Here is a 127,308-nt window from a genome sequence, read left to right on the forward strand (position 1 = left end):
CATTTTCCCTTTTACCTAATACTTTTGTAGATTATTTCTTGCCTTAACACTTATTTTACAAACATCTAATCCAGTTAAAAATTTAGCAAGCATCTAAAAATGCCTTAATATTAAATTTTATTGTCAATTTATTATAAGCAAGAATCAATATTTGTGTTACTTCAGAGTTAAGATAAAATTAGAGCCCTAGCCTTAATTTATTGGTTTTATACCTTCGGCAAATAACTTCTACAAGTGTCTCTTTTCTCATTGGTAAAAGTTCCCAGAATCCAAATTCAGTCACCTAAGATCATTATGATCTATGGCCAGGGAATGAGGTACTGTAATTTGACAGCATTATTAGGCTACCTAAAACTTCTCAGGTCCTTTAAGAGACAGCAGTTTCCACAGAACCAAAGAATCTGTCTTGGGAGAAAAGTCTTTCCCTGAAGAAGGAGAGGGATGCAGGGCAGAAGAACAAGTCTGGGAGACACTGCAAGCAGATGAACACTGGGAGGAAAGCATGAGTAAATCAGTATCCAGATGCCAGACAGCAAGTAGCTCTTTTCCCTTAATGCATGCTCTTTACAATCCCTGAGAGCTAAGAGATTTTCCAGGGACTAACACTGTTTGGGAAGTATGGCACTTGTATAAAGCATAGGCTTTGAAATTGAGCAGACTTAAATTCCTGTTCCACCTTTGCCTTTTAGTTGGAAAAATTACCTAACATTAAAGTCTCACTTTTAATACTTGAAAAACATATTCTTCTGTTTACAAGGACCTTTTCAAGGATATCTTGATCCAGTTGAGATAGAATGTCAATTTTTAAAAGGCAGCGATACTCGTTTGCATCATATCATAAAATCCTTAAAAGCATGGACTTCGAAATCATGCTTTATGTGTCTTCCAATGTAATGGTGGGCAAGTCTCATAACCTCTTTGAGTTTTATTTTTCTTATCCTAAAAATATGAGTGCAATAATACCAATCTTATACTATTTTACAGAGGTAATGAGATAATGTATGTGAAATGCTTAGTATTTAAAAAATATTTATTATATACTATTTATAACACAATCGTTGAGGTAATAGTGAATATATATTGATCAATAAAACAGATGTGGTCCTAGACCTGATGATCTGTACAATTAAGTAGTGTGCACACAGAGCATATATTCAGTAAAGTTTGTTAATATTATTAGTATATCCATACCAATTTAATAGGACCGAAAGAAGTTCATAGGGTTCCAGAGATATTATTTGATGTTAGAGACTAGCCTGAACCAATGTAGTAGGATGATAAATTTTATTCAGTAGAAGTGACATTTATGAACATCAACTATATGCAAAACAATGAGTTAGGTGTAGTTCCTGCCCTTAAAGTGTTCATAAATTTATAAAATAGGCAGATCTCTAAATTTACTATAAAACAAGAAAAATGAAATATGTTATATGACAAAGGAACCAAAAATTGATATAAGAATTTAAAGGATGCAGTGATTGATTCCAAAATAGAGTTGCCAGCTTTAGCAAAAAAAAAAAAAAAGAAATATCACGCAGAACGTATTTATACTAAAAAATTATTTGTTGTTTATCTGAAACACAAATTTAACTAGATATCTTTTATTTTATTCGGCTGCACTCTTTGGGAGAGCTGCTGACAAACCATAAAACTTAATTATTTCCCAATGGAAGGATGTATAAGACATAGAATAGGTGAGGAAAGACATTTAGTATAAGAACAACAGAACAAATGCATGAAAGAAAAGGCTATACACAGCTTTTCCTGAGAATGGGATGAAAGCCAAAGATGACAAAATGGGAAATAAAGCTGTAAATGTTATTAAGAACTAAATTACAAATGGCTTTGAATGCCTGACCTTTTGAATTTGTTCCTTTTCATAATGATTTAAAGTGGGGTATAATTTTTGTGAAATAGAAATTAAACCTTTTCATTACATTTTTTAAAATTTAAGTTATAGCTGTAATGTGGCTACAGTAGCAGAAAATACCATAGAGAGGCCAGGTAGTAGGAATTCTCTAGGAGGAGGTCTTAAGTCATCATTAAAGAAGAAATAGAACCTTAAAAAAGCTGGAAGTGACTTCAGATCAAACAATTTTTTAATTAATTTAAATTAAATAAATGAACAATCAAAAACACATTGAACACCCTGAGAAGAAAAGACTTGTCTAAAAGAAATGAGTAATTAGTTCTTTATAAGAAAATTAGTTAATGCCTACATATGTGAGTCACAGAGTTTAGAGTAGGCAAAGCAAGCATGTATGCAACTGAAATATTCTGAAACTATGATGCACCTTACAAATCCCCAAAGAGCAGGAAGTGACATAATTCAAAGAAATCACAATGTGTGAGCCAAGGAAGCATCTTATCTCATGAATGAAGAATAAGTAAGAAATATTTCTTTATTTTCTCAGCTAAATACTTACAGTGCTAGGAATTTGTCAGCATGGGGGAAGGAGGTGCTTTGCCAGCTAATATACCAATCATTATAATTCAAATAAATGATTTTGAGTTAATCGGACTGCAGGAAAAAATTTCCTAAGCTAAGGTAAAATAGTCTCCCAAATGTGATGTAAAATATCGAAGGAGAGAGGAGCTTGGTATCCCAATAATGTTTCATAACACTAATTACTCAGTGGAAACTGTATAATGATATTGGTATTACCTTATTTTTTCTCATCCTCCTTTGACTTTATGATATCTTTGTTATATAAATAGAAGAAGAAACAAAGAGAAGTAAAACCTGACTACAATCTCCTTGTAAAATACTATTTCAAATATTTTCAAACTCCTTAAACAATTTTAAAAGTTAAGAAAGGCACATTTTATACTGTTTTCTGTAATAAAAAAATTCTCCTAATAACAAAAGAAAAAACAAATAACACTCTATAGGTGTTTCTATATAGTCTTTGTAAGTAGTTACATTTATATATTTTTTTTAAAATGGACACCCAAATTTCTTGGTTTTGCTTTATACCCAGTAAAAATCAAAATATATATATATATATGTGTATATATATATATATATATATTTTATATAATGGACCTTACTTCTAAAGAACTTGTGATACTTTGACTAGAGAGATTTAGTTAGCCTATAATTTAAAAAATAAAAAATTATACAACACAAAAGGATATGTTGTAAATCTGGCAAGCTCGATGACCAAATGTAACCTCACAGAGTAATGTGGGCAGGTCATGGTGGATAATCACAGTAATAAAATCTTAGGAATAAATTTACCAAGGGTGAGAAAGATCTGTACACAGAAAACTATAAAACACTGATAAAAGAAATTGACAAAGACAAATAAATGAAAAGATATCCTATTTTATGGATAGAAATAATTAATATTGTTAAAATATCCATAGTACCTAAAGCAATCTACAGATTCAGTATCATCTCTATCGAAATTTCAATGACTATTTTAGAGAAATAGAAAAAACATTCTAAAATGCATATGGAACCACAAAAAATCAGAAAAAAAGCCAAAGCAATTTTGAGTGCACACAGAGCCCAAACCCCCCAAACATGGAGGTATTACACTAACTAATTTCAAAATACACTACAAAACTGTAGTAATCAAAACAGCATGATACTGCCATAAAAACAGATAGATAGACCATTGGGACAGAATATAGATTCCAGAGATAATCCATGCATTCATGTTCAGTTGATCTTTGACAAAGGTACCAAGAGCACACAATGGGGAAGGGACAGTCTATTCAGTAAATGGTGTTAGGAGAACTGATTTTCCACATGCAGAAGATTAAAATTGGACCTTTATCCATACACAAAAATCCACTCAAAATGGATTAAAGACTTAAATATAACATCTGAAACCATAACATTCTTAGAAGAAAACATAAGAAAAAACTTATTGACATTTGTCTGGGAAATGATTTTTTTGGCTTTTTTTTTCAATTACAGTTGACATTCAATATACCATATTAGTTTCATGTGTACAACATAGTGGTTAGACAGTTATATAACTTATGAAATGATCCTCTTAATAAGTCTAGTGCCCGCTTGGCATCGTACATAGTTTTTACAGTGTTATTGACTATATTCTCTAAGCTGTACTTTATATCCCTATGACTATTTTGTAATGGCTAATTTGTACTTCTTAATTCCTTCCATCTTTTTTTACCCAGCATCCCAATCCCCCTCCCACTGGCAACTATCATTTTATTCTCTGTATCTGAGTCTGTTTCTGTTTTTATTGTTTTGTTTGGGCAATGATTTTTTTTATATGACCCTAAAGCATAGGCAACAAAAGCAAAAATAGACAAATAAGACTACATCAAAATTTCTGCACAGCAAAGGAAACAATCAACAGAGTGAAGAGACAAACTATGTGATGGGAGAAAATATGTGCAAACCATACATAGGATAAGGGGTAATATTCAAAATATGTGAGGAACTCGAAACAACTCAATAAAAAGAAAATAAGTAGTCTAATCGTAAAATGGGTGACAGACCTGAGTAAACATTTGTCAAAGGAAGATATATAAATGACCACCAGATAGATGAAAAGGTGCTCAGCGCCCCTGTTCAATAGGGAAATGCAAATCAAAAATACAATGAGAAACCACCTCACATATATGAGAATGGTTATTACCAAAAAGACAAAGATAGATAGCAAGTGTTGGCAAAGATATGGAGAAAAGAGAACTATTGGTGGAAATGTAAATTGGCATAGTCACTATGAAAACAGTTTGGAAGTTTCTCAAAATATTAAAAATAGAACTGCCATATGATCCAACAATCTCACTTCTAGTATATAGCCAATGGAAATTAAAACAGGATCTTGAAAAGAAAGCTGCACTCTCATGTCTATTGTGATATTATTCATAATACCCAAGATATGGGAACAACATTAGTGTTTGTCAATAGATAAAGGTGTGTGTGTGTGTGTGTGTGTGTGTGTGTGTGTGTATGTGTAATATATAAATGGGATATTATTCATCCATGAGAAAAAAGGAGATGGATGAACCCAGAGGACATTATACTAAGTAAAATAAGTCAGACAGAGAAAGACAGATACTGCAGACAGAGAAAGACAGATACTGCATGGTATCACTTATATGTGAAATCTAAAAGAAATGTCAGACTCATAGAAAAAGAGAAGAAAAGTGGTTGCCAGGGGTTGTAAGTGGGGAAAATAGGAACAGGTCAGCAAAAGGATACAAACTTTCAGTTATAAGATGAATAAAGTCTGAGGATCTAATGTACAACATAGTGGCTATAGTTGATAACACTGTACTGTATAATTGAAATTTGCTAAATTAGAACTTAAATTTCCTCATAAAAATATATATGTTATATATGTGTGTGTGTGTGTGTGTGTGTGTGTGTGTGAGGTGATGAATGTGTTAATAATTAGGTGAGAAAAATCTCAGGCATATATGTGTATGAAATCATTATGATGTATGCTTTAAAATAACCATATTTGCAAATTTAAGTTTTCTAGTAGCCACTTTTAATCAAGTAAAAGTGCGAAATTAATATAATCTTTATGTAACCTAATAAATTCAAAATATTATTGCTTCAACCTGTGCCAATATAAAAACAATAATATATTTTACATTTTTTTTATACCAAGTCTTTGAAATTTAGCGTGAAGTTTACCTTTAACAACACACCTCAGAGAGGATGTACCACTTTTAATAAAGTACGCAGCTCCCATACCTGGCTGTCGTATTGAGCAGTGTATGGCCAAACTATAAGCCTGAACAACTTAAGAGTTGTTTCTGCTTCCTACTTCAGGTGAGATTTCAGTAAGGTCTTCACTTTTCTTTCCTTTTTTTTTTTTTTTTTTTTTTACTTACTAAAATTTTTAAATTAACTAATTATTTTTTATGGTGACATTTGTTAACAAAATCCAATAAGTTTCACCTGTATAGTTTAACAGTAAGGCATATATATATATATATATATATATATATATATATATATATATATATTTACACTGTGTGTTCACTTCCCATAATTAGATTTCTTTCTGTCACTATATATTTAGGTCTTCATTTTTCTAATTCTGATTCTTTACAGAAATATTAGTGTCTACACTAGATTATAGATGTTTCCTTTGAACACTGATGATTTTATGATTCTATGTTTTTTTCTCAACAATTAGTCTTCTAGATTTTAAAAAAATCATCCAGCCATCAGGACTTCCTTATAGATTTACAATGGCTAATTGCTCTGCAATACCATTTTCTTACTCTTAATGACCCCCCCCAAAAAAAAAAACTTGACCGTGTTGAATATTCAAACTTAAAAATGTTTTGATATTGAGATTACATTTCATCTCCTTATTTTAATTTTGAGAAAGGAAAGGGAAAGAAGAAATTTAAAAGTCAACTAAGATACTCTTAGTGCAAACATTTATTCTCTTCAAATAGGTCTGAAGTACAAACTGGATATTAAAATTATTAAACATCACTGAAATCAAGAAGAAAGTCTATATGTTTCTAAGTTATACAACTCACAGAAATTATTAGACATAAATGTTTTCAGGGGCACTTAGAAAACCATGACTTGTGTCATTTCAAAAACAGAACCCAGACTATTTATCTATAGCATTTGAAAATAAACGCTTCTTCACTTTTCCTTGAAGAAGAAAATATGTTAAAGGTGCAATATCTGAGATGACGGTTGATCAAAATGAAAGAAAAGGGAGGTTGGCAAAAGGAATATTTGGTTTCAAAAATAGAAAGCGATAAAATGCCCAAGTTAAGAAATGCAGCCAGTTTATCTCAACACAAAGGCTGAGATGACTGATACAAAGAGAAGATTTCCAGAACCTGCACAGGAAGGTATGTGCTGGGAATTTATGCTGTGTTTTCACAGAAGATGAATAGAGAAATGACTGGTAGTGCTCTGAGTTATACTTAACCTTAATTCTTTGTCCATAACTTTACTGCTATCATTTGATAATGAGCAGACCATAAAGAATTCATGGAGCAAATTGTGCAGGGACTTGTTCCCTGCCGAAGGATTCCTCAGTCATAGAATCCTTTGATTGTGTTACTTACTGAGAGAAAAAATGATGGCATCATTGGTTGCCTATTGAAGAGATCTCCCTGCTCCTTCCTTGTTCACTGTACCACAATAAGTTTCAGCCCTGGGGGACAGTAGGCTTAAGGAAGGGAGACCCTTCTTCAGCCACAGAGTATAAAACATGAAGATTTTAAGAGGGGTCGAGGAGTCAACAAATAACCCATTCTATCCAAAGAAGTGTAAAGACGGGTCTGCTGGAGGGCTTCCAGAGTGTTTTCCTCCCTGATTAAAAGGGGACGGGGATACAGTTCCTTTTCCTGCCTCTCCATAAGGATTCTGAGAACCTTAAAACTGGAGCAAAAGCTGCCATTTTGCAGCCATGAGAGGAAATCCATGAAATTCACAGGGAAGCCAGCCGAGAGTTCCATCATCACTAAGTGCTCAGAAATAACCTACCCTTGTTAAAACTTCTTTCACAATCTGAACAAAGTGTCAGATTTAGATTGACAAAATCCCTTAATGATTGGCCTCTCCTTAAGAAGACAATTTATTTTTAAGGGTCTGGTAAGATTTTGAGTAAAAAGTGATTTGTGAAATTGCTCTTCATCCTAACTAGCCTGCAAAAGAGCCAAGAGTTCTATAGCCATCGGTGTAATAAAGACAAATAATTATTTGTCTACTTAGCCAGAAGGAAATATGAGTTTTTTTTGAAAGCTTGAGATATGCACCTCAGAATTGGAGACTGAAATCTTTGATGGCTGTGGTATTTATCCGAGTTCTCTGAACATTAAAAACGTAGACTAGGTTACCATAAAATACATTTTGACTTGAAATTCAAAACCGATATACCCTTATCACCAGTCTCCTTTGTGGCCCACGACTGGCATTTTCAAGTTTTATCATATAGTAAACAAAACTCTTCTACCTTTAAAAAACGTCATTCAACCCTATATTCCACTAACTACTGTCCTCTTACTCTGCCCACACCTTCACAGTCAATGAACAGTTTTTGAACCTTAGCTTATTTGTCCTCTTGGCAACATTTGACTCTTAATTTCTCCCTTCTTTTTTATCTATCTATCTATCTATCTATCTATCTATCATCTATCTTTCTATCATCTATCTTTTTATCTATTTATTTATTTCATTTATTTATTTAAATTAGTTTAAAGTATATGATACATTGGTTAGACATCTATATAGTTCATGAAACAATCCCCCCAATTGCTCCTTCCCTCCCCTGGCCCTCCACCATGCTACTCATCTCTGTGACCAACTATTAAACTAATTAAAACAGACTCACAAATATAGTGGATGATCTGGTGACAGAGAGAAGGGGGAGTTGAGGGGCTGGGAGAATGAAGTGAAAGGTTAAACAAGTACAAATTAGTAGTTGATAATTTCCCCCTTCTTGAGATCCTTTTGGGTTTTTTTTTTTTTTTTGATTCATTAACAACACTTCCTCTGATTCTTATCTGGCCCACATCACCTGCTTAATCACCACATGATTCCTATTCTCCAAATAAAACCTGGCAGCTATAGCTAGAAAATAGAGGAGATAAGATCACGGGGACCAGGAATTATTTGATAATTTGTGTTTTTTTTTAGTAAATCAGTTTAATAGAACTTTCTATAATTAAGCACTTGAAATTGTGGCTAATACAACTGGGGAAGTGATTTATTAAGTTTAATTTAGTTTAAATTAATTGAAATTATCATACATGTCAAAAGGCTACCATATTTGATAATGTAGTATACACTTGCTATGGACCCGCAGCTTATGCATCGCCTGGATGCCGGTTCGAAATACAGAATCTTAGGCCCCTCCCCAGACCTACTGTTTTGGATTCTGCATCTTAACAAGATCTCCAGGTGATTCATAACCACAATATTGCTTTAGAACAGGGGTCTTCATGGTACTTTTCTGTGACCCATTAGTAACCGGGCCGCACAGCAGAAGGTGAGCGGCAGGCAAGCAAGCGTAGCTTCATCTGTATTTGCAGCTGCTCCCCAGTGGTAGTATTACTGCCTTAGCTCCACCTCAGATCGTTAGGCATTTGAGTCTCATAGGACCACTGGTCCCTGGTCCCTAAAATGTTGGGGACTGCTGCTCTAGAAGGTTACTTTTTTTTACACCCTGAAAAATATTTTTTCTGTGAATTTTTACATTAATCCAATACACTGTTATCCATACTGAAGTCTCTCTGGATAGCGAGGTACTAAGATAATTACTGTTTTAGAAAGCAGTTGAATTTAATCTACTGATCTGAATTATATCCATTCTTCAGTGTAGCATGTTGTTATGTATTAATAAAACCACCAGTTCCTTCCTGTGTTCTGAGGAAACAGTATCTTTCTTTTATAAAGGAGTAGAATAAAGCAGAGGAAAACAATTAAACCACATTATATAGTAAACTCCAAAGAAGTAAACTGCATTTTTGATACTGAAATCAGATCGGTATCCTAAGGCACAAGAGATGATTTACTCAAAGCATTTAGAGATCTGAAGCTAAAAAGAAGATCATAGGGAAAGTTTGTGTTGAAAAAAAATCACCTTATTATCAATTGAATGTCTTCATGCTCTGGGATGCTTCTGAACTGTTGAGAGATACAGTCACCTAAAAAAGAGACAAGACTTTTGGAATATGGCAAAGCCTCCATTCAGTGACCTAGGAAATGGCCTCCTTGGGTGGCAGAGTAGGTCAAGGAGAATGGACTGGATGTCTCAGAGGTAGGACTTTTGTGTCGCCTCTACACAGGCTGCCTCCCTGGCCTTAGTCCTTCTTCTGTTAAATGATGTATTTGGATCTGATAGAGCCTCTTTTCAGTCAATTTTAACTCTTACAGTCAACCCTTGTCCCAGAAAATTGTAAAAAAAAGTTAAAAATGATTGAATAGTTATCGTCAAAAGGAGGACCATTCCTAACCATGTGGAGAAAATCATGTATACTTATAGATTGATTCAACAAACATGAATTAATTCCATAAGTATGTGCCAGGCACTATTCTGGGCATTGAGAAGTAACAACGTACGATAGAGTTAGGGTCTGGTGAAATACATATTTAGAAAGTGGTAAATAAATGAGCAACAGCTAATTCTCAAAACTGTTTACTCTATCATGTTATTGAACAAGATTTTGAAATGCCAGGCAGGGTGCCCTGTTTGATCTAAAAGTCCAAAAGCTAAGTACATTGAGATACTGGAGGTAGTATATCTGAGCAGACAAGAAGGCAGACAATAAGCCCATAATGAACAATTAAGCAATAAAACTATTTGGTAGAAAAATCATATGCAAAGAATTCAAACAGCGCAAGGAGATACCCCCCGAGCAGTTGCCTAACACTGGGGGCTTCCTCAAGTTGCTGAGAACTAAATGACAAGTGACAGCCTTACATGTGGAAGTTAGATAAGACTGCAGGCAGAGAAACCCATAGATGCAAAGGGCACAATGCACAAACATCTTGGTAGACTTGAGGAGCAAAAAGAAATTAAAAGGATCGAGCATGGTGTGGCATGAATTAAAGTTAAACATGTTAATGGAGGATTTTGTAGGCCAGCATAAATCTCTCTCTGCCTTTGTTAAAGCTTTTTTTCCCCCCAGGGAACATTTAAGATCTTGCTCCCTGGCATATTTCATCAGTTTGGCTCAAGTAAATTCACACAAAAATTTTTTAAAGGATTTTTTTCCCTTGATCTCTAATCACAATCTCTCTCGCTCTACTTAAAATCATGTATCTTTTTATCAGCTGCAGAGAACACACTGACAAGATAAAGTATGCATTTATATTTTTATATTATACATATATATTTGAAAATAATATCCTTGAGCTCTCAGCCATCCAAGACTTTTGTGCACCAACTTTGGTTTCATTATTTGAGGCTATATCAATACAAAAAATAAATACTAGAAGATATTTAGATTTTTTAAAAAATATATGGGTTTATTGAACACACTTGTTTGATACTTTTTAGTTTGCTTAGCATCTAAAGATGCTCAGCAATGCTGCCCTGAGTCACCTTCATTAGGGGGTGGGAGTGAGTGGGACAAATAGCCTTTCTGGGCTTCCATCTACACATTTGTGAAATGAAGGAGATGAAATGAAGAGAAGTCTGTCTGAACTTTTCTGGTTTTAAATCTTATATCTCCACAGGAGAAAGTTATGTCACACCTGGGAGAGAGTGATATAGAGTAGGACACACACATAAACACCTAGAGAGAGATGAAGAGAAGGACTGAGAATGCGCCTAGAGTAGGAGATGTCAAAGTCCCAGGTGCTGCCTTCAGTATCTGGGTGGGCTTGGCCTCTGGACACTTTGGGTCAAACAGGGCACCCAACCTGACATTTCAAGATCTTCATTAATGACTTACAAGTATAAAGAAGTTTGAGAATTAACAGTTATAGATTTTGTTACCACTTTCCGAAGAGTATTTCATAGGATCAATTTAGCAACTCTAGAATGACAAGTGACCTGTATTCCATTCTTTCAAGAGCTGAGATTGCCCACCGATGCCTATTTCAAATGGCATGACCCATGAAGGGGGAAAAGTGGGCAAGATGGTCACATCTCCAGCAGCATCTGCTTTGGCTCGTCTCCTGCAGAGGACAGATTGACTTTGTCATTTGAAAACTACCTTAGACTAATCACCAATGTTAATGCCTTGCTCTAACAGTTTTTTTCTTTGAGGAGAGGAAGAATTACGCTTAAAGAAGAATTTTAATTCTCCAGGATTTTAAAATAATATACTTTTATTTAAACATTAAATCTATTCTAAAAATAAGATTCCTGATATTATAAAGAAGAAGATGAAAAATTAAGCCATAGATTATTAATGGGCCTACCAGATATCTCAAGTTTACCATGTGTGCATTGTGGTATGGTAGATAATAAGGCTTGGAACAGGGATGTGGTTTTCATCCTGATATGCTTTTTAATTAGCCCTGTGGTCTAAGTTTTTCTAAACTTACTGAATTATGGTGGCTTTATTGCTTAAGAGGGTTGTACTATTATGGGTTGTACTATTCTAAGCTCTCATACTAAGGCTTTGTTATTTCTCTTTAAAATCTGAGCACTACCCAAGAAAAAAGATCTAAATTCTGAGTATAATGGGAAAAAATATGGAATATGAAATATTGTGCATTTCTTGTAGCTGTGCTGTAAATATAAATACATTGCAGTACTTTGAAATACTTACATTATCAATTTAAACAATTAATCTGTGTGCTGGCCATAGCTCCAAATTATGACTGAATTTTATTTTTATGATCCATTGTTGGTCACATCCAACTTATACCCAGTTAGTCCTTAGTCAGACAAGCAACTGCTAAATATAGCATGATTTCATTGTGAACCCATTTTATCTTGAAGATTCCAGGAAAATTCTTATATCTGAAAAACAAGTCTTGCCAGATAACATGTCCAAATTCAGATCTATAACCTAGATTTTTCTATATTTGAATCAATTTGATTTTAGAAGAGATATATATTTTTATTGGTTCCATGTGAAATTTTTCCAGCTGAGTTGAGTTGGTACAAATTTGCTTTTGACAGTAAGAGTTGCATTTTCTATTGAGAATTTTTCTTGAAATAATTAAAGACATGGCTCCATTACATTTATATTTTGCTTTATATTCCTGTGGCCACAAGCACTGTTGGATGGTTAGGTAGCAGAAGACATGGATGGGGACGTTTCTTTCTCATTCTTTTCCAAAGCAAATGAGAATTGTATCAATTGTTACCCAAATGCAGGCCATAATAAACTTGCTATACAGGTGATAGAGTTTTGGTCCTTTTGAATTCCTATAGCTGAGCAGTAATATGATTTGGGGCCGGGTTTGCCTGTAATTGCTAAAGGTATGTTGGTCTCCTGCATCTTTATGTATACTGAACATAATACTTCCTTAAAATTATGCTTTCGATTCTTAGCTAAAGGTGACTATGAAGACAGAACAGGAAGTGAAAAAGTTGATAAAAAAATATGAAAGGTTTTTGAGAAAAATAAAATAAACCCTCTTATTGAAGCGATATCACCGAAGGATTGAACTTCAAAAGGGACCATGTCTCCAAATTCCAGTTAATAAAGAGAGTCTTTGGATATTGATAGGAAAGTTTATAAATATTTTGAACTTACTAAGAATATGAAAGTCTCACAGAAAGTATCTCTCTAGGTAATTCTTTATCTGAATATGAAACACTTGGGGTAAAACTTCAGGTATGATAAAAAATAACATTTGAAAAAATTCTGTAAGTTTTTCACATTAATAAAAATGTTACTGCAAAGTCATTAGTAATGAAAACAAAAGTCTTTGCTTACAGGAATAATTTTGTATCTGACTAACCACTAGCTTTTGAAATAAACATCCGTTTGTGGCCACACAGTTTATCTGGGTCTTCCATCTTGACTGTTTAATTTCAGAAGCCTTTAGTCCAAAGCTTCAGCTACTCTCCAGTTCATCATTCATCCCATGATCTCTCTTGACTGTTATCATTAGTGGAGCCTTGATTCTAACAAATTGCTCCTATCGCCTGTCCTGACATAGATCACCAACAAATGACCAGGGAGCCCTGAATCTTCCATCAGAAGCAAATCATAAGAGGAAAAGGACAAGTAAGTAGTTTGTGTAGTCATTTGTTTCTGCGGAGAAAACAGATTTAGAAATTTCAGTACTTGACTTTAGTGACCAAAGAGATACATAGAAATTACAGGCTGTGGAAGGAGAATGTTGGGGCAGTGGTGGTCAGGACCTGAGGGAAAAGAAAAGTGATGATTCGACTTCACCTTTTCTTATGAATTTATCACTGTGCAGTTAAATATTCATAGGACAATTCTGAGAAGTAACTGAAAAAGAACGAAAGATCTTGTTTACAATATGGAGGGAGAAGTAGCATTGACACTTTGATGACCTATTTTATGCTGGGCAACCTGTTAGTGTCTTTATAGATGCGATCTAACTTCTCACAACATTTTTGCAAAGTAGGTCTTCTCATTTCCATATTTATAGTTTAAGAGACAACTTTTTAGTTAATTATTTATCTCATGATTAGCCAGCTAGAAAGTGGCAGTGTAACCTTTCCAAATGAGATGTGTCCATTCAAACTGTGGAATTGATAAATACTTTAGGTTTTCAATGCTTTAAAATAATTTTAAACTTAAATCTTGTCTGCTGACTGCTAAAAATTTAAAACTAAATTGGTATCATATTTGTTGTTCATAAGTTATATAAAACTATTCTGTTTTACATTAAAAAGTATATAAACATTATGTATTTTATATAAGTACTTTGTTAAAATGCATATTTCAGCACATAAAATTTGGTTGTTATACAAGTTATAATTATGTTTTTAAGGTACAATAGAATCTTATTTGAGGGTATTAAATATGCCACGTCTAATATAATTTTCACAAACATAAACTTTAGTTATTCTGCTGTACACCTAAAGCTAAAATAAAATAATATTAAATGTCTACTCTAATTTGAAAAAAAAAAAAACTTCAGTTATTCTGAGATTTTGTAGTAGAAGAAAATTCTAAAATATTTAGACATTCATTGTGAAATAACTTTTCCATCATACACAAATGCTCAAACTCTACTTCTGGCCAGGTACACAGGAGATACATGAGGAAAACGGACACAGACTCTTTCAGAGAGGAAAGCCTGACTATTGATGCCTGGGTCTCATACATTCTAATCAGAGTTCGAAAAGAGTTTTTGTTTTTTATTGTCAGATATGTATTATATATTTACTGCTGCAACAATAATTTTATGTAACAGAACTATGTATCTATCCCTATATAGAGTAAGGGGAAAGAGGTAAATAATGTCTTACTTTTGTTTTTTCACCTTAAGAATCATAACTCTTATATTGCTTTTTTTCTAGTTATAAAGCTGTCTCAGATACATTAAGTTATTTACTTTTCCAATAACCCTTTAAAGTAGGCAATATGACTTTCTCATTTCACAGTTAGAGCTCCATGCACACTCCCACAGTAATTAAAAGGCAGAGTTGATACTTATTTGCAGGATGGCAGATTGCCAGTGCTCTTTCTGCTATACAATCACTGCCCCTTACGGATCCATACCTAAAAAACTTAAATAAAAACTAAATAGAATCTGCCCTCAAACTCAAACTTTTCACTGAAATCATTCTAGGAAAAGATTCAGGGTTAGGAAGGAAAGTATAGGCAATGCGTATATTATATGCTGCCCCTTGCTCAAAAAACTGTTCATACAAAATATTTTTAAAAGTTGTCTGGTACACCACCTTAGAATTATTACATATGATTTATACAGCCTTCCCTACACTATCTCAAGTTGAATTTCCTGACAATAGGAGGGACAACAGTTATAGATCTGACATGAATGTGCGCTCTATATATACTGATTCTGCCTTTATTTAAAATTTTGTTATTTTATTCATCATAAATTTTTTGAATTAATTTTTACTTTTAAAAAATATTACATTAAAACAGTTTTTATTTTGATTACTGAGTTTTTGGCCCTTCTTTAAATTTCATGCTGGAAGCTGGTATGTCTCACACTAATCCCAGCTTTGGTACTTGAGCTTGGACATATCTGTTAATAGAATGCCACAGTGTATAGTTATAATTTTATATTCAAACAAATTTATTTTTGTGGTTTTGCTTCACTAAACTCTGTCTCTTTGATATATTTGGGTAATCAAATGGAGTATCTGACGCTATTTATTTGATACACAATTTTAGGTTTATAAATTATTGTCTGGGATTGCAAAACTCAATACTATTGATGTGCAGTTTCTGGGAAGTTTCAATATATTCATTATCATTTTATAAAACTTTTGATTTAAGGGTTTGTGGTCTTCTAAGCCTTTTGTGGTGAAACATGGAGCCAATCAATACAAGCACCCTGTCAAATGCCTCAAACATAGACCTCGGCCACTGCAAAACGCACTGCAGGATCATTCTAATAACAGTCTACGGCATGGTTTTGCTTGGAGGCACTACTGGAACAGTACTGATGTCACGTTTGATGTTCAAAAGGAATAGCCAGTCGATGATTGCCACGATTGTTCTCAATATCATGGTGCTACACTTGATCCTCCTGTTTAGCCTTCCATTCCGCCTCAGCTATTATGTCTTAGATTTCTGGAAGTTTGGATCCTTTGCCTGCCGATTGGTTAGTGGCATAATATACTGTCATATGTACTTTACCTTTGTTTTTTATGTGGCCATTGTCATACTCCGATTGCTCATCTATTTTAAGAAACTCCAAATGCAAGAGTTACAAAAGTACCATGTGGTAGTTTTAAGCATTATTATTTGGATGATGGGTGGCCTCATTTTTTTGCCAATATTTTTTTTACAATATGGCACAGATCCAAGTTACTCAGAACACCACAGATGCTTTGAGTTCTACAAAGACCTCTACCGCAGAAAATTCATTATCTTGAACTATTCTATGATTGTCATTATGATCACAACAGTCATGACCCTCTTTCTGATACAGATGGGTGTCATCTTTCAACTTATAAAGTCTCTTTGGCCCGACATGTGGGCCCATCAAGAGTTTAGAGCTCAAATAAAGAGCTTCTTATTCCTCTTGGTAATAGTTGTCTGTTTTATACCCCACCATGCATTCCGGGTCCATTTTATTCAAAATTATCCAAAGACAGAAAATTCTGAGTTAGTTCTTTATAATGAAATTTTTGTTGCTTTAACTACTGTCTGTTGCCTGGATATGCTGTGCTTCATTGGTGGAGTTATCCATTAAACTCTCCTATGTCACTTGCTTCAAATAGTTTTTATTGAATGGGTTCTACCATGATTCCAAATTTTTAAAAAATTCTCAGCTTTTAATCATCATCAAAATTATTTTTTCCAGGAGGAGGTATGAGAATTGATTGTTTTCCTCTTCTCAGAAAACTATTCTCTTCTCCATTAGCTATATGACCTAGTTCAATTTTCTTAGCTCTATACAATTTAACCCCAAACATCCCTTTCAGACTTAACTTCTACCTCTTTTTTCACGTGATATTTCTGCTAAGCATAAATATTGGTTTTCCCTATACACCATCTAGGCTGTTCTTTTTGCATTTACTTTCATGAGAATTAATCTTAGAATGTTCTTTTCCTCCATCTCCAAATTACTTATTCTTTGAGGTTCAGAGAACTTCAAGATAAGACTCTATTGGAGCCTTAATTTATTCAATTTATGCTTAACTTGAGATAGTCATGTCTTGAAAATGACTTATATCTAGAAAATCTATGGCTGCTGGCTATAGTATTTAGAGGAGAGGAGTATCTCAGATAGTCAAGAGACTTAGAGGAAACCCTTTCAGAATTAAAGGGGCATCGATGTGGTTTGATTCTTACTAAGACATTGTAGGTACTCAGGAAGCTGAGACTACCTCTCAAATCTACCTTCAAAGATGTGGGTACATTAGCAAGAAAATAAATTTTAAAAAGCAGAAAGAATCTGAATGCTGTCTAAGTATGCTGGATGACTGTGTTAGAGCCCAAAATGTTGAGACTGTGGGATTGTTCCTAAACTTGTTTAAGACACTCCGTATAACCAAGTAGTGTTAAGTAATTAAAATCAACATTGATATCAGTTAAACTAAATAAAAACAAACAAGACAACTGACTTGGATTCTACCTACTTGGTTTAGAAATTGATATGCTCTTATGCTTTGCTTATAATAATGCTACCTTTGAGACTAAATCCAATGAATCAAATAACCAAGCAATGCCCTTACTGGTTAACAAGGCAGTATAGTTTACACAAAGGAGTTTGGAGTCATCTGGACATCTTGGATTCAAAACTGTTTCGTAATTATGGAATCTCGAGTGAAGTATTTATTATCTCTGAGCCAGTTTCGAACATTACAGGGTTTTGGTAAAGCTGAAACAAGAGCACAGCATAGGTTAAATAGTGGCATAATCCCTGGCATGTGGTATTCAGAATAATATTACAGTTAACCCTTGAGCAAAATAGGTTTGAACTGTGTGGTAATAATGAGGGAGGAGGCAAGAGAACTAAAGCATTAAATCAAGCTACATTGAGACTGCAATATGCTGATCAGCCCTACAGCCAGACCACCTGGGACACCAGCAGAACAAAGGGAGATTTCTGCTGGGATTGCTAACAGTTTTTAAGTGGCGCCTAAAGCAAAATAAAATTATTCATTCCTTGTGGCTAAAATCCCTGAGGGACTAATGAATCAAAAGCTGGGAATTGCCAGCAGGCCTTTCACACTTCATATTTTTATCTTTTCTCACTCCATACTCTAATCCTTTCACTCTGTATGTCCATATCATAAAAGGAAAATGGGTAAACAATGTCTTTAAACTGTAATTTACCAAAATTAAGAATGATTTATAAACAGAATTCCCGGAACTCTTGGGGTCTCTCTCAGTGTCTTTCTCTGGACTCCTCTTGGTGTTTTTGCTCTCTCTCTCTCTCTCTCTCTCTCTCTCTCTCTCTCTCTCTCTCTCACTGTCTTTTGCTCTTTCTCTGTCTGTCTGTCTGTCTCTCCAAGTCTCTCTTAGGCTCTCATACTCTGCCTCTGAGAGCAGACCACACTCTGTCTATGGAGTGTTACTCCTTCTCTAATAAACTTTCCTTTTGACACTAATATTGGAGTGTGTTTGAATTCTTTCTTGCACTCAGAGAACCCTCTTCCTTGGTGCAGGCCCATTCAGGGGGATTTGTCCTGTCCTACATCAGTTCCACTTATAGGTGGATGTTTTTCAATAAATATGTACAGTACTGTAAATGTATTTTCTCTTCTGAATAATTTTAATAAAATTTTCTTTCTCTAGCTTATTTTATTGTAAGAATACAGTATAAAACACATTTAACATACAAAATATGTGTTCATTGACTATTCATGTCATTGGTAAGGCTTTCAGTCAAAAGTAGGCTATTAGTAGTTATGTTTTGGGGAAGTCAAAAGTTGTATGCAGATTTTCGACTGTCAGAAGTCAGCACCCTTAACCTCCACACTTTTTTGCAGGAAAATCTACATATAGGTCCAAAATGTCGATCCATTTTTTTTTTTTAGAGGCTAAGAGGCTATTGGTCAATGTTGATCTCATGTTTTATGTTTTTATTAAATCAATAACTAAATGGATACTTGTCCCTATTTTTTCCTATAAGAACTTATATTTTAAAATACAAAAGTAGAACTATTCTACAATCCTGCTGTCATAGAAAAAGATAAGTAGCAGTATACTTAATTACATGTAATCACTTTTTTTACAGGATGAAAGGAGAACAGAATTTGCTACCCCCAAATATACCTCTTTGAGACATTATTTTAGGCTGGTTAATTTTAAGAAACAGTAGACACTAGAGATGCTCTGAACACCAAGTAGAAATTACACTTTGTAAAGGACATTTATATTTGTAAGGGAAATCTCCAACTCATAAGGGTGCTTCCCTCACTATAGCAGCACTGCCTTCACTATTAATGGAGAATGCACAGAACTAAATCTGTATAACCATCTTACCCTTCTTTACTGTGCTTTTCTTTGTAACTCCCCCCACCCCAATAATTGACTCTTCACCCCCAGCAACTTTTGTTTTTAGCTGAAGGTGATATTTAAGGTGATGTCTTCTGCCATTTTGGTAAGTTACTCAGTTTTCCTGGGTTACCTGCTTTATATACATGTTATTAAACTTTAATTTTTTTTCCTGCCAATCTGTCTCATGTTAATTTGATTATTAGCCCAGCCACAAAAACATAGAAAGGTGGGGCTTGTGTTATATAATAGTCACTCCAAGACAGATTGTGATTAGGTATAGTTAGGATATAGTCAGTACTCAACTTACTAATTGTTGGGTTCCTTGAGTTCTTTTTAATATGGTGGGCATCAGAGCTTAGAATTTCATTTATGATCCCTGTCTACTAATATTCCTGTCCTTTTGTAATCTCTTTCCCTTATATTGACTTCTTATGAACAGAATAGTACAGGGCAATGGGATATCATTGCCAATATTAGGTTAAAAAAAAGACCGTGGCTTCCATCTTGGGCTCTCTCTTAGATTTCTTCCCTCTGGAGGAAACCAGCTGTCATGTCATGAGGTAGCACACATGGCAAAGAAAGTGAGACCTTGTAATAATAGTTATGTGAGTGAGCTTGGAAGTGGATCATCTGAGACCTGCCAGTAAACAGAGTGAACTCAGAAGCAGATCCTCTTTAATTTGAGTCTTGAGATGATTACAGCTAAGCTGATATTGACTGCAGCCTCATAAGAGACTCAGAGTCAGAACCACTTGGTTAATCTACTCCTACATTGCTAACATAAAACTATGATATAATAAATGTTTGTTGTTTTAAGCCAGCAAGTTTTAAAATAATGTCTTATGAAGCAATAAATAACAAATATAGTAAGCAAATTATTTACACCTGTGCTGCCACATAAGGCACTTGTATCTGACATTTACAATCTATTTGTTAGTTCTTGTCTACTCCAATCGCTCACAATAACAAACACATCCTCTCCTGTTCTCTGCATCAATAAGAACTATCTGATATTACAGAAGTTTTATTTCTACCCCTGAAGAGTTGTAATAAGAATATATGATAGTATATGGAAATACATTGGGGTGGTTTAGGGTGAAGATTACAAAGGGGGCAATTGGGAAATGCGTAGAAAAGGCTCTTTGTGCATCATATTGATGTATGAATCACTGGTTCTCCAAGTGTGGTCCCCAGACCCTACCAGCAGCAGAAACACCTTGGACCTTATTTGAAATGCAAATACTTGTGACCTACTGATTCAGAAATTCTGGATGTGGGACCCAGTGATAATGTATTTCTGATGTAGGCCAAAATCTGAGAACCGCTGCTCTAGATTAAGTGATAGATTGAAAAGGGACACAAATTCTTTGATATAGTTCCCATTGACAGGTGGAATCTTTATCCCCGACCCTTCACTACAGGTAGTATTTGTGACTTCTCCAACCAATAGAACACAGAAGTGACATTACCAGTTTTCAGGAGCAGGTCTTAAGAGACTGGTAACTTCCATTCCTGTCCCTGGAACACTTGCACTTAGAGTCTGAGATGTCATGAAAGAAGTCCAACCTCTCTGCTGAAGAGAAAACCTGGAGATGCCTGGGACTACACAGAGAAGAAAGGGAGATGAGTCGAGATAAGCCCAGCCTTTCACTCAAAGCACCAGGCATGTGAATGAAGCCACTCGGGCCCTCCAGACCAGTCCAGCTGCCATGTGGATGGTACCAAGTGATTCCAGTTCACACCACTTTGTGTAGAGAAATTGCTTATCCAGTTCTGCCTGAACTCCTAACCCATACACTTAAGAGATACAATCAAATGATTGCTTTAAGCCACTAGATTTTGTTCTGCAGTAATAGATAATTGGAACAATTAATGACTGACTACGAATGAAATTCTGGATCAGCACTGCCCAATAGAAGTATAATGCAAGTCACAGATGTGAGCCACATATGTAATTTAAATATTATGGTTGCCATATTAAAAAAATTAAAGAGGTAAAATTTAAAAATATACTTTAACTCATTCTGTCCACAATATTATGATTTAAAGAAGAAATTGATGTAAAAATGTGAGATATTCTGCATTTTTTTATTCATACTAGATTGTTCAAAACTTGATTTGTATTAATACTTGTTGTACATCCTAATTATGAGTAGCCACATTTCAGTAGCCACACATGGCTCATAGTTAATATGTAAGACAGCGCATGTCCATATCATCTAGAGATCATCTAGAGGATGTTCCTGAAGACCCCATTCTTATAGAAGACTGGCCCCCTAGCTCTCTAACATTGAGTTCCCTCCTATGTAGAATGAAAATAATAGAACCTACTTCAGAGAGTTGATATGAAAATTAAAAGATACAGGTGCAAATAACAGTGCCCACCCAGCATGTAGTAAATTTTCGATAAATAATTTTCAAAAAATTATTATTTTTACTGTCCTTGTATATATTGGGAAGAGAAAGACAAATAATAGGCAACTGTGTGATCAGATGCTCTACAATGTTTCTGGGATAGTTTAGTCTGGACATTCCCTCTGTTGACACTCCTCTGTTGGTCTCTCTATCTCTCTACTACTATTTCAGATTTCTAGCTTTTGGTTATAGAAGAATGTCATGTATGTTTTTATTAACCAACTTATGATTATTCCAGGCCCACAGATCTGAAGGTCAGGAAGCCTTCCTCTTGTAAGTCCACAGACTGGACCATGAGGTATAGTCACCACATAAATTTGCCCTGTGCTTCCTCTTTTGCTCATTCTGCTAAATGGCAGTACAAGATCTCCACTGTCCATGCCCTAGACTTTCTGATTCTTCCATGTTTGCAGTCCTTGGAACACAAAGTTCTGCTGAGTTCGAAAGATGAAATGGCCCCCTCTCCAAATTCAAGCCACATTTCTTTAGCTTTTCCCTTTTATGTTAGTCGAAGTGCATTGAGCCTCCTGCCTCTGAGCTTCGCTATGCCTTCTTAAAGATATCCTTCACCAGTTTCTTGTTATTGTCAAAGGCTCTTTCATGACCAGTTTTTTTCTTCCTTTTCTTCTCCCTGCTTTTCCTATTCAAGCTCCAGCTTATTAAATGCTAGTACTTTAGCAGATATACTTAAAGCTCAGATTTAGGGCAACTACCACTGAAAAGGTAGACCGGAGCAAAGGGTATAGATAGACATGGGGCATGTTCCTGAGTGTCCTCATGTACAAATAGATGGTATTCCATTAGGTTATAACTTAACAGTATAGTTCAAACCAAGTTAAAACAGAAATTCTTTTAGGCGTTGAATAGTCATCGATTGTTAGTTCTTGGGCATAAGTAGAGTTCCTTAGCTTATTTGACTGTTTTCTTCTTTATTTCTCAGGGCCTCCATTATTACCCCATCTTTGTATGAAACCTTTCAGTATTTCCATCTGAACTCTTTTCATTCCAAAACTTTTAACAAGCAATGAATTAAAAACAAAGTAACCATCAAAATAAGATAGGAAGACATATTAGGCATTACTATCAGATATGTGATTAACATATATTTGCACAGACCACCTATCATTGTCCTTATAAACTGTCTCATTTGTCTACATGTAATTCCATCTCATACTTCCCACTCCTCAGACAATGAGATACTTAACAATGAGAAATGGGTTTTATCTGATTTTTATTTATAATTCTACTTGCAAATAAACCCACTTTCTAAGATAGCAAAGGATGAAAGATACTTGGGGCTTGACATTGCAAAATCTGTCCTCAAGTAGCAGTCATCTGTTCATGAGCCCTCTGACCAGAATGGAAGCTGCCCACAAAACAGAGAACAAGCTAACGACCTCATAAACCTGGAAATATAGGGGTTTGTGTAAATATCTTTCAACCATAATGATGTCAAACATTGATATGTGGGATAATCAGAGTGAAAGTTATCAAGTTGCAGAACAGAAAAGACCTCAGACATTATCCAGATCAAGAACAGATATTGTGATTTATTGATCATTTTTTTCCCTTCAACCAATTATTTCATCCCTTGATAGCAGGTAAATCTTTAGTAAAATGTAGTTCATAAAAGGCTACTACAAATTCTCCATTTATGAGGAACTACAAGGAAGATAAAGTTTCTACCTACTTTTCTAATACTAAACCCATAATCTTCACTGCTTCAGGTATAAAGAGGATGTCAGCTGGATCAAGTAGTTCCAGCTCATATTCAGTCAAGGTCCCATCAAGAAACTAATGTTCTACACAAATCAAGATACTTCAAAAAAAAACCTCAATGATGAGAGTCTAATATAGGGAAACCAAAAATGATAGTATTCCAGGGCTAGTAACAGCAATGTAGTCAATATCCTTAGGCCTAAAATCTGGAAAGTGTAGTAATGTGGAGTGAGCTGGTTTGAAAGAAGCTACAAACTTAGGTTAAGGAATGAAATAATTCTAAGGCAATATGCAGGAATAAGCCAGTGAAACAATACCACAATCTCTTTCTTCATTCCACAGTCTTTTGGTGGTATTCTCTTTTGGCTGAATCCACCAGAAACCAGAAGGCAAGGGAGCTTGTTGAGGTAGTTCATAGAGGTCAGCTTCTTAGGGTAGAGAGCAAGGTAGAGATGCATGGAGAAAAATGTTTATAAATGTAATGTTAAAAAACATTTATTATTGAAGTAATTGCTCTTAAAACACAAACAAAAAAGCAGAGAGAAAAATGAATAAGCAACCAAAGAATAAGCAACCAAAAAAATTCAGAAATAAAGTCCATATTGAAAACCTCGTAAAACAGAATTGAAATTGCTTTAAAAATGGCAAACATAATTACATAAAACTTTTTTAAATTAAAAAGAATTAGTAAGAAAATTATTGTTGTGGAACACAGTAAAGGAGATCTAACATATACAGTGTTATCCTGATGAGATGTTATTTCATTTCTTTTTTGAAATTTATTTTCACTGAGCATAGAATTCCAGGTTGACAGTTTTTTCCCCCACTATCTTTTCATTTAGAGCTTCAATTTTACAGTAATTCTGCTTCATAGAATAAGTTTGAAAGTGTTCCTCTACTATTTTCTGGAAGCATTCAAGGAAGATTGGCATTACATCTTTAAATGTTTGTTAGAACTCACTTTTGAACCTATTTGGTCCTAGATTGAGTTCATTACTTGTTATATGCCTGTTGAGATTTTCTTTTTAATCTTGAGTCATTTTATGTAATTTGTATATTGGTAGGAATTTGTGTATTTCATCTAGATTATTCAATTTGTTAGGGAACAATTGTTCATAATATTCTCTCTCTCTCTCTCTCTCTCTCTCTCTCTCTCTCTCTCTCTCTCTCTCTCTCTATATATATATATATATATATATATATATATATTTATTTATTTATTTCTGTAAGGTTGGTAGTAATTTCCCCTTTTATTTCTAATTTTATTTACTTGTGTTCCTTTCTTTTTCTTTTTCTTTTTTGTCAGTCTAGCTAATGATTTGCCATTTGTTTTTTATTTTCTAAGAATCACCTTTTGATTTTATCAGTTATCTCTATTGTTTTTCTATTCTCTATTTTATTTATATCTACTATAAGCTTTATTATTTCCTTCCTTCAAATAGCATTGAATTTAATTTGCCTTTTTTTCTAGTTTGTCAAGGTATAAATTTAGGTTATTGATTTTTTATCTTTCTCTTTTTTAATGTGTTTATAGCTATAAACTTCCTTCACTATATTGATGGAATTTTCATATTTAAAAAAATTTTTTTTGCTCTCCATGTTTTATTTTGGATTGTTTGTTTTGTCTTCAAGTTCACTAATCTCTATTTAAGCAAGGTTTAACTTGCCATTAATCAATCCCACCTAGTGTACTTTTCTTGAGATAAGGTGTTTATTCATCTCTAGAAGCTTCATTTGGTTTTTTAAAAATCTTTTATAGCTCTTCTTTATTTTTTGGACATGTAGAACAAAATTATCATTACTATTTTAATGTTCTCACCTGCTAATTTTGGTATCACAATCAGTTCTGTATCAGTTTTGATTGATTTTTCTCATTGTTATTGATTATGTTTTACTGCTTCTTCACAAGTCTGATGATTTTTAATTGAATGCCATTCATTGTAAGTTTAACCTGGTTGGATGTTGGATATTTTTGTATTTTTATTGTATTGTATTCTTGCACTTTCTTCTGGGATGCAGTTTGAAACTTTCAGGTATTGTTTTTAAGATTCGTTAGGCAGATTCAGAGCAGTTTTCAACCTAGAGCTATTTATTCCCCACTATTTAGGCAAGGTCTTGAGTACTATAGCTAGTGTAGCATAAATTATTATATTCTTTGATCTGTCTGGTGGGAACATGTACTAATCACAATCTTGTGCGAGCACTGAACACAATTTCCACTAATCCTTTTATATTTGCCCTTCCCCAGACTGATCGGTACTCAGCTGAATTCTCAAGGCAGGGATGGGGGGTTGCTCTTTAAATGTCTAGAGTTCTCTGTTATGCTCTCTACTTTCTGTTATTCTACCCTGCAAATTCCAGCTGTCTGTATTCTTAGCTTAGCCTCCTTAACTAGGACTTCTGCCTGCTTCTTCCCAATTTTCTTCTGATGTTGCAAAATGGAAACCTTTATAAGGCAGTAAGATAGGGCAAGTATAGGGCTCATCTCATTTGTTTTCCATCTCTCATTGATAACTGTCCTTCTTTGCCTAATGTAAGCCAATGTCTTTATGACCATCATTACACATGTTTTGTAAGCTTTTAGTTGTTTCAGGTAGTAGATTAAATCTGGTCCCTGTAACTCCATCTTGGTCTGAACCACAGAAGTTTAATATGTAACAACATATAAGAACATGTCATAGACATTCATGACCTTTTTTATTCTGTGGGTTATACAGTTTGTTGCAGATGTCATAATGATGCTAACATAATCTACTAGATGTTATACTTAAATTTTGTTCTCATTTAGTAATCAGTCACTGCATCATCAGGGTAAAAGGACATCAGTATCTGTCATCTAAGAACATTTTAGTCATGTAATTCTTCTCCCTTCCTCACTCTCACTTATGTCTCCCTAGCATTCTTTCTCCTCCATTTTCATTCACTTCTTACTTACACACAGTATGACTAATCAAAGTGTTTTAGTTATATCTCTGCTTGACAATAGATAATTATTGAATGCTTTCTATAAGCTGGAAACTATTCTCTGTCTTTTATATATTTTAAATCATTGAATCTTCACTAAAGAGATTAAATAGGTTCCATTATTATCTCCAGTAAAGACATTGGAGTACAGAGAAGTTAAGAAACTTGCCCAAGGTCACAGAGACCACCACTACTCAATACTGTCTCATGAGGATTTCACAGAAAATGTGTAAGTGATCAGAGTGGGTTCAGATGAGCTAGAAAAAAGCTTTAGTGTAATAAGCTTTATTTATTCACAACTTACTAATAACACAGAGCAAGTCTGATCCTGAACGTGTTATTACTCAAGCCTAATGCTATTATGCAGAAGGACTTTTGTCCTTGTTCTCTGGGGATTCACCAAATGCTATGGATCATAATAATCTTGATTTAACTGTTAATAGTAGTAATGAGTCTTCTCTTTCTACCTTGCTATCCTACAAACGTAAACCATGAGCTTCCCTCCAAATCTGGTCCTTCTTTACATCCATTATTCATCTGAAAGGCATCATTCACTTACCCACACCTACATCTTAGGAGTTTTCTGTGATTTTTCCTCCTTGCTTACCCCTACAGAGTCACTCCCCAAGTACTGTTGATACCAACCCCTAAATAACTCACAAGTAGTCTCTTTTGCTCTCTTTTGCTTCCTTCCTGTGGTCTTTGCCTTCATTTAGGCCTTTCGCCCAGCTCTCCTGGATTACTGCAGTAGGCTTCTAATTATCTCATTATCACCTATTTCACATCCCCAACTGCATTTTCTTCAATTGCCACACTGATCTCACAGTGTTTTTTTTTTTTTTTTTAACTGATCATTTTTTGTGTGTTATCCATTTGTTGTAAATCTTCACACTTTAAACTTTGAGAAGTTTTACACTATTATCATACTTATGGGAATTTTGTGCTCTAGGCCCAGCTGGCCTTGCAAGACTCATCATGGCCCTGCACAGATCCTTCATTTTAGAAGAACATCAGGTTCACAGTTCACCCTATATGTCAGGCCCTATACGTCAGTATGTGCAAAGTCATAGAGGGATCAAAGGGCCTGACATATAGAGTGAACTGCGAATCTGATGTTCTTCTGAAATGAAGGATCTGTGCGGAGCCATGATGAGTCTGGCAAGGCCAGCTAGGCCTAGAGCACAGAAGAATGATGGAGTCATTATTCTTCCTTGTTCCCCTTTTATCTTAAACTGCTTTTCTCTATGCTTCATTCTCAGTTTTACTTTACTTTCTGTTCTTGCTTCCAATTCTTTATGGAGAACAGAAGGGGTAATTATTTACTATCTGTCTTTTGGAAAGGCTCAAGTTTCAGAATTTTGTGATGCTCCTTTCCTATTTCCAGACTGAGTGATGCACCACTTCTTTAATCAGCTCCCCTATTATTCTACATATAACTCTATCATAGCACCTTTCCTTTGGCATGCTAAGACATAGTGCCAGACAGTGAGATCATGAAAGAAACATCTTACTATTTAATAAATATTTGCCAGTGAGTAAATAAGTGAAAAAATAAGTTGAAAACTATCCTTTCTTCCTTTAGACAAAAAGGTAGACATGTAATCTCTTACCTCAATCAAACCCAGCTGACCATTTTCTACTAGTGACATTTGTGTCTTCATTGAACAGAACAAATATAAATTGAACATATAGCATTATAGAATGAAAAAGGCAGGAGCTCAAGAGGGCGAAGTACTAAATAGGACAGATATGTGTAGATTTCTTTCTATTAAAGCCTGAAATAGTTTTGCCCAATAGATATTATTAAAAATGAGATGTGTTACTTTTTGGGTGGACCATTTATATGAGCACAAACTAAATGTTTTATTCTTTTTTTTTCTTTCTTTCTTACATTTTATATAAATTTTTATTAAGTAGATGGGATTATGGACTGTCTGTATAAAAACATAACTCAGGGCTGTAGATTTTTGAACAGTAACATTTCTGAACCACAGGAAACCCTCAAGATATTTGCAATAAAAATAATTTGCATATAGATGCCAGAAAAGTCACTGAAAGCATAAGGTACTTAAATAAATTAAATGGAAGAAAACTGGATGGAGAGAAACTTATTGTAATTTTTCTTTCCATGCTAGAAAGAGTGCCCCACCTCTCATCTGAAGCTATTACCTCCCACCTGTCTTCTCCTATCTCAAAGGCTATTTCTTTAACCTCTGTTGTCCTGACTTTAAAAAATCAGTATCTGTGTAGTCAAATCTCCTCCATCTTATTGAAAAAAGAGTTAGGACGAGCCCTCCACCACCCCTCATCCCCTTGGCAACTGTCCCTTCTCTTTCTATATTTCTTCATTCTTAAGTTTCCAAAAGAGTTCTAGAATCTCTGCTTTCACTTCCTGACTTAATATTCTCTCTTCAAGTGGCTTTCCCCAGACCCCTCCACTAAATACACTCTCATAATGTCAACACTGATTTCCTTGTCGTTCAGTCCACATGAGCAGCATTTATTTGACCAGTCCTTGTTTTACTTGACTACTTTATGACACTTGGCAATATTAACTAGTGCTGCCTTAACATTGTCTTCTCCTTTGATTTCTATGACATCACCCTCTCTTGGTACCTCTCCTATCTTGTTGGCTATTCCTTCTCATTTTCCTTCATGAACTTCTCTTTCTGTTCCAAAATGTTATTCCTAGTGGGCCCTCATTTTTTTCATATGACACACTTTCCTTGGCCATCTCCTATGTCCTTCATATTCCAATTATATGTAAATCTCTATCTCCTGCCTAGATATTTGATGGATACTTCCAATTTATATCCAGTAGTCTCTAATATGTTATGCACACCTTCATTGAGGTGAACAAAATAATCTGTGAGGTTACAGGAAAAAAAAGTTAGATAGTTCTAATTGCTTGTTTTCTTCTTTGAAAAATGAGAAAGACATTATGTTTTGTTAATGTTTACATATTCATTAGCAGCATGTCCTCAATGGCTCCTTTGCCTTCTCATTTCTAGATTGCATAGAAAATGCTTTGTCTCTAGGTCTTTAGCCACCACATATGCGCAAAGGTACCAGGAAGCTCAAGGTCTGTTGATTGTTTCTTATAGGCAGCTGGTCACACATAGGCACATCCCAGCTATGTGTACTAATTGATCTCTCTCTCACCCTTCACCCTTAACCCCTGACCTCCAGCAAAATCAGGTGGTATAAATCTTAAATCTAATTACCATTCTAAACAATGCTGACAGGCTCCATGTCTACTTGAAAACAGTTCAGGTACCTGTGAATACAGAATATCATTTACATTACCTAATATATTCTACAATGTGAGCCAGAAGTCACTATGGTGCTCCAAGTAGCTTGGAAAATAAGCATGTCATCAATCCAGATGAGCTGAAATTAACTCATTCTCTCTATATATCTCATTATACCCAAATTGTTAATTTCATTTAAAAAACACAATCCATAATCTTAACATAGGATCTTTGCAATGTTTTCAGTGGGGTAGAGAGTAACTACAAGAATACTTTGTTCTACACAGACTTTTAACATTTATTTCATGAGAAAGTTCATTTTTATCTTGCCAAAAAAAGTTTTTAAATTTGAGGACATGTGTTTGTCAGTGTTTTGTTATCTAACAGACATATTTGAAAAAAAAATAAGCATTATTACCTGTCTCATCAAGATTAGAATATTTTTAAACAGTGAAGAAATTACTGCCTTTTGAAACAATTCATGATGAGAAGATAGAACTCTATGAAAATTGATATTTAGAAAAATTTTCATAATTAATATAATTTTACTGGTGAAAAAGAAAAAGGTCATTGCATACATAAACCCCCTTTAAATTTGCATGCTTTAAAAAAGCTTAGAATTATAAATTTTCTATCTTTCTAAAAATTTTTCTAATTTTTAGGTTACTTGTTAAAACACTTTTGGCTAGTTTGCTAGAAAAGAGATTGAAATAATCTAGGATGATAAAAAAATTACAGAATATTGTAACAAAGTTTTCACATAATTTCTAGATGATATTGAAAGATGAGTGTCATGATGAAGTAAGTGCAACCAAGAAGAAACTTCTTTTGTTTGAAATGACATTTGCCTGTGAGGAAGTAATTTCAGCATTGAAATACATTTAAAACTTATAACCAGACATTTGAATCATTCTATCATTCAATATTAAACCAAGATTTCAAAAATAACCAAATCATATTTTCATAATAAATTAATAATGTTAATATTTTGCAGGAGCTATAAAGTTTCAAACTAGTGATTAATAAAAATGATCATTTAAAGTATACAGTTTATTTAATCATATTGTAACCTGGTATCACTTTTGTTTTTATGTAAACTATATAATGTACAGAGTTATTAGTATTAGTATATATATGTGTGTACATATAACCTATAAATGCACATACCTAATTAGATGTGTAAGTTTAATTATGTTGATGTAATATATTATCAAGTACTTCTAAGTCTCTTGTGACTTAATTAATTATTTATTAATTCATAGCTACCAGAGGTATGGGTACCCAATGCTCAGATAAAGATGATGGCTAACAAGAACAAATTCAGTAAGAGCAAGGAGCGATTGAATCTGCCTCTTAACATATGCTCAGTAGAGGTCACCTTTGGCCATTTAATTGAATGTGAATTTTTAGAAACTATGGGCAACAAAATGAATATGCTTATCAATTCCTGCCTATAAAAATTCACAGTGCACTTAAGGAACACAACATTTATAGCTGAAACAATTAGAAGAAAAACAATAGTTAATAGATTAGTGTCATATACAAATTTAAGTGCTAAATTGTGCAGTGCAATTAGATACTTTGAGAATTAGAAGAGAAAGTGCACAAAAAGGCTATGCTAATATGAAAATCAGAAATAAAATAGAATTACTGTAATAATAAGGCTCACTGTTTTAAAAAAAATTTTTATGTATCCAGGTCAAAGTATTTCTATCTTAAAGCACAGAAATTGAAAATAGGGGCAAGATTCATAGATTTTGACATTTTTTTAATACCAGAATTATGAGGTTTTTTAGTGAACAAATATGAATAGATGGGTTTAATTCTCACAGAACCCCAGCTGAGAAAGGCTGCTAGGATTATGAGTATTTTGAAAACTTACCAGAGTAAGCAAATATTACATACAATATGTGATGATATTTTAATAACCAAGCTCAGTAGTATATCATCTTAAGAGAATTTTAGAAATAATTTCTGTTTTTGAGACACTGCCTATTGATTATCATTTTTTTCACTATGAAGTTACCACCATTATTCATTGTAAAGAATAGGATTTTCTCTATATCATCCATAGGAACATATTATAAATATTCTTCTTCTACATAGTATTAAATTTGCAAAAAAAATGAAGTGACTCATTGTGGGATAATAATAGGGACAAAATTGATGGAACCTTACAGAGCCTTCCCCATCCAGATTTTACCCTGGTCAAGCTCATTAATTTAAGCTACTTGCATCAGGCATCTCACTGACTTGGCAGAATGTCTTGTGACGTCAGCAATTCTCCTTGCTGCAGTGTTTATCATAGCTGAATTACTCTAGGAGTTAAGTTCCTTCCAAGTTTGATTCCTACTTTCCTCCTCTCACTGTAGGACTGGGTACCATTTCTACCCTACCAACTCTAGTAGCTGCTACTGCCATTTCTTAGGGGTGTGTTTACTGCTGCAGCCTTCATCATGCAATAACCTGGTCCTCTGCACAGGACAGGGCTGAATTCCCTAGTTGGGGATGTTTTTCCAGACCCAGATACTATTCTGGACTCAGAAACATAATACAAAGGCCTTTATTTGAAGGAAGCAGAATCGATTACTATGAACAATTACATTTTCTTCTTTCTTCTCCTCTCCCTGCTTCTTTTAGGACTTCTACACTAGGCACAATTCTCCATTTTGGATGGCATATCCTGCTATCCTGCATCTCGATATGTCTTTCAAGCTGGAACTGTGATCTGTTTTTTGGGGGAGTTCCATTTTTGAATCCTGACTCAAATCAAATCTTGATTCTGATTCATTTCCAGGGACTGTTAAATTTTGGTTACACGAGAGAATTTTTTTTTTTTTTTTTGCTACTGTGTTATCACAGATCAGAAGCTACTGGAAAATAATTCAGAGAGTCAGAAATTTGGTTACAGTGTGAGGGGATTCTATTAGATATTAATAAAAATAATGTCAAGTTGGACTCCTTGAGGGCCACAGCAGAAGAACTAGTGGGGTTTGTGTTAGAGGAGAGAGGCTCCTGACTTGTGCCAAGACTAACCTCAGAGGGATTATTCCTGCCACATGTAATCGATGTGTGATGGTACCTCAGGACTCATGTTGGATTCCCAGGAGGATCTAGGGACTTCAACTCTAAAGCCACGGAAGCTCCTGTATTAGAGCCATTGAGGTTATGCTGAGAATGGGTCTGAGACTGAGCAGGAAACACTATCATGATATAGATCAGTGATATCAATTATGAAAGTGGGAAAGTGAAGGGTGGCTCGCTTGCCACATATTTATCAGCTTTGCCCTATAACATACTGTCTGGCTAAATTTTTAGGTTTCTAGGAAGTACTTTCACCCTGTAACAGAGACTCCTTAAAGCTTGGAAAGACTGAACTGCAGGAACTCTGTAAAGTTTTGAGTCCCAGAGTTTCATGCATCTTACAAATAGGGGTGTCATTTTAGAACTCAGGCAGAAGATGATGGACAACAACAAAGACAATGCTGATCTCCAGAATATGAGCTTGGAGCTCTTATTATCTCTATATATTTAGTTCTCCAGGTGAGTATTAGTCCTCCAAATGGTCAAGGGCAGGAATACTTTAGAGGCTTGGTAGCAGGATGTGGTCAAAGATGTTTGATTTCATAGTGAGCTCCTTCTCAGCTGCCACCACAGAAGTATAAATTGTTGCTTTATGGACTTTTTCAGAAGTTGCTCTTATATATTATTACTGATAAAATTCAAATAAATAATGTCATGAGTTGTTTTTACAAATACGTGTAAAAGAACAATTCACATAAAGGCTTCAGACAGAATATATTAAAATGGAGAGTTTTGATTTAGAATTCACTGAAGAGATTAAATAACAGTAGCAAGAGAGAAAATTTTAAGAGCTCTTAAAATTTTTAACATTCAGGAATTAGTTCTTTTAAAACTAAGAGTCAAGAACTTCTTGTTATAAAAGTCGATTTCAGTATTGTATTAGTTGAGACAATATCTTTTAAAATTCTGTAGCTATCAAGTTCTGTCTCAAAAGGAAATACCAAAGAAAGTAGGATGAGAAAAGTAAATACACACATGCAAGCCATGGAACACACTCTCCATTAAGCTGTTTCTGTAATTTATAATATTAATCACACAAACATGTTACTCATTCGAAGGTAGGAAAATTAAGGTTGAAAAGGTTATAGAACTTGTTCTAGGTTAGAATAAGAGTAAAGTCAATGCCAGGGTTCAAACCTAAATTTTTAGACTCCAAAGTTTACGTACTTTTACATCAATGGGGGAAGAGAAAGTAATTTTCAAAGGGTACTGAATTATCTACTAAAAGTAAGAGAGTAGTATCAAGATGTTTCTGTAATCATGGCTATTATAATGGGGAAAAATGTTTCTGAAAAAAATGCTCATTAGCTTTACAAAAAGGCAGTGCTCAAGAAAATAAACGATGTTATCTTAAAGTAGCAAGGAAAACAAAATTCAATAAAAATGTATCTTCACTGTTAAAATAGTTGAAAGTACTTGAAAAAGACCCAAGAACAAAGAAAATCTACTGTGAAAATAACGAGAATAGTGAATGTTAGAAATATTTACTGCTTTTTTTGATTCTAAAATAAATACAATTGCATAAAATATGGAAAATATAGAAAAAGTATAAAAACAAAATAAAGATCACAAATAATTTCACCATCTAAAGATAAGCAGTAATATATTTTCAATGCATACATTGTGTTCATCTTTTAATATTATTTTTAATATAATCATCTTTTCTACTTGGGTTATTTATGTTGCTTTCAATTTTTATTCTATTAAATAATGTTGCTCAAAAATGAGGAGGGATATCTTGGCTGTGGAGGTCCCTGAGGAGTGAGTGGTCCCAGCCTCACACTAGGCTCCCCAGCACAAGGTTCAGTGCTGGGGAGAAAGGGCCCCACAACTTCTGTCTCTGAAAACCAGTAGATATTGTAATTGAATGATGTGGGGAGCAGCATACCTCTTAAAAGGCCCATGCATAGACTTACTTGCTTATGGACTCACTCTGAGCTCCAACTTTGGGGCAGCAGCTCAAAAGGCATCAGGAATATATTGGTAGGAACTGAATTTTATGGCATCCTAGTGAAGACTGGAGGAGCAGCTTTACCCAGGCAGAAGCCATTATCCCTTTGTTGAGCTTTCCCCTTATCCATTGTACAGACCCAAGCAGCTGCCATATTTGAGTATCCATAAACCTAGCTAACACCATTCACCCTGTGCCCTAGTAATTTTTCTGAAATCCCACTCCACCCAACTTGTGGGCCAACTCAAGCCACTTCCAATGGCTTTTTCATACAAATGACCTATCTTGGCTCAGGCTGCAAACTTTCCTAAAGTCTTTCAAAGGTTCACAGACCCCACACAAAGAGCATCTGGCCTCGACATACTCTGTGCTTCTTGCTAAGCAGTCCCAAGCCTGGTACTAGCAGCAGCCAGCATCAGATTAGCTTCTCCCAGGCACCTCCAAGCTCAGCACAAGTGGAATCATCTGGAGATCACTTTATAACTCATATCAAGTGTTCCTGGGCAGAGTATAGAAAGCAGCTGATCTTGGCCTGCAACAGAGCCTCTCCCAAGAAGCCCAAGAACCAACACAGCTAGTAGCCAGTTTCAAACCATACTAGAGCACCTCCAAACCGCCTCCATGAAAGACACGCTCAAAGGGAAGATTAAGCAGGCACAAGAGCTCTGATAAAGTTAGTCCTACTCTCTAGGTCAGCCCTTCCCAACAGCTCCTCCACTGTAGTCACAGCCAGCACTCACAACTAATCAGCTTGAGGGGCAATCTCTCCCACTAACATGCAAACAGCAACCAAGGCTCAACTAAAACTGGAGGGCACACACAATCTCCACAAGTGACATACCTGGAGCACCTGGCTCAGGTGACCAGGGAAACTGTGCCACTGGGCCCCGTAGGACACCACTACATAAGGCCACTCCACCAAGACATAGCAGCTTGATCTAATATATAGAAACAAACATAGAGAGACAGCCAAATGAGGAGACAAAGAAACATATTCCAAATGAAAAACAGAACCAAGCTCCAGAAAAAGAACTAAACAACATGGAGATAAGCAATCTATTAGATGCAGAGTTCAAAATGCTGGTTATAGAGGCTCAATGATCTCAGCGAGAACTTCAAAAAACATTTTCGAAACATAAAAATGGAGATAGAAAACAAAAAAATAACCAGTCAGAAATAAAGAATGCAATAACTGAAATGAAGAATACATTAGAGGGAATCAATAGTAAATTAAATGAAGTAGAAGATCGAATCAGTGATTCGGAAGTTCAGGTAGCAGAAAACACCCAAACAGAACAGGACAAAGAAAAAAAATCTGAAACAAATAAGGATAGTTGAAGGGGCCTCTGGGACAACACCAAGTGTACCAACATTCTCATCCTAGGGGTACCAGAAAGAGAAGAGAGAGAACAAGGTATTAAAAATCTATTTGAAGAACGAATGATGGAAAACTTCCTAACCTGGTGAAGGAATAGATATATAAGCCCAGGAATCTTAGAGAGACCCAAACAAGAGGAATCCAAAGAGGTCTACACCAAGACACATCATAATTAAAATGCTAAAGGTTAAAGACAAAGAGAGAATCTTAAAAGTAGCATGAGAAAAGCTGTTAGCTACCTACGAGGGAGCTCCCTGTAAGACTATTGACCGATTTCTCAACATATCATTTACAGGCCAGAAGAGACTAACATAAAATATCCAAAGTGATAAAAAGCAAGGCCCTACAACTAAGAAGACTCTACCAAGCAAAGCTATCATTTAGAACCAAAGGACAGATAAAGAGCTTCTCAGATAAGAAAAAGCTAAAGGAGTTTATTACCCTCAAACTGGTATTAAAAGAAATGTTAAAGAAACTTTTAAAATGAGAAAGAAAAAAAAGATAAAAATATTAATAATAAAATGACAATAACTACATATCTATCAAAATTATTTTAAATGTAAGTGGATTAAATACTTCAATAAAATGTCCCAGGGTGGATGAATGGATAAGAAATCAAGACCTTTTTATATACTGCCTATATGAGATTTCAGATAGAAAGACACATACATACTGAAAGTAAAGATGGAAAAAGATATTTCATGAAAATGGGAACAAACAAAAAAGCTGAGGTAGCAATAGTTATACCAGACAAAATAGACTTTAAAACAAAGCCTATAATAAGAGACAAAGAAGGACTCAGTAATCCCACTTCTGGGTATTTATTCAAAGAAACCCAAAACTACTTCGAAAGGACATGTGAATCCATATGTCCATTGCAGCATTATTTACAATAGCCAAGATATGAAGGCAATCTGGGTGTCCATCAATGGATTGATGGATAAAGAAAAGGTGGTACAATGGAATATTACTCAGTCATAAAAAATAATGAAATATTACCATCTGCAATAATGTGGATGGACCTAGAGGGTATCATGCTGAGTGGAGTAAGTCAGACAGAGAATGACAAATGCCATATGATTTCACTTATATGTGGAATCTAGAGAACAGGATAAATGAAAAAACAAAACAAAAACAAGCTCATAGATGCAGAGAGCATTTTGATGGTTGCTGGATTGGGGGATTTCTTGAGGAGATAGGTGAAGGGAAGAAGAGATTAAGAGGTACAAATTAGTAGTTATAAAATAGTCATGGGCATGTAGACTATAGCATGGGGAATGTAGTCAGTAGTATTGTTCTAGTTATGTATGGTGTCAGACAGATACTGAATTTATTGGGTGATTACTCTGTAAGTTATTTAAATGTCTAATCATTGTATTGAACACCTGAAATAACAATATTGTATATCAACTGTAATTGAAAAACATTTTTGAACTGCTGTTTTCTGATATATCTGTATTTTGATGTCTTTATATATTTAAGTACATATAACATTAATATTTTTATAATAACTTTTTAAAAGGCAGGTTGAATTTTAAAAGATATTTTTATGCCATCTAATTTTTAAAAAATTGATCACATAAAGTTTTTACAAATTTCATTACTGTCATTTTAATTGCTCAGGATTACTAAAAATATTCCATCTTTCATCTATGGTGCTGGATATTTGTGTTTACCCTGTTTTTCTTGATCAGTATATCTATAGATATATCAATTTTACTGATCTTTACAAAAAAATACTTTTGATTTTGTCAATATCACCTTATTTTCTGCTTTCTATTTAATTGATTTTTATTGTAATCTTTATTTTTTCCCTCAATTTACTTTAATAATTATTTCTTTTAATTCTTAAGTTTTAACTTAGGTCATCATGTATTTTGAAACCTTTCTTATTCTAATATGTTTTTAAATTTACAATATCCCTTTAAGCACCGAATTATCAACATCTAACAAATTTTTTTGACTTTATGTTTTAATCATAATTCAATTTGAAATATTTTCTAATTTCTTTTTTGTGTTCTTATTTAATTCACAGTTTTTTTTTTTTAGTGGAGTGTAACTTAACTCTCCAGTGTTTTACAATTTACCAAATATTATATTGTTATTGATTTCTAATTTATTTCTATTGTGATCAGAGAAAAAAATTGAGATTCCAATATTTGAAATTTATTGTGATTTTTTTTTATTGCCTAAGATATAATTCTCTTCTAATGGAATACCTTTAGAAGAGAATGCATATTCTGCAGTTGTCAATAAATGTCAGTTATATCGATGATTGACAGGGTTGTTCAGATCTTCGGTAATCTTATAGATTTGTGTATACATTTTTTTTTAACAATTATTGGGAAAGGAATGTTAGAATATGCAAGTGTGATTGTGGATTTGTCTATTTCTTCATTTAATTCAGGCAACTTTTGTTTCATGTATGTTATAGCTCTATATTAAATATATACATTTAAATATAATTATGTCTTCCTGATGAAAATTTTATCATCAGAAAATATATATCTATGAAAATATTCTTGCATTGATGTCACTTTTTAAATATGGTTATGTCAACTTTCTATGCTTACTGTTTGCATTATTTGTTTTTCATTGTTGACTTTAAATTCATCTGTATCTTCATATTATAAAGCTTATCTTTTTACCAGATGCGGCACATCATTGGGTATTCTAATTTTACATTTGAGACCAGAGAAGTAAGTTAATTACCTACTAGAGCAATTAAATAGCAATGTTTAAAATAATACAACATAACTCAGATCTGTTACAGGCTGACATTATTACCATTAATGACCAATTTTTGACTAAAAGTTTCTGGATTTGTAAAGAAACAGAAAAGTATGACCTTTGCTCAGGGGAAAAAAGGGAGCAATCAATAGAAATTGAATCTGAGTGGACCCAAATGTTATATTTAGCAAAGATTTCAAAACAGCTATTAAAAAGTATGTTCAAAGAAAGAAAAAGTACTTAAAATTAATGAAAATATGATGTCAATGTATGAATCATATAAGAAATCTCAACAGAGAAATGCAAACTATTAAAAATGGATAGTCTAAAGTTGAAATGTATAATAACTGAAGTAAAACATTCATTAGATGGACTCAACACATGAGAAATGGCAAAAAAATATATTCAGTAAACTTGAAGAAAATTACTTTCTCATCTCTGTGTCTTCCTATATATGTAGCGATCCAGAGGACATGCAAATGAAACATTCAGGTGGTAAAAAATCTATGACCCAATAAAATAATTAAGTACTATAGATAGTACTCTGAGAGGAAAAAAACAAATATCACAGGCAATACTTATACCAGTTTTACATAAAATATAAATACCTTTTTTATATATAACATTTTCAGAGTACATTTGTCCTTGAAGTCAATTCTAGGAAGACCCAAATCAAAAGCTCATCGAGTTTGTTTCAAAACCTCAACATTGAAGATTTTTGCAAATAGTGGGAATAATGTTTTTAAAAAGCTAATTTCCCCTATTGCCTTGCATTTCTTGATCATTAGTAAATGTCTGTGCTCATTTGAGAATACATTGAAACTTTTTTTTTTACCAGTCATGTTTTTCCTTAATTAGCAAATGTATTTTGTGAAGAATTTGAGTGAATCATGTTCATGAACATTCGTATACCCGCTTAACTCTTGTTATAGGTGCCTGAAGAATAATACCTTTTGGGGTTAATAAGAAAAATGTTAAAAAATGATTTCCAACTGCTGTACATGAGTTGGGATATAAGAAGCAACTTTAGGGTTAAAGGGTACAATGGACCTTTGTAGAGGGGATTCTCATTTCCAAAGTGGGTCAACTAGATGAGCAGGGTTACCTGCAGGAGGATTTATGAATAGGATTTTACCCAATTAAGAATAAATATGTAGAGCATATATTATCCCTGCACTTTGCCATCTGGTATTTTGAAAGAAGTGTTATATATTTTCTATTATTGCTATTTCCTTAAGGTTAGACTGTCAGTAAATTGACCTTTGGGTTCAACCCAATAGCTGACATAGAGACAAAGATTCCTTAAAGAGGAAGTTTGTGGCACCTGTGTTGTCAACATGAGCTCAAAAGAAAACAAGTTTCTCAAGAGGTTTATCTTAATGACTTTTTTAGAAGAACTGGGCTGAAAACACTAATGCTTGTTAAAAAGGCCTCAGAATTTAGGTAACTAACAGACTAATATCAAGAAAGAGTTTTGCATATTGGAAAGACAAACTGCAAGGAGGGCAGTACATGGTGGGAAGTGTGTTCCTAGGCTGCTCAGAATCAAGGCAGACATGCGAAGATAATATTGACAGTTATAGATGTATTTGTCTTATTTGTCTTTCTCTAGCAAATCAGAAATAAGAAAGTCGTGAGAAAGAAGCCACCTCAGTAGAACAGTGTTAGGGGCGCCACAACCTAAACGGGCCCTTAAGGGTTAAGGATAAAACGTGCTGGGCTTGGGCCTCACAAGAACAGAAGATAAAGAAGACAAATGGCAGCCCTTGACACCAACATTCCAGAGACTGGCCGGCCACAGACATCCTGTTAGAACTTCTTTTATCTTTGCTTATCAGCACATGACCAGTACCCCCTTTCATCTTCTTTCCTTCCACTGCCCCTTCCCCACAGCACCAGCTGAAGATCACTTATATTGTGACAAGTCCCTTTTGCCTGCCCCCCTTTGTTCTTGCTGTATAAATATAGTTGCTTTGCAAAATAAAATTGGAGGCTTGATCAGAATACTGTCTTGCCTCCGCTCCTCTTTCTCCGCCCGTTTTTCCTTACAGGCTGGGTCTCCCTCGCCCCCACCAAATAACAAGTCCCGCGGGTCGGGACAAGTGGCGCCCAACGTGGGGCTCGAGGTAGAGACCCTCGCCGAGACGGACCCCTGAAGCCGAAATGCGTCGCCCGGGCCCCCTCACAGAAGAGAGAAGTTGAAGTTGAGGACGCCTCTCACCGCTCATGAGAGTCACCCATCCTCGGTAAGTCTCCCCTCGTCCGTCTCCAGAAAAACGGGCCCCCGCCCTCAAAAGGGCCCCCGCCCTCGAACGGGCCCCCGCCCTCGAACGGGCCCCGCCCTGAAAAATGGGCCCCAAGCTCTCTAAAGAAGCGGTCTTTATTCGAGACCTAAAAGAATCTCTTAGGGAAAGAGGAGTTAGAGTTAAGAAAAAGGATCTCATTAAGTTTTTTCTCTTTATAGACAAGGTTTGCCCTTAGTTCATTGTTAATGGACCTGAAATTCACCCTAAAAAATGGCAGAAAGTAGGTCGTGACTTAAACGATAAGCTCCACAGGGAGGGGCCCAATGCGGTCCCTGCCACCTCCGCGGAGGCTAAACAGAGAAGGTTCCCTTCTGCACTCCTCGCCCAGACCACTAGCGCTGCGCTTGGGGCCTGGAGGGCACTCCCTATTTCAGGGGCTGCGACTACTCCTCTTACAAAAATCACTCAGGGACCACAAGAAGATTATAGCGAATTTGTCAGTAGGCTCCTAGAGGCGGCGGAAAGAACCCTCGGGGGCGAAGCCTCTAATGACAGGCTCGTTAAACAATTGGCCTACGAAAATGCCAATGCCTCTTGCCGCGCGGTGCTGCGCGGAAAGACGCGAGATAAAACCCTTGATGAAATGTTGCGCATGTGCCGTGACGTTGATCCCTTCACCTCTAAAATGTCCCAAGCCATGCATCTGGCCATAGACCCCCTTGCCTCCAAGGTATCTCAGGCTGTTAATCTCGCGGCGGGAGTCAGCCTTAAAACTCTTTGGAAAGGACCCTGACACTATAACCCTCCCGTATAATACAACTCAGGTACAATGGCTAATTCAAAACGATGATGACTGGGCGATTAGTTGCACTTCCTTCCAAGGAACAATTGATAATCATTATCCTGCTGACAGATTAATTCAGTTCTTACAGAAAACCCCCATTGTTTTTCCCCGGAGAACCAAAGCCACTCCCATTGCGGGAGCCACGCTAGTGTTTTCTGACGGCTCCTCTTCAGGCATAGCAGCCTTTAGTATTAATGGACAGGTTACCCGTATACAGACAGCCTTTCAATCTGCACAGCTTGTTGAACTAACAGCTATAATTACAGTCTTTGAACTCCTAAGCGAGGTTCCTTTCAATCTTTATACTGACAGCGCCTATGTAGCTGTCTCTGTACCCCTACTTGAAACGGTCCCCTACATACGTCCCTCCACAAATGCTTCCCCTTTGTTTTCCAAATTACAAAAACTAATCATTAATCGCAATGCTCCGTTTTTTATTGGACACATTCGCGCTCATTCAGGCTTACCTGGGCCTCTCACAGAGGGAAATAATATAGTAGACCAGGCCACCCAATTGATTGCTGCCGCCCAGGAAGACACCCCCTTTGTTGCCGCACAACGAGGTCACGCTCTACATCACCTCAACGCACATACCCTTCGCCTCAAATTTTCCATAACCAGAGAACAGGCCCGCCAGATTGTCCGTCAATGCAAGGGTTGTCTGACACTTTTACCTGAACCTCACCTGGGAGTAAACCCCCAGGGAATAGTTCCTGGAGAACTCTGGCAAATGGATGTTACTCATCACCCTCCCTTTGGAAAACTTAAATATATCCATGTCTCTATAGACACCTATAGTGGATTCATTTATGCCACCCCCCAAACCGGGGAGGCCACCAAACATGTTATTCAACATGTCATAGCTCTTTTGGCCGTCATCCCCCAGCCAAAAGTTTTTAAAACTGATAATGGGCCAGGCTACACTAGCGCCTCCTTCCGACAATTCTGCGCGCAGCTCGGAATAAAACACATCACGGGTATTCCCTATAACCCCCAAGGACAGGGCATTGTTGAGAGAGCTCATCAAACGCTAAAAAATATGCTCTTTAAAATACAGTCCGGAAATACTGCCCTTTATAACACAAGAGCCAGCCCTAAAACCCTAATAAATCATGCCCTATTTGTCCTTAACTTCCTAACCTTAGACGCCTGCGGCAAAACAGCTGGTGATCGTCTCTGGCACCCGGCCACCGCTTCTGATTATACACAAGCACTTTGGAAAGATCCCCTCACCAATAAATGGCAGGGCCCTTGACCCTGTCCTTATCTGGGGAAAGGGACACGCTTGCATCTATGATAATCAGGCTCAAAACGCCCGGTGGTTACCTGACCGGCTACTAAAACTTTATAATCCTGCCCAGGGATCCACAGCCCTGAGACCTCGCTTCCCCTCTGTTCTCTTACAGATAACCGCCTCGTCCTCCGGAGAAGCATTGCAGAGGATAGTCTCCAGCCCCTCTCCTCCTCACGGGAATTTTGCTCTTCCTCCTGTTTCTCGTCCTCCTCTGCACTGACTCTAATATTCCCCTTACCCACAGATTAGGATTGCTGTTCTTTACACTTTTCTTCTTAGGAGCGTGTACTCTTTGCACCTGCATATAATAATGTACCTACTCCTGCTTTGCGGACTTTTTGCCTCCGTCCATACTCATCAAATATTTAATTACACATGGCAAATCATTAACGAGGCGGGCGATGTTGCCCTTTCTACGTCCTCTTTGGCGGCCGCTACCACCCCTTGGCCCACCTTCACGGTCGACCTCTGCAGACTAGCTGCGGGAGCATCCCCAGACTGGGGACTCCCAGACACTTACCTCCCCCTCTCCCTACGGGGACGACATAAGGGACAGAGAAATGTCTACCTTCACCTTTGATAGACCAAGGGAAGGTATGAGCATCGAGATGGGTGCAGATGCAAAGCTACTGCAAGGGAAGACCCACTAGAGGGTCCCCTCTGTCCTTCCCTGAGAACATACTTGGTTTGCATAGAGGTTGGTATCCAAATCACAATCTAAAACCGGCTCTGCCTCTCCTCCCCAAAAGATACCAAGAGCCAACAATAGATGGGCGTATATAGCCCACGGGAGGAACCAGGTCAATGTTCCCCCACTCGGTTAAGGCCCGCCTTTCTAAAAACAGAAAGGGAGGAGATGTTAGGGGCGCCACAACCTAAACGGGCCCTTAAGGGTTAAGGATAAAACGTGCTGGGCTTGGGCCTCACAAGAACAGAAGATAAAGAAGACAAATGGCAGCCCTTGACACCAACATTCCAGAGACTGGCCGGCCACAGACATCCTGTTAGAACTTCTTTTATCTTTGCTTATCAGCACATGACCAGTACCCCCTTTCATCTTCTTTCCTTCCACTGCCCCTTCCCCACAGCACCAGCTGAAGATCACTTATATTGTGACAAGTCCCTTTTGCCTGCCCCCCTTTGTTCTTGCTGTATAAATATAGTTGCTTTGCAAAATAAAATTGGAGGCTTGATCAGAATACTGTCTTGCCTCCGCTCCTCTTTCTCCGCCCGTTTTTCCTTACAGGCTGGGTCTCCCTCGCCCCCACCAAATAATAAGTCCCGCGGGTCGGAACAGAACAGAGTGACCTATGTGAAACTTGCTGAAAATGGAATTAAACTTGGAGTTATGTACACATCCTGTACTCTAGCTATAGATGTTACTAGAGAAAAATGGGCACAAAACAATTCCCAGACTAAGCCAACCCCTCACCCTATAAAAATAGAACAGAACTCAGTCTGAGGATGGGCGAAGAGAAATAACTTCATCATGGAGCTAAGAGGAAAATAAGTTAGGTCACTGGAGAGGTAGTAGCTGAGGACGGCTCAGAGGCATCATTTCTGAAAGTTATCTATTTTTGGAAGCTAAAAGAAACTTGAGGAAAGCTTGAATAATTTTAAGCAAAATGAAAATCCATAAAGTTACAGGGATAGCAATAATCATAGGGGAGGCATGGCTAAAATTAAAAGTCAGTAGATTAATTTCCAGTCAACATGATTGGCTAAACTAGAGGAGAAAGATGCCCAGTCTAGGTCTATACAGGTAAAAATGCTGAATAAAATAACTCAGTTTTTTTTTTTTATTTCAACGATTTTTAATTTAGCTGAATCCTAAAAGAAAGAAATATACAGGAAAGAGAAATAAGATAGGAAACTGAAGTCTTAGGAGTTTGCATGAATAAAGCAGAAAGGACTCATTGGAGTATTGGAATGGATAATGAACCTTAACAGACAAGGTTGGGATTCTGATGTCTACATCTCCATAAGTCCACATACTATGGAGTTGAGAGTCAAGGATTTAACTTCCATATTACAGTTAGATGCAACTACCTGTATACTGCTGGAAATAAAGATGGGCTGTCACATTTCAGAAATGGTACTATAAACATTTCCCCCTCCCAACTGGTATAGTGATAGGATCAAGAATGCTTGCCATCCATTGGAATTCTGTGTAGAGTAATTCAGATCCCAGAAGGTGCTATCCATAGAAATGGATTTGGCTTTTCAGCTGTCAACTGCGAATAGAAAAGCTAAGCTGAAAAATTAACATACAACTTGTCTGGTAGCCTAGATATCAAAGGGACCAGGCAAAGGCATGTTGAACATCATCATACATGTATGTTTCTGTCGCCAGAGAGCTCAAAGCTCTGGTGACAAGGTTCTTGTTTTACCCCCAGAGAAAGAATTCAAGGGCAAGACGAACATCAGGCAGGAAAGCATAAGGTTTATTAAAGTGAAAACACACACTCAAGAAGGCAGTGTAAGTGAATGAGAGAGAGAGAGAGGGAGGGAGAGAGAGAGAGAGAGAGAGAGAGAGAGAGAGAGAGAGAGAGAGAGGATGTCTTAATTTCAGGCTTTAGTTCTTCTTGGAGGTAGAGCCCAGAAATGTGGTACTGACATAGCATTGTTGTCTCCTCCCAGTAGGTGGGGAGCTTGGTTTTCTGCTTTTTCTTCCTTATATGGTGTTTCCAGAAGTGTCATAGCATCAGGTGCAGGATGGAAGACACAATATTTATATTGTGTCTTAGACAAAGGTCATGCCTCAGCCAAAGATGGCTTCTGAGCTGGAAACGTCCAGTTTTGGCTTATGTCCCCTTGCTGGGGCTAAAACAAGGGGAGGGCTGAAGAAAGGAAAAAATTTCCAAAACCATATCCTGAAGGGGGAGGAGATGTCCCTGGACTATATCTGTCGGGCCTCATTTCTACAGTCCTGCCTCAGACGCTCACATAAAAATCAATCCCTTCAAAAGATTAGCTTACATTCAAAAGTTACAAATACCGAAAGAAAAAGAATAATCAAGAAGGACAGTTAGCAGACTCAATAAATGGGGTGGACTGGTATGCTAAAAATAAGAAAAGTAGAGAGAGCTGAAAAAGATACTAAGTGTAAAGAAAAGAATTCATACAGTAAGAAAAAGAGAGTGTGTTCTTAAAAACTTACTTTAAAAATATTCCTGGTATGAATTCTACAAATGACATAATGAAATTAAAAAAAAAAAAAAAAAGAGACATACTCATCAAAGTTATAAAAGACAAAGAAAAATAGTCCAGAGGAACAGTCCAGATTGGAGGAAACTAAGTAGACATGACAACTAAATGCCACGCAGGACACTGGATTGGATCCTGGACCAGGAAAAATGATATTCGTGAGAAAACCGAACAGATTTGTATGATGTCTACAGAGTAGGTTTGTACCAGTGTTGGCGTTCTGCTTGCGATGATAACTGTAATGTGGTTATGAAAGATACTAACCTTGGTGAAAGGTAAGGGGAGAGTGTATGGGCGTTCTGTACACTACTTTCAAAAACTTTTTTGTAAGTTTAAAATTATTTCTAAGTAAAAAAGGAAGGAAAGAAGAAAAGAAAGAAGCAAAGAAAGAAAGAAGGAAGGTGCAAAAGTTGGAGAGATTTCTGAGAGTCTGTCTCCCATCTGAGTATACATTTTATGAAGTAAATCTAGATGACCCCTGGAAGGAGTCTGTCCCAGGAAAGCGCTGATCAAACCTGCAAGCCGCCACCCCGCGCCAACCACGCCCCGCCCCTCCCTCCGTCAACCCACCCTTCCCCCTCCCCCCCTACACACACCTAGAGGCGAGGGGAACTGGCGGGGACTAAGAACTAAGAAAGAGAGGAGGCTGCTGAAGGAAGGGAAACAGGCCTGCGTAATCCATTTGGTGTCAAGAAGGGGATCGATTTTCCAACCAACTGCTCCTGTAACGGCTCCCAGGTTTGCGCGCTGGGGGTGGGAAGCCTGAAGCCGTGCCCCTTTAGGTGTAAGAGACCGGGCTCGCGAGCCACCAGAGGCCTGGCAGGAAACGTTGGTATCTAACCCCTTCGCCCTTCATTCTGGCCTATCTTCCTAGTCCTTCTGCTTGTCTAGCGCAGGTAGAAAGCACAGCAGAAGACCGACCATCCCCTGCCAGGTGGCCAGGTCTCGAACTTGGTGAGCTCATCCCACAAAGGCCATGTGCCTCGGCGAAAGGGTCGATTTAGATCCTGGGGAGTTGTTTCTTCCTTGCCTTTAAAGGTCCCAATGTAGGTTAGAGGAAGCTCTGCTTTGTGAGAGCTTGTTGGGGAATCCAACATGCTTTGCGGGTGTGTAGCCTGGTTGTTCGTGGTCACTCCTTTGTTCTATACTAGTGTGCTGTCACACACGTAATCAGACTACACTCTCAACATCCTTGATACCACTGAATAGAGCATTTGGTACTCACTGATTGAATATCTATGGAAAGTTTTATGTTGTGCTCTCCAACATGCTAGTGGTCTTGTTCTAAATATTAAATATCCTTGGAAAGAGACCCAAGAAAGATCCATGGGCATGTTCATAGACAGTTAACATGTATGAATGAAAACTATACTACGTCAGGAAAAGAACAATTTGTAAGAAACTGTAACTCCTAACATTCTCACCTTGCTTCAGGATTATTCAGAGAATAAGACATTTGACTGCTGTAAGCACTTAGCAGAGAGCCCAGCATGAAAAGTCCCTTCAGTGACTTTTTTCTATCTCCAGAAAAGAGGACAGTGCATAATCTAATACAAAAAAAAAATGTTCTGTGGTACATTAAGATACTGAATGAATGCATAAACAGAAAAACATTGTTTAAATTTCCTCTGAAGTATTTTTTTTTTCTTCCCTTTTTCATGTGATAGTGGATAAATGGCAGGCAAAAAGCGAGAAATCCAGTTACAGGTGGGCATGACATAACAAATTTTTACTTGGTGTACTGAGACTTGAATATCTTTTACAATGCCTTCTTTATTGCAGGCAGTCATCAATAATCAAAGCATGTGGGATGAGATGTTGCAGAACAAAGGCCTAACAGGTAGTAGAGCTCCCCTGTTGTTCAGCCATCTGGAGTTTGGCCCAGGGCACCTCATGGTACCCCAACACAGAGCATGGCTCCCTACTTCCGCTGTAAAACTCTGCTATGCCTTTGCCCTCACCCCTACCCCAGCACTGGGATAAGCTGCTCTTCTAAGTTCTTTGACTCTGTTCTTTCATAAATATCATCATCTTCTAGTGATTGATGTTTACCAAGCCTGGTGTGGACCATGCAAAGCAATGCAGACTTTATTCAGAAAGTTGAAAAATGAGCTGAACGAAGATGAAATTCTGCATTTTGCTGTAGTAAGGATTTCATTTATATTTAAACTATTGTTTTCTTGTTACATTAAGTATCTAAGTATTCTCTTTAAGGATTGTCTTAATTTAAACAACCTGTTAACTTTTCAAAATGGACAGTGCTTATTTGGGAGTTTTACTTTATGTTTAATTCTACCAGATCTGAAAACAAACATGATTTTTATCCCATTTCTATAATGTTGAAGTTATTGGTTATGATTGTGAATATTAGAAAAGTATAAAAACAAAATCTGTCTATCAACATGTTTCTTTTCAACTGACCATATGTTCAGTGTGTGTCTCTTAGAATAAGGGCTGCAAGTGCTGTTTACAGGATAGCATTAGGAAGGACTCTGGGCATTTACCCAGTTTCTAATTTTCCAATAATTTCCCTTACTTACTTGCCACCCAAGTTGATTAAAATGTTAAAAGGGATTAAAATGTTACAGCCAAGCTCAGTGAACCTCATTGTATTGATTATTCAATTTATCCACATTAAACTATCAACTACTTAGAGCTTTGTTATCTAATATGGTAGCCACTAGGCACAAGTGGCTTTTGAGTACTGAAATGTGGATAGTGTGACTAAGGAACTGAATTTTTATTTTTAATTAATTTAATTTAAATTTTAAAACTGATAGTTTAGTTATCATAAATCTTTTAAAGTTGTTTGGGGAAAACGTAGGGGGATGTAAATCTATCTTTTTTTTTACCGTAATCACATTCGAGATAAAATATTTATGATTAAAATTTAGCCCATAAATTGAGATGTACTCTACATGTAAAATGTACACTAGATTTTGAAGACTTAGTATGAAGAAAACAATGTAAATATCTCTATAATATTTACATTGATCACATGTTGAAACGATCATATTTTGGATATATTGGATTAACTGAAATAAATTATTACATTATTTTCACCGTATCTTTTTTGTTTTTAAATGTGGCTATTAGAAAATTTAGAAGTATAGATGTGGCTCACATTTATTTCAATTAGATAGAAACATGTCCAAACAAACTAGAGCTAATTTACAGAACAGATAATTGCTTATATATCTTTACTCTTTATCCCTAAAATGCATAATCCCTGATGAAAACATGAAACCTCAGCCCTTTGCATGTTCTCAGGCCTTCCCTGATTTCTCCCAACCCAGGCTTTGGAACGAAATTGCTTACTGACCTTAACTTGAGTTTGACTATCCATCCCCTGAAGACACATTGTATATAGGACTTCTTTTTCTTGGTTCTATATTACAATAAGCAGTCTAAAGCTTAGAAAATAACTTCTCATTATTTTTTCTCTTCAAGAGAGTAGTTAACAAAGGAAAAAAACTAAAGAATCAACAAAGAAAAAAAGAAGAAAAATAAAGAAGTTTTTTGGGGGGTGGGGAGAGAGAGGGAGGAGTCATACACAATTGTTAAATTATATTATCTAGAGGTTGACATTGTCTTCTGAAATAAGGGTCCTGTGGTGTTTTAAAAGGCAGTATTCCATAACAACTTCCTTTACTCTGAAGAGGCAGAACCATCTGAAGAGAGCTGGAATATGATTCCAAATTTAATCCTTAGCAGGGAGGAAAACCTAATTTCGGAGGACAGATAACAGGGCCTAAAGGGGATTGCCAGATGCCCTGATAGTTGTAAGAAGTTAAAAGACAATATTAGAAGGATATAACAGCAGGCAAATGGATCACAATAAAAGATCATCAAAAATTCTTATGAATCCTGGCAGCTTTCTAGGCATGGTAAGAGTGCAAGTTCATGGGCTAGGGATTAAAGGAAAACTGCAGTGTCTAAAAGGAAATTGGAGGTCAATGAGGAGAGACTGACAACAAGGCAGGCCCCCTGCTTGCCTGTCAGTCTAGCTGGAACAGCACTTGAGCAGAAGAAAGCAAAGCAAGAAGTCCCTAAGCAACGAGAAACTATAACTTGATGTATTTCCAGGTGCTCTAAAGTCATATATCCCTCCTTGTTTATAAAGTCTGAGTAGAAACAAACTTGGGGTATGTGTGGTAGGCAAGATGACGTAGGCAGAGGAGTGGATGTGGAAAGAAACTTTAGACCACATACTTTGTTGGGCTCCCATCTCAGCACAGCTCAGAGCTGTGTGAGGATATAGGTCTTACCAGTGCTTCTTCCCCAACCTCAGAGGCTTCTGTCTGTGTCCTCCTAGCATACCTGGGCCATAGAGAATTTCTCAGCCTACTCCATAAGACATCATTTCCATGACTATGTCTGTCCCACTGGGAAGTGCGGGTAGTCTAAAATAAGTCCTATTTATAATATTAGCACCTGCTGAACTTAAAATATTTGTGCATTGTCCCTGAAAGGTTTCTCTTTTGTTATGTTTGAATTCCTTCAACAATAGTACACTTAAATTGACTGACCTTGTTTTTATGCTATGACCTGCTCATAAAGGGTGAAAAAATTAATAGGTATAGTTTCTAAACCACCATTGTGCCCTCTGCTGGATATTTTGCTTTCTGCAATTAGCCAAGGAAAGTCACCCTTACACAACTTGTAGACTTAAATCCAAAATTAAAATCTGTAAGGTTGAATATCGTTTGAAATTACTCTAAGCTGAATTTTAGTATAAAATTTTTAGTATAAATTTTTCCTGTTATGTACCCTTTTGAAAGACTTGAAGACTTGTACTAACATTGTACCTATTCTTTAAAAAATTCGGTAAATATTTATCGCAGCTCTTTTATAATATTATTATTAAATGATTTACTTATTAGCATTTTATTATGATGTAAACATTGTAATGATAATATCTTGGTTACTTTTAAATATAATCTTTGACTTCTGTCCTTTAATATTAGAAAGAAAGGATGAAAGAAAGAAAGAAAGAAAGAAAGAAAGAAAGAAAGAAAAAAGAAAATGATGTAGCATTCAATATGCTAAAAAAAAGAAAAAAAAGAAAAAAAAAGATTACAACACAGGGCTAAGGGGCCCTCTCTTGGCTTCCCCATCACCATCCTTGGCAGTGGTTGGGGAACCTTCAGAAATCCCAGATTGAAAACAATTGCCTTAGGTTGCAAAAAGCTACTCTTATAGAAGACTCTATCAAATGACCTCCTTCTGACAGCTGGCTCTGTAAATATGGAGGAACACATTATTACTTAATACATAGTTTTTTATAATCCAGTTAAGACAACTTTAAATTTGTGAGAAATCTTTAAGAAAATTACAAACATAAAAATTAAAGACTTTGAAGTTTGAACAACCAATTTGTTTGGAAGCATTTAGTAAGCTCCTTTATACATATGGCCCTATAACATCCAGGGGGAGGGTTTACATGTAAAGTTCAATATGAAGCATCATCAATCTGTGTACATGGATCTCCTTCTAACAAAGGAGATAAGATAGTTCCATACAACAGTATTACAATATTGAAATGGACAATACATGTCCTGAGAGGTACAGTAAGTGCCATGTGGAGCAAGAGATGATCTGCAGCAAGAGGGAGAAAGATGACTTCTCAGCTGGATTGGACATTTTATCTGGGTTGGAAAAGACCAGGTAAGGAGCCAGGAAAGTGCAGGTAGTGTTTAACAAACAACAAGGAGATGAGTTTAGCTGCAGAATAGGCACCATAAAGGTGAACAGTCAGAAGTGAGATTGATAAAGGGCCTGACTTGCCAGTGTATGCAATTTAATCCTTAAAACAACGATAACATACTAAGAAAATGTAGTAAACGTAAAAGTAAAAAGTACATGTATCTCTGTGTTTTTTGTTAATAGCATATCTAATGACTTGGATATAGTTTCCTTTATTGTTACGTGAATTTTTTTTTTTTTCAGGCAGAAGCCGACAACATTGTGACTTTGCAGCCATTTAGAGATAAATGTGAACCTATTTTTCTTTTTAGTGTTGTAAGTATTGTATTTATCATCTCAAATGTATTATTAGATTCCAATTTACATTTAAAGAGCAAGTAGCATTGTAAAATTTCCATGGAACTCTCTTTTGATCATAGTAATTATAGATTTTTTAAACTTATCTTTGCTTATCTATTAATATAGTTTATAAGATTACCTCTAGGAGCTAATATGGATGGAGAGGTTAGACTACCACACAACCACACAATGAGCTGATCAGGGAAAAGAAAAACAAGGTATATTTACCTTTCTTAAATAAATTAGAGATTTTATGAATTATTATTTACAGGAGTGAAAATTGGAAATTTCTTAGATACCCAGTAGGAGAGAATTGGTTATAAATGTTCACATATACCAACCAATACAAGAAAATATCCATTATGATCACTATCTTATAGTATATATATTGCTTTTATCTCTGCATTTACAAATGTATAGAACAAAGACAGAAAGTGTATTCATCAAATGTCAATAGCAGTTTTTCATGTTGGGGGAAGGATACATAATTTAAGTTTTCTTCTGTCTACTTTTCTATATTTTACAAATATTCTGTGATTAATATACAACTTTAATAATTAGAAAAAGATAGCATTATTTTCTGAAAGGAGAGTGTACAATTAGGTGCTAACTTGTACGATACAAGTATAGCTGCTGCAAAGCTAGAGAACTGGGATAGTAAGGATGGGCTTCACAGAGAGGACTTGGACTGTTCCTCTGTTGCTGGGTACTTTAATTATTGTTTTGATATTAGAAATAATGATTTATAATGATTTAAAATACCTATTGGATATAGCTTTTTGCTTCTGTTGAATAATACTCTTGCAACTATTTCAACAAACTGAATTGCTCGGTAAATCGAATTTAAAAGTTGCATTGTAGATCTAGATATGTAAGGTTTGATGATTTATTTGAAGGGTCATCTAGCTTTATCTATAAAGAGCCAGATGATATTTTTATCTTTGCTAAAATACCAGCTCTGTGTTGGATCATAGTTGCTGATTTTTGGCCTAGAGATAGTTTAGGGAACAAGAATGAGTAACTGCACCAGACAGAAATGGGCTTGGCTGGCTATTGGGACAATGAGGAGACTCTAGCAGCAGTAGCATTTAGAAGCATAGGACTAGGCAGATGGACCACTGCGTGGAGTCTGGAGCTCTGGCCATCATCCTGCCAACTTTGTCAGGTCTGATCAGTAGACCCCTGCCCACCCTCCTTAAATAGACTATCTAGTCTGTGTTCTCATATCTGCAATGAATGCCCAAAGTATAAGTCCATCCTTCATCCCAGCCATGTATGCTCCATCCTTCTAACACTCAAAATTTTCTTTTCCTAACATAGTGCTCTAGTTCTCCCCCATCTCTCAAACCATTTTACTGTGTAACCTCTGATATCGATGTAAGCAATTGGCAAACTTTCTAATATCTTTACCCATGGCTGTGAGCTTTTGTTCCACTTCTTGGACTTCCTTAACTCTGGCTCCTTACTTAGGTCATTTTCTCTGCTGCCCAGAAAGGGCGACTATTTTCTTGGATTATTTCTTGAGACCAGGAGTAGAATTGATGTTCCCTTTACCTCTTCTTACTACAATAACTTTCTTTTCCTTGCTTATTGGAGTTCCACTCTATTTAACAAAACCTGCTTTCCCCCACCTTACCCCTGTCATTTACTGGCCTTCCAATCAGTTCCGTAGATCAGGGGTCCCCAACTCCCAGGCTGCAGACCTGTACAGGCCTCACAGCAAGAGGTAAGCAGCAGGCAAGTGAGCAAAGCTTCATTGGTATTTGCAGCTGCTCCCCAGTGCTAGCACCACCACCTCAGCTCCACCTCAGATTAGATTCTCATAGGAACACTGATCCCTTGGACCAAAAAAGGTTGGGGACTGTGGCTATAGTTGACTGAAAATTTTGGCATCTGTCTCAACATTTTCCTTTCAAACTCAAGTCCTGCCATCACCCTGGGGCCTTCAGGATTGACAATGGTAACCCACTCACTATCCTAGCCCCTCAATTCTTGACCTTTAAACTTTCAATGAACTTTTCTTCCTGTGCACTTCATCCAATTACTCCTGCAGCTATGCTTCAGACTTTGTTATTGCTTCATGTTCATTATCATTAATTTAAGAATCTCAGTCTATAACCACAAAATCACTATCATGCCCATTGCTTGTGTTTTCAAATATTTCCACAATAGCTATTTGTATTGGTTAGCATTCTTATCTGACAATAAATTCATTCCAGCAAGTTTCAGCAGGAAGAGCTTTTTTCAAGGGGTATTAGAAAGCTCACAGAACTGTTGGAAAGTTCTTTTTAGTTGAAAATGATAATTAGAGTGTCAGATTTTATTTAAACTTTTCTCCATTGGATTCTTCTCAGTCTGAATATGATTAAGTCTTTTCAATTAAAAAAATAATACTTCTTTTGGATAATACATCCCTCTCCAGCTACCACTCATCTCTCTCCTTTACTTCACACCCATTCAGTCTAACTTCTGTCTCATTATTCCACTAAATTTGCTATTGCCAATATATCAAATTACCAGCCTGTTGCTAAATATAGCAGATACTTTTAGGTCTTCATCATGCTGTAACACTCCAATTTATTGAATACAGTGACCATGTCTTCCTTTTTGAAACATTTGCTTCTTTTGGCTTTTGTGACTTGGTTTTCCTTTTGCTGTCCTAGATGCTACTCCCACCTTCCTCTCTTTCACAGGCTCATCCTTTTTTCAGCCACTGAATATTTATTTTATCATGCCATATACTTTCCTTAGAAAAGTTCTTCTACGTACAGATTCAAACATCACCTCTCATATATCATAACTCAAATTTACATCTTCAGCTAAATTCTATACTTTGAGCTCCAGATTTGTGTATCTAACTGGTGCCTTGACAGTTCCTCCTGGTTTTCTGAAGGGCATCTCACAATGAACCTGCCCAGCAACAGACTTTCCCATTCTTCCCAGGAAACATCGTTTTCTAGTGTTGCCTCATTTGGTGAATGACGTCTTACTTTATTCAGTTTCTCAAGTCAGAATGGAAAAGTCATCTTAGTAACTTCTCTCTACATACCCAATCCATACCAGACCTTGGACTCTCAATTTTACTACCTAAGTCATTCTCACACTCATCTGTTTCTTTCTAACTACTTCCATAGACAGAGCAGCCATCTCTCTCATCTTTACCTCTAGAATAACTTCCAATTTGTATACAGATATCTTTTCTTACTCCCCTTCTAACTTTTACACGTGGTAGGTGAAATGATCATTACAAACAACAATTCTAATCATAGTAACTGCCTCTGTTTTAACATTCCGAAGGCTTCCACTACACTTAGAATAAAGGCTGCACACTTCCATGACCACAGCATCTGCACTGCCTGGAGGCCTCAGGCTGTGGGCTTCGTTTCATACCAGGCATCTTTCGCTTTCTTAGCTGGCTTTCTCATTTGCCATATTCCCTTCCAGCCTTAGGACCTTTGCATCTTTATTCGTTTTTCCTAGAATGCTCTTTGTTCTCCTTTTCGCCTAGTTATTTCTTACCCATCCTTCATATTTTAAACCAAAAACCACTTCCTGATATTGATAAGTACTTGTGCTTATCTCCTTGATTAGGACAAATTCTTATAGATGTTCCCAGTTCTTTGTTCCTCTTTTGATGGTACCAGTCGTGGTTATCATTTCACGTTTTTTTTTTTTTTATAATTTCATTAGGTCAGGTATTAATATTCTATGCTATCATGCTCAGTACAGTGCTAATAAACAGGTGTTTAGTAAATATGTGTTGAAATACAGGCAAAAGGGACATAACGTAAAAAATATTTAAAGGAGTCATGTTGAGAGGCCTAAACAGAACCACTGAAATGTAACACAGGGATAGCCCGTTTTTAGTTGCAAGAAGACAGACAAGAAGGTAGAACTCAAAGAGCTGGATTTAGCAAATCAAGACATACTTTCACATCACGGATACCTTATTTTGAAATGGCTAATTACAATTGCTATAAAAAGATTGGTGTGGATGTAGATGTGGGTGGAGTGATGTAATCCATTTGAAGTGTTAATTCTTGACTTATCCTGAAAATAAAAGTTTTCTTTATGCTTTCTTTTCCCTTATAGAATGGAAAAATTGTCGCAAAGATTAATGGTGCAAATGCACCACTCGTTAATAAAAAAATTGTTGACTTGGTCAATGAGGAGAGGAAAATTGCAGCAGGTGAAATGGTCCGCCCTCAGGTAGTGTTTTGGATTACTATTTTATTTTTTAAAAATGTATTACATATTTTTTGTTGTTTTTCTAAAGCATTTTAAAAATTTTATAACTATCTAGGTATCTAAATAATGTCAAATTAAAACAAACAAATAAACAAACAAACAAATAAATAGTGCAAAGTTTCTAGGAAGTATTTTGGCAATATGAATCAAAGACCTTAAAAACACGTGTATCTTTTAACTGAGCGAGCACACTTATAATTGTTTTCCCTAAGAAGTTAATAAGACATATAAACAAGGATGTTTATTGTAGTATTATGTTATTAAAAATTTGGATTCAACTCAAAAGCTAGCAAGATTACATAAAATGAAGATAACATAAAATGTCTATCATTTATGTCATAAATTATACAAACTTAAGAGTCTCTGTCTCTCTCTTCCTTTCTCTTCTCATTCCCCTCACTTAAAAAAAAAAATTATAATAACTAGGAATTATTGAGGACTTAGTGTTTAATACATCTGCAAACAGATCTTCATTTCATCCTTACAGAAATCGTCTTACCCCCAGTTTTGTTGAGATATAATTGACAAATAACATTGTATTAGTTTAAGATGAACAACAAAATTTTTTGATATATGCATATTTGCAAAATAATTATCACATTAAGTTTAGTTAATATCTGTCACCTCACTAATTGCAAACTTTTTCTTGTGATGTAAACTTTTAAAATACATGTTCCTAGCAACTTCAAAATATATAGTATTATAAACTATAGTTATCACATGGTATATTATATACCAGAACTTATTTATCTTATAACTGGAAGTTTGTACCTTCTGACCACCTTCACCCATTTCCCCCACTCCCCATCTTCTCTTCTGGCAGTCACAATCCTGTTCTCTGTATCTATGACTTCGGTTTTTTTTAAGATTCTATATATATGAGATCATACAGTATTTGTCTTTATTTCACTTAGCATAATGCCCTCGAGTTCCATCTGTGTTGTCACAATTGCAAGATTTCCTTCTTTTATGGATGAGTAATATTTCATTTTATGTATATACCACATTTTATTTATCCATTCATCCTTTGATGGACACTTAGCTTGTTTCCATATCTTGGCTATTGTAAATACAATTGACCCTTGAATAACATAGAGGTCGGGAGCATTGACCCCTGCATAGTCTTCCTTTAGTATCTGCATGGGATTGGTTCTAGGACTGCCTGCAGATACCAGAATCTGAAGATGCTCAAGTTCCATATATAAAATGGTGTAGAACGGTGCATACAGTCAGTGCATTCCTAACAGTGGATCAAAAATACTGTTTTTGATTTTTGGTGGGATGTGAAACCCAGGGATATGGAGGAAGATTTGTATATTTATTGAAAAATATCTGTGTATAAGTGGATTTATGCAGTTCAAACCAGTGTTGTTCAAGGGTTAGCTGTAACGCAGCAATGAGCATGGGATTACAAATAACTTTTTGAAATAGTGATTTTTATAGATGGTCATAGTAGTCTCTTTAGATTCTTTATATTTCTGTAGCATCAGTTATAATGTCTTTTCTTTCATTTCTAATTTTATTTGAGACATTTCTCTTTCTTTAAAATCTAGCTAAAGGTTTTTTTCTGTTTTCTTTGTTTTTTCACAGAGCCAGCTCTTAGTTTCATTGATTTTTAGTCTCTATTTATTTATGTTCTGATCTTTGTTATCAGCTCAACTAACTTTGGCTTCATTTAGCCTTCTTTTTCTAGCTTTTTGAAGTTTAAAGGTAGGTTATTTATTAGAGACCTTTCTTTTTACTTATTGTAGGCACTTATTGCGATGAACCTCCCTCTTAGAACCCTTTTTTTTGCATCCCTTAAGTTTTGGTATGTTGTATTTCCATTTTTATTTGTCTCAAGGTATGTTTTGATTTGTCTTTTGTTTTGATTTCTTCTTTGACCCATGGTTGTTCAGAAACACGTTGTTTAATCAACACATATTTGTGAATTTTTCAATTTCGTCTTGTAGTTGATTTCTGGTTTCATACCATTGCGGTTGGAAAAGGTACTTATAATTTCAATCTACTAAAATTTACTGAGACTTGTTTTGTGGCCTAATATATGATCTATCCTTTAGAATGTTCCATGTGCACTTGAGAAGAATGTATTTTCTGCTGCTAATGGATGGAATGTTCTATAAATGTCTATTAAGTACATTTGGTCTAACATGAAGTTTAAGTCCAATACTTCCTTATTAATTTTCTGTCTGGGTGGTTTATCCATTATTGCTAGTTCTACTGAACCAACAAACACCAGCTGTGGCAGAGCCAGGCTATGAAGGAATGTATTCGCTGGGAAGCAGCCACAAAAGCCAGGTACCAGCTATCACTCAAGCTATCTTCATGTAGACAACAGTGACCTGGAACAAGGCAGAAGGAGAACGCAAAGATGAGAACTGCCCAAGTCCATGGTTCCTGGAGGAGATTGCAGTTAGCCCCTAGATATGTATCAAACTAGAGGCCTGACCCAGGCTGCAGCCCCCAAGACATGCAAATAGGATCCCTCAGGGTAACATTAGGAGTTGGGTGCCTCTGACTGCTGCCTTCTTGCTGTGCCCTGATGGATAGCCAGTCAAGAACTATTTTACTGTTTGCTGCAGTCCCGTGAGACCTGTGAACTCAAGTTCTTCTGTCCATAAGAGCCAAGTGACCAAAGGATTTGTCCCTTGGGTAGCAGCTATGAAATCCAGAGCACCAGATATGTGCACAAGCTTCCTCCAGGGAGACACCAGTAATCTGGAGTAGAGCAGAGGGAGCACACTTGATAGCTCCTACTGGCCTCTTCAGTCTCTGGAGAGCATTCCGGTCAGCCTTTAAACCCTTGTTAAATTAGAATACTGACCCTCGGACTATAGCGCATGAGATTTCCAAACAGGCATCTTTCAGGGAAAAACTGGTCATTTCAATCTGCTGCCTCTATATTGAACCTTGGGATGGTAGCCACAATGAGTCTTCAAGAGCCTGTTAAGAATTGTTCATTTACTTTAGTCTTATAGATCTTGTGGACGCAAGCCCTAGTTGGCTTTCAGAGGTAGGCTTTTGGGAACCAATCTCTGTTGGAAGTCTTAAAATTTGGGGTCCTAGATGTTGAGTCTAAACCCTTCACTCCTCAGGGAAATACTGTGAGTTGTGAGTTCTCTCCCAATTATATGTCGTGGCGTTTATGGTGAGATTGTGTCTTAACCTTTCCTACTCATTTCAATGTGTGTGTTTTTTTCTCATTTGTTTAATGTGTAGGAGTCACTCAGCTAGTTAGTTTCCAGATTTCTTCCAGAGGGAATTGGGCCACATGTAGATGAGATTTTGTGCGTCTATGGGAGGATGGGAAGAGGTGAGTTCAGGAGCCTTTTATGTTGCCATCATGAACTGGAACCTCAAGAAATCTTATATTTACAAATGATAAGACAATGCTTAAAAATATTAACTAATTTCTGCAGAAACAGGCAATTAGGAGGTGGTGATATGAGAATTTGAATTCAGACAGAATGACTCCTAAACATGTTCTCCTAGTTGCTGTATTTTATCCAGGTTTCTCTATGTGCACTGTTGTTCTTGTTGTTCTTGCTGTTCTTACAGAATGATATCTTGTTTTAATTAATAGCCGTGGGTATATAAGAAATTTATGATATCATGTTTATTTTATATTATTCCATTTTGTTGGACACGTCTGTTATTTAGCTTTCTTATCTAATTGCCTTGTTGAGAATAACCCTATCCTATAGTAATAAAATATAAACCATGGCGTGAGCCACATACATAATATAATATTTTACATGTCAGATTAGAAATTAAAAAAAATTAAACATAAAATTAATCAATCTGGTATATTCAAAAGATTCTCATTTAAAGATATACTTAATATAAAAAAATAGGGTATTCTACATTCATTTTTTTTTTTGCATTAAATCTTTGAAATATGCTGTGTATTTTTTACTTACAGCTCATCTTAATGTGAACTAACCTCATTTCAAGTGCTCAGATAGGCTTAAGTGGTTAGTGGCTACTCTATTGGCCAACACAGGTCCAGTAAATATGGAGTCAGATCAATTTGAAGTTAGAGCTTTCATAATTATCTCAATCCTGATTATAATAAGAGTGAACGCTTCCAGTATTTACAAATATTTTTGAATGTTTATTCCATTGAGAATCTGAAGTTCTGAATTATCTTGACAAAAAAAATGTATATATGTAAATATACAGACCTTGTGTTGGGGAGTTCACAGAATCACAGCAGTACTTTCAGGGCTTCTTAAGCAATTAATAAGGACTTCTCCTATTCTTCCTAGTGTTCTGCAATATAGTAAAAAAAATGACTATGTTTTCGAACAAGACTAAAAAAAATAAGGTGGTATCTTTCTGTTTTTAATTTACTAATTGTAATGGTTAGGAATGGATCTTGAAACTTATCGAAAGCACTTTTAATCTTCAATATAGTTATTTATTTATTGTTTTCTTAATTTGTTTCTTTCTTATTTTATTCCTTGTGCCCTTAAGTTTTAAGACTTTATGGTTTTTAATCATTTCCATATAGCATATATAAATTATTTCTGATAATTCCCCTACCCCAACCATTTTAAACATTCCTATTTTATTTTAGTGGAAAGCTTGGGAAAAGTAGTGTTAGATAAGTACAGGTACATACCTACTTTCTCTTCTGTCCTCTGGATTATAAATATTTATTAGAAAAAAGTTCTAAGAACTCTTCACTGTGATATTAAAATATAACTATTTTATTTGCATTTCTCTTCCATAGTATAATGAAATTTTACTTGCAGACTCAGATACAGAAAATGCTGGGGAAGCATCATCTGAAAATTTGGGTAAGTAAATTTAAAGTAATGGCAAGGAATTTGTGTACATTAATGTTCATTAGAGTACTACTTGAAACAGCAAAGAGCTGGTAATGACATCAGTGTAACTGATATGGAACCAGTAGGATAAATAACTTGCACAATATGAGATTCAACTATTAAAAAGCAACCTCTTTTGCTCCCCCTCCCTTCTATTTGATCTCTGAGCCTGGATAACCATTCAGAGGTTCATCATCTTCCAAAAACTTGTGAAAATAATTTTTCTTGATGACCCACAATCCAAGTTTACTTTATAATTAATAATTTCCTGCCTTTAATTGATTGTCTGTGTGGGCATATGAGTATGTGTTCATACTCCAGAGGGAGCAGAGGCGAACACATCTAATGGGTACATAAATGTGGATAAATTTATAATGTTAAATCCATTAGTGTGTAATGAGCCGGATGGTTCCTGGGTGCAATACTAATGTATGTGAATTGTAGCAAAAGAATTAGTGCCCACATACTCATTTTTTTTTTGCCTATTAACCACACACTCTTGTGAATGTTTTTGTTGCATGCAAATGTAGGAATTGCACTCTAAGTAGAAACTCTTTGATAGTTGAAATGCCAAAATAAGAACAAAACTGTCAATGGATAAAAATTCACTGGACATTAGTAGTTTATATTTTTAATTGCCAAATCCTTTATTATCTAGACTTTGTGCCAAGAAAATGAAATTCTCCTATTAATTTTTTCCTAGAGCAACTATACAGTATTGCTATTATCAAACCCGAGGCTGTGGTTACTGGAAAAACAGTAGAAATTAAACGAAAAGTAAGTAATATTTTGCAATAATAATTTAAATTAATTACAAAAAAACCCTTAATTGTCAATTTGGAGACAAACATCTTTTAGAGTAAAATAGAATATGATGAATTTTTGATATTTCTAAAGGCTTTGAGTGTTTCATCCTTACAAAGACTAAACCTACTCAAGCAAACTTATTTAAATAATTCTGTTCTATTGGCATCCCATAAAAAATGATAAAATTATAGTTCTTATATTGAATTGTAGTGAATGTTCTTTGAGTTGAGTTATTAATAATGCAAATTTGTTATAAGCTCACATTAGCTTGCTTTATTAGCTATATATTGTCATGAATGTATGGTCCTTTTTAGATATACGATAATTTAAGGAAGCATTTAATGTTTTGCTTTAGAGCCCAAATAAATTCTTTTAGAAGAAAATTGCATTGCCATTCAAAGGTTAGCAGACATTTTCTATTAAGGGCCAGATGGGATGGTAACTATTTTCAAGTTTGTGGAACATATAATATCTGTCAAAACTGCTTAATTCTGTCATCTTATGGAGAAAGCAGCAGCAGACACTATGTAAACAAATGTGTGTGGCTGTGTTACGATAAACATTATTTCCAAATATAAGTTGTAGGCCAGATTTTAACAAAAAGCTATAGTTTACTAACCTCACAAGGATGACTTTGTGTTGAAAAAATAAAATTATATTAGAATTCAAAAGAATGTTGCATGTGCAATAAAGGAGAGCTGTCAGTGGTGGTTGGGCGTTTCTTGAACTTTCTGTCATGCATTCTTTCTTTAGCTATGCCATCATTATCATTGATTAAACTACAATGAAGTAGATGGTCTATGGGTTATCTTCCAATTATGAGTTGATTTAATTAATATCACTCTCAAAGTATATTCCCTTTTATCCCCCAGATTTTGGTGTGTATGAAGGAGGGGGGACACTAGACTGTTCCTCAGTTTCCCATATATTGCTACAACTTTATTTTATTTTTCTTCTGTTTTGTTTTTTTTGTTTGTTTGTTTTGTTCTTTAGATTACTCATAGAAGTGAGATCATGTGATATTTTTCTCTCTGTGTGTGACTTACTTCACTTAGCATAGTACCATTTAGGTCCATCCTTGTTGTCCCAAATGGCAAGATTCTTTTTTATGACTGAGTAATATTCCATTGAATATATGTATTACTTCTTTATCCAGTCATCTATTGATGAACACTTAGGTTGCTTCCATATCTTGGCTATTGTAAATAGCACTGCAGTGAACATAGAGGTGTACATATCTTTTTGAATTGGTGTTTTGGTTTTCTTTGGATAAATATCAGAAAATGGAAATTAAATTTTTGGAATAGTTTGAGAAAAGGAGTTAATTCTTTGCATGTTTGTTAAAATACACCTGTGAAGCCATCTGGTCCTGGACTTTTGTTGGTTGGGAGTTTTTTGTTTACTGATTCGTCTTCATTAGTAGTAATCGGTCTGTTCAGATTTTCTGTTTCTTATTGATTCAGTCTTGGAATCTTGTATGTTTGTAGGAATGTATCTGTTTCTTCCAGATTGTCCAATTCGTTGGTATGTAATAGCTGATCTTATTTTTTCTTATAATCTTTTGTATGTGTGTGGAGTCAGTTGTCACTTCTACCATTTCATTTCTGATTTTATTTATTTGGTTCTTTTTTCTTCATTAGTCTGGTTAAAGATTTGTCAGCTTTGTTTATCTTTTCATAGAACTGGCTCTTGGTTTTATTGATCTTTTGTATTGTCCTTCTTTGTCTCTTATTATAGTCATTTTTAAAGCATTTTGTCTGATATAAGTATTGCTACCCAAGCTCTTTTGTTTCTATTTGAATGAAATATCCTTTTTTATCCCTTTACTTTTAGTCTCTGTGTGTTTTCAATCTGAAGTGGGTCTCTTATAGATAGCATATGTTTGGGTCTTGCTTTCTTATCCATTTGGCTACCTTATGTCTTTTGATTGGAGCATTTAATGCATTTACATTTAAAGTGATTATTGATAGGTATGCAGTTATTGACATTTTATTATTAGTATTCATGTTCTCTTTTTCCTTCTCTTTTTTCTTCACAAAGAAGTCCTTTTAATGTTTTTTGTAATACTGGTCTGGTGGTGATGAACTTCTTCTACTTTTTTTTTGTCTGGGAATCTCTTTTTCTCTCCTTCAATTTTAAATGATAATTTTTCTGGATGGAGTAATCTTAGTTGTAGATTCTTGTTTTTCATCACTTTGAATATTTTGTGACAGTTCCTTCTGGCTTGCAAAGTTTCTGTTGAAAAATCAGCTGACAGTTGTATAGGAGCTTCCTTGTAGGTAAATAATTGCTTTTCTCTTGCTGCTTTTAAGATTTTCTTTGTCTATAATCTTTGGCATTTTAATTATGGTGTATCTTGGTGTGCACCTGTTTGGGTTCATCTTGTTTGGGACTCTCTGGGCTTCTTGGGCTTGTGTATCTATTTCTTTCACCAGGTCAGAGGACTTTTCAGTCATTATTTCTTCAAATAGGTTCTCAATCCCTTGCTCTCTGTCTTTTCCTTCTGGTACTCCCATGATGTGAATGTTGTTGTGCTTGATACTGTCTCAGAGAGTCCTTAAATTATCCTTATTTTTTAAAAGTTGTTTTGTTGTCGATATTCCAATTAGGTATTTTCTGTTACCTTATCTTCCAAATAGTTGATTCAACCCTCTGCTTCATCTAATCTGCTGTTTATTCATTCTAGGGTATTTTTTTTTTTAATTTCTGTTACTGTATTTTTTATTTCTGACTGGTTCTTTTTTATGGTCCTTTCTCGTGCTTACTATTCTTTATCGAAGTTCCCAGTAAATTTCTTAAGCATACTTATAACCAGTTATTTGAACTCTGTCTCTGGTAGGTTGTTTGCCTCCATTTCGTTTAGTTCTTTCTCTGGAGTTTTCTCCTGCCTTTTTGTTGTTGTTGTTGTTGTTGTTGTTGTTGCTGTTGTTCGTTTGTTTTTTCATTTGAGACATGTCTCTTTGTTTCTTCATTTTGGCCACCTCTTTTTCATAGATCTCCTATGTCACTCCATCTTTGCTGGTAATCTTATGCAATAGATGTCCTGTATGGCCCAGTGGCATAGTCTCCCTGATCGCCTGTACCATGTGCTCCAAGAGTGTCCCTTTTGTGGGTATATGTGCCCTCTTATTGTAGTTGAGCCTTGATTTTTCTTGGCACATCAATGAGTGTGATTGACTCTCAGGGAGACTGGCTGTGAGGATTGGCCACACTCACATATGAGCTGCTATGAAGGGGCTGACTCCACAGAGTGGGATTTGCAGGTTCCTGTGCCTGTTGAGATCACACTTTGGGTGTGCTGCTTACAGAGCTAATTGGGTAATGCTGTGTTATTACCCGAAGCCTGCCTCCTGTATGTTTGTTCTGAGCCTCTTGGGAGAGGCTCCCATGCAGGCCAAGGTTAGCTGTTGCCTGTGACTGGCCCAGGGCTATCTGGTCATACCTACAAAGTTATCAATGATTGTTCACTGCTTGTGCTGGATCTGGAGGCATGTGTGAGAGGCCATGCTGAGAACTGAGGCCAGCATCCACCAGTACTGGGCCTGGGGTAGCTCTGCAAAAGGCTACTTATAAGGCTCAGCAGCTGAAAAGCTCGGGCAATACTTGAATTGGGTGCTCTAGGATCCCGGGTAGTCTCCAGGGTAGGTTGAGTGGTTTTCACCAGCTTAATGAAGGTTCAGTTGTGGTGCCAGTTCTAAGCTGGGGCCCGTCCCAAAAGTCTCAGAGCACACCAAGGCCAGCTGCCACTCACCTTGTGCCTACAGATCCTTGAGAGTTGTCCAAGAAAGACTGTTAGCATGGGTTTCCCACCACCAAAAATGCCTCAGGTATGTGAGCTAAGGCCTGCTGTTTGCTGCTGAAAGAGACCTCTGTGGTGCATTGGGTGGGGCTGGTTGCCCAGCCACTGAAAGTGCCGTCAGTGGTGCAGGAATTGGGTGGGACAGGGTACCAAGGAGTCACCAGGCTGGAGTGAGTAAAGTTCACCAGGCCAGTGCAGTTTCAGATTTGGCCATGTAGGGGAGAGTACAACATAGGCAATGTGCTGTTGGCTCACCCGTGATGCGGGAAGAGAGCCCGACAATGGATAACGTTGGCTATTTCACTAGTCCTTGTTCTGCAGCCATGAACCTCACCCTTTCCTTAGGTGTCTCTGGTGCCTCCCAAGTCAGCATCCCTCCACCAGAGCCTGGGGTGAGTTCACGCAAGCAAGTAAGTCTGTGTATTGGTTCTTTAAGTGTTTATATCATTTTCCAGCAGCCTTCTTCTCACTTGGAAGGGCAGAATCCCTGCTGGTTTTAGAAAAGTGAAGAATTCTCCAGTAAGCTAGTCACAAGGACAAGACAGGGAGTGATATCTTCAGGCACCAGCTCCCAAGAAAAACAACATCACCACCAGGATGCAGATAACAAAACTGTCTACCAGGCCCTACTTGCCTAAGATTTAAGAGTCTCCTAAAAACAATATATCTTTGTACTAGAAACTAACAGCCAACTTCTGCTCTTGTAATCTGTTTGCTTGCTTGATCAAAGGGCCACCAGGATGTGGGTTTAGGCTTTATAATCTGTGTCCTCTGGAAGCTCGGGGCTGATTCTCTGACCCTGCATGGTGGAGAGAGTCAGTCGCCGGCTGGCTAATAAAGGCTCATAATTAATCTCAATTGTCTCTGTGGGTCTTATATTTGAATGCACCACAACAGCTTTCATTTTCAAATACTGTAGGGACTCCTCTTTCTGGCACTGAAACCCTGGGCTTGGGATCCTGGTGTGGGCCTGGGGCCCTTCACTCCTCAAATGGGACCTTTGCCACAAAAAATTCCATTCTGATGCTCAAACACCACATGTGGGTGTGGATCCTCCTACAAGTCTCCATGTGGTTTCTTCTTTATGTTCTTAGTTACAGGAGTTCTGTCCATCTGTGAAGGCACTTTTAGTGGCTGATTTTCCAGGGCGATTGTTCTATAATTTAGTTGCAATTTTAGTGTTGTCATGGGAGGAAACAAGCACAGTGTTTAGTTACTCCACTATCTTAACCAGACTATTGCTTATACTTTATAAAGTTTTGAAAAATAATATCACATATACATGGTTTATTGTTCTCTATTTGAGTATGTTTTAATAGCTACGATAGTGAAGATTTTCAAAATTATGTAGTTCTTTAGTTGAGACAATACTATTATTCATCAGTTTATCTGAATTTTTTTTGACATAGTAAGCAACATTTGAGAAATATAAATTATGAATATCTACTAAATACCTCACTTTTATGGAATATACAGTAAAAGGATACATAACTAATAAGACATAAAAATTGAAAATGTTTTGAATAAAAAAAAATGAACACACTGCATTTTTCAACTATAGTAAAGGACAAGTTAAGTTTAAATGTTGCTTGAATTTTATTTTATTTTTTGTCAGACACTCAGTAACTTAACAGAAATGATATGAGTATTTAAGAATTATTAAATTGGAGTGTTAGGAGATGGGTCATTAAACTGTAAATACAACTCTGCAATATCAACCAAGCCCACAGAACCAGGACATTGCTTGCTTTCATGATAGAAGCAGAAGCATCTGGTGTTGGGTAGTCCCGAATCAAAATGAGCTCAAATTATCGGTATTGTATAATGTAATTACTAACTCGCTTTGGACCAGTACACTTATATTTAATTGTTTAGGACTTCATTGGACTTGTCATTTTTGCCTCAAATTTCTATTTGTTACATTTTATTTGAGTGACATGCAAACACAATTTATTATTAAATTAAATTTTCTTTAAGACGAGTAAATCATAGCTAACTCTTAAATTCTGTCCTTTGCCATAACTTGGATATTTTTATTGCTAAAACAGTAAAATATAATAGATTATGAGTTTTAGCCTTACCACAGTAAAGCTTTTAAAAAGTTAAAACAATTTTGAAAATAGATGGTTAAGAAGTACTTGTAATCTTTTTTTTTTAAATTAGGGTGACATTGGTGAACAAAATCTAGTAAGTTTCAAGTGTACAATTCAACAGTAAAGTATATTTATATAATATATATATATTATATATTGCATTGCGTGTCTACCATCCATAGTTAGATTTCTTTCTGTCACAACATATTTAACCTTTTACCACATCTACCTCCCTACTCTCCGCCCCCATACCTGAAAACCACTAGTCTATTGTCGGTGTCTATGAGTCTCTATTTGCTTATCCTGTTTGTTTATTGCTTTTAGGTTTATGTCCCACATGTAAGTGATATTGTGTGGTTTTAAACCTTTTCTGTCTGGCTTATTTTGCTGACCATAATTATCTCAAGGTCCATTTATGTTATCAAAAATGGCAACATTTCATCTCTTCTTATGGCTGATTAATATTCCATTGTATATATGTACCACAGCTTCTTTTGACAATCATCTATTTTAGGACACTCTGTTGCTTTGATGTCCTGGCCACCATGAATAATGCTGCTATGAACATCAGTGTGCAAATATCTTTTCAGATATATGTTTTCAGTTCTTTGGTGTAAATACCCAATAGAGGGATTGCTGGATTATATGTTAGATCAATTCTTAGTTTTTTGAGGAACCTCTGTATTGTTTTCCAGTCCTTCCAGTGTCCTCTCCAACACTTGTTATTACTTGTTCTGTTGATAATAGCTATCCTAACAAGTGTAAGATGGTATCTCACTGTGGTTTTGATTTGCATTTCCCTGATAGCTAGCGATGTTGAGCATCCTTCCATATGTTTGTTGGCTATTGGTATCCTTTCTTGGGAGAAGTTTCTATTCAGGACCTCTGCCCACTTTTTAATTGGATTGTTTGGTTTTGTTGTTGTTATTGAGTTGCATGAGTTATTTGTATATTTTGGACATAAGATCCTTATGGGAGGTGTTGCTTGCAAATATATTTTCCCATTCAGATGGTTGTCTCTTTACTTTGCTGACAGTTTCTTTTGCTGTGCAGAAGTTTTTTAGTTTGATGTAATCTCATTCATTTATTTTTGCTTTTATTTCCCTTGCCTTTGAGATCAAATTCATAAAATCCTCTTTGAAGTCCAAGGTCCTTGAGTTTAGTTTCTCTGTTTTCTTCTATGCAATTTATCATTTCGGATCTTGTATTTATGTCCTTAATCCATTTCAAGTTAATTTTTGAGTGTGGTCATAAACAACAGTCTAGTTTCATTCTTTTGCAGGTGGCTTTCCAGTTTTCCCAGCATTATTTATTGAAGATGTTTTCCTTTCTCCACTGTATGTTTTTGGCTCTTTTGTCAAAAATTATTTGCTCATATAAATATGGGTTTACTTCTGGACTCTTGATTCTGTCCACTTGTCTATGTATCTGTTTTTCTGCCACTAATATGACATTTTGATTATTGCTTCTTTGTAGTATAATTTGAAGTTGGACAGAGTGAGCCTCCAGCCTTGTTCTCTTTTGCTCAAGATGGCTTTGGCAATTTGTGGTCTTTTGTGCTTCCATAAAAATCAGATGTTTTTTGTTCTATTTCTTTAAAACATACTGATGGGATTTTGATGGGGATTACATTAAATTTGTATAATGCTTTGAGTAATAAGGTCATTTTAACTATATTGATTCTTCCAATACAAGAACACGGAATATCCTTCTATTTCTTTATATCTTCTTTAACTTCTTATAATAGGGTCCTATAGCTTTTATTGTATACATCTTTCACATGTTTTGTTCTTTTTGTTGAAATTGCAAAAGGGATTATTTTTTCCACTTCTTTTTATGACACTTCATAATTAGAGTATAGGAATGCTATGGATTTTTGAACATTGATTTTTGATCCAAAAACTTTGCTGTATTTGTTTATTGTTTTTAGTAGGGTTCTTGTGGAGTCTCTAGGGTTTTCCACGTAGAGAATTATGCCATCTGTAAATAGTGACAGTTTGACTTCTTCATTTCCTATTTGAATGTCTTTTATACCTTTTCCTTGTCTGATTGCACTCACTAGCATCTCCAGTATTAACTGAGTAACAGTGGCAATAGTAGACAGCCTTCCCTGGTTCCTGATCTTAGAGAGAAGGTTTTTAGTTTTTCATCATTAAATGTAATGTTGACAGAAGGTTTGTCATATATGGCTTTTATTATGTTAAGGCACTTTTCTTCTATACCGATTTTGTTAAGTGTTTTGATCATAAATGGATGCTGTATCTTGTCAAAGGCTTTTTCTGCATCTATTAATATGATAACATGATTCTTGTTTTTTCATTTGTTTACGTGGTGTATCCCATTAATCAATTCATATATGTTGAACCATCCCTGTGCTCCCGGATGAAGCCCTCTTGATCAGGGCGTATAATTGTTTTAATATGTTACTGTATTCAGTTCGCTAGTATCTTATTTAGAATTTTTGCATCAGTGTTCATGAGAGATATTGGTCTGTAGTTTTCTTTTTTCTGTGTTATCTTTAACAGGTTTTGGTATCAGGATAATATTGGCTTCATAAAATGAGTTAGGAAGTATTGCTTCCTCTTCAATTTTTTGGAAGAGTTTGAAGAGAATAGGTATTAAATTTTCTTTGAATGTTAGGTAGAATTCACTGGTGAAGCCATCTGGTCCTGGAATTTAATTCTTAGAAGATTTTAATGTATGTTTCAATTTCCATACTGCTGATCAGTCTATTTAGATTTTCTAGTTTTTCTTAATTCGGTCTAGGAAGGTTGTATCTTTAGTACTTATCCATTTCTTCTAGGTTATTAAATTTTGTGCAGTTACTTTTTCATAGTATTTTTATATGATCCTTTGTATTTCTGTGGTGTCTGTAGTAATTTCTCCTCGTTAGTCCCTGATTTTGTTTATTTGTGTCTTTTCTCTTTTTCTTTAGTGAGTCTAGCCAAGGAGTTTGTCAATTTTATTAAACTTCTCAGAGAACCAGCTCTTCTTTGTGCATTTACTTTTCTATTGTTTTGTTTGTTTGTTTGATTTCAATTTCACTTAATTCTTCTCTAATTTTGTATATTTCTTTCCTTCTACTGATTTTAGGCTTCATTTGTTCTTTCTTTTCTAGCTTTTAAGATGATATGTTAGGTTGTTTATTTGGGCTCATTCTTGTTGAGTTAGGTCTGTAATGATATGAATTTTCCTCTTATTACTGCTTTTTCTATATCTCAAAAGTTTTAATATGGTGTACTATCATTATCATTTTTTTCTATGTATCCCTTGGTCTCTTTATTTATTCCTTGACCCAGTCATTTTTTCAGTAGCAATGTTGTTTAATTTCCATGTATTTATGGTTCTTCTCACTTTCTTTTTGCTGTTGATCTCCAGCTTCAAATCATCATGATCAGAGAATATGGTTGGTATGATACCAAATTTCTTATAGTTGTTGAGGCTATCTCTGTGTCCCAGTATGTGGTCAAATCTTGAGAATGTTTCAGGTGCATTAGAGAATAGTGTATAAGCAACTGTTTTGGGATCAAAGGCTCTGTAAATGTCAATTATGTCCAGTCTGTCTAATCTGTAATTTAAAGATATTATTTTCTTACTGATTTTCTGTTTGGAAGATCTGTCCATATCTGACAGTGGGGTATTTAGGTTTCTCACTATGATTGTGTTTTAGTTTGTTTTTCCCTTTAGTTATGTTAGTAATTGTTTTATATATTTCGGGGCTCCTTGATTAGGAACATATATATTAATAAATGTTACATCTTCTTGTGCATGACTCTTTATCATTATGAAGTGTCCCTCAGTATCTTCCTTTACCTTTTTTATTTTGAAGTCTATTAATACTGTTGCTCCCTCTTTTCTCTGAATGCCATTTTCCACTCTTTCACTTTGAGTCTATATTTGTCTTTTGAATTTAGATGTGTCTCCTGGAGGCAGCATGTGGTTGGGTTTTGTTTTTTGAGCCAATCTGCACTCTGTTCCTTTTTATTAGTGAGTTCAGTCCATTTACATTTAGAGTGATTATTGAAATATGAGGTTTTCTTATAGCCATTTTATCTTTTGCTTTCTGGTAGCTCAGTGTTTCCATTGCTTCCCTGTCCTTGTGTTTCTATTTTTTTTATTTTGTCTAGTTATGTTGATTTTTCTTCTTATTTTCCTTGTTTTATGCTATATACTTTGCTTCTGAATCTTTGGTGTGTGGTTACCATTACAAATATGTAAAGGATAGTTATATATAGATAGTAGTCCATTTTCTTCTGTGTGTGCCTCATCTCCATTTCCTTTCATTAATTTGGATTTTCAAATCCTCCCATTTTCTTTTCTTATTGTCTCAATTTGTCCCTGTGTATGCTGAATGTTTATTACTATCTTGCTATAGCAAATCTTTTCTTATTGTTTAAGCTTATAATGTTCTGTTCTTAGTAAGGGTTGCACTCTCCTGCTTCTCTCTGTCTGCTAATCACCTTACTCATAATTATGTATTTCTTTGTCATTTTGTTTTAGGTGAGCTGAATCTTATTAGTATTTTCTGTAATGCAGGTCTCGTAATGGAAATTTCCCTCAATTTTTGTATGTCTGGAAAGGACTTTATTTCTTCTTCATATCTAAAGGAGAGCTTTTCTGGATACATTATTCTTGGCTGGTAGTTCCTTTCATTTACTAGTTTGAACATTTGATTCTACTGCTTTCTTGCATGTAAGATTTGTGCTAAAAAGTCTGACAATATTCTAATGGGTTTTCCTTTATAAGTTACCATATTCTTTTCCTTGGCTGCCCTGAGAATTCTTTCTTGTCATTGATTTTTGATAATTTTAATAATGTGTCTTGAAGAAGGACTTGTTGGGTTGAGATAATTGGGTGTTCTGTTGACTTCTTGAATTCCAAGCTCTAGTTCATTCCTTAGATTTGGGAAATTTTCATCAACTATTTGTCTGAGAATGCTTTTTAATCCCTGTTCCTTTTCCTCCCCTTCAAGAATACCCATCAGTCTTATGTTTCCTCTCCTGATGGTATCAGCTAGTTCTTTTATTTCTTTTTTATTATTTTTCATTCTTCAGTTTCTCTCTTCTTTCTTCTGATTTATTTCTAGAATTCTGTCTTTGATATTTTCTTCCATTAGATTGACTCTATTTCCTAAGCTTGCTATTTCATTCATCATCTCTTTTAGTATGGCCTTCATCTCCAGAAGTTCTATTTGGTTCTTTTTAAGGGTTTCAGTCTCCTTGCTAAAACAAAAACAAAACAAAACAAAACAAAACAAAAAAACATTTTGCTGATCTAGTGGTTTTTTCAATTTCTAGAAGTGTTGGTGTGAATTATTTTGGATCTCATCGAGTTTTTTAGAAGTACCATCTTGAATTATCTGTCATTTAAGTTGCATATTTCTATGTCTGTAAGCTTATTTTCTGGAGATTTTTCTCTTTCTTTCTGAGATGACATGCCACCTTGGCTGTTCATGGCATTTAAAAGACTCTTTCTCTGCCTGGGCATTAATGGAAATGTATTCTGCTTTTTTTTCCAGAAAAAAAGAGATTCATTATATAAAGGTCACTCTTTAGCCTGTTGCTAACAAGGCATTTTTCTTTTGGTTTCCAGTAGGTGGCATCTAAGCCTCTTGGATCGCTGCTTTATACAAAGCCTTAATAATGCTTTTTTGTGTGTGTATGTAAATGTTTAATCACGATCGCTACCCTCAGTTCAGTCCCTGTCAGTGTTAGCGATAGTTTCGGTAGTGTTTACTCAGATTCCCCTGGGGCTCTGCAGTTTTGGGGATTGAATGATATGGGAAAAGGTGCCTTCTGGGTTGGAGGATGGGAGTTGTAGCTCAGCCTCGCATTTTGCAACCTTGGCTGGTAATAATCAGCTGTTGCTTCTCTACCATTTCCACTTCTCTGCTTTCTGCCCTGATCCCTGGGCTCTGCCACTGCGTGGGGCTCACAACTCTCAGGCAGGGCTATTCAGGGTACCTGCTGAACCTTCTCTTCTCCCCATCCTCCTGCAGGAGCTCCAGATGTGAGAGGCAACTTCTTTGTTTCTTCCGGTTTACCTCCCTACTCAAGCGGTTCTGACCTGTCATAGCTCTTACTCGTATATTGCTTGCTCAGATGTGCTGGTGTGCAGTTGAGTGTTTGTTGTTGTTGTTGTTGTTGTTGTTGTTGTTGTTGTCGAGTTTTAGATGTTCGGCTTATTGTTATTTCAAAGAGAGAGAGAGAGATCTGGGGATATCTCTCATTCTGCCATACTTCTGGCATCACCCCAGTACTTGTAAATTTATGTCTTTATGAGTGATTCAGAAGCTATAATATCTTTCCTTGAATTTCAAAAAATTTTTTTCATATTTTGAGGCAATTAATGTAAATAATAGAAATATTGTGAAGTCTCTGGTTTAAGCCTTGAAAACTTAAATGTTATGGGGCATGACAAGGGCCTTCTTTGTTTACATATTTTTGTGCCTCTTTAAACCTAGTACCCTGTGGATTATGATGAGGTTTTTATGTGAAATCTGGGTGGTTTGTTAAGCCTAGAAAACAAATGTCCTTGATTTGTTTTACACGTGGTCCCACAACACATCTGGATCTGACCCTACTCTCTAATTGAAGATTATCAATGCAGGATTTGTCATAGAAGCAGAGGCTAAGAGAGTGCTCACTGAAGAACAAGTAAGGGACTTCTATAGTCGAATAGCAGACCAGGTAAGAAAGTAAGTTAAAAAAAAAAAAGCCACTGTGTTTTCAAATGCAGTGGATTCTTATAATTTTAGATTTTCATTATAGAAAATCAAATGAATAAGTGTGACCAAAAAAATAAGCTCTTGGTGTTCTGTTGATGTCCATATCATGGTAATATCAAAGATGGTGTCTCTGGAGAAATCTTCAGTAGAAATAGTGGTAGCCAAACAAAAATGAATGACCCGATTGTGTTCTTTTGGAGTGATGACCTCTTTATGTTACTTACTTGAAAACTCCTTGTATCAGCTCTGGAAGTGAATATTCATTCAGGCCATCTCTATACATTTGTATGCCATTTTGAAGACTCCTTGTCATACACTTCACAAGAAAGTTGTAATTTTTTTTCTGTACTCAAAGGACTTTCTCTCAAGCTATTTTTTAAATTCTCTCTAGCCTGAAGGAATATGACAGCACTATGTATTGAAAAGTGCACTGGCTTGGGGGTCAGGAGACAGAGCTTGTGCAAATGCACTGTCCAGTATGGTAGCCATTAGATACATGTGGCCTTCTGAATTTAAATTCATTAAAATTAAATAAAAAGTCAGAGTGTCAGTTATACTACCCACATTTTAAATGATCTATAGTTGCATATGACTACATATGTTGAAGAGCACAAGACATGTTTGTTGTCTCAGAAAGTTCTGCTGAACAGCACTTTATAAACTAGCTAAACTACTCAAACCATCTTTTTTGGCCCCAGAAAGGAATTGGAACAGCTCCATCACCTGGGAACTTTTGAGACAATCCAATTCCTGGGCCCCACCCTAAACCTACTGAATCATAAACTCTGGGATTGGACTCCAGAAACCTGTGTTTTAATAAGCCCTCCAGAAGATTTGGAGCATTCTAAAGTGTGAGATAGTTATTAGATAGTTATTAGTCTTTAAAATCAATCCCTGCTAACTGTAAACTTCTTCAAAAATGTGTTTGTTAATAGGAGCTTTATAAAGATACCATCCCCTTGCCCAGTAATCATGAAGGGGAAGATGCCAATTGATTTAGGTAGTGGCTGTCATGTTAGTCTATACATTTCAAGAGTCTGAACAGTTTGTCATTTTATTTTGTAGCCTGACTTTGAAGATTTTGTCCCTTTAATGACAAATGGCATAAGCTATATTCTAGTTATATCTCAAGGAAATAAACAAGATCCTCCCTGGAAAGAAACTGTACCTAATCCCGAGTCTGAACTTGAACCATCTGAGAATCAGCATGAAATGGTCACACCTACAGTGATGGAGAAATGGGACAGGTAGCTCAAGACCAGTAATTTATCATTTACAATGTCTTAGTAGGTAGTGTCCAAATATCTCAAAATCTAAAGACAAATATTTCATGTCAAAAATGTAATTATTTCTTCCAGTCAATCTAAAATATGGTATATTTAGCAAAGCTGGGATTGTCCTGAATGTTTATATCAAAAGTATTAACAAGGGAAGAACTTTCCATTTGTCTTTCTACACCTTGGCATACCAGTCTGGCCTCATGGGCTGGGGTTCTAGGGGTATATCATGGCCATGAACAATTCCTTCCAACCCCATGTCTTCTCTCATCTCTCTACATTTCACTTCCACCTTCCCTGTGTCCTACAGACATTAAATGTACTCTGCCCTTTTACTTAAAGTAGTTAGTGGTTATACATTGCTAGGAATTAAGTAGTTGTATGTTTTTGTTAATGAGTTTTCAAATATTTGAAAATCAATGTAAATAATTTATAGAATCTTGGTTTTATGCACTGCTATCTGTGCATTTTATTTGTCTGAAGACTCAGAAAATCCAGTTTGACACAAAGGCTATCTGAGCTGTGCCTAAAAGAAAAGTGGGTGAGCAGGAATATAATGAGAGCAGCTGTCTTGAGGCTTCATGATGTGTGTCTTTCCATGCTGGGAAGCCCATCTCCATTGCACCTTCAGCCTGGGAATCTCTAGAACTTTCCTTGTTGTCTTATTACTGAATTGTTGTGGCTTTTCTTAAGTAGCTACATCTTCTTGTTTCTGCTAGTTTTCAGGTAGCAGGGAGACCCTAATCAATATTAATCTAAGTAGTAAGTGGGATAGAGGGACTCATAAGGTAAATCGACTGCTGACATAGTCTTTGTAAATAGTGTTACTTACTGTCAGAGTTTTAAGAGAAAATAAGGATCAGAGGTCAGAGAGAAGATTCGGGTAGGCAGAGTTTAGCTCAAAAAGATATTAGATTTCACATCAGAATTTTTGAGCCATACGAAAAGCATTCTGTGAAACAGTCATTAGTACCAAGTGATATAAAAGAAGTCAATATTGCATGGTGCTGTTTTTCAGGTAAATCTCCATTACGACCAACTTTGAGATGCAGTTGTCTCCAATTGTTCAATACCCATGTAACAAGATGAGCAATTTAGGCAATGGCAGGGTACGGGTGAAGTGAGATGTGTTAATTTTGTTTTGGCAAAGTCCGCAGCATTTTTTTTCTAAACTTAGAGATTCTTTTTGCCTTTGCCCCATGTTTATTCAGATTAGTGGCCACAAGCAGGCAGCATGGAGTGGTGGGGAGCATGTTTGTCTGAGTATCAGTTTTTGCAGCTGCCTCCAGAACAACAGGTGTACAGTACAGTGATTGGACATTTATGTAATTTACAAAGTGATCCTCTCAATTAGTCTAGTAACCACCTGTCACCATACATAGCCATAACAATATTATTGACTATATTCCCTATGTTGTATTTATGTCCCTGTGACTATTTTGTAACTACCAATCTGTACTTTTTAATCCTTTCACCTTTTCACTCAGCCCTCTGAACCTCCTCATGTCTGGCATTCGCCAGTTTGTTCTCTGTATCTATGAGTCTGTTTCTGTTTTTTTTTTTTTAAGTATATTTTGTTATTTGAATTCCAAATATAAGTGAAATTATATGGTATTTTTCTTAATCTCTCTGACTTATTTCACTTAGCATAATACCCTCTAAGTCCATCCATGTTGTCCCAAATGGTAAGATTTCTTTCTTTATATGGCTGAGTAATATTCCATTGTATATGTGGACCACTTCTTCTTTATCTATTCATCTATTAAGGGGACTTAGGTTGCTTCTGTATCCTGGCTGTTGTAAATAGCACTGCAGTGAACATAGGGGTGAATATATCGTTTTGAATTAGTGTTTTGGTTTTATTTAAATAAATAACCAGGAAATTGAATTGCTGGACCCTAAGCTATTTCTATTTTTTAATTTTTTGAGGAACCTCCAAACTGTTTTTCATAGTAGCTGTATCAATTTGCAATCCCACAACAGTACATGAGTATTCTTTTTACTCTATATCCTCACCAACACTTGTTATTTTTTGATTTATCGATGATGGCTGTTCCAACAGGTGTAAAGTGACATCCCATTGTAGTTTTAATGTGCATTTCTCTGATTAATCATGAAGTGACATTAAGCATCGTTTCATCTGTATGTCCTTTTTGGAGAAATGTCTATTCAGTCATGCACCCATTTTTAAATTGAATTGTTTGTTTTCCTGGTGTTGAGTCATATGAGTTCTTTATAAATTTTGGATATCAACCCCTTATTAGTTGTATCATTGGTAAATATCTTCTCCCATTCTGTAGGTTGTCTTTTCATTTTGGGTATGGTTTTCTTTGCTGTGCAAAACTTTTTTGTTTGTTTCCGTTGCTGGAGGAGATATATCAGGAAAAACATTACTAAAAGCAGTGTCATAGAGTTTACTGCCTATGTTTTCTTCTAGGATTTTTATGGTTTCAGGTCTTACATTTAAGTCTTTAATCCATTTTGAGTTTATTCTTGTACATGTCTGTAATCTTTGACATTTTTATTATGACGTGTGTTGGTGTGCACCTGTTTGGGTTCATCGTATTTGAGACTCTCTGTGCTTCCTGGACTTGTATGTCTATTTATTTCTTTCATTAGGTTAGAAAAGTTTTCTGTCATTTTTTTTCTTCAAATAGGTTATCAATCTCTTCCTCTCTGTCTTCTCCTTACGGTATTCCTATGATGTAAATATTGTTATGCTTGATGTTGTCCCTGAGGTCCATTAAAACTTATCCTCATTTCTTTGATTCCTTTTTCTTTTTGCTCTTCCATTTGGGTGTTTTCTGCTACTTTGTCTCCAAGTGGCTGATATGATCCTCTGCTTCATCTAATGTGTACTTGATTTTCTCTAGTGTATTCTTCATGTCGGTTATTGTATTTTTATTTCTGACATTTTAAAAATCATTTTTATATCCTTTTTTTATGCTTACTAGTTCTTCATTGAAGTTCTCGTTAAGTTCCTTGAGCACACTTATAACCAGTGTTTTGAACTCTGTCTCTGGTAGATTACCTGCCTCATATGATTTATTTTATTTTATCTTTATTTTAGTTTTAAAGTTTTATCCTGTTCTTCCATTTGGAATAAGTTTCTTTGTCTTTCCTTTCCTTTCGACTATCTTCTTGTGTTTTTTTTTTTTCTGTGTATTAGGTTGCCCTGCTATGTCTCCCAGTCTTGGCAGAGTAATAGGTATCACTTATGTTGTAGGTGCCCCTAGGGACCAAATGGCACAGTATCTATGGTCACTTGAGCCAGCTGCTCTAAGATTGTCCCTTGTATGAGCTGTGTGTGTATTCCTGGTGTAGTTGAGCCTTGATTGCTGCTGGCACTTCAGTAGGTGGAATTGACCCTTAGGCTGACTGGTTCTGCAGATTGGCTATAACCATGGTATATGGGCTGTTGTTTGTAGCTGACCCCATGGAGTGAGATTCATCCTAATGGGCACTGGTGCCTACTGAGACCACTTGCTGAGTGTGCCACTTGCAGGGTTGATCAGTGTTGCTCTGTTGTGGTCAGAAGCTGGTTACCAGGTATGCCATTTCTGGGGCTTTTGGGATGTACACCTTTGCAGGCCTAGATCAACTGCTGCCTGTGACCTGCCTAGGGATGCCTGATAGGAGCTACAAAGCAGTCTGCATTTGATTGCTGCCTTTTCTGGACCTGGAGGCACATGGGAGAGACCACATTGAAAAATGAGACCTACTTCCACTAGTACTGGCCTGGCATAGCTTAGCAAAACTCCCAGGGCACCTTAAGGCTTGATATTGCCTCCTTGCTCTCCCTAATGTTCACCTGCTAAAGAGCCTCAGGAGGTATGCAAGTTGGATGTCGCAGGGTCTCATAAAATCACCAGGGTGGGGTGAGTGGTGTTCACCAGGTTAATGCAGATTCAAATTTTGTACCAGTGCTTATCCTGGGGCCACTTAGCAAAAGACATAGAGCACAGTGAAGCCAGCTGACTCTTACTTGGGGCCCATGGACCCCTAAGAGTTGTCCAAGAAAGACTGCAGCATAGGCTTACCCTGGTTTCCCACTGCAAAAGAACTGCAGGCGGTGCTCAGGTTGGGTTGGGTGGGGTACCAGGGAGTCACTAAGGTGAAGCAAGCAGAGTTCATTGGGCAATGCAGATTCAGATTTTGAGATACAATTTATCTTTATGTGAAATTAAATTTTTATTTGTTTTACTATACCCTAAATTATTTATGAATATATTACTCGTTTTAATTTTCTGGCATGGGGTTGTTAAACTTTACTTTATAAAATCTTAAATTATATTTTGGATTTCAACAGTTTACAAGACTATATAGAAAGACAACATCTATCTGAGTTTTGTGATATTGAAGAGAATATGGCTAATGTTAATAAGGTTATTGATATCTTCTTCCCTGATTTTAAAAGTATAACAAGCATAAAATTAGAAAGAATAATGGCATTACTTCGACCTGATCTCTTTAAAAAAAAGAAAGGTAAGAAATAAAGTATAAATTGTTTAAATATTTCATACGTGGAATTCAAATAAACTATAGTATAATTATGTTAAAATATTATTTTAAAATTTAACTTTGAAGAAAAAATATCTAAAGTAAAAATATTAGTAATATTAATTTACTAATTTCTCAATAATAAAGAATAAAACATTTCTGTAGTTAAAGAGTTTTCAAAATATTGTCTAAGCTATGAATTTCTTAGAGTAGATTTTAACATGGCAGGAATTATTACATAATAAAGACTGTAAGCTTTCATGTCTGAAATGCCTTGGTTCAAAGCTTGACTCAACACCTTATTAATTGTGTGATGTCAAAAAATACTTTACCAAGTCTTTCTTTTTGTGTAAAATTCAGAAGATTAAAATAAGAAACAAAGTGTTTGGCAGTTGCAAAGTTATTTTTAACCTCATCCTATATTCACAAAGCAGAGTGAACATTGCAGAGTAAGAACATAAACCATAAATTCGCACTATTAATTTTTTCTCATACCTAGTGTATGAAAATATAATGTTATTTGTATATTGACCCTGTATTCTCTGACTTGCCAAACTCACACTGTTCTAGAAGTTTTGATGTAGTCTCCTTGAGAATTTTTATGTAGACCAGGATTTCTCAACCTCAGACCTACTTAAAGTTAGGGCTAGATAATTTTTTTTGTCGAGGAAGGCTCTGTCATGAGCATCTCCCCTACTCTCCAGACATTGTCAAAGGCACCCATGGGTCACAAAATATCTGGCTGAGAATCATTGATGTAGACAATATCATCTGCAAATCAACACTGTTTTACCTTTTCCTTTCTAATTTGTATGCCTTTTATTTCTTTTGCTTACCTCACTGGGCTGACTAGTTAGAACTTTCTATATGATGTTGAATAGAAGAGGTGAAAGTAGACACATTTGCCTTGTTCCTGACTATATAGAGAAAGCATTCAGTCCTTTAACATTAAGTACAATGTTAGTTCTATCTGTACTTTATCAAATTAAGAAAATTTCCATCTATTCTTAGTTTGGGGAGATCTTTTCTTTCTTTCTTTCTTTCTTTCTTTCTTTCTTTCTTTCTTTCTTTCTTTCTTTCTTTCTTTCTTTCTTTCTTTCTTTCCTTCCTTCCTTCCTTCCTTCCTTCCTTCCTTCCTTCCTTCCTTCCTTCCTTCCTTCCTTCCTTCCTTCATCACAAATGGATGCTGTATTTTCTCAAATATTTTTTCTGTATCTACTGATACAATTGTTTTTTATTTTTCTGAATTTGATACTATGACAATGACTTTTATTTATGAATGTTGTATCAGCCTTGCATTCTCCAGATATACCACACTACGTAATTGTATATTGTCCTTTTTACATATTTATGGATTTGATTTTTTAATATTTTGTTAAGGGCTTTTGTGATTATATTCAGTAGGGTTACATGTTTTCTTGTAATGTCTTTATCTGGTTTTGGTGTCAGCATAATGAGGGCCTTATAAAATGAGATGAGAATTAGTCATTCTTCTTATTTTCTGTAAGAGATAGGATATAATTGATATATTTTTCTCAAGTGTTTAGTGTAATTTACTGGTAAAACTATCTGGGCTTAGAGTTTCCTTTTTCATAATGTTTTATTTACCTTTTAAAATCTTTTTTAAATATGTACATATTTTTAAGTGAATAAACTTCATAATTTAGAACAGAGATATTTACAGAAATATTAAGAGGGATAGTACAGAGTTCTCATATGCTTGCCTAACAGTTTCTCCAATTAATATCTTATGTTATTGTGATATGTTTTTCCAATTTAGTTTACATTACGATTTACTCTTTGTTTTTTACAGTTTATGGTTTTTGACAAATGTAGAATGTCATATACCCCCTTTATAGTTTCATACAGAATTGAATCACTTCCCTAAAAATCTCTTGTGCTTCACCTTTTTATTCTCCTCTTTCTCCCTCTTAAATCCAGGCAACCACTGATATTTTTTGTGTCTCTATAGTTTTGCCTTTTTCAAAATGTCATACAGTTGGAATCATACAGTATGTAATCTTTTCTAACTGATTTCTTTTACTTAACAGTATGCATTTCAGGTTCCTCAATGTCTTTCTGTGGCTTGGTGGCTCATTTATTTTATTGCTGAATAATATCCTATTGTATGGATGTATCAAAGTCTTTCCAGTTACCTAATGAAGGACATCTTTGTTGTTCTCAGTTTGGGGCTATTATGAATAAAGCTACCATAGGCATCCATATGCAATTTTTTGCATATGTAGACAAAAGTTTTCAACTCAGTTGTGTAAATACCTAAGAGCATTTGTACTAGATCATATGATCTATGATTAAACTATGTTTAGCTTTGTAAGAAACTGTCAAAATGCCTTCCAAAGTGGCTATACCATTTTTCATTACAAACAGCAATTAATGAGAGTTCCTGTTGCTCTACATCCTTGCCAACAGGTGATTATTTAGATTTTTTTCCCTATTCTAATACTATTCTAATAAATATGTAATGGTATCTCCTGTTGTCTTAATTTATAATAACATATGCTGCTGAGTATCTTTTTATACACTAACCACCATCTCTATATCTTCTTTGGTGAAGTGTCTCTTCAGATTTTTTGCCCATTTTTACTAATTGTTGTGTTATGAGTTCTTTGTGTATTGTGAATACAAATCCTTTATATATATATATATATATATATATATATATATATATATATATATATGTGATTTTCAAATATTTTTCCAGATTGTTGGCTCTGTGGTTTTTAAACAGTGTCCTTTCCCAAAAAGTTTTTATCTTTAATACAGTCCAACTTATCAGGTTTTTTTTCTTTTTGTATTGTTCTTTTAATGTTTATACTAAAAAATCATTGCCAAACCCAACGTCACCTAGATTTTCTCCTCTTTTATCTTCTAGAAAGTTTACAGTTTTTTACAATTAGATCTATAATCAATTTGAGTTAGTTTTTGTGACAGGTATAAGGTATGTATCTAGATTATTTTTTTCATGTACATGTTCAGTTGTTCGGGCACCATTTGTAGAAAGGCTATCATTGCTCCACAGTACTACCTTTGCTTAATTGTCACAGATCAGGTGACTGCATTCATGTGGATCTATATCTCAGTTTTCTATTCTGTACCATTGTTCTATGTGTCTATTTTTTTTTTTTTTGCCTATCCCACACTGTCTTGATTACTATAATTTTATAATAAGTTTTAAAGTAGGTATTATCAGTCTTCCAATATCGTTTTTCTCTTTCAATATTGAGTTGGCTATTCTGGGTTTTAGCCTTTCCATATAAACTTTAGAATTGGTTGTCAATATCCACATCCACAAAATAACTTGCTGGGCTTTTGATTGGGACTGTGTATAACCTAGAGATCAAGTTGGGAAGAATTGACATCTTAACAATTTTGAGTCTTACTATCCATGAACAATGAATATGTCCCCATTTATTTAGATCTTCGATTCCTTTCATCAGAGTTTTGCAGTATTCCTCATTTAGGTTCTGTAATATTTTGTGAGATTTCTATTCATGTATTTCATTTTATATGTGTGAATGTAAATGATATTATTTTAAATTTCAAATTCCAATGTTCATTGTTGGTATATAGGAAAGTCATTGATTTCCGCATATTAACTGTAACCTGCAAATTTGCTATAATAGTCTCTTATTAGTTCCAGGAGTTTTGTTGTTTTGGGGAGATTTTCTATATAGGCAACCATTTCATCTGTGAACAAAGACCATTTTATTCCTTCTTTCCCAATCTATATACCCTGTTTTTCTTTTTCTTGTATTATTTCACTATCTAGGTTTTCTAGTGTGATGTTGAATAGAAATAGTGAGAGAAGATATCCTTGTGCTGATTCCAGTCTTAGAGACAAAGCATATAGTATAGAAAATGTTTGCTAATGAGATCCTTTCATGCGTGTGCGTGTATGTGTATCTTAATGATTCCTATGTCATGAAAAATTGGAAATAGAATCATAATTTGATATGTTAAGAGTATTTCTCCACTTAAATTAAAATCTAATGAGCTATTTTTTGCAAATTTAAAAATTTCATATCAGAATAAAATGCATTATATGCCCTTATGATAAATATATTCTATATTATGTGTATAAGCAATAATCTAGCAGTTTAAAACTCATGTGACTTTTATTTAGAGGATGTTTTGAATATTATTCAAGATGAAGGCTTTAAAATACTGATGCAAAGACAAATAGTATTATCAGAAGAAGAAGCACAAACACTGTGCAAGGAATATAAAAATGAAGATTATTTTGAAAATCTTATAGAAAACATGACCAGGTAAATTAGAATTTAGGTGTAGAAAGCACAGTCTGATTTACTTTTGAATCATTTAAATCTTCTCTTAACTTTTATTTCTGTCAAATTGCCAATTATCTCAATTTTGTAACCATGTGCTGAGCCTGCTTCTTTTCCAGTCCTTCTCCTATGTTGACGACTCTCTGCTCAACTATTGGTCTTCTGTAGTACTCTTGAAATATTATTGAAAAAACAGAAAGGTTCAGGTGAAGTTCAGGTGAGTCCAGTTCAATTGAGTGCTGGACATCAGAGTGTGCAACAAGTCTAAGCAGAGGATTGACTGACTCTCAAAGGCTTTGATAATCCTAAGGATTACTAGTTTTAAGAGAGGGATGAACTACTAGAAATCTATCAGGTTTCTAGAAGAGTAAGTGAAATAGCAACTTGGGAGGAAATCCAGCAAGGGAATATAAATCAGCAGGATCATGGGAACAATATAGGAACCACTCTATCAGAAGTAAGGCCCTTCTTTTCCCTTCAATTCTCTGCTTCCGTATTTTTATAAATATGTTCTTAAGAGTCTTAATTTCAGACTCTTGATAAAAAGGATTATTTTGACTTTTTGTAGCCTATTTAATATATATACACTCGTATTACCTATGTATAATTAGCTGCTGAGCCATACTTCTATTAACTATTTTTTTTCCCTAACAGTGGTCCATCTTTAGCCCTTGTTTTATTAAGAGACAATGGTTTACAACACTGGAAAAAGTTAATTGGCCCAAACACTCTTGAAGAAGCAAAAGAATGTCTTCCAGAGAGGTCAGATTCATATTATGGGTCCCAAACTATTTTTATGGGAACCATTATAATTTCTTTTGGGATATGGGGCACAGGAAATACAGTTCTAGTCCAAGGGAAGTTCTCAGGATAGATGATTCTCCTGTGTCAGGAGTGGACTACTCAGTGCCAGCCTGAATATGGCCAAAGCTTTGCAAAAAAAGGTTTTGGGTTGCTTGGTTTGGAGCTAGAAAGTAAGTGGTGGTTACCTAGCAAAAAAAAAAAAAACTCCATCTACCTACCCCATTTACTATTTAGGAGAAATTCTTTTGAGACGGGTGTAATGGCAGCTGTAGGTTCTTTAGTTTGTCATAAGCGTTTTAAGACAATGATAACTTAATATGTTGTCTATAATTTGAGGAGAACAATTTCTATGTTAGTTTACTGATGAATCTTAGATAACATTTAAACTTTGTAATCAATTCAAAACATGATATATTACCTGGCACATAAGGGGCACTCTGTAAATATCTTTTGATCTTAGCTGTCAGGCTTGTTATCACCTGGAGGATGGGGATAGAATCTTATGCATCATTCTTGGGGTATAGCTAATGGAAACTAACTGAATTGTAATTCACTTGAATTCTTTGTGCCAATTGCAGGGTAGGATTTAATTCCAGGGAAGAAAGGCCTTTCCTTCCTGTGAACAAGAATAGAGATGCTCTATCAGGCACAAGTAAACTTGAAATATGTTTATACAATAAATAACAGTACTTATTTATTGTATGAATAAACATCATTTATATAAAAGTTAATTGGTTTCTTTTGGGCAGGATAGCTTGAATCTGACTTGTCCCAAATGGATACATCATTTCTCTTTTTAGCCTTACTCTCTTATGTCTTTGCTCTTGAGTCAGGAAATAACTGTCAAAGATAATGTGGTGTGAACACTCCGTAAATGGTTTGTGAGCAAAGTGCCCCAGAACCTTTTAATGAAATGTAGCATAGAATGCAAAGCATAGCATCAGAGAGAACTACCAACACAAGGCCTATACCTGTAGGCACACTCTTCTAGAAGTTGTGATTCCAAGAATAGAGGTAGTGTACCTGCACAGAGACATTTTCTCCAGAGTGGCTACCCTTCTCCATCCACTATTGTAATGAGGATTCCCATCCAGAGCCCTTATGATCTCTCTGTTGCTGCAAGTTTAAAACTAATCCTGACCTTTATTTTTCTTGGTCTCCACTTTTCCAGTTTCCTTGGCTCCACTCAAGTTCTTCAGATTGTTTTATAAATAACTCTTTCAATGGAGCTCTGTCCCTTTTCTGAACTTGGGTATTAAATTCTGCACTCTGCATTGCTTAATCTGAAATATGGGCACTTGCACAAAAGATAAATATAGCAGCCCCTCTATTTTATCCTTACACACACACACACACACACACACACACACACACACACACACACTTTTCCTAATAATCACATTTAACAGCATAACAAAGAGGCTGGATATAGTTCTCTGCAATGAATAAAGTAAATGCTAGTGGTGGTTTAGGCTGTTTTCATCGTTCATTGTACAAATCCCCATCTCTGGCGATCACAGTTTCCAAGGATCTTAGGCTACAGGTATCTCCAAATCAGAGATGGGAGAACAGCCAAGGCCCAAGTAGTAAGGTCAAGTTGGATAAAGCAAAAAGGAAATATAAATGGGTCACTGAAACCTGAGAGGCAAGAAGCTCTTGAAGCTCAGGACAGAATATCAAGTTTCCAGTGATGTCACTCTATTAACATGAAGAGACATTATTTACCATGTCAGAGATAGTTTTAAGGATTTTGGGGTTTGGCTGCTCAGGATTATGTGTAAAAGGTAGAAAGTGCAATGAGCGGTAATCATTTCCTCTATTAAAATATACATAGATAAATGAAAAAAATTTGCAAGGAACAATTGATTTAGGAAATATATATTCATATATCATGTAGAAACAGAATCAGAACGAATCGTGTAACTTGGCATGGATTGTCTAGGACCATCAACATCATTTCTGCCTCTTTACTGTCTGTGGGCCATCCCTTAGGCTCTTCTTTTGTTGCTGCTCTTGCTTACTGGAAGGGTTCTACTGTAGTGTCTCCTGGATTTAATGTTTATAGTTTGGTATCTTTGGTATAGAGTCAAATGCTATCTCTAGTGCTTAATAATATTTAGTAGTAAAAGAAGGGAAAAGAATATTTATGAGAGCTTAATATGCACCATATAGTTCAAATAAATCATCTGATTACATCCTCACAATCACCTTCCAAAACAGGTTTCATTATTGTATTTATATTCTAGACAACTAAAGCACAGAGAAGTTAAATAATTGCTAAATATCATATAGCAGTCAAGATTCTATAGTCTGCTTTGTTACTGCACCAGGGCATCCATTTCTGCATTCACAGTTATCTATCAACATCCATTACCGATTATTTAAATATTCATGCCCTATCTTCCTAATGGCTTTAACCTCCTTAGAAGGAAGTAGCATGCTCTAAGCCATTCTATAATTACTTCCTTTTGTACAATGCCTAGATCAGAGGTGAGTTGCTATTGCTTGGTAACTTTTGAATAATTTATATAAATAGTGTTACATTGTATTGTGTTATATTATATTATGTTACATTATAACAGTTTTTAACTTGATTTCTTTCCCAAAGTTTATGTGTACAATTTGCAATGGAAAGTTTACCTATCAACCAGTTGTATGGAAGTGTTTCGTTAGAAGCTGCTGAAAGGGAAATACAGTATTTCTTTCCTCCTCAAAACACTTTAGGGCTGATTAAACCACATGTGACACAAGAACAAAGAGGTAAATATTTAAAAATAAAATTTTAAATAAAAATATATAAAAATAAAATTTTCCCTAAATTTAGTGAAAATTTTCAAACTACAGAAAAGTTGAAAGAACAATGCAGTGAATACCTTCATCTCCAGAAAGTAGCCATCAAAGTTTAGACTGTTGATGAGATTTTGACAAAATTTACTTTAATTGCCTCAGTGATGACCTGCTGCTTCAGGGAGAGGACCTCAAATTGGCATTCCCCTTTAATCAATATCTAGCAAGAAGTTCCTTGGTATCTGTAGTATGGAGATGAAAACATGTCTTCACTTTTAGCAAAGGAGTAGAACACCTCCTCTCCCACTTTTATAGTCCACTAGATGTTTCGAGTATTTTCTGGAAAGATGGATCGCAGATATTGAACATCTACATTAAAACTTAAAGTTCTTCTGAATGTCGATTTGGTGCTTTTTAAGTTCAATTTAGTTTAGCATAGTTTTGGTTTTTAAACCACAGTATGCAAATAAAACTATTCCTTTACTTATTTCAATCTACTTGGATAAGGAGCAAAAGTAAAGGCAATCTGTATGATTAGCAACTGTTTGTTTCCTCTAGAGGAGATCATTGACCTTATTAAAGAAGCTGGATTTGAGATAACACAGATGAAGGAAGTGCTGCTAACTGAAGACCAAGCAGATAAAATTTATTTTAAAATTAAAAAAAGAGACTTTTATAAAGATGTATTAGAAGTATTATCTGAGTAAGTTTGTGATATATATTTCTTTGCATTATGAAGTAGTAAATGCTCATCTATAGAAACTTTGGAAAATATAAAAATTAATCAAAACATTTCATGTAATCTCATTTATAAAGAGGCACCCTGTTGATATTTGGGGTCATTTTTATTTCCTTTCTTTCTTCTCTAGCTTTCCCTCCTTCTTCCTTTGCTCCCTTCTTCATCTCTCTTTCCTTCCTTCTTTCCTTCCTTCCTTCCTTCCTTCCTTCCTTCCTTCCTTCCTTCCTTCCTTCTTTCCTTCCTCTGTTTCTTTAGGTCACATTAGATATCAAGGCTATCTGGGTTTAAAACCTTGCTTACCATCATACTTTATCTGTGCTTTAGTTTCCTTATCTGTAAAACAAAAATAGTAGTATCTACCTCATAGGTTTGTTGAGAGAGCTAAAAAAAATCATATATTGAAAGTACTTGGAACAGTGCCTGGCTTTTTTTTCCTAGCACAAAAACAAAACAAAACAAAACAAAACAAAACAAAACAAAACAAACAAACAAAAACCTATTGGAAGAGGGAAATAATGAAGGGTTTAAAAAGAAAGCACGAAATCACACTGATAAGAACAAGGAATAAAGACAAGCTCTCTGGGTGGGGCTGTGGCATTCTGTCTTTAGCCATGCATGTAGTTTGTACAGTTGTAAATAGCTCAAGTCTTCTGAAAGCTTTGTTATTTGCAGGGGTCCATCTTTGGTCATGGTTCTAACCAAGTGGAATGCTATTTCAGACTGGAGACGACTGATGGGTCCTATAGACCCAGATGAAGGAAAACTATTGTCCCCAGACTCTATCCGAGCCACATATGGAAAAAATGTTTTGAGAAATGCTGTTCATGGATCATCTACTGTCCATGAGGCAATGGAGACCATTAATAAAATATTTGAAGAGGCTGTTCCTGAGAATCCTGAGCAAAACTAAAGTACCATACCTATTAATTATTATTTCACTTTCTTCCATTGTTAAAGTGACTGGGTCTAAGACAAAGTTGTTCTGGAAAGACCAGAACTTTATTCATATCCCTGAATTAAACTTTATTTCCTGTCAGACAAACTATGCTCTTCTACAGCAGCCTTGAAGCCTCAAAGCCAAGCCTTGTATATGCCAGGGACATGGGAGAGAGTAGGGCAAGCAAGATACCCTTGGGTTTGCAAACCTTGGTCTCAAGCTGTTTATGCTATCTGCCATGACAGGCTCATGCAGTCTCTTCTTGACCATCCTCCATGTCTCTACTTTGAAATGTCAAAGTCTCATTCATCAGCCTCAACTCTATCCACTAAATATTTAGAAACTTGGAACCTACTGACTACCTGTGAGTGATATATGATAATATAATAGAATATTAGAAATCACAGAGGAAAAGGCAATCACTTCTATTGCTTGGCAAAGAGATTCTTATTGGGGGAAAGGTAGCCATGTAATATGGATGAGGATTAAGTCTACTTAGTTGTTGATCTAAAACTTGAAAATTTTTCTATCTTGGGTAATGCGAGAGATAGAGTGTAAGATAGGTGACTTTTCCCACCACACCTACTTTCCTTCTTTATTTTCAAAGAGCAGGTTCACAAATGTACATATATGCATGGCTCTGGATGCTGACTTGAATATGACCATAGAGACTCTTCGCACATGGACTGTTGTCCCCAGCTGGATGAGTAAAATTGATAGTCTATCTCCTGAGCTGAGAAAGCAATGTGAAATGGAAAAACCTCTCCACACTCATCCAGTTTCTTCAGGGAGAGAAGAGTATATTGTGCCCTAATATTGTCATTTATGCTATGATTCATCTAAGTATAAGAACATTGTATCAAAATGTTAGATGCAAAAATAAAAGTGAATTCTGGCATAGTACAGCTCATCCCATAAGTCTTTCTCAATCATGATTCATAAACATTTATGTTGGTAAAATATGTATTGTATATCTGCTTGAACTCTGAGTTCTTGGTTAATAGAAAACTAGTTAAATGAAGGTTGTTACCTTCAGGGAAATGCAGATCTAATGGGTAGACAAAACTCACAGAAATTATATCTAATTATAATCATTATAAGATGGTACATTATTAAACATGTCAGTGGTGAATAACTGGGGCTGGGGTGGTGAGTGCAGCTACATTCTGTTTATAGCATCTATTAGCAACATGGTATATATGAAACCCCAACATTTGCATATCCTTCTCTTTTTTGATGAAAGGAGCGTTATGAATTATACCAGGGATTTTGAATTAGTATATAATTTAGTGCTGAATTGACAGGTGTGTATTTGATAAATAGGAGCTAGAAAGGGTAAGGATTGAAATATATTGAATAACCAGTAGGATTTTCAAAATCAGAGGTAAGGAAGCAAGAAAGAAAGTTCAGTTTTAAAAGTTTCTAAACAGTGTGTGTGTGTGTGTGTGTGTGTGTGTGTACATATATGCTTATGTATAAAAACATTTTGCTGGTTCCTGTTACTATGCCTACTATGTACTATATCATACTATTCTGAGGGTTAGTATTGTGAGTCTGTTTCAAGTCTTCAAGAATCACGTGATTAGATCTTGCTGTATACTGGACACTGTTGCAGGACTGAATACACACAGTTCTTGTTCTAAGGGAGATCGGGACTCTAAAAGCAGGAGATAAAATATTAACATATGTCCTAAGGTTCTTAGGGATAAGCATAGAGTGTTTTGAGCAGATGCATATAGGAAATGGAGAAGGAAAATGAGATGTAAGCCATCAAGACAGGAGTAATTTAAATAATCAAAGTGGAAGATGATAGCAACCTGAACTAATGTAGAAATGATGAGTTGGTGATAAGTGGAATAATCAGAGAATTCTTAGAAAGCCGCATTGCATCCACAGCACTTGATGACTAACTACAGGTCTACCAAATAAATGGGAAAATATAAAGACTCCTGGCTTGAGTAACTGATGAAATGATGTAACCATTCCCAGATAGGGATCACAGAAAAGAGAATTATGTTAGAAGGAAATACTATGAGTTCTGTTTCAGTTATGTTGAAAGTAAGTCAGGCCCTCAGCGTAGTAGAGTCAAGAAGCCTCCATTGGAATGACTTCAGCAAAATAATAGAATAGGCAGCTATAAGCTCCCATCCCTCCATAGGAACATTGAAAAAAATAAGCAGAAATTATCAGAACAGATTTTGTCAGAGCTCTGGAAAATAATCAAAGGTTTACAGTAACCAACTTAAAAACAATATAAAGCTTTGTGACATTTTAATTTTCCCTTTCCCTACCACTTCTCAGCGTGGCAACAGCTTTGAGAACTTCAGCCTGTGTTCTCACCATATAACTTCAGTCTTTGGTTTCAGAGAGAATAACACAAATATTATTAACAAATTATTGTTTTTTTTTTCTGTTCTACCCTGTCTGGACATTACCTGAAGGATGACACACAAGACATTCATCTCTGTTTCACCTAGACAACACTCAGGGAGGAAAAGTAATGGGCATTACTGGAAAACATTGCATGTTGAGAACTCCCACATAGCTTCCAGAGGCTAAAGATTATAGTTGAGATATACAATGGATTACTTAAAGCCAGGGAGGAATAGCTGGGGAGAGAGTTTCTTTTGGAAATTAGGATATTCAGAAACACTGGCACATACTGAGGAATATAAAAGGCAATGCATGTTGAACAAGATACATGTTCATAAAATTGCTGAGAAACCTGAAGTTTCACCATTGGTGATCTGTAAGCTCAGTGCAAGCAGAAAATAAAAAGTGAGGCAGAATTGTAAAAGGCATGGTTAAGCTTTAAAGAAGTTCTGTAGCATAGAGCTAATCCATAAAGACTTGATTAGGTGGTTTATTATTATAGCTGCTGATGCTGCTGCTGCTGCTACTGCTGTTACTTTTAAACTCCTGGATGTCAGGGAAATTTTATTCAAAATACTGGCTGAACACAAACTAAGTCTTCACCAATCAAGAAGAGCAGAGCCTGGGAAGAGGTAAAATCTGATTTTCAGAGTTATCACATTATAATAGCTGAATGTCCAGTTTTCACAGACACACACACACACACACACACACACACACACACACAAATCAGAGAACATACAAAGAAATAAGAAAGTATGGCCTATGCACAGGAAAAAAAATTTGACAGAAAGCATCTCTGATGAAGCCCAGTGATTGAATTTTCTAGATGAAGAATTTAAATCAATTGTCTTAATGTAGTCATGGAATTCAGGAAACCATAGATAAAGGAAATAGAGAAAATGATGTAGGAACAATATTAGAATATCAAAAAAGAGAGATTTTAAAAGTAATCAAAACAGGAATTCTGGAGCTGAAGAAAATGCAATAACTGATTTCAAAAATTCACTAGAGGGTTCAAAAGAAATTTGAGGAGGCAGAAGAAAGAATCAGTGAACTGTAAGATAGGACAGTGAGAATTATCCAGTCTGAAGTGCAGAAATAAAAAAAAAGAAGAAAAGTGGACAGAGCCTAAAGGATCTGTAGGAGACTATCAAGCAGACCAGCATATACATTATAGGATTCACAGAAGGAGTGAGAGAAAGGAGCAGAAAGAATATTTGAAGAAATAATGACTGAAAACTTTTCAAATATAATGAAATGCCTAAATTCACACATCTAAGGAGCTAAATAAACTCTAAGCAGGATAAACTCAAAGAGATTTACAGTGAGACACATTATAGTCAAATTGTCAAAAGCTAAAGACAAAGAGAATCTTAAGGGCAGTGCATGAAAAGCAACTTGTTATATACATGGAATCTCAATAACAGCTGACTTCTTATCAGATACCAGAGAGGCAAGAAAGCAGTGGGATAACACATTTAAAGTTATGAAAGAAAAAACCTCAACCAAGAAGTCTATATCCAGCAAAAGTATCCATCAAGAATCCCAAGTTAACAAAAATAAAAGAGTTTGTTACTAAAAGGCCTACTCTATAAGAAATGCTAAAGGGAGTATTTCAAACTGAAATTAAAGGATACTGGATCATAACTCAAAGCCATACAAAAAAATAAAGAACACTGGTGGAGTATACAGGTAAATATTAAAGCCAGTATTACTGTACTTTTGGTTTCTCTTCTTTTTTTCCTATGCTATAAAAAATGCAAATAATTAAAAATGATTATAGGCACATGTTAATTGGCACACAATGTATCAATATGGAGTCTGTGACAATAATAATATAAAAGAGAGAGACAGAGATGTATAGGAGAAATTTGTATACTATTAAAACTATGTTTGTATTATTTAATTGGGTTGTTATAAGTTTAAGATGTTAATTGTAACTCCCAAGGTAACAACTAAATATATTTTTTTAATTACAAAAAAAAAGAATCAAGTGATACACTACACACACACACACACACACACAAATCAACCGAAAACAAAAAGCCAGTAATGGAGGAACTGAGGAACAAAAACACATATGACATACAGAAAACAAATAGCCAAATGGCGTTAAGTCTTTCCTAGTCAGTAACTACTTTAAATGGAGTAAGTTTTCTTATTTAAGGGCAGAGATTGGCAGGATGGGTTAAAACATGTGATCCACACAGGCATACCTACTTTCACTGTGCTTTGCAGATACTGTGTTTTTTACAATATGAAGGCAAGACCCTCCACCAGCAAAAAGATTACAACTTCCTGAAGCTTCAGATGATGGTTAGCATTTTTTAGCAATAAAGTTTTAAAAATTGATATATGTACGTGGTTCTTTTTTTAGACAACTTGCTATTACACTCTTAATAGAATATAGTATAGTGTAAACATAATTTTTATATGCACTGTAAAACCAAAAAGTCTGTGTTATTTACTTATAGTGATATTTACTTTTCGTGTTGGTCTGGAACCAAACCTGCAATATCTCCAAGTTATGCCTGTATATGCTGTCTACAAGAGATTCACTTAAGAACCAAAGACACGAAGAGCCTGAAAGTAAAAAGATGGAAAAATATATTTCATGCAAATAATAACTAAAAGAGAACTAGAATGGCTATATTATTACCAGGAAAAAATATATTTATATTTTTTAAAAGCTTCTGAGATAAGAAAAGAACATTACATATTGAAAAATATTTAATTGATCTACAAAATATAAAAATTATGAACATATACACACATAACAACAGAGCTTCCAAATATATAAGGAAAACTTTAACAGAATTAAAGAGAAATAAACAGTTCTACAATAATTTTCGAGACTTCAATAGCCTTCTTTCAATAACAGAGCAAGACAAAATATCAATAAGGAAATTGGGGACTTGAACAATAACTATATAGTCCAATTAAATATAGAAGATATATACAGAATATTCTACCAATCAACAGTAGAAAACACATTCTTCCCAAGTGCTTATGACATCTTCTCTAAAATAAACCATGTGATAGGCCACTAAAAAGTCTTATTTTTTTTTAAAGAAGATTGAAATCCTGTGAAGAATATTTTCTGACTACAATGGAATTACGCCAGAAATCAATAACAAGGAAAACTGGAAAGATCATAAATATGTCAAAATTAAACAGTACAGTTATAGAACCAATGGGCCATAGAAGAAAATACCTCAAAATGAATGAAAACAAAAACACATCATACCAAAATTATGGGATGCAGCAGAAATAGTGCCAGGAGGGAAATTTAGTGCTGTAATTATTACATCAAAAAGAACAATCTCAAATCAGTAAACTAAATTTTTGCCATAAGAAACTAAGATAAGAAAAATTTAATCCAAATTTAGTAGAAATAAGTAAATAAAAAAGATTAGAGTGAGGGTAAATGAAATAGAACAGATAAAATCAGTAATGAAAGTGAGCAAAACCATAAATTGTACTTTAAAAAGATCAAAAACTTCACAAACCTTTAGCTAGATTGACAAAACAGGAACAAAACAAAACAAAAAGCAAACTAAACCAAAACAAAAACCTGAGAAAGAAACAAAGAGAGAGAGAGAGAGAGAGAGAGAGAGAGAGAGAGAGAGAGAGAAGATGCAAATTACTAAAATTAGAAGTGAAAGAAGGGGCATTATTACCCCATTTACAAAAATAAAAAGGATTATAAGACAATACTATAAACTGTATACCAATAAATTAGATAAGCTAGATGAAATGCACAAATTTCTAAGAAGACACAAACTACCAAAACTAAATCAAAATGAAATAGAAAATTTGACTAGGTTCACATTTATAACAAGTAAGGAGATCGAATCAGTAATTAAAAACCTCCCAACAAAGAAAATTCTGGGATCAGATGGCTTCCTTAGAGTATTCTATCAAATATTTAAGTAAGAATTAAAAACCAATTCTTAAGCTCCTCAAAATAATTGAAGAGGAAACACTTCTTAAATCATTTCTATAATGCCAGCATTACCCTAATACAAGAGCCAGACAAAACAGGCTACAAGAAAAGACTAACTACAGAACAATATGCCTTATGAATATCAATGCCAAAATCCTCAACAAAGTACTAGCAAACTGAATTTAGCAGCAAACATCTTAAAAGGATTCTGTACCATGGTTATGTGATTTTTTGCAGAAATACAAGCATAGCAACATATAAAAATCAATGAATGTAATAAACAGACATAATCTCAATACAGAAAAAGATTTGACAAAATCCAACACCATTTCATAATAATAAAAAAAAACACTCAATACACTAGGAATAGAAAGAACTTCCTCAACATGATAAAGACCATATATGAGAAAACCACAGATACTATAATATTCAGTGATGAAAGATTGTAAGCTTTTCTTCTAATATCAGGAAAAAGACGAGGATCCTCACTTTTGCCACTTGTGTTTAACATAGTTTTGGAAATTCTAGTCAGAACAATTAGCAAATATAAAGAAATAAAGGGATTCCAGTCAAGACACCAGACTACGTAAAAGTGGAGTTCACCTCCTCTCATGACCGCATTAAAATTACAAGCAAATTATAAAATAATCAACATGGAGAATCACCTAAAGTCCAGCTAATCATAACACATACATCTGATGATATAAAGAAGGAGCCACATTGAAGCCTGTAGGAGGGACAAAAACATGAATCAGGTTGGACCTGCACCTGCAGGTAGCAGTGGAAGACCAGGGGAGAGAACATCAGGAGAGCTGCAGAGGCCCCCTTGAAGAAAAGAGGGGTCCTAGCCCCATCTGGGAGTTCCCCAGCCCAAGGAAAATGAGTTCCCCCAAAAATCTGACTGTAAAAATCAGTTGGAATTCTGGCTATCTGAGTGAGATGGAAGGAGACTGAAATCTCAGAAGCCCCTGAGAAGGGCTCACGCACAGGCTCTCTTGCCTGCAGACAGACACCCTGGGTGCTGGTAGGAGGACAGAAGCTCAGGAAAGAGTCACATGAGGAAAAACTGCATTATGTGATGCTGGAGCAAGGGCTGGAGGGGCAGCTGCTATTGTGCCTTAGTTGGCAACCCCTAAGGGGAAGTCTACAGACTGGTGCCAGCTTGCCTGTACTGAACCCTCCTGCTTCATGGCCAATTCTGAAGCTACATTATCCCAGGGAGATTGCACACCCTACTAAACCCACAGATTTCCCAGAGCAGCTAGTAACTGGATGGCTTCCCTTCTTACACCATATACAACAATGGACTCAAAATGGATTAAAGACTTAAATGTAAGACCCCAAACCATAAAACTTCTAGAAGAAAACATAGGCAGTAAACTCTCTGACATTGCTACTAGTAATTTCTTTTCAGATATATTTTCTCAGACAAGGGAAAAAGACAAAATAAACAAATGAGACTACATCAAACTAAAAAGTTTTTTGACAGCAAAGAAGAACATCAACAAAATGAAGACAACCTACTAAATGGGAGAAGGTACTAGCTTATGACACATCTGATAAGGGGTTAATATCCAAAATATACAAGAACTCATACAATTCAACACTCCCAAAAGAAACAATCCAATTTAAAAGTGGGCAGAAAACCTGAATAGATATTTCTCCAAAGAGGGAATACAGATGGCCAATTGACATCTAAAAAGACACTCAAGGTCACTAATCATCAGAGAAATGCTAATTAAAGCCACAATGAGATATCACTTCATACATGTCAGAATGGCTATCATCAATAAATTAAAAAAAGTGTTGTGGAGGATATGGATAAAAGAGAACCCTCATACATGTTTGTGGGATTGCAAATTGATACAGCCACTATGGAAAACAGTCTGGAGATTCCTCAAAAAGTTAAAAATTGATCTACTTTTTGACCCAGCTATTGCACTTCTGGGTATTATTCCAAATAAAATGAAAACAATAATCCATAAATATCTATACATCCTATTTTCATGACAATACTATTCACAATAGACAAAATATGGGAGAAACCTAAATGCCCATCAACGGGCAATTAGATAAGGATGTTGTAGTTCATATATACAATGGGGTATTACTCAGCCATAAAAATAATGAAATCTTATCATTTGCAACAACATGGATGGAGTTTATTATGCTGAGCGAAGTAAGTCAGACAGAGAAAGATGAATACCATATGATTTTACTGATATGCAGATCAAATAGAACAAACTAATTGAAAAAAGACTCACAAATGTAGAGGATGATCTTGAGAGGGGAGGGTGGTTGCAGGTTTAGGAGGAAGGGGTGAAAGGTTAAAAAAAATACAAATTAGTAGTTGATAGCTGATCAAGGGGATGGGGAGCACAGCATAGGGAATGCAGTCAGCATGTAATGGCTATGTGTATAGTCAGAGGGGTAATAGATTAATTGGGAGGATCATTTCATAAATTATATAAATGTCTAACCAATGTACTGTGCATTTGAAATTAATAATACAATAACATAAAGTGCTAAACAAAAGAAATAAAAACACCAAAATTGGAAAGGAAATAAACTATCTTTATTAGCAGATAACGTGATCTTATATCTAGTAAACTCTAAAGAATCACACACACAAAAAAAATGTTAGACCTAATTCAGCAAAGATGCAGGATACAAAATCAGCACACAGAAATTATTTATGTTTCTATAAATACTAGCAGTGAAAAATAAAAAAAAAAACAAATTAAATAAATAATTCAATTTACCATAGCATCAAAAAGAGTGGAATACTTAAGAATAAATTCAATCAGTATGCAAGTGTTAGACTTTTATTCTGAAAAATATAAAATAATGCTAAAAAAAAAATACTTAATGAAGACCTAAATAGGTAAATAGGCATCCTGTATTCATGAAACTTAATATTGTTAAGATGACAGTAGTACCCAAAATGATCTTCAGATTAATGCAATCCCTATAAAAATCCCAGTGGTATTTTTTGCAGAAATGGAAAAATTGATCTTAAAATTAGTATGAAATTTCAAGGGGCTAAGAATAGCTAAAACATTGTCGATAAAGAACAAAGATGGAGTTACTTCCATTTCCTGATTTCAAAATAAATTACAAAGTGACAATAGTCAAAACAGTGAGGTAGTGGCATAAAGATAGACTTATGGACTAATTGAATAGAATTGAGAGCCTATAAATTAACCTTTACATCCATTATCAGTTAATATTTGGCAAGGGTGCTAAGATTGTTCAATGAGAATAGAATAGTCTCTTCAATAGTAATAGAAAAACTCAATAACCACATTTAAAATAGTGAAGTTAGACCATTACCTTACACTAAATTAAAAAATTAATTAAAATGGATGAAATTGAAGAGCCAAAACAATTAAACTCTTAGAAGACAACAGGGGGAAATCTACAGGACCTTGGATTAGGCAATGGTTTCTTAAACATGATACCAAAAACACAGGCAACAAAAGAAAAATAAATTGCATTTAATCAAAATTAAAAACTTGGTGCAACAAAAGAACCTGTCAAGAGAATGAAAAGATAATGGAGAAAATATTCTCAAATCATGTATCCAATAAGGATTTAATATCAGAAATAGACGAGGACATGAATAGACTTATCTCCAAAGAGGACAAATGGCTAACAAACACAGAAAAAATCCTCAGTACAATTAGTCATTAGAAAAACGCAAATCACACTGAGAAGCCACTTCACACATAACTAGGATGGCTATAACAAAAAAGAGAATAAATAAATGTTTGTAAGAATGTGGATAAACAGTACATTTGTATGCTGCTGGTGAGAATATAAAATGGGACACCTGCTATGGAAAATAGTGGGGCAGTTTCTCAAAATGTTTAACATAAAGTTGCATTTAATCCAGCAATTCCACTCCTATGTAAGTACCCAAGATAATTGAAAACAAGTATGCAAACATATACTTATAGAGACACTCAAATGACCATCAACAGAAGAATGGATGAACAAATATGCTATAAACATACACTAAATATTATTTAACCGTGAGAAGGAATGAAGTATTGATACATGCTGCAAAATGAATTTTGACGACATTATGTTAAATGAAATAAATCAGATGCAAAAGGACAAAATATGGTTCCATTGATGAGAGGTACCTATAATAGGCAATTTCATAGGAATAGAAAGTAGTAGAGGTTAATAGGGTTGGGGGAGGGAGAAATTGGGAGTTATTGCTTAATGGGTACAGAGTTTCTGTTTAGGGTGATGAAAAGTTATGAACATAGATTGTGTCTATGGTTGCAAACAATGTGAATGTAGTTAATACCACTTATTTATACACTTAAAATGTTGAAATTTTTAACTTATGGTTTTATATATTTTATCACATATTATTATTACCATTTATATTTTTCCATAATAAACATAGTAAAAAAATCATATAAGGATAGACTTGGAGATAATCATGCTAAGCAAAATTAGCCAGACAGGAAAAGTTGAAAATCACATAATATCACTTATATGTGGGATATAAACCTAAAAGCAACAAATTAACAGGACAAATAAGCAGAGACTCATGGACATGGTGGGGGAAGTGGGGGAAGGTAGACAGGGTAAAAGGAGTCAAATAAAGGGAGATGGGAGAGAGTGAAGTGGGTAAAGGGGATCAAATATATGATAGCTGAAGGAAACTGGACTTGGGGTGGTAAACACACAATAGAATATACAGATGTCAAATTATAATGTACACCTGAAAATTATGTAATTATATTAACAAATGTTACCCCAATAAACTTAATTTAAAAAAATCACGTAAGGAAGAAGTTGCATCAGGGAAGTACAAAAATCCGTCATAACAGAGTTCTCCAAAATTCCTCCTGAAATGATACAAAATTAATCCCGTCTTAGAGACATTTAAAAGAAAATGTGATCCTGATATCAAAATCCTCAAAAGTAAGCCTTTAATAGCTTCTTGAATAAGTAGCAAATAAAGGGATTCTTTTTCAAACGAAATGCAACAACAAATTCTTAAAATTCTTCGTTGGACATCTCTGTTCTCAGAGTCCCTCTGGGCCCTGCAGCTGGTTCCCCCACTCCATTACCCTCTCCTCCTTGCTCTAGCCTCTCCATCATTCAGCACATAGCTGTACAGTCAGTCTTGTTGTCTTTCTCAGCAACTTCCAGTTCTCTTTCTCACTTTTGGCTTAACCAGTAATTCTGAACCCTTGAAAGGATTAGATAGAAAGCTGTGGTTACAAGTTAATATTTTTTTAACCCTGTCAGAAGAGTTTGTTTATTAACTTATCGGGTTGTAAATCGTTGCTGATTGCTTATTTGCTGAATCAGGCAATATTTAAATAAAGAAAACAAACAATCTTCCAAGTTTTGTAGTTATACCATACACAAGGGATTTGTATGCAAGATGGAACTCATAACTGCTTTAAAGTTAGCATAGCTTTGTTATGCATCTTAAGTGTATTCTTTCTTTTCCTAGAACTTTGATAACGTAATGCATGTAAGTTCACATATAACCTCATGACACAGCTTCCTGGGAGAAATAATATGAAAGATATTCTTTGGAGGGACACTTGATGTTACCTCAAGTCAAAAACTCACCTAAATTAAGAAAACAACAAACAAACAAACAAACAAACAAAAAATGTGGCTATGCATAATAACAATGCAAATAAAATCCTCAAATCTGAATCTTTATTTTTACCCTAGATTTCAAAGAGGTGGCTTATATAAATGCATACAAGATTTAACAAAATAATTGAAGAGGAACATGGAATACAAGGGATAAGAGTGTAGGATAAATCCAATGAAGCAAGGAGTAGAGCTATATATAAAATGCATACTGCAAGGCCCTAGTGTATATTTAGAGGTTGGTCAAAAATTTGACTCTAAGCATTCCAGCAGAAAACTCTGAAAAGGTGACATATCAATTTACATAATTTGCAATCTAACTATAAGACAGTGCAAGCCATATGCCATGCAGTCTCTCTAGAAATGGTAATAAGTCAAAGTTTTTACTGTTTTTGGAATTTCCCTTTTCTCAGGATGCAATTTAAATGATATTTGATACAGTAATACACTCAAGATTTTAGCTAAGGTTATAAGTGATTTCCAGCATATTGGCTGTGACATCCCTCCTTCTTGTTCCACTCAAGAGAACATATTGGAATGCAAATGAGTGAGAGTGATGTTCTGGTATGATTAACTTTCCATCTTAATTTCTAAACTCAAATGTTAATAAAGATATTCACAAACTTAGATCATTTAGTATATTTTTATTTTATTGTGATAAGAACACTGACCATGAGATTCTCTTAATTTTTAAGTATACAATACATTATTGTTGACTATAGGTACAATGTATAGCAGATCTCTAGGGCTTATTTATCTCACTTAACTGAAACTTTCTGTTTATGTGATTAATATTCCTCATTTACTCCTCTTTCTAAACCCTGGTAATCACCATTCCAGTCTTTGATTTTATGAATTTGACTATTTTTAGATACCTCATATAAGTGGAATCGTGCACTACTTGTTTTGTGTTGGGATTATTTCAATTAACATAGTGTCATCAAGGTCCATCCATGTTGTCACATATTGCAGAATTTCCTTCTTTTTAAGGATGGATGGTATTCTATTACATGTATATACTACATTTTCTTTATCCATTCATCTGTCAATAGATGTTTAGGTTGTTTCCACATCTTAGCTTTGTGATTAGTTTTTCAATGAACATGGGAATGTTAATATCTCTTCAAGATCTTGATTTTAATTCTTTTGGATATATGACCAGAGTGGGATACCTGAATAATATATACTATGTTCTATCCAATATTGAAAATATTGTAATCTATTATTATATTGTTATCTATTTCTCCTTTCGATTCTGTCAATGTATGCTTTATATATTTAAGTGCTCTGATGTGGGCTTCATGTGTATTTATAATGGTTATATCTTCATTGTGGATAAAAATATAGGCATTTTTGCCCTTTATTGGTTAACATTTGCATACGATATCTTTTAAAAAATAATTTAAAAAATGTTTTCAAATACGGTTGACATATATACAATATTATATTAATTTCAGGTGTACAACATGGCAATTAGACATTAATAGAACTTAGGAATCACCCCAATAAGTCTAGCATTCATCTGACTCTATACATAATTATTACAATATTATTAACTATATTCCCTTTGCTGTACTTTACACTCCCATGACTGTTTTTGTAACTGGCAATTTACATACCTTAATCTATGCCCTTTTATATCCTTCTCCCAAAGGCCCTCCCATCTAAAAGCCATCAAAGTGTTCCCTGTATCTATAGTTTGTTTCTGTTTTGTTCATTTATTTTGTTTTTTAGACTCCACATATAAGCAAAACCATATGGTATTTGTCTTTCTCTGTCTGACTTATTTCACTCAGCATAATACCCTCTGGGTCCACCTATGTTGTTGTAAATGGTAAGATTTCATTCTTTCATTCTTTTTATGGTTGAGTAATATTCCATTGAACATATGTACCACTTCTTCTGTGTCCATTCGTTTATTGATGGACACTTATGTTGCTTCCATATTATGGCTATTGTAAGCAGTATGGAATGAACAAAAAATATATTTCTTTTTGCATTAGTTTTTTGAGTTTCTTTCCAAAAATGTCCAGAAATGGAATTGCTGGGTCCTTCATCGTCTCTTGTTATAATCTTTGTTTTAAAGTGCATTTCGTCTGATATAAATATTGCTACCCTAGCTTTTTTGTTTGTTTGTTTCTATTTGCATGAAATATCTTTTTCTGTCCCTTTGCTTTAGTCTGTCTTTCAATCTGAAGTGGGTCTCCTGTAGGCAGCATATTTATGAGTTTTGTTTTCATATCTATTCAACCACCCTATGTCTTTGATTGGAGTATTTGGTTCATTTACATTTAAAGTAAATTATTGATAGGTATGTAGTTATTGCCATTTTATTGCTCATATGTTTTATCTTATTTTTTTCTTCTTTTTAAAGAAGTCCTTTAACATTTCTTATAATACTGGTTTGGTGTTGATGAACTCCTTTAGCTTTTTCTTGTCTGGAAAGCTCTTTATTTGTCCTTCGAGTCTAAATGATAGCAGTGCTGGGTAAAGTAATCTCAGTTGTATGGCTTTGATTTTCATCATTTTGAATATTTCCTTCCAATCCTTTCCGGCCTGCAAAGTTTCTGTCGAGAAATCAGCTGACAGTCTAATGGGAGCTTCTTTGTGGGTAACTAGATGTTTTTCTCTTGCTGATTTTAAAATTTTCTCTTTCCCTTCAACCTTTGTAACTTTAATTTTGATGTGTCTTGGTATGGACCTGTTTGTGTTCATCTTATTTGGGACTCCCTGTACTTCCTGGGCTTGCATGCCTTATTTCCTTCACCAGGTTAAAGAAGTTTTCAGTCATTCTTTTTCAAATAGGTTTTCAATTTCTAGCTCTCTATCTTCCCCTTCTGATACCCCTATGATGTGAATATTGGTACACTTGATGTTGTTCCAGAGGTTCCTAAACTATGCCCATTTGGGGGGATTCTTTTTTTATTGTTGCTGTTGTGATTGGGTGTTTTCTGCTATCTAATTTTCCAAATCACTGATTCAGTCTTTTGCTTTATCTAATTGATTTTGATTCCCTCTGGTGTATTTTTTATTTCAGTTATTGTATTCTTCATTTATGACTTGTTCTTTTTGCTGTTAACTTACCTCTTTGTTGATATTCTCACTGAGATCATTGAGCATCCTTATTATAGTGTTTTGAACTCTACATCTGGTAGATAGTTTGTCTCTATGTTGTTTAGTTCTTTTCTGGAGCTTTGTTTTGTTCTTTCATTTTGGACATGTTTCTTTGACTCTTCATTTTGGCTATCTTTCTGTGTTTGTTTCTAAGTATTATGTAGAGCTGCTTTGTCTTAATAGAGTGACCTTATGTAGTAGGTGTCCTAGGGGCCCAGTATCACAGTTTCCCTGATCACTAGAGCCGGGTACTCCAGGTCTGTCTTTTGTGTGGGTGGTGTTTGCCCTCCTGTTGGAGTTGAGCCTTGATTGCTGATTGAACATCATTAGGAAGGATTGATCTTCTGGCTGATTTGGTTGTGAGTACTGTACAGTGGAAGAGCTGCTGTGCAGGGGCTCTCCCTATGAAACAAGATTCACTTTAGCAGGGCTCTGGTGCCTACCCATTCTATCTTTTGGCTGTGTCTTTTCTGGTGGTGATTGAGTGGAGCTCTGATGTCTGTAGCTAACCACCAGGTGTGTTTGTTCTGGAGCCTTTAGGTAGGGCTCTGTTGCAGGCCAGGGTCAGCTGCTGCCTGTGCCCTGCCTGAAGCCATATTGTATGAGCTACAAAGTGGTCTATAGATGGTTGCCACTCGTACTGGGCTTGGAGGTTCCTGGGAGAGGCTAAGCTGTGAACTGAGGCTGGCTGTCACTAATGCTAGGCTTGGGGCTTAGCAAGAGATACATGGCATGCTGAAGCTATATGCTGCTTGTTTGGGTTTTGTGAAACTTTGAGAGATTTTAGGAAAGTCCGCACCATGAATCATGACAGGCCATATGCATGGAAAAGCCACTGGAAGTGGCTTGGGTGGACCCAAAAGTTGAGTGGGATAGGGTCTCAGGGAACCACCAGGGCAGGGTGAATACTCTTAGACAGGTTGATGGAGAATCAGCCAGGGTCTGCACACTGGGTGAGGGGAAGGCTCAACAAAGGAATAATGGCTTCTGCCAGCACTTCTGTCTGGGAGAGAGCTTGCCCTCTAGCTCTCGCCTTAAAGCCAGACAATTCGGTTCCCCTCCTTAAGTTCCTGGCACCTTTCAAGCTACAGCCCCAGTGCTGGAGCTCAGAGCAAGTGAGTTCATCAGTGAGCAAGTCCATTTATAGGCCCTTTAAGAGGAGTGCCTGGGTCTCCAGCTTCCCTCCATCTCACTCAACCACAATCTCTGATATTTTTCACAGCCCGCTGTTGTGGGGATTCTCTTCCCAGCACTAGAACTGGAGGCTGGGGAGCCTGGTATGGGACTGTGACCCCTCACTTCTCAGGGTGAGGGGTCACAGTCCCATACTAGGCTCCCCAGCTGAGATACCCCTCTTAATTTTTAACAACAATACGTGGGTGTGGGACTAGCCCCTGTGTCTCTACCCCTCCTTCTAGTCTCAAAGTGGCTTTTTCTGTATAGCCTTAGTCCTGTAACTTCGGGTGATTTTCAGTGTTGGTTTTCTGTCATTTAATTGTAATTCTGATGTGGTAGTGAGAGGAGGCAAGCAAAGCATTTTCCTACTCAGATATCTTGACTGGAAACTCCTATTGTTTCTTCTAATTAGCTTTCTGGCACTCTCTCTTGCTCCCTCTCACTCTCATTCTTTCTTCTGTCTGGGACTCCTATAATTTTGTGTGTGTGTGTATGTAAGGGGGTGGGGAGAGCGGAGAGTTTACTTGATGGTATCCCATAAGTCCCTTATTCTTCGTTTTTTTTCCTTTTTCTTTTTGTTCCTTTGACTAATTTCCAAAGACCTGTTTTCAAGTTTGCTGATATGTTCTTCTGCTGGTATAGCTGTTGTCAAAATCCTCTTGTGTATTGTTTAGTTCAATTACTGCATTATTCAGCTTCTTAATATCTGTTTGATATTTTAAAATATTTTCTATCTCTTGACATACTCACTTCATTCATGCATTGTTCTCTTGACCTCAGTGAGCATCTTTTCGACAGCTATTATGAATTCTCTGTCAGGTAAATCTTATAACTCCATTTCATTAGGATCAGTTTCTAGAAATTTCATCTTGTTTCTTTGTTTGGAAAATCTTTATCAATTCTTAATTTTCCCTGACTCCCTGTGTTATGTCTGGGCTTTATATAAATCAGACACCTCTCCTGGTCTTAACAGACTGGTCTTATACAGGACATGACTGCCCACAAATCGGCTTTGCCAGAGATTTAAGGACCTCTACCAACTTTTTACTTCCTCAGGGAGTAGTAGTTAGCTGTATTTTTTGTCAGTTTACTCTGTGGTAAGCCAGGAGGTGTAGCTACCATGGGTGCCACCCTAACCTGCAATCTCCATTTTTCCTCAAGCTGCTAGAATGTGGTGGACCCATGAAAGTTCCAAGATTTGCAGGACCAATATCAGTTATCTGTAAAGTTATCTGTTGGAGAAGTTGAGGTGCTATACAAGCAGATCTACTCTTTTCATTTCCAAGGGAAAGCTGAGACCTGGACTTTTTCTTTTATTATGGCCCTGCTGTCCATATGGGATGCAGACCCTCTCTTGTAATCAGGAGTCCCAAGTCTTTCATTTACAGACTCCCCAGTACAGCGGGACATGGCATAGCTTCTGGGATTCCACAAGATCTGGCTTCAAGGAAATAGGCTCCTTCATTTTGGAGTGCTCTGGACCCTGGCAAAGTGATGTAGACCCCAGATACATGAACACATGACCTAGTCTCTGCCTATACAGCCCCAAAACAAGAATGGGAACATGGGCTCCAGAGATGCTGAGAGTTGCAGAATGTGTGTATGTGCAGTTTGCAACCCTGTACTTAGTCTTAGGTATTCATGTCCCTCAGGCCAGTGTGGCCAGGGCCTGTCCCTGCCCACTTGACCATTTGCCTAGAATAAGTGGGTCTCCACACTGTGTCCTTCATGCAGAGGCTGGATAGGTTTTTATAGCTAGACGCTATATGGCCCTGCTGCCATATGGGATTTGGGACCTTTCTCAAGGTCTCTGCTTTTTCACCGGTTTTCTCTTTACTGGGCAAACATGAATGTTATGGTATTTCCCAAGCTGCCATCTCTGTTCTCCTTCAGGCTGTTAAGCTGTGAAGGATCAATCCAACTCTAAGACTGACAAGACAGTGGTTAGTCCTCTGAGATCTCTTGGAAAAGTTAGTCACTGGACATGTGAACCAACCCCTTTACTCTCCTGGGAGGAGCCAAGAGTTAGGGGGCCTCTTTATGATTATACAGTGTTGCACTGGAAGCAGAGACTCCAGTCAGAGGGTGTTTCATATCTCCTTGCCAGCTTCAGAGAGTCTGGTTTCATGGCCACCTAGAGTGTAGGACCTCTTAGTTTCTGGATTTCTAATAAAGGGAACTTACCCATGAATTTTTGTTGAGTTCATGAGTTTGTGGGGGAAAGATGGTCCAAAACTTTCTACTCTGCCATCTTGCTGATATCATCTCTTGACCATTTATTATTAGTAACACATAACTCAAATCTCTAGTATTCCAAACCTATGAGAAGCACACCTGTGGACCTTCATCTGTATCGCAAAATACACAAAATATATACATGTAAATTATCTGTATGGATGTTTCTCAATTTTTCTTCAGAATGCATTTCTTTAAAAAGCTAGGGTAAATTAATTATTGGCTTTCTTTGGATTTTGCAGAGAAATAAGTATAACGAAATTTTCACCTTTTTCACTTTCTTCACATTCCCCACACTTTCTAAAAAAATACCCTTATTTGCTGCTTTACATACTTGATTGTATTTAGGTATCCATAATATAATTGTGTTAAATGGTGCACTGTTATTGAATGCTTTAAATCTTCAAGAGCATTAAAACATTCTCTAAAAAGTAATAACATACTTTACCAGAAGATGGCATGCTTCACTCATTTGTCTATATATGTATGTACATATCTGTACAAAGATTTTATACAGAGAAAGTCTATTTCTTTCAGATTATAGAGTTAGTCTTGAGGTAACTAGTCAGAAATATAAAAATGTCCAAAGAAATATAGTCAATTAAACTTTAATTTGTGTTGATGTTGGTCTTGAAGGGATTGAATTTAGTAGGTGAGACACCACGGTATGAGGCAGGTGTATAAGGATTGGGGTTGGTAGTGCCTGCGAGCATCTTCTTGCCTCTGGGAAGAAAGGTTAGAAAAGGCTAGAAGTTGTCAGGGCTCCAGCTAAATGGGCTGATCTTGAATCTCAGCTGGACTTTAGGCAGAAAACACATGTTCTGGGCCATGGTGGCTGAAGCAACTGAGGACTGCAGTATTGGTGGGAACACATTAGAGCTCTGGGCTGAGATTTGTAAGCATGATGAGAATCACATGATGGTGAGGGGATGGGTCCAAATTCAAGGACTTGCTTAGAAGGTAGACAGTGGTATGCCTGTGAAGGAAGCACCTCTATCTCAACAGCCAAACAGAGCTGGAGATGAGGTCTGTGTATTTATGAATTACACCATGCAGAAGGGTCCCCATTCTTTAATACTGGCTCAGTCATGCACCTTGAACCTGAAGCTAGAGTTTCTTTGATTGCCCTACTTAAACCCTCTAGCATTCTTCCAAGATAGGAGACCTGAAGCATTCTTGACCAGAGACTAACCCTTTCTAACACTCCCTCCTTGGATTTTGTTCCCCGTAATAAGCTGCTCTGTAGAAAATGGACAAATTTCTAAAATATACTATGCTCTACTTTATGGTCCTCTTCTTGGACTCTCTTTGAGCCCTTTCTTTTCACCTGAATGATCGACTGACACTGATGCTTGACTGACCCGAATCTGAACTTGCTCACCCTTGGAGGCTACTTTGGATGACCTCTCAAGCTAGTTTTTTAAATGCTTTTAATAAAGGAAGAAAGTTTACTAAGCAATTTTTCACATATTATTCAGCAGCTAAAATATTTCAATGATATAATAAATGTTTAAAATTGTTAGATGACTAAAGAAATTAATAAGTTTGAAAAATCCATCAATTTTATTTAACAACATTTTAGATCTTTCTCAGTACCATCATGGAATGTTATTCATAATACCATTTTTTCCTCATCGAAAGTTCTTTATGCTTGTCATATTATTCACATTGTTATGATCTTGTGAGATTTGGGTTCAGCCCTCTGGTTATAAGTCTTCTTGGTTAGTTAAATTTAATTGTCAATAAAGTACACTCTTTTTTGCTCTCAAAGTATATGCTAATGTGATCCAAACTTGCCATTATAAAGTGGTTCTCATTAAGATATTACAGCTATATATTTTAGGATTATTGAGTTATAAAACTGTTCTCATACGAATATTGCAGCTAAATATATTAGACTTATGTTTATGCTGTTTAAACATGTAAAGGCAAAGTTACACATCATAGAGTTTCTTATTGCCATTAAATACCTCAAAAAATGTTTCCTAACATTATAGTATCAAGAGATGTCTCTTAGGTAGAAGAATAAATACATAAAATCTGCAGCTGCAATAAACACGTTTTCTCTTCAATAAATTTTAAATAAAACATAAAAAACATTAAAAGACTTAAAGACAAAAGTTTTTGAGCTTTAGGGATTCAAATAGTGTATTGGTGACAATCACAGAGGTTAACAGAGACATTTTGTTGCTTGGCAGTACCACTTTATACAATATGCTGAAAATGTAGTGGAAACATCTCAATATTTTTACGGTTGTCGTACTGTGATGGCCTTCAGAATGTGAGTCATAGACTCTAAATACAGGGACCATAATTAACCAATTATCCAGATACTACAGTCTGAAATCTATGGCTACCTTTGCAACAAGACCAGGCTGTCCACAGGCAGCTCCCAGTCAATAACTGAGTGCAGTGAAACACAAAGGCAGAGTTGTCTCTGGCAGATTAGGGACTTCTTGATGCTTGGCTCATGGCTCCCCAATAGCCTTGCCAAGCCTTCCTTAGACATTGAGGCAATCTGAAATGCTTCCACCCAATCTTCTCTCTTCCCTGTTTAGCTTCTTTCTTATTCTCTCTCACAGGTGTTTCCTCTAAAGAATCCTTTAATATTTAACCTAATTTTCTTTTGGTGTCTGCTTCTCTGAAGACTAACGAACATAATCAATGAAATAGTTTTTATGTTTGGGTGTCTACATGGCTTAAATCCATTTCTCTCATTTTTATAGTATCTTCTAATTATAAAGTAGCATATGTTCATTAGAAGGAATAAAAATTATGTATGCCCCATTTTTTCCTGGTTTTGAGAATTCAATAATAGTGTCACATGTGAGATATCAGACAAGCTCTGACAGACTTTCTTCAGCAAGCTAGGTGATGATTTCTAAGGTTCCATTTAACTTTTTTATTCTATGCTTACAATCATTTTTTGCTTTTTGAATTGGTGATAAGAGCAGGTAGAGACTTGTGGTAAAATGTTCCCTTCTTTTTTATTCAGAGTCTGGTTTCATCAAGCAGAAGCACCCCTGAGCTAGCTGAAATAAAGGAGTTTTATTCTAAGTTTGCAGTGGACAATCTTATGAGCATCCAAGGGCAGAAACGAAAAGAGTGGTCAGACTGCATTGGTTTAGAACTGGAAAGTAAGAAGCTAAGATTATTTATCTAAGCCTTTATGTCTCTTAAAAGAAGCCTGGAAAGAGAAAAACATCTACTGGTGCTTCTGCTAAATCCTAATTCTTTGGTTCTCTAGCTGATAAAGAATATTATTAACTTTGATTCATTAAAAAAATTGAAAAGGTTGCTCCACAAGTCAAGGTTTCTCCACAAGTCAAGGCATCTGTCATTGATTTATGTATCTATGTAGCTAGCTACCTATCTACCTACCATACCCAGCTTGAGATACTTAGTCATTCATTTCCCAGCTGCCTGGAGGTTGGGAGTGTTGAGAATGTTATCAGCTGATGGCTCACAGAGGAAGAGGCAGTTCACCCAAGATGACATTCAGTTCCCAGCTAAAATTTATAAAACTATGGGAAGGAGGAAACAAAGGGTTGGAAAATCAGCACCTTGATACATCTGTGGTCTAAGCATTTTGGAAGATAACTAACAATATGATCAAGAACTTTCCTTGCTTGGCATACTCCACAGCCTAGCAATGCTACTTAAATGAAAATCCCAAAGAACTAATTAAGGATGTGCACAAACACTAGCCATCAAGATATTTATTCAGTTATTCAGTATGTTCAGTTAAGAAACAACCTAAATCCCTAATAGCCTAAGGATTTGTTGAATAATGCATACCATGGAGTACAACATGGCTGTTATAAATGAGGCAGCATTGGCTTTACCAACATGAGAACCAATCTCAGTAAAGGGCTGAGTGAAGAAAGCAGGTTATGAAACAACATATATAATAAGTTCCTAGTTTTATTTTTTTCAAATCATTATATAAGTGCATAGGAAACAATTGGAAAATTGCATATCAAAATACTAACAATGATTAGCTCTGCATGGTAGCAAGTGATTAGGTAGGATTTTAATTCCATTATCTTTTTATTTTATGCATTTATTAAATGCGTTAAAATACATGTTTACCATATTATTGAAAGACCAAGAAAATGACTTAAAAATAAATGCCTCTAGTTTAGCTCAGTCATAAAATGTATTGATAAACATATTGCAAATTAATTTTTTTTTCTGATTAAAGTAACTCAGCTCTCAAATAATTCCCATTTCAGAGATAGAACCTCAGTTTCCTCTCCATATATTTCTGTTTACCTCCTCTCCCATGTATTTAGGTGGAGAAATATTTAAGTGAGAAAAATATTTTTTTGCCTCTCACACAAGGGCCACTTCCATTTTGTTATATTATGTTCAGTGCGGGCTGATGTTCATTTTCAACTTTTTCACAATAAGTAAACAAATGGCGGTCTGGTTAATCTTTTACCAATTAATCAAACTGATAAATGTGCCTGATAAAGCTTTTGTGTAATAATCAATCTATGATTTCAGTTAAGTCTTCAAAGTAAACAGTGTTTAAATTTGTAAAGTCATCTCTGAATTCTTATTGTTTTGCACTTAAAAAAAATAGGTTTTACTAAGCATTTTTTCTCCTTTCCCATGGAGAGTTCCATTCCTAACTTCACTCCTCCAAAGAATTCCTACTATGCTAAGGAGGTACACTAATCTACCAGTGCCTTTTAATAGCTTTTCATAGGTTTCTTTAGTCTGGCTTCCTTAAGAATCAAAGAGGTTTGGCTTTTATACAGCAGAAACACGCACTAAGGATTTTATTGACACCCATGTGTGGGTTGATCCAATGGATTCCTTTAACTGCTGCCCTGCGGTAGCAGTGCAGGTAAAGTTACACTTTTAGGAGGAGATGGGTGCCTGTGTCAGCAATCTCATTAGTCCTATTACTCTTCCACTCTCCCCTGGCTTACTCACATGCATCACTCTGTGTCTCCTTGGCTATAGAGATGAAATTAAATTATTTGTTTATTTACCTTGTATGAATGCAACATCTATCTTACCCCTTCTCTGAGAAGCAGGAACAATGGTACAGCTACAAGAGATTTAACTTTTAAGGTTTCAGATTGTTCCTCTACATTCTGAATAGTGGGTAGACAAGTGACTATAGTTGCCTTTTTCAGGTGTAGAGTTGGTATGTGACAGCAGTGCTATAGCAGGCTGAGAAACAGCTGCTTTAGATCTTGACCCTCCTACCTCAGGCCCACAGCCCCCTGTAAAGCATCAGCAACCAGCAGACAGGTTTGCCCTCAAGATAACTAGGAAGTCCTGGAGAGACAAGTATCACACCTACAGGTGTAAACACTTGGTGTTGATTAATTGGTACTTGAGTCATAAGAAGAGAAAGAAACTCTGTTTCAGCTGCTACTTAAAGGGTACTGATGAGTAACATTGTGAATGTAAAATCAGAGCATCTCCACCATGGCATGGTAACCAGAAAACAAGGATCCAGACATCGTCTACCTGCCTTTCCTTTTTATTTATTATTATTATTGTTTAATTTTTTAGAGTTTCTAGCTAAAAATAGAGCAGAAAGACTTCTTTTAAAAAAACATATTACAATTTTCCATATTCTACTTTGCTAGATTGTTCAAAAGTCTCCTCTCACCACAAAAAATTTTTATGCAAACAGCAAACACGTCTTTTAAACATTCATTCTTTCGCTTTCCTCCTTAAAAGCTTTATATTTTCAATCACATTACAAAAATCTCAGATTCTAATAACAGAAGTCAAACTGAAATATAGTATATTGTAAAAACATTAGGTGTTTTGTTTGTAATATGGCACTCCTATTACAATGCAGAAATTACATCAAATTTAAAGAATGAAAGCATATTTCCCCACATGAAGCTCTCATAAAGTATGCATACAGGCTGCTCTGAACACGATAAACTTTTTAAATCGGTTTTCATACACCTTCCATACCAAAGGGCATACCTACCACGATGACTTTTAGTGGCTTAGAAGGAAAAACATGAAGCGTATCATTTAGAAAAATGCAAGATTTATCTATGAAGAATACTGTAGTTCTTAAGACAAGGGGTGTGTGGCCTTCCACAGGCTGTCTGGGCAATGCCCAGCCTCATTCTGAAAGGAAGTCTCCATTTTGGAAAGCAGTTAGCTCACACTCTTTTCGGGTTTGTTTTCTTTGGGGCACTCCTAGCTTTAATATTCTTCTTGGGGCTGGCTGGTTTGGGAGCAGGTAGCTTTCCCTTTGGTTTCAGAGGATTACTACGACTGGTGCGCCCGGCTGTTTGCTTCTTATCCTGGATTGTCCTCTGCTGTTCTTGTAGCCTCTCTTCCCACTGCTGGGAGGCAATTTGTAAACATGACTGTCAAGTACATCTCACCCCTTTATGCTATTAAACTAATAACAGAATTAATGATTTTTTTTCACTGTAACATGCAAATCATGATGATTATAATAGCTAACCTATGTTGAACACTTATCATGTACTCAACTTTGGAATCAGGTACTTTGGAAAGTGCTGAATATGTGATAAAGTCTTGACATGTATTCATTTCATTGAAATTCACAACAGCCCTTCTAGGTGGACACCATAGTTATGACCATGAAACAAGCACGCTGAGGTTATTTGCAGAGTGTCACACAGCTGGTAAATGTCAGAGCTAGAATTCAAATCAACCAGACTGGGCTCTGACTCCAGAGCCCAAAGCCCTAACCCATGTAGTTTTTCCTGTTGGCCCTGCAATGTAATATCCCTACATAGCAAAGCCTTCTAAAAAGGGTTGACATTGCTAAAAGTAGAAATGTATCCAGCCTCACCGAAAATAGGAGGCCTCTTAACTACATTTATAAATTCACTTAATTTTCTTACATCCAATGAAAACAGAAGCCTAGCCTGCAAGAATCCACTCAAATGTTAGCTACCCAAGACTGCTGGGAAATGCATCATTCTAGATAGTTAAGTTTCCTTGATAGAAAAAGATTTACTATTTATAATATAAATAAATATTATTTATTTTAACAATTGCAGATAAGGAAAAAGTAAGTCTACTTGAATAGACATGCTTTTTGTTATAGCACACAAGTCGCTCCTTTGTTAGAGTATATTTCAGTCAGCAAAGAGTTTGAGCATGGCCATTGGCCAGGCATTGTTCTAGGTATGAGAAATACAATGAAATAAAATTAAATACAGTGAAATAACTCCTAGAGTGTTCTCAAACGATAAACGCATCACTGTACGTTGCTATTGTATAGTGATATTTTCAAATTCTTACTGAAGTATATTGTAATATTTGCTGCAATGCTGAATGGTTCAAACAGCTGTGATTCTTGAAAGCTTTCTTTCCCCTCAGGTCTTTATTGTAAACTTCTACATTAATGCTTCTAATCTACTATAGTCTTGGAAACCTGAGAACTAATTCTGCCAGAATTTTTTGTCTAGTAAGATTAAGAGTGTTCCTGAGCAGCTTGTGAGTTTTTAGCTCAGATGTAACAGTAGCGTTTGGTTCTTTTATTCAGAAACACACTGAGTAAGAGAGGCTGTGTTGAAACTACATTTTCAATAAGTCAGTATTAATATATACTCTCCCCTAACCAAGAATTTTTATTTATACAAATTAAGAAATCATAGCAGTAACAGTACCTTTGTGAAACTGAAAAAACATAGACTTTTCTCGACTGTTTCTCAACATATTTTCAAAAGAGGGAATGCTTTAAAAATTTCAAGCCAATGACCATATTTCTTTAGTTCTGGTATGACTTCACATCTGTGGGCAAAAGATTATTCTAACTCCTCTCATTGCATTATCAATATTCCTATGATGTTACCACTAAAATCATGGATAATCCAAAATAATTACTTTTTTATATAATTTATTTTGACAAAACTCTTAAAATTATTTTAAATACAGGGAAAGACTCTGCTTTGTACAGTGATAGGATGAGTTTTAGAACGAGTTATACACACCCCTACATGTATATGTCTGTTTTAATCCCTCTGAGTATTAATTCTGCTATGGTACCTGACTGTTTACTAAAACAATTAAATGTAATACCATAAAGAAACCAAAAAGTTAATTTATTCTGGAAATAATCAGTAGATCGGCACTGAATGCAATCAAATTGCCTTTAAAGTTGAAGAGAGGTTTACAATAAAAATTCCAAGTAAGAATACCTATATTCATAACTACCTATTCAAAAGACAAATAGTGCAGCTATTGATGGCTCCTGTGATAGCTTGGAGATGAAAGAATGGGGAAAACACCCAAATGCTACAGAATTTCTTTATGTGAACTTATATTCATATTCCTAGTATTGCTAATTATACTTACTATGGATCTTTTACTAAGTTGGTCTCTCCATTTTTCAACTAAACAATTTTCAAGAAGCATCATCCTGAAAAAGTAATATACTTTAATAAACAACTTCTGATTATGAAAGTAAAAAGTTTACTTTTAAAAAGTAAAAATATATAAAAATGTAAAAATTCTTCAATAACCCTTAACTCCACAATCTACCATTTATTTTTTGTCAATATATCCTTTCATTCCTCTTTGCACTTATATATATTTTTAGATCACACTGTATATATAGATCATATTGCACATTTTATTTTATTATTATAATATATGTTTTTTCTGCTACAATTAGATTTAAAAACATAACTTTAATAACCAAATTCAATTACAACTATGGCTATCCATAATATATATTCATATTATAGATATCCATAATAACTATCTTCGAACCTCCTTCTTTTGCTTAGCTATCCTTACCAGTGTTGAATTGAATAGTCCTTATATATAGTGTGTACTGGCTTATTATTTCATTAGGATAGATTTCTGAAATACCTGGGTCAAAGAGAAATTTTTTAAAAGGTTTTCAATGCATAGTGCTAAATTATTTTCAAAATGATTGAATTTGCATTCAATTCACTAAAATTAAGACTAGGTAAAAATTGAATCTTATTTTCACTTGGATTGAGGAATTAAGGATACAATTTTTAAAAATGTTTTATCTTCTTGTATTTCTTCTTTTGGATCTTGTCTGTATAGATTTATGTACACATATTTCTATGCCGCAGTCTTAATATTTTAAATGTTAACTCTTCAGAGAGTAAGGTGACCATTTCTTTGTCATATCTATTATGAGTATTTTTCTCAACTTTTGAATTCTATTTTTATTTGTGATTTTTATGTACATGCTAGTATGTGGTCAAATATGTGTACTGATGGTTTCCTTTATAATTTCTTACATACTTTTATGTTTATAAAGTATTCTGCCATTCTGGTATCACACCTTTATTTACCTAATTTTATCCTCTTTCATTAAGTTTTTGAAATATTTATCTCTTATCCATTTGCAATTTATTTTGTAATACAGTATAAAATAAAAATATGTTCTATTTTTCCAAATAAAAATATTTGCAACTTTCACTAATTATTTTCATTTCCCATTGACTTGCCACATGTCTTATATAAGTTCTTTTATGCATTAGAATCTGTTTCAAGACTTGCACCACATGGTTTTCACAAGTGTAACATTATACCTATTTTGCGTGTTTCATAAGGCAGATTTCCTCTCATCCTTCTTACTTTCAGAATATCCTTTACATACCCTTATTAATTTATTCTTCCAAATGGATTTGTGAAAACATAAATCCTGATCATTCATAAAATTTTTAATTCCGGGATTTTGATCACAATTACATTAAATTTACAAGCTAACTTCAGAAAGATGACATGAAAGCTCTTGTTTAATTCACTTATAATCCATTCATCTGTCTAAATAGCATTTGTTGACTAGCAACCTGCTGCATCCCCAGAACAGTACCTAGTACTGTAGCAGATAGAAGCACCATGCAAAAGATGAGCCCAGAAATATTCATTCAATATTCATTCATTCAGCTTCTTTAGAGAGACAAAATATAAATAGAACAGCTTTAAAACCAAGAACATAAGGTGGTATATATGTATAAAGAGGGTACCCAAGTACTGATAGGAAATAGAACAAGAAGTTTTCAAGTGAGGTCAATTTCAATAGATTTTTTTTTTTGAGAAATAGTTTTGAGCTATGTCTAGAAGAAACAAACAGATAAGTATTAATGGCAGAGAATCAAAGAGAAATGTTATGTAAGTAATTTTGCTGGAGAAGTATATTGCAGCAAATTATGGGGCTCATCTTGGAACTTGTGCTGAAGTGTTTGACTTTTATATTATGAGGAAAGTACTAATATATAAAAAATGCTAAGGAAATAAATATGGGGAGACACACACTCATAGCTAGAGATAGGCATATATATGTGTGAGCATACATGCACGTGTGTGTGTAATACTCTAACAAATAAATATGTAAACTAAGTGCATATAAGGAAAATGTGTGGAACTATAGTTTCGAATGGCCATCTTGATATGTAAGTTATCAAAGAGATAGCTTTAATAATTCAGTATTTGCCACACTAAGATAGATTTGAATAATTTGGAAATAACTGATTTTACTCAAGTAATTTATCTGCCTATAAGTTTTTGAAATCACTTAAATCTGAAATTGATTTTTAAAGATTTTATTCAAATACTCGTATTTGTTTTTCTTTAAATTTATGAAGAATTAATTGATATTTAGGATATATGATGTGCCGACAAAGGCATCCATTAAAACTACTTTAAGAAAATATGGTGCCATTTTTTAAAAAATCATAACTGCAAAATGGGATTCATGTTTCTAAAACTGTGTGCAGTTTCTTCTGCCCCTCCATGCCTACCGTGAGCGCCACTCGTAACACATGATGAGAACGTCTTGATGGGGCAATATGTGAGGACACTGGCAGGAGGAATTCGTAATGAGTGGGACTTGAGTTCGAGGGATGGGTGATGAGGACTTGAAGATCTCTTTCACATCCACCACTGTTGTTACTTCATTACAACCACTTCTCTGCACAGCTTTTATTTTGGCATGAATGACTGCAATTTAAAAATTGATATAAGTGTTGTTGAAGCCTTTGGAGAAAAATAGGGATGGTGTATTCATGCCAATCCCTGAGTATCTCTCTCAAGGAATCACTCCTGTAATTATGGTCATGTCCAAGCTGCCCAAATGCAGACAGAAAGCCCACACAATCATATGCTAAATGTAAGGATACCCATATTGTCAACATTGTCTTAAAACTTCTGAATCATGCTGCAAGAAGTAAAAGTACATTAACAAGCAGGCTTAGTCTGGGTTCTGCTTTTGGGTCAGTGACTGCTCCTCATTGGGCTATACATAGGGTTAGAGAATTCCACAGATCTTTCTCAGCCCTCTTCCCCGCCCCCCCCCCCCCAAAAATTAGGAAATTTAGTTACACAGAATGTCACTAAAAATTTTTTAGAAACAAATATTTGTTTATTCTCTGCCTTGTGATGATTCGAAGTGAGAATCATACATTCTCGATTCAGAAGCCACCTTAAAGTTTGTACGATTCAATTACCCATGTGAAGCTTAAACTACCTTTGTTCTAGAGGAAGTTATAAAAGCAATAACATTTTAGATTGAAAGGAATCTCTGAAAATCACTATTCTCAATCTTCTAATTTCCTGAACTGTAAAAGTGTGGTCTGTGATGAGTAGAGGTAGAACTGTTATTACAAATGGCTGTTAATGTCACTGTATCTAATCATACCTTAAATTCTGGCCCTTTTGGTCTCTTGCTATTACTGCCTGCCATGGAGTTGTAATCAGCCTAGTACGGATCTGTCTTGGATTCTATCCTAGGAAGCTGGTTTATGAAGGAGCCAAAGGATTTAAATAGAAATGGTTTCATCTTCAAAGTGCTTATGATACTCCAGAGAACAGCATGAGCATAAAATTCAGATAAGTAACTAAGGCTTAATAGTGTTAGGTGATGGACTCAGTAGATTAGATTAAGACACTATATCTCCATAGAATGGTTATAAACAACAAAAAAACTACTAGAAAGGAAAATGTATTTTTTTGGTTGAATTACCCACATTAGCTACGTATGATTCCCAAATCTAAAAAAATAAAAAGGTTATTTTTCAGATTTTTATATTGCCATGATATTCTTACTTTCATATGTGTAGATAATATAAAAGTTCTTATGATATAAAATTTCAGTTTGAAATGTGGAAAACTAAGCTAGCAAATAAAATGAACATTTTCCCCAGTTTTTATTTCAGAAGAAATAATTTAAGAAATGCAAAGAAGCATAAAATAGCCCAAATAGATATTTTAAAAGAATATTTTAAATTAAATTTACTTTCAAGTGATGGTAGCAGAATTAAATTTACTTAAAATATTCAAAAATTTTTGTTTTTGAAGAAAATTTGTTCTTTTCAAATAGCAAAGAGGGCATTTAAGTTACATTAATACTTGTAGACATAGAGTCTTGTTATTAACATATTCCCACAATTTCTTTAAGATGTTAAATATTCATAGCTATTGATAAGTAAAAAGATACATGGTCAGGTCTTAATTCCTGGGCCTCTGGGCCTCAGATAATTAAATCTATGGATCATTCACCCATCCTTCCCACAGCAATGAAATCTTAGTAAAAGAAGAGGTGAGATGTGCTGTCCTAGCTGAGCAGCACCTCTCATCAAGACAAGGAGGATCATGATGTCAAACTTGTAATCAGTTCTCACGTAAATAATTTACTTTGTGTTTATTTGATATACCCAGAAAACCAAGAAGTTTTATATTTGTTATTATGCCATCTGAAACCCACATAGTTAACTAGAAAGATCACCGACCCACTTGTTTACTTTATGACCCGCAGCCTTGGCTTTGTGATGTGCCAAGTCTCAAAATGAATGGTCTCATCAGATGACTTACCATAACTGTAGTTTTTGCTCAGATACGTTGTCAGAGTTGGCTTCACCTTTTTGCACTTGCACCGGTCTGAAGAACATAAGAGAAAGACAAAAAGCTGGAAAAGGGTTCACAAATCACTCTGGGGAGAAGGAAACAGAGCCTTGAGGACAAAGAACTCACCAGGGCTTAGGCGTTTACAGTCAATGTCAAGAGGCCTTTCCTGTACCATCATGTCTGGTGTGATGTCTAACCACTTAGCATCTGAAACACATGCAGGGCCACATAGGTATGGTCAGTGATTTGGTTTGTTCACCTAGCCGGAATAAGGAACCATCTGGAGACTTAAACTAATACAGCATCACACAAAAAAATAATACTAAATGGTAAAAAAGGCACATGATTTTTTACTTTCTTTCATATAGAAATCCTTGGGCTTAGGAAAGGAAGACTTTTAGGTAAGGATGCCTATCCAGCACAAATTGATGTTAACCTGCCTGATACATACAGCCAACCTAGACAAATTATGTGATTCCTTCTCAAATCCATTGTAAAATATTATTTTTCCAACCTGACAGTTTACACTAATCAAAATAATCAGAATATTTCTAAATCCCCACCTCACACTTTGCAGTACAAAACAGTCCACAGCTACATAATTCAAAGCAAGCATAACCCTATATCATTTGTATAATTTAAGCAAAAATAGGTTTTTTGAAAATTCTGAGTAAGGAGCTTCAATCTTTCTCTTCACTTTATTTCTCTTCGTGTTTTGGGCAATGCTCTGACGTATAACTTGAAAAACTATACTAAAGCAAACTATACTTTAAATATGCAGCAATATGAGTCAGGGATAAAAGAATGCAAAAATATTCTTAGGTTTCATTTCAACAAGTGGATTTAAACCTGCTCTTTCTTCCTAGGAAAACAGCAAAATGACAAAAGAGAAAAGAAGAAAGTGGAAGAGGAGATAGTTAACTAATATGCCACAGATGTTGGCCCCTGGTCAAAGACCAAGAACCACATCACAATTTTGCAGGACTAAATTTTACAAGCTGCACTCTTGGTAGGGAGTGACAACTGAAACTGCTTTTTACAGAAAGATTTTTGAAGAGCTAACACTAAATTAAGAATCCCAGTGAGATTGCTTTGAGTATTAATTGATATATGTAAAGTTCTTAACACTGGCTCACACCCACTATAAGCCCTAAACACCTGTTTACTACTGCTGTGATTACATTCTGTTATTGTAAACATAAACGTCCCCAGTGGCTCCCTTAGTGACCAATCCCCGCCCTCCGCCCCCGCCACCTTGGGGCTTAGTATTCTTCATCTCCTGAAATTCCTGTAGAGAAACTAGACTTTTCCAGAAGTCAAGTCACCAGCCCTTACCTATTCCTCTAATACTCTCAATTGGGCTTGGGCGGGAAAGAGTGGGGGGAGGGTAACTGATCACCGGCTAGCAGCTGTAGGTGTGGCTGCCCGGTTCTCACGTGGCGGAGACAGCGAAAGATGCTTCCTTAACCCTCTCAGTCCTTCCCCTGGCCTCACCCTCTGGGAGGTCAGTGACGATGGCCTCGGGAGAGATGCACACGCCGCGGTCATAGACAGGCAGGTCGTCGCAGGCCAGGCTCTCAGGCCAGCTGTGGTTGTACATCTTCATGAGGGGCTCGCAGTCGTCACGCGCGCGCTGGCATACCGACTTGCACGGCTTGATGGGGTCGTGCAGGAACTCCAAGGTGCAGATGGGCGCGTACATGGCACAGAGGAAGAAGCGCAGCACGGCGCTGCAGTTTACATCCACCAGCTCCTCGTACTGCTCTATTGCCAGGATGGCGTTCTCCTGCGTGCTGTGGTGCAGGTGGTTGGGCATCCGCGTGATGTTCCAGGGCATATGCTTGCACATGGGGATGCGCACCGCCTCACATGGCGCGCCGCGTACGCCCAGCGCCAGACGCAGCCACAGGCACAACGCGGCCAGGATGGAGAGTAGCATGGCGCTACCCTGCACTGCGACCCGGACAAGCGAAAAGGCCCCGTCTCTTTCAGCCCTCCTGGTCTTTCGCTCTCCGTTCTCCGAGGAGGAAGTCCGTTAGGGGACAGGGCTCCCCAAACTTTTGTCGGCAGCGATGCGGAGCCGCTGGGCCTGGCCGGGGATATCAGGAGTCTGGCGCACAGAGAATGAGCTGCTCCAGTTCTCAGTCTCCGGGGCGCGAACCCGCCCTTACAGTTCCAGTCCCGGACCAGGCAGTTCCAAACGCAGCCAGCCACGGCCATTGCGGGAGCCTATTTATCCCGACACCTCCCCTGACGTGAGCTCGGAACGTTCACTTGGCAGCTGCTGGCGCGGCGCGGGCTCCCCCTTGGCCGCTCCACCCCCAGTCTTCTCTTTGTAGAAGCGGTGACATCATCTCCTCCCGGTCGCAGCCGAGGGCTGGAACTCTGCATTCCCCTAAAGTCCCTCCTTTTTAGTCTGGCCAGTGCTTTCTCTTTGGACCAAGTAAAAGAGCCTCTGGCAGTCGTTTTGGACACCAGATCCAAGAGGACGCAAGAGAGAATTTCAAGAGAGGAAAAGACACTCGAGTCAAAGCTGAACTTTGCGCCTTTTGCCTTACAGGTTCCCCAAGAATAGAGTTCGAGGGAAATCGGAATGTCTGCTGCCCTGTTAATTCTGAAACATACTTGTTTTCTCCAGTAGGGGGCATGAGAAGCGCTGAGCAGTTACTCATGTGGGACGGAGAGTGCAGGAGCAGTTGTTGGAAGAGGATGGACACGTTGTGTAAACAAACCACCCTGACACCTCCCCACGTAGTGCGAAACTTGTTTATTTGTTATCGTCGTGACTAGTAGACATTAGTTTGGGCTCAAGTTTTTTCCAGAACGGCATTTGGTCTGTTCCTGCTCCAAAACAGAACTGCCCGAAGGTGCAATAGCATCTTCTAGTTTGAGAAATGTCTTCCATCTACCAAATCTCCCCTGTTCTTCTTCTATCTCCCTATTCCTCTCTCTGACATGAATAAAACCCATAAGAAAACAGAGAAAACTTGGGACATACAAAAGTCTGAAAGACATTTTTCCTCTCCATAACAAGTGATTTCCAACTCAGCAGCCTAAAATTTTGATTTTTGATTTGCTTGGAAACTGTTATTTAAATTGAGTAAGAAGCCGTGTGGCATGGAAAACAAGTAGGTATGTTTTCCTTTCTTTCTCTTATTTTTTATTAGGAAGAGGTAGTAAAAACAACTGCTGGCTTAGCTATCCACAGAAAAGGGTGGCTTTATTGTTGTAAGGGTACATCAATCTTCAGGCAGTAAGACTGCTGGTGTATGATATTTTCTTAGGGCATTAGAACATGAAAACAGGCTCTCTGAATGTTAATCTTTAAAAACACAGTTTTTCTTTGAAAACTTAAAGAAGACAGGTTTCTCTCTCTCTCTCTCTCTCTCTCTCTCTCTCTCTCTCTCTCTCTCTCTCTCTCTCTCTCTCTCTCAATGTTAGATCTACCAAGTTAGTTTACTTTCAACCCTGGTTAGGACTGATGATTAAAATAGCCCAAGAAACAAAAAACACAATTGACGTTTATTGATCATTTACAATGGGCTAGACATGGTGCCAAGCACTTTAAATGCATTTTATTATTGGGGGGGGGGGCATGAATTAAGCATGGTAAATTAAAAGGATTAATGAGACAAATACGCATTAGGATTTACCACAGCAGTCTGGTTCTATTTAAAGGAAGCCCAGGGCGTCAAATACAGCCAGGCCAATTCAGAGAGGCATTCCAGCTTTCTGTAGGACAGATGTCAAGTTTCAAAAGTGTCAGCCCAGGCTAGCTAGATAACAAGCAAAGAGGATAGCCCAAAGAGATCTTAAGGCATTTCCAGCAGTAAAATCCTATGAGAGTAAACACTTGGCTTAATGAAAAAGATTTTCAGCCTGAGCTTCTACGATGGAAGAAAATAGTTTTGAAAAAGAGCTGAACTGTGTGCCCTTTCCCTGTGAATTGGATGAGGAGAGAAAACTTGGAGAAAACTCATATGTCTGCAGCCAATTTGAACCTGCTGCATTTGTTTATGCAACTACCAAGTCATATTTCAGGTGCTTCCTTGATGTTCTTGATGGCATGTCCTTTTAGAAATGGCGAGACGAGCCTTTCTCTGTAAAGCTCTTTCCTTACCCCATTAGGTCCTTTGATAGTCTGTCCCTAATGTTTCCGGGAAGTTGCAGAAGCAAGGGATTCATCAGGATATTCTGTTAACCCACCTACTTCTATATGTTCTCCTTAGGCACTCAATCCATTACCCCATACTTGACATTGACTCGCCAAAAGCTCCTGTAACTGAGGAAGTTGCCCTGGTCAGTGGCTTCTCTCTGGTGATTTAGTTTCCATCTCAAGTGCCTGCTTCTCTATCCATCCTTTAAATGAGAGATCCCTAGCCTTTTTGGCACCAAGGCTCCGGTACTCCTAAGAGAATCTAATTAATGCCTGATGATCTGAGGTGGAGCTGAGGCAGTGACGCTATCGCTGGGGGAGCAGCTGCAAATATAGATGGTTTGTTCAATGGCTTGCCGCTCACCTCCTGCTGTGCAGCCTGGTTCCTAAGGGCCACAGACCGGTACTGGTCCAAGGCCTGGGGTTGGGGACCCCTGCTTTAAATATATGGAGTTCTTTGGGGCTCCATCCTCAGCCCTCTTCTTGCTCTCTTCACTCCCTGCTTCTTCAGGTTTTCCCAGCTTCAGCATTATTGACATTGAGGCTGGATAATTCTTTATTGGAAGAGAGAGGGGTCTATCCTGTGCATTTTGGGTAGTAGTACCCCTGGCCTCCTCCCACTAAATGCCACTGGCAGCTTACCTGTTTTGATAATCAAAAATGTCTCCAGATATTGCCAATTGTCCCCTGGGGTAGGGCAAAGTCATTCTGGGTAGAGAACCACTGTTTTACTATTTGGCTTCAATATCCACCTAGATGCCAATGTCTCCCACATCTGGACCCTTAGCCTTGTTAGTCTCTGGAAGTACTTATCCAACTATACCTGGGGTATTTCCACCTGCATATTGCATAGTCATCTCAAAGTCAACAAATCAAAAATTGAATTTATCTTCTCTAGCTCAGGACTGGATCCCCAGTGGTGAACACCAGAAACTTCCTTGAGTCTAAAACCTTTTTTGTAGTTCCCAACTCTATTTCACCTTCTTCATTCCCACTACCACCACCTTCGCCTTAGCTCCAGCAGTCTGTATCACCTGTCTGGTTTATGTCAGCATCTTCCTCCTTCTTCCCTCAGCCTCTGCCTTGCCCTACCTATTCTCCACATTGATGCCTGTATGAGTTCCCTAAAGTATTTATAACCTAGTGATGCCCCTCCCTAGCTTTGAATTTATCCATGGCTCCAAACACCCTCGGTATTAATACCAAGTCTTTAAAATGGCTTTTGAGGCCTTGAGTGACAGAGTACCCTCTGTCTCATACTTGAAGCCCAACATTACATTCATTTTCCATGTCTTTCATCCAGGAATGTTTTCTCCCCC

At 35.9% G+C, this 127,308-nt stretch overlaps 2 protein-coding genes across 2 annotated transcripts; one reads left to right on the plus strand and one right to left on the minus strand.

Moving 5' to 3' along the window:
- The first annotated feature begins 41,024 nt into the window (after positions 1-41,024).
- On the plus strand, positions 41,025-91,209 carry NME8 (NME/NM23 family member 8). The gene is made up of 16 exons (XM_016138053.2): positions 41,025-41,247; positions 48,260-48,299; positions 48,375-48,432; positions 48,631-48,737; positions 52,542-52,613; positions 56,730-56,846; positions 61,621-61,687; positions 62,421-62,494; positions 75,013-75,105; positions 76,209-76,390; positions 80,730-80,905; positions 85,065-85,209; positions 85,882-85,989; positions 88,640-88,791; positions 89,377-89,521; positions 90,230-91,209. The coding sequence occupies exons 2-16, from the start codon at positions 48,267-48,269 to the stop codon at positions 90,465-90,467; spliced, it is 1,767 nt and encodes a 588-aa protein (XP_015993539.1). The 5' UTR covers positions 41,025-41,247; positions 48,260-48,266; the 3' UTR covers positions 90,468-91,209.
- A 21,474-nt stretch (positions 91,210-112,683) lies between these two features.
- SFRP4 (secreted frizzled related protein 4) lies at positions 112,684-124,393 on the minus strand. The gene is given in 8 exon segments (XM_016138052.2): positions 112,684-115,313; positions 117,304-117,367; positions 119,733-119,931; positions 121,801-121,866; positions 121,960-122,040; positions 123,328-123,809; positions 123,811-123,878; positions 123,880-124,393. Coding segments are annotated over 8 exon segments (1,320 nt in total). The 5' UTR covers positions 124,054-124,393; the 3' UTR covers positions 112,684-115,127.
- Between the last annotated feature and the right edge of the window lie 2,915 nt (positions 124,394-127,308).

The sequence above is a fragment of the Rousettus aegyptiacus genome, unplaced genomic scaffold (assembly GCF_014176215.1).
Source record: "Rousettus aegyptiacus isolate mRouAeg1 unplaced genomic scaffold, mRouAeg1.p scaffold_m13_p_13, whole genome shotgun sequence".
In the NCBI taxonomy this organism is placed as follows: domain Eukaryota; kingdom Metazoa; phylum Chordata; class Mammalia; order Chiroptera; family Pteropodidae; genus Rousettus; species Rousettus aegyptiacus.

Bases quoted from the DNA above. Each gene is read 5' to 3' on its own strand.
- NME8 (XM_016138053.2), top strand. From the start codon at position 48,267: ATGGCAGGCAAAAAGCGAGAAATCCAGTTACAG. The intron at 62,495-75,012 runs GTAAGTAATATT...CTCTAATTGAAG, and splicing joins CAGTAGAAATTAAACGAAAA to ATTATCAATGCAGGATTTGT. The intron at 85,210-85,881 runs GTAAATTAGAAT...TTTCCCTAACAG, and splicing joins CTTATAGAAAACATGACCAG to TGGTCCATCTTTAGCCCTTG.